Below are 136,333 nucleotides of genomic sequence, written 5' to 3' on the forward strand. Positions count from 1 at the left end.
CGGCGGCGCCACGTGGGCGCCGGTGGCGCCCAGGCTGACGGCCCCGCAAAGCCCGCAGCCCCACGGGCTTTAGGGCCATGCGAGTGGCTGCCAAAGAGCTTTCCAACGAGGCACGGCTTTCCCTCCTGGCTCTTCGGGCGTGGGAGCTTTCGCCAGAGACGCGGCCCTACCGGAAAATGCTTTGCAGGCTGGCGCGGCGGCAAGACGTGGGCCCCGGTGGCGCCCAGGCTGACGGCCGCCGCAAAGCCCGCAGCCCCACGGGCTGTGGGGCCACACGAGCGACTGCCAAAGGGCTTTCCAATGAGGCACGGCTTTCCCTCCTGGCTCTTCGGCCGTGGGAGCTGTCGCCAGAGCCGCGGCCCTACCGGAAAATGCTTCGCAGGCTGGCGCGGCGGCCCCACCTGGGCGCCGGTGTCGCCCAGGCTGACGGCCGCCGCAAAGCCCGCAGCCCCACGGGCTATGGGGCCACGCGAGCGGCTGCCAAAGAGCTTTCCAACGAGGCACGGCTTTCCCTCCTGGCTCTTCGGGCGTGGGAGCTGTCGCCAGAGCCGCGGCCCTACCGGCAAATGCTTCGCGGGCTGGCGCAGCGGCCCCACCTGGGCGCCGGTGGCGCTGAGGCTGACGGCCGCCGCAAAGCCCGCAGCCCCACGGGCTGTGGGGCCACGCGCGCGGCGGCCAAAGATCTTTCCAACGAGGCACGGCTTTCCCTCCTGGCTCTTCGGGCGTGGGAGCTGTCGCCAGAGCCGCGGCCCTACCGGAAAATGCTTCGCAGGCTGGCGCGGCGGTGCAACGTGGGCGCCGCTGGCACCCAGGCTGACGGCCGCCGCAAAGCCCGCAGCCCCATGGGCTGTGGGGCCACGCGAGCGGCTGCCAAAGAGCTTTCCAACGAGGCACGGCTTTCCCTCCTGGCTCTTCGGGCGTGGGAGCTGTCGCCAGAGCCGCGGCCCTACCGGAAAATGCTTCGCAGGCTGGCGCGGTCGTGCCATGTGGGCGCCGGTGGCGCCGAGTCTGACAGCCGCCGCAAAGCCCGCAGCCCCATGGGGTGTGGGGCCACGTGAGCGGCTGCCAAAGAGCTTTCCAACGAGGCACGGCTTTCCCTCCTGGCTCTTCGGGCGTGGGAGCTGTCGCCAGAGCCGCGGCCCTACTGGAAAATGCTCCGCAGGCTGGTGCAGCGGTGCCAGGTAGGCGCCGGTGGCGCCGAGGCTGACGGCTGCCGGAAAGCCCGCAGCCCCATGGGGTGTGGGCCCACGTGAGTGGCTGCCAAAGAGCTTTCCAACGAGGCACGGCTTTCCCTCCTGGCTCTTCGGGCGTGGGAGCTGTCGCCAGAGCCGCGGCCCTACCGGAAAATGCTTTGCAGGCTGGCGCGGCGGCGCAACGTGGGCGCCGGTGGCGCCAAGGCTGACAGCCGCCGGAAAGCCCGCAGCCCCATGGGCTCTGGGGCCACGCGAGCGACTGCCAAAGAGCTTTCCAACGAGGCACGGCTTTCCCTCCTGGCTCTTCGGGCGTGGGAGCTGTCGCCAGAGCCGCGGCCCTACCGGAAAATGCTTTGCAGGCTGGCGCGGCGGCGCCACGTGGGCGCCGGTGGCGCCGAGGCTGACGGCCGCCGCAAAGCCCGCAGCCCCACAGGATTTAGGGCCATGCGAGTGGCTGCCAAAGAGCTTTCCAACGAGGCACGGCTTTCCCTCCTGGCTCTTCGGGCGTGGGAGCTGTCGCCAGAGCCGCGGCCCTACCGGAAAATGCTTCGCAGGCTGGCGCAGCGGCGTAATGTGGGCCCCGGTGGCGCCCAGGCTGACGGCCGCCGGAAAGCCCGCAGCCCCATGGGCTGTGGGGCCACGCGAGCGGCTGCCAAAGAGCTTTCCAACGAGGCACGGCTTTCCCTCCTGGCTCTTCGGGCGTGGGAGCTGTGGCCAGAGCCGCGGCCCTACCGGAAAATGCTTCGCAGGCTGGCGCGGCGGTGCAACGTGGGCGCCGGTGGCGCCGAGGCTGACGGCCGCCGCAAAGCCCGCAGCCCCACGGGCTGTGGGGCCACGCGCGCGGCTGCCAAAGATCTTTCCAACGAGGCACGGCTTTCCCTCCTGGCTCTTCGGGCGTGGGAGCTGTGGCCAGAGACGCGGCCCTACCGGAAAATGCTTCGCAGGCTAGCGTGGCGGCTCCACGTGGGCACCGGTGTCGCCCAGGCTGACGGCCGCCGCAAAGCCCGCAGCCCCACGGGCTGTGGGGCCACGCGAGCGGCTGCCAAAGAGCTTTCCAACGAGGCACGGCTTTCCCTCCTGGCTCTTCGGGCGTGGGAGCTGTCGCCAGAGACGCGGCCCTACCAGAAAATGCTTCGCAGGCTGGCGCGGCGGCGCAACGTGGGCGCCGCTGGCACCCAGGCTGACGGCCGCCGCAAAGCCCGCAGCCCCATGGGCTGTGGGGCCACGCGAGCGGCTGCCAAAGAGCTTTCCAACGAGGCACGGCTTTCCCTCCTGGCTCTTCGGGCGTGGGAGCTGTCGCCAGAGCCACGGCCCTACCAGAAAATGCTTCACAGGCTGGCGCGGTCGCACCACGTGGGCGCCGGTGGCGCTGAGGCTGACAGCCGCCGCAAAGCCCGCAGCCCCACGGGCTGTGGGGCCACGCGAGCGGCTGCCAAAGAGCTTTCCAACGAGGCACGGCTTTCCCTCCTGGCTCTTCGGGCGTGGGAGCTGTCGCCAGAGCCGCGGCCCTACCGGAAAATGCTCCGCAGGCTGGTGCAGCGGTGCCAGGTAGGCGCCGGTGGCGCCGAGGCTGACGGCTGCCGGAAAGCCCGCAGCCCCATGGGGTGTGGGCCCACGTGAGTGTCTGCCAAAGAGCTTTCCAACGAGGCACGGCTTTCCCTCCTGGCTCTTCGGGCGTGGGAGCTGTCGCCAGAGCCGCGGCCCTACCGGAAAATGCTTCGCAGGCTGGCGCGGCGGCGCAACGTGGGCGCCGGTGGCGCCAAGGCTGACAGCCGCTGGAAAGCCCGCAGCCCCATGGGCTCTGGGGCCACGCGAGCGACTGCCAAAGAGCTTTCCAACGAGGCACGGCTTTCCCTCCTGGCTCTTCGGGCGTGGGAGCTGTCGCCAGAGCCGCGGCCCTACCGGCAAATGCTTCGCAGGCTGGCGCGGCGGTGCAACGTGGGCGCCGGTGGCGCCGAGGCTGACGGCCGCCGGAAAGCCCGCAGCCCCACGGGCTGTGGGGCCACGCGAGCGGCGGCCAAAGAGCTTTCCAATGAGGCACGGCTTTCCCTCCTGGCTCTTTGGGCGTGGGAGCTGTGCCCAGAGCCGCGGCCCTACCGGAAAATGCTTCGCAGGCTGGCGCGGCGGCGCCACGTGGGCGCCGGTGTCGCCCAGGCTGACTGCCGCCGCAAAGCCCGCAGCCCCACGGGCTGTGGGGCCACGCGAGCGGCGGCCAAAGAGCTTTCCAACGAGGCACGGCTTTCCCTCCTGGCTCTTCGGGCGTGGGAGCTTTCGCCAGAGACGCAGCCCTACCGGAAAATGCTTCGCAGGCTGGCGCGGCGGCGCCACGTGGGCGCCGGTGGCGCCCAGGCTGACGGCCCCGCAAAGCCCGCAGCCCCACGGGCTTTAGGGCCATGCGAGTGGCTGCCAAAGAGCTTTCCAACGAGGCACGGCTTTCCCTCCTGGCTCTTCGGGCGTGGGAGCTTTCGCCAGAGACGCGGCCCTACCGGAAAATGCTTTGCAGGCTGGCGCGGCGGCACGACGTGGGCCCCGGTGTCGCCCAGGCTGACGGCCGCCGCAAAGCCCGCAGCCCCACGGGCTGTGGGGCCACGCGAGCGGCTGCCAAAGAGCTTTCCAACGAGGCACGGCTTTCCCTCCTGGCTCTTCGGGCGTGGGAGTTGTCGCCAGAGACGCGGCCCTACCGGAAAATGCTTCGCGGGCTGGCGCAGCGGCCCCACCTGGGCGCCGGTGGCGCTGAGGCTGACGGCCGCCGCAAAGCCCGCAGCCCCACGGGCTGTGGGGCCACGCGCGCGGCGGCCAAAGATCTTTCCAACGAGGCACGGCTTTCCCTCCTGGCTCTTCGGCCGTGGGAGCTGTGGCCAGAGACGCGGCCCTACCGGAAAATGCTTCGCAGGCTAGCGTGGCGGCTCCACGTGGGCACCGGTGTCGCCCAGGCTGACGGCCGCCGCAAAGCCCGCAGCCCCACGGGCTGTGGGGCCACGCGAGCAGCTGCCAAAGAGCTTTCCAACGAGGCACGGCTTTCCCTCCTGGCTCTTTGGGCGTGGGAGCTCTCGCCAGAGCCGCCACCCCTACCGGAAAATGCTTCGGGGGATGGCGCGGCGGCCCCAGGTGGGCGCCGGTGGCGCTGAGGCTGACGGCCGCCTCAAAGCCCGCAGCCCCACGGGCTGTGGGGCCACGCGAGCGGCTGCCAAAGAGCTTTCCAACGAGGCACGGCTTTCCCTCCTGGCTCTTTGGGCGTGGGAGCTGTGGCCAGAGCCGTCGCCCTACCGGAAAATGCTTCGGGGGATGGCGCGGCGGCGCAACGTGGGCGCCGGTGGCGCTGAGGCTTACGGCGGCCGGAAATCCCGCAGCCCCACGGGCTTTGGGGCCACGCAAGCGGCTGCCAAAGAGCTTTCCAACGAGGCACGGCTTTCCCTCCTGGCTCTTCGAGTGTGGGAGCTGTGGCCAGAGCCGCGGCCCTACCGGAAAATGCTTCGGGGGCTGGCGCGGAAGCGCCACGTGGGCGCCGGTGGCGCCGAGGCTGACGGCCGCCGCAAAGCCCGCAGCCCCACGGGCTGTGGGGCCACGCGAGCGGCTGCCAAAGAGCTTTCCAACGAGGCACGGCTTTCCCTCCTGGCTCTTTGGGAGTGGGAGCTGTGGCCAGAGCCGCGGCCCTACCGGAAAATGCTTCGGGGGCTGGCGCAGTGGCACCAGGTGGGCGCCGGTGGCGCCGAGGCTGACGGCCGCCGCAAAGCCCGCAGCCCCACGGGCTGTGGGGCCACGCGAGCGGCTGCCAAAGAGCTTTCCAACGAGGCACGGCTTTCCCTCCTGGCTCTTTGGGCGTGGGAGCTGTGGCCAGAGCCGCGGGCCTACCGGAAAATGCTTCGCGGGCTGGCATGGCGGCGCCAGGTGGCCGCCGGTGGCGCCGAGGCTGACGGATGCCGGAAAGCCTGCAGCCCCACGGGCTGTGGGGCCACGCGAGCGGCTGCCAAAGAGCTTTCCAACGAGGCACGGCTTTCCCTCCTGGCTCTTTGGGCGTGGGAGCTGTGGCCAGAGCCGCGGCCCTACCGGAAAATGCTTCGCAGGCTGGCGCGGCGGCGCCAGGTGGGCGCCGGTGTCGCCGAGGCTGACGGCCGCCGCAAAGCCCGCAGCCCCACGGGCTGTGGGGCCACGCGAGCGGCTGCCAAAGAGCTTTCCAACGAGGCACGGCTTTCGCTCCTGGCTCTTCGGGCGTGGGAGCTGTGGCCAGAGCCGCGGCCCTACCGGAAAATGCTTCGGGTGCTGGCGCGGCGGCGACAGGTGGGCGCCGGTGGCGCCGAGGCTGACGGCCGCCGGAAAGCCCGCAGCCCCACGGGCTGTGGGGCCACGCGAGCGGCTCCCAAAGAGCTTCCCAAGGAGGCACGGCTTTCCCTCCTGGCTCTTCGGGCGTGGGAGCTGTCGCCAGAGCCGCGGCCCTACCGGAAAATGCTTCGGGGGCTGGCGCGGCGGCGCCAGGTGGGCGCCGGTGGCGCCGAGGCTGACGGCCGCCACAAAGCCCGCAGCCCCACGGGCTGTGGGGCCACGCAAGCGGCTGCCAAAGAGCTTTCCAACGAGGCACGGCTTTTCCTCCTGGCTCTTCGGGCGTGGGAGCTGTCAGCAGAGCCGCGGCCCTACGGCAAATGTTTCGCGGGCTGGCGCGGCGGCGCCAGGAGGGCACCGGTGGCGCCGAGGGTGACGGCTGCGGGAAAGCCCGCAGCCCCACGGGCTGTGGGGCCACGCGAGCGGCTGCCAAAGAGCTTTCTAACGAGGCCTGGCTTTCCCTCCTGGCTCTTTGGGCGTGGGAGCTGTGGCCAGAGCCGCGGCCCTACCAGAAAATGCTTCGCAGGCTGGCGCGGCGGCGCCACGTGGGCGCTGGTGGCGCCGAAGAACACGGCCGCCGCAAAGCCCGCAGCCCCACGGGCTGTGGGGCCACGCGAGCGGCTGCCAAAGAGCTTTCCAACGAGGCACGGCTTTCCCTCCTGGCTCTTCAGGCGTGGGAGCTGTGGCCAGAGCCGCGGCCCTACCGCAAAATGCTTCGCGGGCTGGCGCGGCGGCCCCAGGTGGGCGCCGGTGGCGCCGAGGCTGACGGCCGCCGCAAAGCCCGCAGCCCCACGGGCTGTGGGGCCACGCGAGCGGCTGCCAAAGAGCTTTCCAACGAGGCACGGCTTTCCCTCCTGGCTCTTTGGGCATGGGAGCTGTGGCCAGAGCCGCGGCCCTACCGGAAAATGCTTCGGGGGCTGGTGCGGCGGCGCCAGGTGGGTGCCAGTGGCGCTGAGGCTGACGGCCGCCGCAAAGCCCGCAGCCCCACGGGCTGTGGGGCCACGCGAGCGGCTGCCAAAGAGCTTTCCAACGAGGCACGGCTTTCCCTCCTGGCTCTTCGGGCGTGGGAGCTGTGGCTAGAGCCGCGGCCCTACCGGAAAATGCTTCGCAGGCTGGTGCGGCGGCGCCAGGTGAGCGCCGGTGGCGCCGAGACTGACGGCTGCGGGAAAGCCCGCAGCCCCACGGGCTGTGGGGCCACGCGAGCGGCTGCCAAAGAGCTTTCCAACGAGGCACGGCTTTCCCTCCTGGCTCTTCGGGCGTGGGAGCTGTGGCCAGAGCCGCGGCCCTACTGGAAAATGCTTCGCGGGCTGGCGCGGCGGCGCCACATCGGCTCCGGTGGCGCTGAGGCTGACGGCCGCCGCAAAGCCCGCAGCCCCACGGGCTGTGGGGCCACGCGAGCGGCTGCCAAAGAGCTTTCCAACGAGGCACGGCTTTCCCTCCTGGCTCTTCGGGCGTGGCAGCTGTCGCCAGAGGCGCGGCCCTACCGGAAAATGCTTCGCAGGCTGGCGCGGCGGCGCAACCTGGGCGCCGGTGGCGTCGAGGCTGACGGCCGCCGCAAAGCCCGCAGCCCCACGGGCTCTGCGGCCACGCGAGCGGCTGCCAAAGAGCTTTCCAACGAGGCACGGCTTTCCCTCCTGGCTCTTCGGGCGTGGGAGGTGTCGCCAGAGCCGCGGTCCTACCGGAAAATGCTTCGCAGGCTGGCGCGGCGGCGCCACATCGGCTCCGGTGGCGCTGAGGCTGACGGCCGCCGGAAAGCCCGCAGCCCCACGGGCTGTGGGGCCACGCGAGCGGCTGCCAAAGAGCTTTCCAACGAGGCACGGCTTTCCCTCCTGGCTCTTCGGGCGTGGGAGCTGTCGCCAGAGCCGCGGCCCTACCGGAAATTGCTTCGCAGGCTGGCGCGGCGGCGACACGTTTGCGCCGGTGGAGCCAAGTCTGACGGCCGCCGCAAAGCCCGCAGCCCCACGGGCTGTGGGGCCACGCGAGCGGCTGCCAAAGAGCTTTCCAACGAGGCACGGCTTTCCCTCCTGGCTCTTCGGCTGTGGGAGCTGTCGCCAGAGCCGCGGCCCTACCGGAAAATGCTTCGCAGGCTGGCGCGGCGGCGCCACGTGGGCGCCGGTGGCGCCGAGGCTGACGGCCTCCACAAAGCCGGCAGCCCCATGGGCTGTGGGGCCACACGAGCGGCTGCCAAAGAGCTTCCAACGAGGCACGGCTTTCCCTCCTGGCTCTTCGGGCGTGGGAGCTGTCGCCAGAGCCGCGGCCCTACCGCAAAATGCTTCGCAGGCTGGCGCGGCGGCGCCACATCGGCTCCGGTGGCGCTGAGGCTGACGGCCGCCGCAAAGCCCGCAGCCCCACGGGCTGTGGGGCCACGCGCGCGACTGCCAAAGAGCTTTCCAACGAGGCACGGATTTCCCTCCTGGCTCTTCGGGCATGGGAGCTGTCGCCAGAGCCGCGGCCCTACCGGAAATTGCTTCGCAGGATGGCGCGGCGGCGACAGGTTTGCGCCGGTGGCGCCAAGTCTGACGGCCGCCGCAAAGCCCGCAGCCCCACGGGCTGTGGGGCCACGCGAGCGGCTGCCAAAGTGCTTTCCAACGAGGCACGGCTTTCCCTCCTGGCTCTTCGGGCGTGGGAGCTGTCGCCAGAGCCGCGGCCCTACCGCAAAATGCTTCGCAGGCTGGCGCGGCGGCGCCACGTGGGCGCCGGTGGCGCCGAGGCTGACGGCCGCCGCAAAGCCCGCAGCCCCACGGGCTGTGGGGCCACGTGAGCGGCTGCCAAAGAGCTTTCCAACGAGGCACGGCTTTCCCTCCTGGCTCTTCGGGCGTGGGAGCTGTCGCCAGAGCCACGGCCCTACTGGAAAATGCTTCGCAGGCTGGCGCGGTGGCGCCACATCGGCTCCGGTGGCGCTGAGGCTGACGGCCGCCGCAAAGCCCGCAGCCCCACGGGCTGTGGGGCCACGCGAGCGGCTGCCAAAGAGCTTTCCAACGAGGCACGGCTTTCCCTCCTGGCTCTTCGGGCGTGGGAGCTGTCGCCAGAGCCGCGGCCCTACCGGAAAATGCTTCGCAGGCTAGCACGGCAGCGCCACGTGGGCGCCGGTGGCGCCGAGGGTGACGGCTGCGGGAAAGCCCGCAGCCCCACGGGCTGTGGGGCCACGCGAGCGGCTGCCAAAGAGCTTTCCAACGAGGCACGGCTTTCCCTCCTGGCTCTTCGGCCGTGGGAGCTGTCGCCAGAGCCGCGGTCCTACCGGAAAATGCTTCGCAGGCTGGCGCGGCGGCGCCACATCGGCTCCGGTGGCGCCGAGGCTGACGGCCGCGGCAAAGCCCGCAGCCCCACGGGCTCTGCGGCCACACGAGCGGCTGCCAAAGAGCTTTCCAACGAGGCACGGCTTTCCCTCCTGGCTCTTCGGGCGTGGCAGCTGTCGCCAGAGCCGCGGCCCTACCGGAAATTGCTTCGCAGGATGGCGCGGCGGCGACACGTTTGCGCCGGTGGCGCCAAGTCTGACGGCCGCCGCAAAGCCCGCAGCCCCACGGGCTGTGGGGCCACGCGAGCGGCTGCCAAAGAGCTTTCCAACGAGGCACGGCTTTCCCTCCTGGCTCTTCGGGCGTGGGAGCTGTGGCCAGAGCCGCGGCCCTACCGCAAAATGCTTCGCAGGCTGGCGCGGCGGCCCGACGTGGGCGCCGGTGTCGCCCAGGCTGACGGCCGCCGGAAAGCCCGCAGCCCCACGGGCTGTGGGGCACACGAGTGACTGCCAAAGAGCTTTCCAACGAGGCACGGCTTTCCCTCCTGGCTCTTCGGCCGTGGGAGCTGTGGCCAGAGCCGCGGCACTACCGGAAAATGCTTCGCAGGGTGGCGCGGCGGCGCAACGTGTGCGCCGGTGGCGCCGAGGCTGACGGCCGCCGGAAAGCCCGCAGCCCCACGGGCTGTGGGGCACACGAGTGACTGCCAAAGAGCTTTCCAACGAGGCACGGCTTTCCCTCCTGGCTCTTCGGGCGTAGGAGCTGTCAGCAGAGCCGCGGCCCTACCGGAAAATGCTTCGCAGGCTGGCTCGGCGGCCCGACGTGGGCGCCGGTGTCGCCCAGGCTGACGGCCGCCGCAAAGCCCGCAGCCCCACGGGCTGTGGGGCCACGCGAGCGGCTGCCAAAGAGCTTTCCAATGAGGCACGGCTTTCCCTCCTGGCTCTTCGGGTGTGGGAGCTGTCGCCAGAGCCGCAGCCCTACCGGAAAATGCTTCTCTGGCTGGCGCAGCGGCCCCACCTGGGCGCCGGTGTCGCTGAGGCTGACGGCCGCCGCAAAGCCCGCAGCCCCACGGGCTGTGGGGCCACGCGAGCGGCGGCCAAAGAGCTTTCCAACGAGGCACGGCTTTCCCTCCTGGCTCTTCGGGTGTGGGAGCTGTCGCCAGAGCCGCGGCTATACCGGAAAATGCTTCGCAGGCTGGCGCGGCCGCCCGACGTGGGCGCCGGTGTCGCCCAGGCTGACGGCCGCTGGAAATCCCGCAGCCCCACGGGCTGTGGGGCCACGCGCGCGGCGGCCAAAGAGCTTTCCAACGAGGCACGGCTTTCCCTCCTGGCTCTTCGGGCGTGGGAGCTGTCGCCAGAGCCGCGGCCCTACCGGAAAATGCTTCTCTGGCTGGCGCAGCGGCCCCACCTGGGCGCCGGTGGCGCCGAGGCTGACGGCCGCCGCAAAGCCCGCAGCCCCACGGGCTGTGGGGCCACGCAAGCGGCTGCCAAAGAGCTTTCCAACGAGGCAAGGCTTTCCCTCCTGGCTCTTCGGCCGTGGGAGCTGTCGCCAGAGACGCGGCCCTACCGGAAAATGCTTTGCAGGCTGGCGCAGCGGCCCCACGTGGGCGCCGGTGGCGCCGAGGCTGACGGCCTCCGGAAAGCCCGCAGCCCCACGGGCGGTGGGGCCACGCGAGCGACTGCCAAAGAGCTTTCCAATGAGGCACGTCTTTCCCTCCTGGCTCTTCGGGCGTGGGAGCTGTCGCCAGAGCCGCGGCCCTGCTGGAAAATGCTTCGCAGGCTGGTGCAGCGGTGCCACGTGGGCGCCGGTAGCGCCGAGGCTGACGGCTGCCGGAAAGCCCGCAGCCCCACGGGCTGTGGGGCCACACGAGCGGCTGCCAAAGAGCTTTCCAACGAGGCACGGCTTTCCCTCCTGGCTCTTCGGGCGTGGGAGCTGTGGCCAGAGCCGCGGCCCTACCGGAAAATGCTTTGCAGGCTGGCGCGTCGGCGCCACATGGGCGCCGGTGGCGCCGAGGCTGATGGGCGCCGCAAAGCCCGCAGCCCCACGGGCTTTAGGGCCATGCGAGCGGCTGCCAAAGAGCTTTCCAATGAGGCACGGCTTTCCCTCCTGGCTCTTCGGCCGTGGGAGCTGTCGCCAGAGCCGCAGCCCTACCGGAAAATGCTTTGCAGGCTGGCGCGGCGGCACCACGTGGGCGCCGGTGGCGCCGAGGCTGACGGCCGCCGCAAAGGCCGCAGCCCCACGGACTGTGGGGCCACGCGAGCGGCTGCCAAAGAGCTTTCCAACGAGGCACGGCTTTCCCTCCTGGCTCTTCGGGCGTGGGAGCTGTCGCCAGAGCCGCGGCCCTACCGGAAAATGCTTCGCAGGCTGGCGCGGCGGCGCAACGTGGGCGCCGGTGGCGCCAAGGCTGACAGCCGCTGGAAAGCCCGCAGCCCCATGGGCTCTGGGGCCACGCGAGCGACTGCCAAAGAGCTTTCCAACGAGGCACGGCTTTCCCTCCTGGCTCTTCGGCCGTGGGAGCTGTCGCCAGAGCCGCGGCCCTACCGGAAAATGCTTCGCAGGCTGGAGCGGCGGTCCGACGTGGGCGCCGCTGGCGCCGAGGCTGACGGCCGCCGCAAAGCCCGCAGCCCCACGGGCTGTGGGGCCACGCGAGTGGCTGCCAAAGAGTTTTCGAATGAGGCATGGCTTTCCCTCCTGGCTCTTCGGGCATGGGAGCTGTCGCCAGAGACGCGGCCCTACCGAAAAATGCTTCTCTGGCTGGCGCGGCGGCCTCACCTGGGCGCCGGTGTCGCCGAGGCTGACGGCCGCCGCAAAGCCCGCAGCCCCACGGGCTGTGGGGCCACGCAAGCGGCTGCCAAAGAGCTTTCCAATGAGGCACGGCTTTCCCTCCTGGCTCTTCGGGCATGGGAGCTGTCGCCAGAGCCGCGGCCCTACCGGAAAATGCTTTGCAGGCTGGCGCGGCGGCGCCACATGGGCGCCGGTGGCGCCGAGGCTGACGGCCACTGGAAATCCCGCAGCCCCACGGGCTGTGGGGCCACGCGAGCGGCTGCCAAAGAGCTTTCCAACGAGGCACGGCTTTCCCTCCTGGCTCTTCGGGCGTGGGAGCTGTCGCCAGAGACGCGGCCCTACCGGAAAATGCTTCGCAGGCTGGCGCGGCGGCGCAATATGGGCGCCGGTGGCGCCGAGGCTTACGGCCTCCGGGAAGTCCGCAGCCCCACAGGCTGTGGGGCCATGCGAGCGGCTGCCAAAGAGCTTTCCAACGAGGCACGGCTTTCCCTCCTGGCTCTTCGGCCGTGGGAGCTGTCGCCAGAGCCGCGGCCCTACTGGAAAATGCTTCGCAGGCTTGTGCAGCGGTGCCACGTGGGCGCCGGTGGCGCCGAGGCTGACGGCTGCAGGAAAGCCCGCAGCCCCACGGGCTGTGGGGCCACGTGAGTGGCTGCCAAAGAGCTTTCCAACGAGGCACGGCTTTCCCTCCCTGCTCTTCGGGTGTGGGAGCTGTCGCCAGAGCCGCGGCCCTACCGGAAAATGCTTTGCAGGCTGGCGCGGCGGCCCGACGTGGGCGCCGGTGTAGCCCAGGCTGACGGCCGCCGCAAAGCCCGCAGCCCCACGGGCTGTGGGGCCACACGAGCGACTGCCAAAGAGCTTTCCAATGAGGCACGGCTTTCCCTCCTGGCTCTTCGGGCGTGGGAGCTGTCGCCGGAGCCGCGGCCCTACCGGAAAATTCTTGGCAGGCTGGCGCGGCGGCGCAACGTGGGCGCCGGTGGCGCCGAGGCTGACGGCCGCCGCAAAGCCCGCAGCCCCATGGGCTGTGGGGCCACGCGAGCGTCTGACAAAGAGCTTTCCAACGAGGCACGGCTTTCCCTCCTGGCTCTTCGGGCGTGGGAGCTGTCGCCAGAGACGCGGCCCTACCGGAAAATGCTTTGCAGGCTGGCGCGGCGGCGCAACGTGGGCGCGGGTGGCGCCGAGGCTGACGGCGGCCGCAAAGCCCGCAGCCCCACGGGCTGTGGGGCCACACGAGCGACTGCCAAAGAGCTTTCCAATGAGGCACGGCTTTCCCTCCTGGCTCTTCGGGCGTGGGAGCTGTCGCCAGAGACGCGGCCCTACCGGAAGATGCTTTGCATGCTGGCGCGGCGGCGCCACGTGGGCGTCGGTGGCGCCGAGGCTGACGGCCTCCCGAAATCCCGCAGCCCCACGGGCTGTGGGGCCATGCGAGCAGCTGCCAAAGAGCTTTCCAACAAGGCACGGCTTTCCCTCCTGGCTCTTCGGGCGTGGGTGTTGTCGCCAGAGCCGCGGCCCTACCGGAAAATGCTTCGCAGGCTGGCGCAGCAGCGCAACGTGGGCGCCGGTGGCGCCGAGGCTGACAGCCTCCGGAAAGCCCGCAGCCCCATGGGCTGTGGGGCCATGCGAGCGGCTGCCAAAGAGCTTTCCAACGAGGCACGGCTTTCCCTCCTGGCTCTTCGGGCGTGGGAGCTGTCGCCAGAGCCGCGGCCCTACCGGAAAATGCTTAGCAGGCTGGCGCGGCGGCGCAACGTGGGCGCCGGTGTCGCCGAGGCTGACGGCCGCCGCAAAGCCCGCAGCCCCACGGGCTTTAGGGCCATGCGAGTGGCTGCCAAAGAGCTTTCCAACTAGGAACGGCTTTCCCTCCTGGCTCTTCGGGCGTGGGAGCTGTCGCCAGAGCCGCGGCCCTACCGGAAAATGCTTTGCAGGCTGGCGCGGCGGCCCGACGTGGGCGCCGGTGTAGCCCAGGCTGACGGCCGCCGGAAAGCCCGCAGCCCCACGGGCTGTGGGGCCACGCGAGCGACTGCCAAAGAGCTTTCCAAGGAGGCACGGCTTTCCCTCCTGGGTCTTCGGGCGTGGGAGCTGTCGCCAGAGACGCGGCCCTACCGGAAAACGCTTCGCAGGCTGGCGCGGCGGCCCGACGTGGGCGCCGGTGTCGCCGAGGCTGACGGCCGCCGCAAAGCCCGCAGCCCCACGGGCTGTGGGGCCACGCGAGCGGCTGCCAAAGAGCTTTCCAACGAGGCACGGCTTTCCCTCCTGGCTCTTCGGGCGTGGGAGCTGTCGCCAGAGCCGCGGCCCTACCGGAAAATGCTTCGCAGGCTGGCGCGGCGGCGCAACGTGGGCGCCGGTGGCGCCGAGGCTTACGGCCACCGGAAAGCCCGCAGCCCCACGGGCTGTGGGGCCACACGAGCGACTGCCAAAGAGCTTTCCAATGAGGCACAGCTTTCCCTCCTGGCTCTTCGGGCGTGGGAGCTGTTGCCAGAGACGCGGCCCTACCGGAAATTGCTTCGCAGGCTGGTGCAGCGGCCCCACGTGGGCGCCGGTGTCGCCGAGGCTGACGGCCGCCGCAAAGCCCGCAGCCCCATGGGCTGTGGGGCCACGCGAGCGACTGCCAAAGAGCTTTCCAACGAGGCACGGCTTTCCCTCCTGGCTCTTCGGGTGTCGGAGCTGTCGCCAGAGACGCGGCCCTACCGGAAAATGCTTCTCTGGCTGGCGCAGCGGCCCCACCTGGGCGCCGGTGGCGCTGAGGCTGACGGCCGCCACAAAGCCCGCAGCCCCATGGGCTGTGGGGCCACGCGCGCGGCGGCCAAAGAGCTTTCCAACGAGGCACGGCTTTCCCTCCTGGCTCTTCGGGCGTGGGAGCTGTCGCCAGAGCCGCGGCCCTACCGGAAAATGCTTCGCAGGCTGGCGCGGCGGCGCAACGTGGGCGCCGGTGGCGCCGAGGCTGACAGCCGCCGGAAAGCCCGCAGCCCCACGGGCTGCGGGGCCACGCGAGCGGCTGCCAAAGAGCTTTCCAACGAGGCATGGCTTTCCCTCCTGGCTCTTCGGGCGTGGGAGCTGTGGCCAGAGACGCGGCCCTACCGGAAAATGCTTCGCAGGCTGGCGCGGTGGCGCAATGTGGGCGCCGGTGGCGCCGAGGCTTACGGCCTCCGCAAAGCCCGCAGCCCCACAGGCTGTGGGGCCACGCAAGCGGCTGCCAAAGAGATTTCCAACGAGGCACGGCTTTCCCTCCTGGCTCTTCGGGCGTGGGAGCTGTGGCCAGAGCCGCGGCCCTACTGGAAAATGCTTCGCAGGCTGGTTCAGCGGTGCCACGTGGGCGCCGGTGGCGCCGAGGCTGACGGCTGCAGGAAAGCCCGCAGCCCCACGGGCTGTGGGGCCACGTGAGTGGCTGCCAAAGAGCTTTCCAACGAGGCACGGCTTTCCCTCCTGGCTCTTCGGGTGTGGGAGCTGTCGCCAGAGCCGCGGCCCTACCGGAAAATGCTTTGCAGGCTGGCGCGGCGGCCCGACGTGGGTGCCGGTGTAGCCCAGGCTGACGGCCGCCGGAAAGCCCGCAGCCCCACGGGCTGTGGGGCCACACGAGCGACTGCCAAAGAGCTTTCCAATGAGGCACGGCTTTCCCTCCTGGCTCTTCGGGCGTGGGAGCTGTCGCCAGAGCCGCGGCCCTACCGGAAAATGCTTCGCAGGCTGGCGCGGCGGCGCCACCTTTGCGCCGGTGGCGCCGAGGCTGACGGCTGCCGCAAAGCCCGCAGCCCCACGGGCTGTGGGGCCACGCGAGCGGCTGCCAAAGAGCTTTCCAACGAGGCACGGCTTTCCCTCGTGGCTCTTCGGCCGTGGGAGCTGTGGCCAGAGCCGCGGCCCTACCGGAAAATGCTTTGCAGGCTGGCGCGGCGGCCCGACGTGGGCGCCGGTGTAGCCCAGGCTGACGGCCGCCGCAAAGCCCACAGCCCCACGGGCTGTTGGGCCACACGAGCGACTGCCAAAGAGCTTTCCAACGAGGCACGGCTTTCCCTCCTGGCTCTTCGGCCGTGGGAGCTGTCGCCAGAGCCGCGGCCCTACCGGAAAATGCTTCGCAGGCTGACGCGGCGGCGCCACGTGGGCGCCGGTGGCGCCGAGGCTGACGGCCGCCGCAAAGCCCGCAGCCCCACAGGCTTTAGGGCCATGCGAGTGGCTGCCAAAGAGCTTTCCAACGAGGCACGGCTTTCCCTCCTGGCTCTTCGGGCGTGGGAGCTGTGGACAGAGCCGCGGCCCTACCGGAAAATGCTTTGTAGGCTAGCGCGGCGGCCCGACGTGGGCGCCGGTGGCGCCCAGGCTGACGGCCGCCGCAAAGCCCGCAGCCCCATGGGCTGTGGGGCCACGCGAGCGGCTGCCAAAGAGCTTTCCAACGAGGCACGGCTTTCCCTCCTGGCTCTTCGGGCGTGGGAGCTGTCGCCAGAGACGCGGCCCTACCGGAAAATGCTTCGCAGGCTGGCGCGGCGGTCCGACGTGGGCGCCGGTGGCGCTGAGGCTGACAGACGCCGCAAAGCCCGCAGCCCCACGGGCTGTGGGGCCACGCGAGCGACTGCCAAAGAGCTTTCCAAGGAGGCACGGCTTTCCCTCCTGGCTCTTCGGGCGTGGGAGCTGTCGCCAGAGCCGCGGCCCTACCGGAAAATGCTTTGCAGGCTGGCGCGGCGGCCCGACGTGGGCGCCAGTGGCGCTGAGGCTGACGGCCGCCGCAAAGCCCGCAGCCCCACGGGCTGTGGGGCCACGCGAGCGGCTGCCAAAGAGCTTTCCAACGAGGCACGGCTTTCCCTCCTGGCTCTTCGGCCGTGGGAGCTGTCGGCAGAGCCGTGGCCCTACCGGAAAATGCTTCGCAGGCTGGCGCGGCGGCCCGACGTGGGCGCCGGTGTCGCCGAGGCTGACGGCCGCCGCAAAGCCCGCAGCCCCATGGGCTTTAGGGCCATGCGAGCGGCTGCCAAAGAGCTTTCCAACGAGGCACGGCTTTCCCTCCTGGCTCTTCGGGCGGGGGAGCTGTCGCCAGAGCCGCGGCCCTACAGGAAAATGCTTCGCAGGCTGGCGCGGCGGCGCAACGTGGGCGCCGGTGGCGCCCAGGCTGACGGCCGCCGGAAAGCCCGCAGCCCCACGGGCTGTGGGGCCACGCGAGCGGCTGCCAAAGAGCTTTCCAGCGAGGGAAGGCTTTCCCTCCTGGCTCTTCGGGCATGGGAGCTGTCGCCAGAGCCGCGGCCCTACCGGAAAATGCTTCGCAGGCTGGCGAGGCGGCCCGACGTGGGCGCCGGTGTCGCCGAGGCTGACGGCCGCCGCAAAGCCCGCAGCCCCATGGGCTATGGGGCCACGCGAGCGGCTGCCAAAGAGCTTTCCAACGAGGCACGGCTTTCCCTCCTGGCTCTTCGGGCGTGGGAGCTGTTGCCAGAGACGCGGCCCTACCGGAAAATGCTTTGCAGGCTGGCGCGGTGGCCCGACGTGGGCGCCGGTGGCGCTGAGGCTGGAGGCCGCCGCAAAGCCCGCAGCCCCACGGGCTGTGGGGCAACGCGAGCGGCGGCCAAAGAGCTTTCCAAGGAGGCACGGCTTTCCCTCCTGGCTCTTCGGGCGTGGGAGCTGTGGACAGAGCCGCGGCCCTACCGGAAAATGCTTTGTAGGCTAGCGCAGCGGCCCGACGTGGGCGCCGGTGGCGCCCAGGCTGACGGGCGCCGCAAAGCCCGCAGCCTCATGGGCTGTGGGCCCACGCGAGCGGCTGCCAAAGAGCTTTCCAATGAGGCACGGCTTTCCCTCCTGGCTCTTCGGGCGTGGGAGCTGTGGCCATTGCCGCGGCCCTACCGGAAAATGCTTCTCTGGCTGGCGCAGCGGCCCCACCTGGGCGCCGGTGGCGCTGAGGCTGACGGCCGCCGCAAAGCCCGCAGCCCCACGGGCTGTGGGGCCACACGAGCGGCGGCCAAAGATCTTTCCAACGAGACACGGCTTTCCCTCCTGGCTCTTCGGGCGTGGGAGCTGTCGCCAGAGCCGCGGCCCTTCTGGAAAATGCTTCGCAGGCTGGTGCGGTCGTGCCATGTGGGCGCCGGTGGCACCGAGGCTGACGGCCGCCGGAAAGCCCGCAGCCCCATGGGCTGTGGGGCCACGTGAGTGGCTGCCAAAGAGCTTTCCAATGAGGCACGGCTTTCCCTCCTGGCTCTTCGGGCGTGGGAGCTGTCGCCAGAGCCGCGGCCCTACCGGAAAATGCTTCGCAGGCTGGCGTGGCGGTGCCACTTGGGCACCGGTGGCGCTAAGGCTGACGGCCGCCGCAAAGCCCGGAGCCCCATGGGCTGTGGGGCGACGCGAGTGGCTGACAAAGAGCTTTCCAACGAGGCACGGCTTTCCCTCCTGGCTCTTCGGGCGTGGGAGCTGTCAGCAGAGCCGCGGCCCTACCGGAAAATGCTTTGCAGGCTGGCGCGGCGGCCCGACGTGGGCGCCGGTGTCACCCAGGCTGACGGCCGCCGCAAAGCCCGCAGCCCCACGGGCTGTGGGGCCACGCGAGCGGCTGCCAAAGAGCTTTCCAATGAGGCACGGCTTTCCCTCCTGGCTCTTCGGGCGTGGGAGCTGTCGCCAGAGCCGCGGCCCTACCGGAAAATGCTTCTCTGGCTGGCGCAGCGGCCACACGTGGGCGCAGGTGGCGCTGAGGCTGACGGCCGCCGCAAAGCCCGCAGCCCCACGGGCTGTGGGGCCACGCGCGCAGCGGCCAAAGAGCTTTCCAACGAGGCACGGCTTTCCCTCCTGGCTCTTCGGGCGTGGGAGCTGTCGCCAGAGCCGCGGCCCTACAGGAAAATGCTTCGCAGGCTGGCGCGGTCGTGCCATGTGGGCGCCGGTGGCGCCGAGGCTGACAGACGCCGGAAAGCCCGCAGCCCCATGGGCTGTGGGGCCACGCGAGCGGCTGCCAAAGAGCTTTCCAACGAGGCACGGCTTTCCCTCGTGGCTCTTCGGCCGTGGAGGCTGTGCCCAGAGCCGCGGCCCTACCGGAAAATGCTTTGCAGGCTGGCGCGGCGGCCCGACGTGGGCGCCGGTGTAGCCCAGGCTGACGGCCGCCGCAAAGCCCGCAGCCCCACGGGCTGTTGGGCCACACGAGCGACTGCCAAAGAGCTTTCCAATGAGGCACGGCTTTCCCTCCTGGCTCTTCAGCCGTGGGAGCTGTCGCCAGAGCCGCGGCCCTACCGGAAAATGCTTCGCAGGCTGACGCGGCGGCGCCACGTGGGCGCCGGTGGCGCCGAGGCTGACGGCCGCCGCAAAGCCCGCAGCCCCACAGGCTTTAGGGCCATGCGAGTGGCTGCCAAAGAGCTTTCCAACGAGGCACGGCTTTCCCTCCTGGCTCTTCGGCCGTGGGAGCTGTGGACAGAGCCGCGGCCCTACCGGAAAATGCTTTGTAGGCTAGCGCGGCGGCCCGACGTGGGCGCCGGTGGCGCCCAGGCTGACGGCCGCCGCAAAGCCCGCAGCCCCACGGGCTGTGGGGCCACGCGAGCGGCTGCCAAAGAGCTTTCCAACGAGGCACGGCTTTCCCTCCTGGCTCTTCGGGCGTGGGAGCTGTCGCCAGAGACGCGGCCCTACCGGAAAATGCTTCGCAGGCTGGCGCGGCGGTCCGACGTGGGCGCCGGTGGCGCTGAGGCTGACAGACGCCGCAAAGCCCGCAGCCCCACGGGCTGTGGGGCCACGCGAGCGACTGCCAAAGAGCTTTCCAATGAGGCACGGCTTTCCCTCCTGGCTCTTCGGGCGTGGGAGCTGTCGCCAGAGCCGCGGCCCTACCGGAAAATGCTTTGCAGGCTGGCGCGGCGGCCCGACGTGGGCGCCAGTGGCGCTGAGGCTGACGGCCGCCGCAAAGCCCGCAGCCCCACGGGCTGTGGGGCCACGCGAGCGGCTGCCAAAGAGCTTTCCAACGAGGCACGGCTTTCCCTCCTGGCTCTTCGGGCGTGGGAGCTGTCGCCAGAGCCGTGGCCCTACCGGAAAATGCTTCGCAGGCTGGCGCGGCGGCCCGACGTGGGCGCCGGTGTCGCCGAGGCTGACGGCCGCCTCAAAGCCCGCAGCCCCACGGGCTTTAGGGCCATGCGAGCGGCTGCCAAAGAGCTTTCCAACGAGGCACGGCTTTCCCTCCTGGCTCTTCGGGCGTGGGAGCTGTCGCCAGAGCTGCGGCCCTACAGGAAAATGCTTCGCAGGCTGGCGCGGCGGCGCAACGTGGGCGCCGGTGGCGCCCAGGCTGACGGCCGCCGGAAAGCCCGCAGCCCCACGGGCTGTGGGGCCACGCGAGCGGCTGCCAAAGAGCTTTCCAGCGAGGGAAGGCTTTCCCTCCTGGCTCTTCGGGCATGGGAGCTGTCGCCAGAGCCGCGGCCCTACCGGAAAATGCTTCGCAGGCTGGCGCGGCGGCCCCACCTGGGCGCCGGTGTCGCCCAGGCTGACGGCCGCCGCAAAGCCCGCAGCCCCATGGCCTATGGGGCCACGCGAGCGGCTGCCAAAGAGCTTTCCAACGAGGCACGGCTTTCCCTCCTGGCTCTTCGGGCGTGGGAGCTGTCGCCAGAGACGCGGCCCTACCGGAAAATGCTTCGCAGGCTGGCGCGGCGAGGCAACGTGGGCGCCGCTGGTTCCAAGGCTGACGGCCGCCGCAAAGCCCACAGCCCCATGGGCTGTGGGGCCTCGCGAGCGGCTGCCAAAGAGCTTTCCAACGAGGCACGGCTTTCCCTCCTGGCTCTTCGGGCGTGGGAGCTGTCGCCAGAGACGCGGCCCTACCGGAAAATGCATCGCAGGCTGGCGCGGTCACGCCACGTGGGCGCCGGTGGCGCTGAGGCTGACAGCCGCCGCATAGCCCGCAGACCCAAGGGCTGTGGGGCCACGCGAGCGAATGCCAAAGAGCTTTCCAATGAGGCACGACTTTCCCTCCTGGCTCTTCGGGCGTGGGAGCTGTTGCCAGAGACGCGGCCCTACCGGAAAATGCTTTGCAGGCTGGCGCGGTGGCCCGACGTGGGCGCCGGTGGCGCTGAGGCTGGAGGCCGCCGCAAAGCCCGCAGCCCCACGGGCTGTGGGGCAACGCGAGCGGCGGCCAAAGAGCTTTCCAAGGAGGCACGGCTTTCCCTCCTGGCTCTTCGGCCGTGGGAGCTGTGGACAGAGCCGCGGCCCTACCGGAAAATGCTTTGTAGGCTAGCGCGGCGGCCCGACGTGGGCGCCGGTGGCGCCCAGGCTGACGGCCGCCGCAAAGCCCACAGCCTCATGGGCTGTGGGCCCACGCGAGCGGCTGCCAAAGAGCTTTCCAATGAGGCACGGCTTTCCCTCCTGGCTCTTCGGGCGTGGGAGCTGTGGCCATTGCCGCGGCCCTACCGGAAAATGCTTCTCTGGCTGGCGCAGCGGCCCCACCTGGGCGCCGGTGGCGCTGAGGCTGACGGCCGCCGCAAAGCCCGCAGCCCCACGGGCTGTGGGGCCACACGAGCAGCGGCCAAAGATCTTTCCAACGAGACACTACTTTCCCTCCTGGCTCTTCGGGCGTGGGAGCTGTTGCCAGAGCCGCGGCCCTACCGCAAAATGCTTCGCAGGCTGGTGCGGTCGTGCCATGTGGGCGCCGGTGGCGCCGAGGCTGACAGCCGCCGGAAAGCCCGCAGCCCCATGGGCTGTGGGGCCACGTGAGTGGCTGCCAAAGAGCTTTCCAACGAGGCACGGCTTTCCCTCCTGGCTCTTCGGGCGTGGGAGCTGTCGCCAGAGCCGCGGCCCTACCGGAAAATGCTTTGCAGGCTGGCGCGGCGGCGCAACGTGGGCGCCGGTGGCGCCGAGGCTGACGGCCGCTGCAAAGCTCGCAGCCCCACAGGCTTTAGGGCCATGCGAGCGGCTGCCAAAGAGCTTTCCAACGAGGCACGGCTTTCCCTCCTGGCTCTTCGGCCGTGGGAGCTGTCGCCAGAGCCGCGGCCCTACCGGAAAATGCTTCGCAGGCTGGCGCGGCCGCTCCACGTGGGCACCGGTGTCGCCCAGGCTGACGGGCGACGCAAAGCCCGCAGCCCCATGGGCTGTGGGGCCACGCGAGCGGCTGCCAAAGAGCTTTCCAATGAGGCACGGCTTTCCCTCCTGGCTCTTCGGCCGTGGGAGCTGTCGCCAGAGACGCGGCCCTACCGGAAAATGCTTTGCAGGCTGGCGCGGCGGCCCGACGTGGGTGCCGGTGTCGCCGAGGCTGACGGCCGCCGCAAAGCCCGCAGCCCCATGGGGTGTGGGGCCACGCGAGCGGCTGCCAAAGAGCTTTCCAACGAGGCACGGCTTTCCCTCCTGGCTCTTCGGGCGTGGGAGCTGTCGTCAGAGACGTGGCCCTACCGGAAAATGCTTCGCAGGCTGGCGCGGCGGCCCGACGTGGGCGCCGGTGTCGCCGAGGCTGACGGCCGCCGCAAAGCCCGCAGCCCCATGGGCTTTAGGGCCATGCGAGCAGCTGCCAAAGAGCTTTCCAACGAGGCACGGCTTTCCCTCCTGGCTCTTCGGGCGTGGGAGCTGTCGCCAGAGCCGCGGCCCTACCGGAAAATGCTTTGCAGGCTGGCGCGGCGGCGCAACGTGGGCGCCGGTGGCGCCGAGGCTGACGGCCGCCGCAAAGCCCGCAGCCCCACGGGCTGTGGGGCCACGCGAGCGGCTGCCAAAGAGCTTTCCAACGAGGCACGGCTTTCCCTCCTGGCTCTTCGGGCATGGGAGCTGTCGCCAGAGCCGCGGCCCTACTGGAAAATGCTTCGCAGGCTGGCGCGGCGGCCCCACCTGGGCGCCGGTGTCGCCCAGGCTGACGGCCGCCGCAAAGCCCGCAGCCGCACGGGCTATGGGGCCACGCGAGCGGCTGCCAAAGAGCTTTCCAACGAGGCACGGCTTTCCCTCCTGGCTCTTCGGGCGTGGGAGCTGTCGCCAGAGCCGCGGCCCTACCGGAAAATGCTTCGCAGGCTGGCGCGGCGGCGCAACGTGGGCGCCGCTGGCACCCAGGCTGACGGCCGCCGCAAAGCCCGCAGCCCCAAAGGCTGTGGGGCCACGCGAGCGACTGCCAAAGAGCTTTCCAACGAGGCACGGCTTTCCCTCCTGGCTCTTCGGGCGTGGGAGCTGTCGCCAGAGACGCGGCCCTACCGGAAAATGCTTCGCAGGCTGGCGCGGCGGCCCGACGTGGGCGCCGGTGGCGCTGAGGCTGACGGCCGCCGCAAAGCCCGCAGCCCCACGGGCTGTGGGGCCACGCGCACGGCGGCCAAAGATCTTTCCAACGAGACACGGCTTTCCCTCCTGGCTCTTCGGGCGTGGGAGCTGTCGCCAGAGCCGCGGCCCTACCGCAAAATGCTTCGCAGGCTGGCGCGGTCGTGCCATGTGGGCGCCGGTGGCGCCGAGGCTGACAGCCGCCCGAAAGCCCGCAGCCCCATGGGCTGTGGGGCCACGTGAGTGGCTGCCAAAGAGCTTTCCAACGAGGCACGGCTTTCCCTCCTGGCTCTTCGGGCGTGGGAGCTGTCGCCAGAGCCGCGGCCCTACTGGAAAATGCTTCGCAGGCTGGCGCGGCGGCCCCACCTGGGCGCCGGTGTCGCCCAGGCTGACGGGCGCCGCAAAGCCCGCAGCCGCACGGGCTATGGGGCCACGCGAGCGGCTGCCAAAGAGCTTTCCAACGAGGCACGGCTTTCCCTCCTGGCTCTTCGGCCGTGGGAGCTGTCGCCAGAGCCGCGGCCCTACCGGAAAATGCTTCGCAGGCTGGCGCGGCCGCTCCACGTGGGCACCGGTGTCGCCCAGGCTGACGGGCGCCGCAAAGCCCGCAGCCCCATGGGCTGTGGGGCCACGCGAGCGGCTGCCAAAGAGCTTTCCAATGAGGCACGGCTTTCCCTCCTGGCTCTTCGGGCGTGGGAGCTGTCGCCAGAGACGCGGCCCTACCGGAAAATGCTTTGCAGGCTGGCGCGGCGGCCCGACGTGGGTGCCGGTGTCGCCGAGGCTGACGGCCGCCGCAAAGCCCGCAGCCCCATGGGGTGTGGGGCCACGCGAGCGGCTGCCAAAGAGCTTTCCAACGAGGCACGGCTTTCCCTCCTGGCTCTTCGGGCGTGGGAGCTGTCGTCAGAGACGTGGCCCTACCGGAAAATGCTTCGCAGGCTGGCGCGGCGGCCCGACGTGGGCGCCGGTGTCGCCGAGGCTGACGGCCGCCGCAAAGCCCGCAGCCCCATGGGCTTTAGGGCCATGCGAGCAGCTGCCAAAGAGCTTTCCAACGAGGCACGGCTTTCCCTCCTGGCTCTTCGGCCGTGGGAGCTGTCGCCAGAGCCGCGGCCCTACCGGAAAATGCTTTGCAGGCTGGCGCGGCGGCGCAACGTGGGCGCCGGTGGCGCCGAGGCTGACGGCCGCCGCAAAGCCCGCAGCCCCACGGGCTGTGGGGCCACGCGAGCGGCTGCCAAAGAGCTTTCCAACGAGGCACGGCTTTCCCTCCTGGCTCTTCGGGCGTGGGAGCTGTCGCCAGAGACGCGGCCCTACCGGAAAATGCTTCGCAGGCTGGCGCGGCGGCCCGACGTGGGCGCCGGTGGCGCTGAGGCTGACGGCCGCCGCAAAGCCCGCAGCCCCACGGGCTGTGGGGCCACGCGCACGGCGGCCAAAGATCTTTCCAACGAGACACGGCTTTCCCTCCTGGCTCTTCGGGCGTGGGAGCTGTCGCCAGAGCCGCGGCCCTACCGCAAAATGCTTCGCAGGCTGGCGCGGTCGTGCCATGTGGGCGCCGGTGGCGCCGAGGCTGACAGCCGCCCGAAAGCCCGCAGCCCCATGGGCTGTGGGGCCACGTGAGTGGCTGCCAAAGAGCTTTCCAACGAGGCACGGCTTTCCCTTCTGGCTCTTCGGGCGTGGGAGCTGTCGCCAGAGCCGCGGCCCTACTGGAAAATGCTTCACAGGCTGGCGCGGCGGCCCCACCTGGGCGCCGGTGTCGCCCAGGCTGACGGCCGCCGCAAAGCCCGCAGCCGCACGGGCTATGGGGCCACGCGAGCGGCTGCCAAAGAGCTTTCCAACGAGGCACGGCTTTCCCTCCTGGCTCTTCGGGCGTGGGAGCTGTCGCCAGAGCCGCGGCCCTACCGGAAAATGCTTCGCAGGCTGGCGCGGCGGCGCAACGTGGGCGCCGCTGGCACCCAGGCTGACGGCCGCCGCAAAGCCCGCAGCCCCAAAGGCTGTGGGGCCACGCGAGCGGCTGCCAAAGAGCTTTCCAACGAGGCACGGCTTTCCCTCCTGGCTCTTCGGGCGTGGGAGCTGTCGCCAGAGACGCGGCCCTACCGGAAAATGCTTCGCAGGCTGGTGCAGCGGTGCCACGTGGGCGCCGGTGGCGCCGAGGCTGCCGGCTGCCGGAAAGCCCGCAGCCCCACGGGCTGTGGGGCCACGCAAGGGGCTGCCAAAGAGCTTTCCAACGAGGCACGGCTTTCCCTCCTGGCTCTTCGGGCGTGGGAGCTGTCGCCAGAGCCGCGGCCCTACCGGAAAATGCTTCGCAGGCTGGCGCGGCGGCGCAACGTGGGCGCCGGTGGCGCCGAGGCTGACAGCCGCCGCAAAGCCCGCAGCCCCACGGGCTGTGGGGCCATGCGAGCGGCTGCCAAAGAGCTTTCCAACGAGGCACGGCTTTCCCTCCTGGCTCTTCGGGCGTGGGAGCTGTCGCCAAAGCCGCGGCCCACCGGAAAATGCTTCGCAGGCTGGCGCGGCGGCGCAACGTGGGCGCCGGTGGCGCCGAGGCTGACGGCCACCGCAAAGCTCGCAGCCCCACAGGCTTTAGGGCCATGCGAGTGGCTGCCAAAGAGCTTTCCAACGAGGCACGGCTTTCCCTCCTGGCTCTTCGGGCGTGGGAGCTGTCGCCAGAGACGCGGCCCTACCGGAAAATGCTTCGCAGGCTGGCGCGGCGGCCCGACGTGGGCGCCGGTGGCGCCGAGGCTGACGGCCGCCGCAAAGCCCGCAGCCCCACGGGCTGTGGGGCCACGCGCGCGGCGGCCAAAGATCTTTCCAACGAGACACGGCTTTCCCTCCTGGCTCTTCGGGCGTGGGAGCTGTCGCCAGAGCCGCGGCCCTACCGCAAAATGCTTCGCAGGCTGGCGCGGTCGTGCCATGTGGGCGCCGGTGGCGCTGAGGCTGACAGCCGCCCGAAAGCCCGCAGCCCCATGGGCTGTGGGGCCACGTGAGTGGCTGCCAAAGAGCTTTCCAACGAGGCACGGCTTTCCCTCCTGGCTCTTCGGGCGTGGGAGCTGTCGCCAGAGCCGCGGCCCTACTGGAAAATTGTTGGGGGCGGCTAGCAGAAAAGTACAAGTATGCAAGAAATTCGAGGGTATGCCGACCTTGCAGACCTGAGACAAATAAATCTGAGGAGCCAGGGAACAACTGGCCTTGCAGGTCTGAGATAAATAACCTTGAAGAAGTAGGGAGTAGGCAACAAGTTATCACTGTAGCTTTTAGCACATTCCAAAACTGTAGCTTCTAGCATGTAGTGAAACCGCAGGTAGGAGGGATTATTGTAATGAAACATTTAGAGCTAAGCCAATTAGAAATGATAGAATTTGTGTAATTTATGTAACTGTTAAGTAGCTGTATAAAAGCTTTCCGACGCGTCTAATAAACTGACATCTTGCTTGCATCAAGCAGCGTCCCGTCTCTCAATCGCGGCAAATTGGTGACCCCGACGTGATGGGGTGGTGAACCGCCTAGCTGAGCGGCTTGCTGCGAGTCCCACGGAACTTTGAATGAGCTGCTGAAAGGAAGCAGGAACTGGCCAGGAATCCCTCTGGATTTAAGAGGTGAGCTGTGGGAAACATGGGGAATCAGATGTCCCCCGCAGAGAGAGACGTATATGAAGTTATGAAAACGCTCCTCCAGAAACATAAAAAAGATATTTCCGGGCAGGACTTAAAGATTATGCTTAAGTGGGTACAAATGAAGATCCCCACTGTTACGGCCTCCAGTATTTTTACCCGGGAACTTTGGGACGATGTGGGGGTAAAGTTGTGGGACTTAGCGACGTCAGGGAATGCCGAGGCTCAGCGTTTGCTTCCGTGGTGGAGAAATATCTTTGAGGCTATTAAGGCACAGAAAAAGGGCCATAAAGACTCTCCAGATACTAAGGGGGAACCTTCATCAGCTCCGCCTTTGCTTCCCCCTCCGCTACCTCCGCGACGTGCTAAGTCGCCCGGACCCTTAAAGGTCTGTGCCGCAGGCTACCCTCCTGAGGAAGATCCGCTTGACCCAGGGCCCGTTGATCCCGATAAAGAGCCTGACTTGTACCCCCCTGACCCTCATGATACGTGGGCGAATATTAGACGTCAAGCTTTAAAAGAAGGTGACTTGGAAATAGCGCGAACGATAGTCGCCCCTGTTATTTATCAAGGCCGGGGAGTGCAGTGGGAGGCTTTGTCCTTCCCGGTCATTAAAGAGCTGCGCCGTACCGTCACAGAACACGGGCTCTCTTCCCCATATTTTGCGAGCCTGCTGTCTTCTGTCTTTGATACGTATGTTATGACTCCCCATGATTTAAAATCGCTAGCGCAATTGTTATTAACCCCTTCCCAGTATTCCCTGTGGGAGTCACATTGGAGGGGGGGCCTTCAAACTCTCCTCACCAGCTACGTGGGTCATAATAATGCTGCTCTTGCCGCACTGACCATGGAGCACCTTATGGGTACGGGTCAGCACTCTAATCCAGCGGCACAGGCTCGAGATTGTCCACGAGAGGCCCTGGAAGCGATCCGCGAAGAAGCAAAAAAGGCTTTACTTAAAATACCCGATTCCAGTAAACCTCAAAAGGCATTCACCTCTATTACGCAGGAACCTCGGGAGCCGTACATGCAATTCATTGATAGACTTAAGCAAGCTTTAGAACGCCAAATAGATAATACCGAAGCTCGAGAAATTTTGCTATTAAAATTAGCAGTTGAAAATGCTAACGCCGACTGTAAAAAATTACTTAAATCTCTCCCTAACCCAGCTCCGACTTTGGTTGAAATGGTAGAGGCTTGTAATCGTATCGGTACTGTGGACCATAAATTTGAAGCGATGGCAGCTGCTTTCGCAGCTATGAGAGGCATGTCTGGGGGAGGAAATTGTTACGGTTGTGGTAAACCAGGCCATATCAAACGAAATTGTCTCGCTTCTAATGGGGGGGCTAAAGCCCAAGCCCCTGGGATCTGTCCCCGATGCAGGAAGGGGCGTCATTATGCTAATCAATGTCGTTCTAAGTATAATTTTCAAGGGCAGCCGATACAGGGAAACCGCTTGCGGAGCGCAGGGCAGCGACGCGCACAGACACAAGTATCGTCGCCGGTGGATCGAGCCATGCAGATGGGTGTGACCTCGCCACAAGTCTTCGCCCAGCAACAGCCGGTAGCGCCGGATTGGACCTGGCAACCTCACACGCAGTAACGTTGCTTGATTCCTCTGTTCATTTATTAGCAACTAATGTTTCAGGTCCTTTACCCCCGAAAACACAAGGGCTACTATTAGGGAGATCATCAGTTACCTTAGCCGGACTTTTTGTATTGCCTGGAGTAATTGATGCGGATACCGTTGGGGAAATTAAAATCATGGCCTGGACCCCATTTCCCCCTTGCACAGTACCCAAAGGAAGCCGCATTGCACAATTACTACTGATCCCGCAGAACGCAAGCTCTCTTTCGCCTCACCCACCTCCGCAGCAAAGACAAGGAGGTTTTGGATCTACTGGGGATCCACAGATTCTCTGGGTACAGTCCATTTCCCAGAAGCGACCACTTCGTCAATGTACTCTTATTCACGGCACTCAGCAAGTAATCCTAAATGGGATTATTGACACCGGGGCCGATGTTACCGTAATTTCACAGGCGAAGTGGCCTCCACAATGGCCTTTGGCAGCTGTGCCTCAGGCACTAGCCGGAATCGGAGGAGTTGGTAGAAGCCACCAATCCTCGGAATTGATCCAAATCAAAGGCCCAGAAGGACGAGTGGCTTCCGTCAAGCCTTTTGTGCTGCCTGTTCCTATGGTCTTATGGGGACGTGATGTGCTATCACAATGGGGAACTTCCATTCAGTCGCATTTTTAGGGGGGGCCATTGAGGTGCGCGACACCCTGAAACTGACTTGGAAAACTCAGACACCCATTTGGGTAGATCAATGGCCCCTACCACTCGAAAAGCTTCGCGCTCTCCAAGAACTGGTTACGGAACAATTAGCAAAAGGACATATAGTACCTACTACTAGTCCTTGGAATTCACCTGTCTTTGTTATTAAGAAGCAATCTGGCAAGTGGCGCCTGCTCCATGATCTCAGAAAAATCAATGATGCTATGGTAGATATGGGAGCTCTGCAGCCAGGGCTCCCTTCTCCAACTATGATCCCCCGCAATTGGCATCTCACCGTTATTGACCTTAAGGATTGCTTTTTTAACATTCCACTACACCCTGATGACGCTGCCAAATTTGCTTTTTCAGTCCCAAGTGTCAATATGCAAGCCCCTGTGCAACGATATCAGTGGGTTGTACTGCCACAGGGAATGAAAAATAGCCCGACAATTTGTCAATGATTATACGGGTCAACTAACCTCACATCCTCCGTCCCACAAGCTTCTACATGCTCATTTTAACTTAATATCCATACCAAAGAGATGTCACCAGCCCCTCCAAGGCCTTACTGTGTTCACCGATGGGTCTGGAAAAACACACAAGTCGGTGATTGTCTGGTGGGATGACCGCTCTCAACAATGGGAGTCGGACGTTGAGACAGTATCCGGGTCTCCTCAAATCGTAGAGCTTGCCGCTGTTGTTCGAGCTTTTCAACGAGGCCCCAGGTGGATCCCAGCGAAGAGCGTGCGACCTTTCCGTGAACCCCTACCACAATCGGATGGCCACAACACCAATCCACAGCTAGATCATTCCCCTGAACAGCATACCGAAGAACATTCGGAGGACTGATGCAGTGCTCTTATGGACAATAGAGCAGAGACTCCAGTAGAACATATTCATTGCGTCGCCTGTGGTAATTGTGACCCTTAGGTTTTATGTGACTGCTATCGCTGTGGTAAGAGATGGTAGCGATGGTTAACATTGGCCAATAGATGGTGTGACAGTTGCCTAATATATGAAGTTAGCATTGTAAGAATTTAGCATTGCAAAAAAAAAAAAAAAAAAAAAAAAAGGGGTGGGGGGAAGAGTCCGTCAAACATTATGATCCTATTAACACTTTTTTGTATATGTGCGGCCTGGACACATGCCAATCCTTTGCCAGGGTACCATCCTCACCTTTTTGACCCCCGTCAAAATGTCTGGGTTACTCTGGCCAGGTCGCTCAATACAACTAGCTTTTGTGCCAGTCTTGCTACGCCCAGCTCGCTCTTCACCACCTGCTTAGTAGGGGTACCACTGAATAACTCGACCTTTTTACTGTTTAATAACTCTATGACAACCTTACGGAAGCAGTACAATATTTCTGGAAGGCTTCCTTTTTCATGGAAAAATCTTAAGGACCTTTTTGAAAAATACGATAATTGGGATGATAAATTACCAATAGGGCCCGAGCCGCAGGAAATTGACTTAGTAGATTCTCTTAATGCTTCTCATTGTTTGTTTATTGGCCTTAGGTCATGGTCAGGGGCCCGAAAAGAGGGGCGCTTAGTAAAGGATTCTCCACCGACCGTCATCTCACCTATTGGTAATGCTACCCTCTGGCAACAACAATGGTGTTTGAGCATTGCTCGAAACGCCACTCACTCAGCCCCCGGTACCATGCTCCCTAGGCGGCTCCCCTTGGGGTTCTTTTTTATTTGCGGAAATAGAGCTTGGTCTGGGATCCCTTCTAACCCTAGAGGAGGCCCGTGTACTATTGGACAGCTTAGTCTTGGCACTCCTCACTATCACCCAAGCCCAAAACAGCGGTTATGTTTTACTCGTGACACAATACAAGCATTAGAAAATACCTGTGATGATAATGTTAAGCTATGGAATCGCTGGGAGGTTTTTTTTTCGCCTCGCTATTTACCCCTGGGGTGGCAGCAGCGAGAGCCCACAGAAACTTAGATGCAATTGCCTGTTGGGTTGTTAAGCAAGCAAATGCTACCAGCCGCATACTATCTGAGATGGCTGAAGACTTGTCTACAGTACAACATGCAGTCCTGCAAAACAGAGCCGCTATTGACTTCTTGCTACTAGCCCATGGACATGGCTGTGAGGATTTTGACGGAATGTGCTGCATGGACTTAGAGGACCACTCTTCTTCGATACATAAGCAAATTACACAACTCCTTGCGCATTCACAAAAGGTGCAATCTGATACGGACTTCTTTGGATTGGGTACTTTGGGTGATTGGTTTGGGCTAAAGGGCTGGCTTAGGAGCCTGGTACAATCTGCTGTACTCATATTAGTTATTATATTGGTAGGCCTTTTGATTCTAAGCTGTGCTCTTTCCTGTGTCAGGTCTATGGTGACTAAAATTGTTCGATATACATGGTTTATTCAAAACGGCGATATTCCGAAGATTTACGCTAGTGTTAGTTCTGTCCAGCTCACTGAGAATGATGACTTTTAAACCCGCGCCTCAGTTCTGCCTTTAAAGAAACAAAAAAGGGGGAGATGTTGGGGGCGGCTAGCAGAAAAGTACAAGTATGCAAGAAATTCGAGGGTATGCCGACCTTGCAGACCTGAGACAAATAAATCTGAGGAGCCAGGGAACAACTGGCCTTGCAGGTCTGAGATAAATAACCTTGAAGAAGTAGGGAGTAGGCAACAAGTTATCACTGTAGCTTTTAGCACATTCCAAAACTGTAGCTTCTAGCATGTAGTGAAACCGCAGGTAGGAGGGATTATTGTAATGAAACATTTAGAGCTAAGCCAATTAGAAATGATAGAATTTGTGTAATTTATGTAACTGTTAAGTAGCTGTATAAAAGCTTTCCGACGCGTCTAATAAACTGACATCTTGCTTGCATCAAGCAGCGTCCCGTCTCTCAATCGCGGCAGAAAATGCTTTGCAGGCTGGCGCGGCGGCCCCACCTGGTCGCCGGTGTCGCCCAGGCTGACGGCCGCCGCAAAGCCTGCAGCCGCACGGGCTATGGGGCCACGCGAGCGGCTGCCAAAGAGCTTTCCAACGAGGCACGGCTTTCCCTCCTGGCTCTTCGGGCGTGGGAGCTGTCGCCGGAGCCGCGGCCCTACCGGAAAATGCTTCGCAGGCTGGTGCAGCGGTGCCACGTGGGCGCCGGTGGCGCCGAGGCTGACGGCTGCCGGAAAGCCCGCAGCCCCACGGGCTGTGGGGCCACGCAAGGGGCTGCCAAAGAGCTTTCCAACGAGGCACGGCTTTCCCTCCTGGCTCTTCGAGCGTGGGAGCTGTCGCCAGAGCCGCGGCCCTACCGGAAAATGCTTCGCAGGCTGGCGCGGCGGAGCAACGTGGGCGCCGGTGGCGCCGAGGCTGACGGCCGCCGCAAAGCCCGCAGCCCCAAGGGCTGTGGGGCCATGCGAGTGGCTGCCAAAGAGCTTTCCAACGAGGCACGGCTTTCCCTTCTGGCTCTTCGGGCGTGGGAGCTGTCGCCAGAGCCGCGGCCCTACCGGAAAATGCTTTGCAGGCTGGCGCGGTCGCGCCACATGGGCGCCGGTGGCGCTGAGGCTGACAGCCGCCGCAAAGCCCGCAGCCCCACGGGCTGTGGGGCCACGCGAGCGACTGCCAAAGACCTTTCCAATGAGGCACAGCTTTCCCTCCTGGCTCTTCGGGCGTGGGAGCTGTCGCCAGAGCCGCGGCCCTACCGGAAAATGCTTCGCAGGCTGGTGCAGCGGTGCCACGTGGGCGCCGGTGGCGCCGAGGCTGACGGCTGCCGGAAAGCCCGCAGCCCAACGGGCTGTGGGGCCACGCGAGGGGCTGCCAAAGAGCTTTCCAACGAGGCACGGCTTTCCCTCCTGGCTCTTCGGGCGTGGGAGCTGTCGCCAGAGCCGCGGCCCTACCGGAAAATGCTTTGCAGGCTGGTGCAGCGGTGCCACGTGGGCGCCGGTGGCGCCGAGGCTGACGGCCGCCGGAAAGGCCGCAGCCCCACGGGCTGTGGGGCCACGCGAGGGGCTGCCAAAGAGCTTTCCAACGAGGCACGGCTTTCCCTCCTGGCTCTTCGGGCGTGGGAGCTGTCGCCAGAGCCGCGGCCCTACCGGAAAATGCTTTGCAGGCTGGCGCGGCGGCCCGACGTCGGCGCCGGTGGCGCTGAGGCTGACGGCCGCCGCAAAGCCCGCAGCCCCATGGGCTGTGGGGCCATGCGAGCGGCTGCCAAAGAGCTTTCCAACGAGGCACGGCTTTCCCTCCTGGCTCTTCGGGCGTGGGAGCTGTCCCAGAGCCGCGGCCCTACCGGAAAATTCTTTGCAGGCTGGCGCGGCGGCGCCACGTTTGCGCCTGTGTAGCCCAGGCTGACGGCCGCCGCAAAGCCCGCAGCCCCACGGGCTGTGGGGCCACACGAGCGAATGCCAAAGAGCTTTCCAATGAGGCACGGCTTTCCCTCCTGGCTCTTCGGGCGTGGGAGCTGTCGCCAGAGACGCGGCCCTACCGGAAAATGCTTCGCAGGCTGGCGCGGCGGCCCGACGTGGGCGCCGGTGGCGCCGAGGCTGACGGCCGCCACAAAGCCCGCAGCCGCACGGGCTATGGGGCCATGCGAGCGGCTGCCAAAGAGCTTTCCAACGAGGCACGGCTTTCCCTCCTGGCTCTTCGGGCGTGGGAGCTGTCGCCAGAGCCGCGGCCCTACCGGAAAATGCTTCGCAGGCTGGCGCGGCGGCCCGACGTGGTCGCCGGTGGCGCTGAGGCTGACGGCCGCCGCAAAGCCCGCAGCCCCACGGGCTGTGGGGCCACGCGAGCGGCGGCCAAAGAGCTTTCCAACGAGGCACGGCTTTCCCTCCTGGCTCTTCGGGCGTGGGAGCTGTCGCCAGAGCCGCGGCCCTACCGGAAAATGCTTCGCAGGCTGGCGCGGCGGCGCCACGTGGGCGCCGGTGGGGCCGAGGCTGACAGCCGCCGGAAAGCCCGCAGCCCCATGGGATGTGGGGCCACGCGAGTGGCTGCCAAAGAGCTTTCCAACGAGGCACGGCTTTCCCTCCTGGCTCTTCGGGCGTGGGAGCTGTCGCCAGAGCCGCGGCCCTACCGGAAAATGCTTCGCAGGCTGGCGCGGCGGCGCAACGTGGGCGCCGGTGGCGCCGAGGCTGACGGCCGCCGCAAAGCCCGCAGCCCCACGGGCTGTGGGGCCACGCGCGCGGCGGCCAAAGAGCTTTCCAACGAGGCACGGCTTTCCCTCCTGGCTCTTCGGGCGTGGGAGCTGTCGCCAGAGCCGCGGCCCTACCGCAAAATGCTTCGCAGGCTGGCGCGGTCGTGCCATGTGGGCGCCGGTGGCGCTGAGGCTGACAGCCGCCCGAAAGCCCGCAGCCCCATGGGCTGTGGGGCCACGTGAGTGGCTGCCAAAGAGCTTTCCAACGAGGCACGGCTTTCCCTCCTGGCTCTTCGGGCGTGGGAGCTGTCGCCAGAGCCGCGGCCCTACTGGAAAATTGTTGGGGGCGGCTAGCAGAAAAGTACAAGTATGCAAGAAATTCGAGGGTATGCCGACCTTGCAGACCTGAGACAAATAAATCTGAGGAGCCAGGGAACAACTGGCCTTGCAGGTCTGAGATAAATAACCTTGAAGAAGTAGGGAGTAGGCAACAAGTTATCACTGTAGCTTTTAGCACATTCCAAAACTGTAGCTTCTAGCATGTAGTGAAACCGCAGGTAGGAGGGATTATTGTAATGAAACATTTAGAGCTAAGCCAATTAGAAATGATAGAATTTGTGTAATTTATGTAACTGTTAAGTAGCTGTATAAAAGCTTTCCGACGCGTCTAATAAACTGACATCTTGCTTGCATCAAGCAGCGTCCCGTCTCTCAATCGCGGCAAATTGGTGACCCCGACGTGATGGGGTGGTGAACCGCCTAGCTGAGCGGCTTGCTGCGAGTCCCACGGAACTTTGAATGAGCTGCTGAAAGGAAGCAGGAACTGGCCAGGAATCCCTCTGGATTTAAGAGGTGAGCTGTGGGAAACATGGGGAATCAGATGTCCCCCGCAGAGAGAGACGTATATGAAGTTATGAAAACGCTCCTCCGGAAACATAAAAAAGATATTTCCGGGCAGGACTTAAAGATTATGCTTAAGTGGGTACAAATGAAGATCCCCACTGTTACGGCCTCCAGTATTTTTACCCGGGAACTTTGGGACGATGTGGGGGTAAAGTTGTGGGACTTAGCGACGTCAGGGAATGCCGAGGCTCAGCGTTTGCTTCCGTGGTGGAGAAATATCTTTGAGGCTATTAAGGCACAGAAAAAGGGCCATAAAGACTCTCCAGATACTAAGGGGGAACCTTCATCAGCTCCGCCTTTGCTTCCCCCTCCGCTACCTCCGCGACGTGCTAAGTCGCCCGGACCCTTAAAGGTCTGTGCCGCAGGCTACCCTCCTGAGGAAGATCCGCTTGACCCAGGGCCCGTTGATCCCGATAAAGAGCCTGACTTGTACCCCCCTGACCCTCATGATACGTGGGCGAATATTAGACGTCAAGCTTTAAAAGAAGGTGACTTGGAAATAGCGCGAACGATAGTCGCCCCTGTTATTTATCAAGGCCGGGGAGTGCAGTGGGAGGCTTTGTCCTTCCCGGTCATTAAAGAGCTGCGCCGTACCGTCACAGAACACGGGCTCTCTTCCCCATATTTTGCGAGCCTGCTGTCTTCTGTCTTTGATACGTATGTTATGACTCCCCATGATTTAAAATCGCTAGCGCAATTGTTATTAACCCCTTCCCAGTATTCCCTGTGGGAGTCACATTGGAGGGGGGGCCTTCAAACTCTCCTCACCAGCTACGTGGGTCATAATAATGCTGCTCTTGCCGCACTGACCATGGAGCACCTTATGGGTACGGGTCAGCACTCTAATCCAGCGGCACAGGCTCGAGATTGTCCACGAGAGGCCCTGGAAGCGATCCGCGAAGAAGCAAAAAAGGCTTTACTTAAAATACCCGATTCCAGTAAACCTCAAAAGGCATTCACCTCTATTACGCAGGAACCTCGGGAGCCGTACATGCAATTCATTGATAGACTTAAGCAAGCTTTAGAACGCCAAATAGATAATACCGAAGCTCGAGAAATTTTGCTATTAAAATTAGCAGTTGAAAATGCTAACGCCGACTGTAAAAAATTACTTAAATCTCTCCCTAACCCAGCTCCGACTTTGGTTGAAATGGTAGAGGCTTGTAATCGTATCGGTACTGTGGACCATAAATTTGAAGCGATGGCAGCTGCTTTCGCAGCTATGAGAGGCATGTCTGGGGGAGGAAATTGTTACGGTTGTGGTAAACCAGGCCATATCAAACGAAATTGTCTCGCTTCTAATGGGGGGGCTAAAGCCCAAGCCCCTGGGATCTGTCCCCGATGCAGGAAGGGGCGTCATTATGCTAATCAATGTCGTTCTAAGTATAATTTTCAAGGGCAGCCGATACAGGGAAACCGCTTGCGGAGCGCAGGGCAGCGACGCGCACAGACACAAGTATCGTCGCCGGTGGATCGAGCCATGCAGATGGGTGTGACCTCGCCACAAGTCTTCGCCCAGCAACAGCCGGTAGCGCCGGATTGGACCTGGCAACCTCACACGCAGTAACGTTGCTTGATTCCTCTGTTCATTTATTAGCAACTAATGTTTCAGGTCCTTTACCCCCGAAAACACAAGGGCTACTATTAGGGAGATCATCAGTTACCTTAGCCGGACTTTTTGTATTGCCTGGAGTAATTGATGCGGATACCGTTGGGGAAATTAAAATCATGGCCTGGACCCCATTTCCCCCTTGCACAGTACCCAAAGGAAGCCGCATTGCACAATTACTACTGATCCCGCAGAACGCAAGCTCTCTTTCGCCTCACCCACCTCCGCAGCAAAGACAAGGAGGTTTTGGATCTACTGGGGATCCACAGATTCTCTGGGTACAGTCCATTTCCCAGAAGCGACCACTTCGTCAATGTACTCTTATTCACGGCACTCAGCAAGTAATCCTAAATGGGATTATTGACACCGGGGCCGATGTTACCGTAATTTCACAGGCGAAGTGGCCTCCACAATGGCCTTTGGCAGCTGTGCCTCAGGCACTAGCCGGAATCGGAGGAGTTGGTAGAAGCCACCAATCCTCGGAATTGATCCAAATCAAAGGCCCAGAAGGACGAGTGGCTTCCGTCAAGCCTTTTGTGCTGCCTGTTCCTATGGTCTTATGGGGACGTGATGTGCTATCACAATGGGGAACTTCCATTCAGTCGCATTTTTAGGGGGGGCCATTGAGGTGCGCGACACCCTGAAACTGACTTGGAAAACTCAGACACCCATTTGGGTAGATCAATGGCCCCTACCACTCGAAAAGCTTCGCGCTCTCCAAGAACTGGTTACGGAACAATTAGCAAAAGGACATATAGTACCTACTACTAGTCCTTGGAATTCACCTGTCTTTGTTATTAAGAAGCAATCTGGCAAGTGGCGCCTGCTCCATGATCTCAGAAAAATCAATGATGCTATGGTAGATATGGGAGCTCTGCAGCCAGGGCTCCCTTCTCCAACTATGATCCCCCGCAATTGGCATCTCACCGTTATTGACCTTAAGGATTGCTTTTTTAACATTCCACTACACCCTGATGACGCTGCCAAATTTGCTTTTTCAGTCCCAAGTGTCAATATGCAAGCCCCTGTGCAACGATATCAGTGGGTTGTACTGCCACAGGGAATGAAAAATAGCCCGACAATTTGTCAATGATTATACGGGTCAACTAACCTCACATCCTCCGTCCCACAAGCTTCTACATGCTCATTTTAACTTAATATCCATACCAAAGAGATGTCACCAGCCCCTCCAAGGCCTTACTGTGTTCACCGATGGGTCTGGAAAAACACACAAGTCGGTGATTGTCTGGTGGGATGACCGCTCTCAACAATGGGAGTCGGACGTTGAGACAGTATCCGGGTCTCCTCAAATCGTAGAGCTTGCCGCTGTTGTTCGAGCTTTTCAACGAGGCCCCAGGTGGATCCCAGCGAAGAGCGTGCGACCTTTCCGTGAACCCCTACCACAATCGGATGGCCACAACACCAATCCACAGCTAGATCATTCCCCTGAACAGCATACCGAAGAACATTCGGAGGACTGATGCAGTGCTCTTATGGACAATAGAGCAGAGACTCCAGTAGAACATATTCATTGCGTCGCCTGTGGTAATTGTGACCCTTAGGTTTTATGTGACTGCTATCGCTGTGGTAAGAGATGGTAGCGATGGTTAACATTGGCCAATAGATGGTGTGACAGTTGCCTAATATATGAAGTTAGCATTGTAAGAATTTAGCATTGCAAAAAAAAAAAAAAAAAAAAAAAAAGGGGTGGGGGGAAGAGTCCGTCAAACATTATGATCCTATTAACACTTTTTTGTATATGTGCGGCCTGGACACATGCCAATCCTTTGCCAGGGTACCATCCTCACCTTTTTGACCCCCGTCAAAATGTCTGGGTTACTCTGGCCAGGTCGCTCAATACAACTAGCTTTTGTGCCAGTCTTGCTACGCCCAGCTCGCTCTTCACCACCTGCTTAGTAGGGGTACCACTGAATAACTCGACCTTTTTACTGTTTAATAACTCTATGACAACCTTACGGAAGCAGTACAATATTTCTGGAAGGCTTCCTTTTTCATGGAAAAATCTTAAGGACCTTTTTGAAAAATACGATAATTGGGATGATAAATTACCAATAGGGCCCGAGCCGCAGGAAATTGACTTAGTAGATTCTCTTAATGCTTCTCATTGTTTGTTTATTGGCCTTAGGTCATGGTCAGGGGCCCGAAAAGAGGGGCGCTTAGTAAAGGATTCTCCACCGACCGTCATCTCACCTATTGGTAATGCTACCCTCTGGCAACAACAATGGTGTTTGAGCATTGCTCGAAACGCCACTCACTCAGCCCCCGGTACCATGCTCCCTAGGCGGCTCCCCTTGGGGTTCTTTTTTATTTGCGGAAATAGAGCTTGGTCTGGGATCCCTTCTAACCCTAGAGGAGGCCCGTGTACTATTGGACAGCTTAGTCTTGGCACTCCTCACTATCACCCAAGCCCAAAACAGCGGTTATGTTTTACTCGTGACACAATACAAGCATTAGAAAATACCTGTGATGATAATGTTAAGCTATGGAATCGCTGGGAGGTTTTTTTTTCGCCTCGCTATTTACCCCTGGGGTGGCAGCAGCGAGAGCCCACAGAAACTTAGATGCAATTGCCTGTTGGGTTGTTAAGCAAGCAAATGCTACCAGCCGCATACTATCTGAGATGGCTGAAGACTTGTCTACAGTACAACATGCAGTCCTGCAAAACAGAGCCGCTATTGACTTCTTGCTACTAGCCCATGGACATGGCTGTGAGGATTTTGACGGAATGTGCTGCATGGACTTAGAGGACCACTCTTCTTCGATACATAAGCAAATTACACAACTCCTTGCACATTCACAAAAGGTGCAATCTGATACGGACTTCTTTGGATTGGGTACTTTGGGTGATTGGTTTGGGCTAAAGGGCTGGCTTAGGAGCCTGGTACAATCTGCTGTACTCATATTAGTTATTATATTGGTAGGCCTTTTGATTCTAAGCTGTGCTCTTTCCTGTGTCAGGTCTATGGTGACTAAAATTGTTCGATATACATGGTTTATTCAAAACGGCGATATTCCGAAGATTTACGCTAGTGTTAGTTCTGTCCAGCTCACTGAGAATGATGACTTTTAAACCCGCGCCTCAGTTCTGCCTTTAAAGAAACAAAAAAGGGGGAGATGTTGGGGGCGGCTAGCAGAAAAGTACAAGTATGCAAGAAATTCGAGGGTATGCCGACCTTGCAGACCTGAGACAAATAAATCTGAGGAGCCAGGGAACAACTGGCCTTGCAGGTCTGAGATAAATAACCTTGAAGAAGTAGGGAGTAGGCAACAAGTTATCACTGTAGCTTTTAGCACATTCCAAAACTGTAGCTTCTAGCATGTAGTGAAACCGCAGGTAGGAGGGATTATTGTAATGAAACATTTAGAGCTAAGCCAATTAGAAATGATAGAATTTGTGTAATTTATGTAACTGTTAAGTAGCTGTATAAAAGCTTTCCGACGCGTCTAATAAACTGACATCTTGCTTGCATCAAGCAGCGTCCCGTCTCTCAATCGCGGCAAATTGGTGACCCCGACGTGATGGGGTGGTGAACCGCCTAGCTGAGCGGCTTGCTGCGAGTCCCACGGAACTTTGAATGAGCTGCTGAAAGGAAGCAGGAACTGGCCAGGAATCCCTCTGGATTTAAGAGGTGAGCTGTGGGAAACATGGGGAATCAGATGTCCCCCGCAGAGAGAGACGTATATGAAGTTATGAAAACGCTCCTCCGGAAACATAAAAAAGATATTTCCGGGCAGGACTTAAAGATTATGCTTAAGTGGGTACAAATGAAGATCCCCACTGTTACGGCCTCCAGTATTTTTACCCGGGAACTTTGGGACGATGTGGGGGTAAAGTTGTGGGACTTAGCGACGTCAGGGAATGCCGAGGCTCAGCGTTTGCTTCCGTGGTGGAGAAATATCTTTGAGGCTATTAAGGCACAGAAAAAGGGCCATAAAGACTCTCCAGATACTAAGGGGGAACCTTCATCAGCTCCGCCTTTGCTTCCCCCTCCGCTACCTCCGCGACGTGCTAAGTCGCCCGGACCCTTAAAGGTCTGTGCCGCAGGCTACCCTCCTGAGGAAGATCCGCTTGACCCAGGGCCCGTTGATCCCGATAAAGAGCCTGACTTGTACCCCCCTGACCCTCATGATACGTGGGCGAATATTAGACGTCAAGCTTTAAAAGAAGGTGACTTGGAAATAGCGCGAACGATAGTCGCCCCTGTTATTTATCAAGGCCGGGGAGTGCAGTGGGAGGCTTTGTCCTTCCCGGTCATTAAAGAGCTGCGCCGTACCGTCACAGAACACGGGCTCTCTTCCCCATATTTTGCGAGCCTGCTGTCTTCTGTCTTTGATACGTATGTTATGACTCCCCATGATTTAAAATCGCTAGCGCAATTGTTATTAACCCCTTCCCAGTATTCCCTGTGGGAGTCACATTGGAGGGGGGGCCTTCAAACTCTCCTCACCAGCTACGTGGGTCATAATAATGCTGCTCTTGCCGCACTGACCATGGAGCACCTTATGGGTACGGGTCAGCACTCTAATCCAGCGGCACAGGCTCGAGATTGTCCACGAGAGGCCCTGGAAGCGATCCGCGAAGAAGCAAAAAAGGCTTTACTTAAAATACCCGATTCCAGTAAACCTCAAAAGGCATTCACCTCTATTACGCAGGAACCTCGGGAGCCGTACATGCAATTCATTGATAGACTTAAGCAAGCTTTAGAACGCCAAATAGATAATACCGAAGCTCGAGAAATTTTGCTATTAAAATTAGCAGTTGAAAATGCTAACGCCGACTGTAAAAAATTACTTAAATCTCTCCCTAACCCAGCTCCGACTTTGGTTGAAATGGTAGAGGCTTGTAATCGTATCGGTACTGTGGACCATAAATTTGAAGCGATGGCAGCTGCTTTCGCAGCTATGAGAGGCATGTCTGGGGGAGGAAATTGTTACGGTTGTGGTAAACCAGGCCATATCAAACGAAATTGTCTCGCTTCTAATGGGGGGGCTAAAGCCCAAGCCCCTGGGATCTGTCCCCGATGCAGGAAGGGGCGTCATTATGCTAATCAATGTCGTTCTAAGTATAATTTTCAAGGGCAGCCGATACAGGGAAACCGCTTGCGGAGCGCAGGGCAGCGACGCGCACAGACACAAGTATCGTCGCCGGTGGATCGAGCCATGCAGATGGGTGTGACCTCGCCACAAGTCTTCGCCCAGCAACAGCCGGTAGCGCCGGATTGGACCTGGCAACCTCACACGCAGTAACGTTGCTTGATTCCTCTGTTCATTTATTAGCAACTAATGTTTCAGGTCCTTTACCCCCGAAAACACAAGGGCTACTATTAGGGAGATCATCAGTTACCTTAGCCGGACTTTTTGTATTGCCTGGAGTAATTGATGCGGATACCGTTGGGGAAATTAAAATCATGGCCTGGACCCCATTTCCCCCTTGCACAGTACCCAAAGGAAGCCGCATTGCACAATTACTACTGATCCCGCAGAACGCAAGCTCTCTTTCGCCTCACCCACCTCCGCAGCAAAGACAAGGAGGTTTTGGATCTACTGGGGATCCACAGATTCTCTGGGTACAGTCCATTTCCCAGAAGCGACCACTTCGTCAATGTACTCTTATTCACGGCACTCAGCAAGTAATCCTAAATGGGATTATTGACACCGGGGCCGATGTTACCGTAATTTCACAGGCGAAGTGGCCTCCACAATGGCCTTTGGCAGCTGTGCCTCAGGCACTAGCCGGAATCGGAGGAGTTGGTAGAAGCCACCAATCCTCGGAATTGATCCAAATCAAAGGCCCAGAAGGACGAGTGGCTTCCGTCAAGCCTTTTGTGCTGCCTGTTCCTATGGTCTTATGGGGACGTGATGTGCTATCACAATGGGGAACTTCCATTCAGTCGCATTTTTAGGGGGGGCCATTGAGGTGCGCGACACCCTGAAACTGACTTGGAAAACTCAGACACCCATTTGGGTAGATCAATGGCCCCTACCACTCGAAAAGCTTCGCGCTCTCCAAGAACTGGTTACGGAACAATTAGCAAAAGGACATATAGTACCTACTACTAGTCCTTGGAATTCACCTGTCTTTGTTATTAAGAAGCAATCTGGCAAGTGGCGCCTGCTCCATGATCTCAGAAAAATCAATGATGCTATGGTAGATATGGGAGCTCTGCAGCCAGGGCTCCCTTCTCCAACTATGATCCCCCGCAATTGGCATCTCACCGTTATTGACCTTAAGGATTGCTTTTTTAACATTCCACTACACCCTGATGACGCTGCCAAATTTGCTTTTTCAGTCCCAAGTGTCAATATGCAAGCCCCTGTGCAACGATATCAGTGGGTTGTACTGCCACAGGGAATGAAAAATAGCCCGACAATTTGTCAATGATTATACGGGTCAACTAACCTCACATCCTCCGTCCCACAAGCTTCTACATGCTCATTTTAACTTAATATCCATACCAAAGAGATGTCACCAGCCCCTCCAAGGCCTTACTGTGTTCACCGATGGGTCTGGAAAAACACACAAGTCGGTGATTGTCTGGTGGGATGACCGCTCTCAACAATGGGAGTCGGACGTTGAGACAGTATCCGGGTCTCCTCAAATCGTAGAGCTTGCCGCTGTTGTTCGAGCTTTTCAACGAGGCCCCAGGTGGATCCCAGCGAAGAGCGTGCGACCTTTCCGTGAACCCCTACCACAATCGGATGGCCACAACACCAATCCACAGCTAGATCATTCCCCTGAACAGCATACCGAAGAACATTCGGAGGACTGATGCAGTGCTCTTATGGACAATAGAGCAGAGACTCCAGTAGAACATATTCATTGCGTCGCCTGTGGTAATTGTGACCCTTAGGTTTTATGTGACTGCTATCGCTGTGGTAAGAGATGGTAGCGATGGTTAACATTGGCCAATAGATGGTGTGACAGTTGCCTAATATATGAAGTTAGCATTGTAAGAATTTAGCATTGCAAAAAAAAAAAAAAAAAAAAAAAAAGGGGTGGGGGGAAGAGTCCGTCAAACATTATGATCCTATTAACACTTTTTTGTATATGTGCGGCCTGGACACATGCCAATCCTTTGCCAGGGTACCATCCTCACCTTTTTGACCCCCGTCAAAATGTCTGGGTTACTCTGGCCAGGTCGCTCAATACAACTAGCTTTTGTGCCAGTCTTGCTACGCCCAGCTCGCTCTTCACCACCTGCTTAGTAGGGGTACCACTGAATAACTCGACCTTTTTACTGTTTAATAACTCTATGACAACCTTACGGAAGCAGTACAATATTTCTGGAAGGCTTCCTTTTTCATGGAAAAATCTTAAGGACCTTTTTGAAAAATACGATAATTGGGATGATAAATTACCAATAGGGCCCGAGCCGCAGGAAATTGACTTAGTAGATTCTCTTAATGCTTCTCATTGTTTGTTTATTGGCCTTAGGTCATGGTCAGGGGCCCGAAAAGAGGGGCGCTTAGTAAAGGATTCTCCACCGACCGTCATCTCACCTATTGGTAATGCTACCCTCTGGCAACAACAATGGTGTTTGAGCATTGCTCGAAACGCCACTCACTCAGCCCCCGGTACCATGCTCCCTAGGCGGCTCCCCTTGGGGTTCTTTTTTATTTGCGGAAATAGAGCTTGGTCTGGGATCCCTTCTAACCCTAGAGGAGGCCCGTGTACTATTGGACAGCTTAGTCTTGGCACTCCTCACTATCACCCAAGCCCAAAACAGCGGTTATGTTTTACTCGTGACACAATACAAGCATTAGAAAATACCTGTGATGATAATGTTAAGCTATGGAATCGCTGGGAGGTTTTTTTTTCGCCTCGCTATTTACCCCTGGGGTGGCAGCAGCGAGAGCCCACAGAAACTTAGATGCAATTGCCTGTTGGGTTGTTAAGCAAGCAAATGCTACCAGCCGCATACTATCTGAGATGGCTGAAGACTTGTCTACAGTACAACATGCAGTCCTGCAAAACAGAGCCGCTATTGACTTCTTGCTACTAGCCCATGGACATGGCTGTGAGGATTTTGACGGAATGTGCTGCATGGACTTAGAGGACCACTCTTCTTCGATACATAAGCAAATTACACAACTCCTTGCGCATTCACAAAAGGTGCAATCTGATACGGACTTCTTTGGATTGGGTACTTTGGGTGATTGGTTTGGGCTAAAGGGCTGGCTTAGGAGCCTGGTACAATCTGCTGTACTCATATTAGTTATTATATTGGTAGGCCTTTTGATTCTAAGCTGTGCTCTTTCCTGTGTCAGGTCTATGGTGACTAAAATTGTTCGATATACATGGTTTATTCAAAACGGCGATATTCCGAAGATTTACGCTAGTGTTAGTTCTGTCCAGCTCACTGAGAATGATGACTTTTAAACCCGCGCCTCAGTTCTGCCTTTAAAGAAACAAAAAAGGGGGAGATGTTGGGGGCGGCTAGCAGAAAAGTACAAGTATGCAAGAAATTCGAGGGTATGCCGACCTTGCAGACCTGAGACAAATAAATCTGAGGAGCCAGGGAACAACTGGCCTTGCAGGTCTGAGATAAATAACCTTGAAGAAGTAGGGAGTAGGCAACAAGTTATCACTGTAGCTTTTAGCACATTCCAAAACTGTAGCTTCTAGCATGTAGTGAAACCGCAGGTAGGAGGGATTATTGTAATGAAACATTTAGAGCTAAGCCAATTAGAAATGATAGAATTTGTGTAATTTATGTAACTGTTAAGTAGCTGTATAAAAGCTTTCCGACGCGTCTAATAAACTGACATCTTGCTTGCATCAAGCAGCGTCCCGTCTCTCAATCGCGGCAGAAAATGCTTTGCAGGCTGGCGCGGCGGCCCCACCTGGTCGCCGGTGTCGCCCAGGCTGACGGCCGCCGCAAAGCCTGCAGCCGCACGGGCTATGGGGCCACGCGAGCGGCTGCCAAAGAGCTTTCCAACGAGGCACGGCTTTCCCTCCTGGCTCTTCGGGCGTGGGAGCTGTCGCCGGAGCCGCGGCCCTACCGGAAAATGCTTCGCAGGCTGGTGCAGCGGTGCCACGTGGGCGCCGGTGGCGCCGAGGCTGACGGCTGCCGGAAAGCCCGCAGCCCCACGGGCTGTGGGGCCACGCAAGGGGCTGCCAAAGAGCTTTCCAACGAGGCACGGCTTTCCCTCCTGCCTCTTCGAGCGTGGGAGCTGTCGCCAGAGCCGCAGCCCTACCGGAAAATGCTTCTCTGGCTGGCGCAGCGGCCCCACCTGGGCGCCGGTGTCGCTGAGGCTGACGGCCGCTGCAAAGCCCACAGCCCCACGGGCTGTGGGGCCACGCGCGCGGCGGCCAAAGAGCTTTCCAACGAGGCACGGCTTTCCCTCCTGGCTCGTCGGGTGTGGGAGCTGTCGCCAGAGCCGCGGCCCTACCGGAAAATGCTTCACAGGCTGGCGCGGCGGCGCCACATGGGCGCCGATGGCGCCGAGGCTGACGGCCTCCGGAAAGCCCGCAGCCCCACGGGCGGTGGGGCCACGCGAGCGACTGCCAAAGAGCTTTCCAATGAGGCACGTCTTTCCCTCCTGGCTCTTCGGGCGTGGGAGCTGTCGCCAGAGCCGCGGCCCTGCTGGAAAATGCTTCGCAGGCTGGTGCAGCGGTGCCACGTGGGCGCCGGTAGCGCCGAGGCTGACGGCTGCCAGAAAGCCCGCAGCCCCACGGGCTGTGGGGCCACACGAGCGGCTGCCAAAGAGCTTTCCAACGAGGCACGGCTTTCCCTCCTGGCTCTTCGGGCGTGGGAGCTGTGGCCAGAGCCGCGGCCCTACCGGAAAATGCTTCGCAGGCTGGCGCGTCGGCGCCACATGGGCGCCGGTGGCGCCGAGGCTGACGGCCGCTGGAAATCCCGCAGCTGCACGGGCTGTGGGGCCATGCGAGCGGCTGCCAAAGAGCTTTCCAACGAGGCACGGCTTTCCCTCCTGGCTCTTCGGGCATGGGAGCTGTCGCCAGAGACGCGGCCCTACCGGAAAATGCTTCGCAGGCTGGCGCGGCGCCTCGACGTGGGCGCCGGTGTCGCCGAGGCTGATGGGCGCCGCAAAGCCCGCAGCCCCACGGGCTTTAGGGCCATGCGAGCGGCTGCCAAAGAGCTTTCCAATGAGGCACGGCTTTCCCTCCTGGCTCTTCGGCCGTGGGAGCTGTCGCCAGAGCCGCGGCCCTACCGGAAAATGCTTCGCAGGCTGGCGCGGCGGCACCACGTGGGCGCCGGTGGCGCCGAGGCTGACGGCCGCCGCAAAGGCCGCAGCCCCACGGACTGTGGGGCCACGCGAGCGGCTGCCAAAGAGCTTTCCAACGAGGCACGGCTTTCCCTCCTGGCTCTTCGGCCGTGGGAGCTGTCGCCAGAGCTGCGGCCCTACCGGAAAATGCTTCGCAGGCTGGTGCAGCGGTGCCACGTGGGCGCCGGTGGCGCCGAGGCTGACGGCTGCCGGAAAACCCGCAGCCCCACGGGCTGTGGGGCCACGCGAGGGGCTGCCAAAGAGCTTTCCAACGAGGCACGGCTTTCCCTCCTGGCTCTTCGGCCGTGGGAGCTGTCGCCAGAGCCGCGGCCCTACCGGAAAATGCTTTGCAGGCTGGCGCGGCGGCCCGACGTCGGCGCCGGTGGCGCTGAGGCTGACGGCCGCCGCAAAGCCCGCAGCCCCATGGGCTGTGGGGCCATGCGAGCGGCTGCCAAAGAGCTTTCCAACGAGGCACGGCTTTCCCTCCTGGCTCTTCGGGCGTGGGAGCTGTCCCAGAGCCGCGGCCCTACCGGAAAATTCTTTGCAGGCTGGCGCGGCGGCGCCACGTTTGCGCCTGTGTAGCCCAGGCTGACGGCCGCCGCAAAGCCCGCAGCCCCACGGGCTGTGGGGCCACACGAGCGAATGCCAAAGAGCTTTCCAATGAGGCACGGCTTTCCCTCCTGGCTCTTCGGGCGTGGGAGCTGTCGCCAGAGACGCGGCCCTACCGGAAAATGCTTCGCAGGCTGGCGCGGCGGCCCGACGTGGGCGCCGGTGGCGCCGAGGCTGACGGCCGCCACAAAGCCCGCAGCCGCACGGGCTATGGGGCCATGCGAGCGGCTGCCAAAGAGCTTTCCAACGAGGCACGGCTTTCCCTCCTGGCTCTTCGGGCGTGGGAGCTGTCGCCAGAGCCGCGGCCCTACCGGAAAATGCTTCGCAGGCTGGCGCGGCGGCCCGACGTGGTCGCCGGTGGCGCTGAGGCTGACGGCCGCCGCAAAGCCCGCAGCCCCACGGGCTGTGGGGCCACGCGAGCGGCGGCCAAAGAGCTTTCCAACGAGGCACGGCTTTCCCTCCTGGCTCTTCGGGTGTGGGAGCTGTCGCCAGAGCCGCGGCCCTACCGGAAAATGCTTCACAGGCTGGCGCGGTCGTGCCATGTGGGCGCCGGTGGCGCCGAGGCTGACAGCCGCCGCAAAGCCCGCAGCCCCACGGGCTGTGGGGCCACGCAAGGGGCTGCCAAAGAGCTTTCCAACGAGGCACGGCTTTCCCTCCTGGCTCTTTGGGCATGGGAGCTGTCGCCAGAGCCGCGGCCCTACCGGAAAATGCTTCGCAGGCTGGCGCGGCCGCCCGACGTGGGCGCCGGTGTCGCCCAGGCTGACGGCCGCTGGAAATCCCGCAGCCCCACGGGCTGTGGGGCCACGCGCGCGGCGGCCAAAGATCTTTCCAACGAGGCACGGCTTTCCCTCCTGGCTCTTCGGCCGTGGGAGCTGTCGCCAGAGCCGCGGCCCTACCGGAAAATGCTTCTCTGGCTGGCGCAGCGGCCCCACCTGGGCGCCGGTGGCGCCGAGGCTGACGGCCGCCGCAAAGCCCGCAGCCCCACGGGCTGTGGGGCCACGCAAGCGGCTGCCAAAGAGCTTTCCAACGAGGCAAGGCTTTCCCTCCTGGCTCTTCGGCCGTGGGAGCTGTCGCCAGAGACGCGGCCCTACCGGAAAATGCTTTGCAGGCTGGCGCAGCGGCCCCACGTGGGCGCCGGTGGCGCCGAGGCTGACGGCCGCCGCAAAGCCCGCAGCCCCATGGGCTGTGGGGCCACACGAGCGGCTGCCAAAGAGCTTTCCAACGAGGCACGGCTTTCCCTCCTGGCTCTTCGGGCGTGGGAGCTGTCAGCAGAGCCGCGGCCCTACCGGAAAATGCTTCGCAGGCTGGCTCGGCGGCCCGACGTGGGCGCCGGTGTCACCCAGGCTGACGGCCGCTGGAAATCCCGCAGCCCCACAGGCTGTGGGGCCACGCGAGCGGCTGCCAAAGAGCTTTCCAATGAGGCACGGCTTTCCCTCCTGGCTCTTCGGGCGTGGGAGCTGTCGCCAGAGCCGCAGCCCTACCGGAAAATGCTTCTCTGGCTGGCGCAGCGGCCCCACCTGGGCGCCGGTGTCGCTGAGGCTGACGGCCGCTGCAAAGCCCACAGCCCCACGGGCTGTGGGGCCACGCGCGCGGCGGCCAAAGAGCTTTCCAACGAGGCACGGCTTTCCCTCCTGGCTCGTCGGGTGTGGGAGCTGTCGCCAGAGCCGCGGCCCTACCGGAAAATGCTTCACAGGCTGGCGCGGCGGCGCCACATGGGCGCCGATGGCGCCGAGGCTGACGGCCTCCGGAAAGCCCGCAGCCCCACGGGCGGTGGGGCCACGCGAGCGACTGCCAAAGAGCTTTCCAATGAGGCACGTCTTTCCCTCCTGGCTCTTCGGGCGTGGGAGCTGTCGCCAGAGCCGCGGCCCTGCTGGAAAATGCTTCGCAGGCTGGTGCAGCGGTGCCACGTGGGCGCCGGTAGCGCCGAGGCTGACGGCTGCCAGAAAGCCCGCAGCCCCACGGGCTGTGGGGCCACACGAGCGGCTGCCAAAGAGCTTTCCAACGAGGCACGGCTTTCCCTCCTGGCTCTTCGGGCGTGGGAGCTGTGGCCAGAGCCGCGGCCCTACAGGAAAATGCTTCGCAGGCTGGCGCGTCGGCGCCACATGGGCGCCGGTGGCGCCGAGGCTGACGGCCGCTGGAAATCCCGCAGCTGCACGGGCTGTGGGGCCATGCGAGCGGCTGCCAAAGAGCTTTCCAACGAGGCACGGCTTTCCCTCCTGGCTCTTCGGGCATGGGAGCTGTCGCCAGAGACGCGGCCCTACCGGAAAATGCTTCGCAGGCTGGCGCGGCGCCTCGACGTGGGCGCCGGTGTCGCCGAGGCTGATGGGCGCCGCAAAGCCCGCAGCCCCACGGGCTTTAGGGCCATGCGAGCGGCTGCCAAAGAGCTTTCCAATGAGGCACGGCTTTCCCTCCTGGCTCTTCGGCCGTGGGAGCTGTCGCCAGAGCCGCGGCCCTACCGGAAAATGCTTCGCAGGCTGGCGCGGCGGCACCACGTGGGCGCCGGTGGCGCCGAGGCTGACGGCCGCCGCAAAGGCCGCAGCCCCACGGACTGTGGGGCCACGCGAGCGGCTGCCAAAGAGCTTTCCAACGAGGCACGGCTTTCCCTCCTGGCTCTTCGGCCGTGGGAGCTGTCGCCAGAGCTGCGGCCCTACCGGAAAATGCTTCGCAGGCTGGTGCGGCGGCCCGACGTGGGCGCCGCTGGCGCCGAGGCTGACGGCCGCCGCAAAGCCCGCAGCCCCACGGGCTGTGGGGCCACGCGAGCGGCTGCCAAAGAGTTTTCCAATGAGGCATGGCTTTCCCTCCTGGCTCTTCGGGCGTGGGAGCTGTCGCCAGAGCCGCGGCCCTACCGGAAAATGCTTCTCTGGCTGGCGCAGCGGCCCCACCTAGGCGCCGGTGGCGCTGAGGCTGACGGCCGCCGCAAAGCCCGCAGCCCCACGGGCTGTGGGGCCACGCGCGCGACTGCCAAAGAGCTTTCCAACGAGGCACGGCTTTCCCTCCTGGCTCTTCGGGCGTGGGAGCTGTCGCCAGAGACGCGGCCCTACCGGAAAATGCTTCTCTGGCTGGTGCACCGGCCCCACGTGGGCGCCGGTGGCGCCGAGGCTGATGGGCGCCGCAAAGCCCGCAGCCCCACGGGCTTTAGGGCCATGCGAGCGGCTGCCAAAGAGCTTTCCAACGAGGCACGGCTTTCCCTCCTGGCTCTTCGGGCGTGGGAGCTGTCACCAGAGACGCGGCCCTACTGGAAAATGCTTTGCAGGCTGGCGCGGCGGCACCACGTGGGCGCCGGTGGCGCCGAGGCTGACGGCCGCCGGAAAGCCCGCAGCCCCACGGACTGTGGGGCCACGCGAGCGGCTGCCAAAGAGCTTTCCAACGAGGCACGGCTTTCCCTCCTGGCTCTTCGGCCGTGGGAGCTGTCAGCAGAGCCGCGGCCCTACTGGAAAATGCTTCGCAGGCTGGCGCGGCGGCCTGACGTGGGCGCAGCTGGCGCCGAAGCTGACGGCCGCCGCAAAGCCCGCAGCCCCACGGGCTGTGGGGCCACGCGAGTGGCTGCCAAAGAGCTTTCCAACGAGGCACGGCTTTCCCTCCTGGATCTTCGGGCGTGGGAGCTGTCAGCAGAGCCGCGGCCCTACCGGAAAATGCTTCGCAGGCTGGCGCGGCGGCCCGACGTGGGCGCCGGTGTCGCCCAGGCTGACGGCCGCAGCAAAGCCCGCAGCCCCATGGGCTGTGGGGCCGCGTGAGTGGCTGCCAAAGAGCTTTCCAACGAGGCACGGCTTTCCCTCCTGGCTCTTCGGGCGTGGGAGCTGTTGCCAGAGACACGGCCCTACCGAAAAATGCTTCTCTGGCTGGCGCGGCGGCCTCACCTGGGCGCCGGTGTCGCCGAGGCTGACGGCCGCCGCAAAGCCCGCAGCCCCACGGGCTGTGGGGCCACGCAAGCGGCTGCCAAAGAGATTTCCAATGAGGCACGGCTTTCCCTCCTGGCTCTTCGGGCGTGGGAGCTGTCGCCAGAGACGCGGCCCTACCGGAAAATGCTTCTCTGGCTGGCGCAGCGGCCACACGTGGGCGCCGGTGGCGCTGAGGCTGACGGCCGCCGCAAAGCCCGCAGCCCCACGGGCTGTGGGGCCACGCGCGCAGCGGCCAAAGAGCTTTCCAACGAGGCACGGCTTTCCCTCCTGGCTCTTCGGGCGTGGGAGCTGTCGCCAGAGCCGCGGCCCTACCGGAAAATGCTTCGCAGGCTGGCGCGGTCGTGCCATGTGGGCGCCGGTGGCGCCGAGGCTGACAGACGCCGGAAAGCCCGCAGCCCCATGGGCTGTGGGGCCACGCGAGCAGCTGCCAAAGAGCTTTCCAACGAGGCACGGCTTTCCCTCGTGGCTCTTCGGCCGTGGGAGCTGTGGCCAGAGCCGCGGCCCTACCGGAAAATGCTTTGCAGGCTGGCGCGGCGGCCCGACGTGGGCGCCGGTGTAGCCCAGGCTGACGGCCGCCGCAAAGCCCGCAGCCCCACGGGCTGTTGGGCCACACGAGCGACTGCCAAAGAGCTTTCCAATGAGGCACGGCTTTCCCTCCTGGCTCTTCGGCCGTGGGAGCTGTCGCCAGAGCCGCGGCCCTACCGGAAAATGCTTCGCAGGCTGACGCGGCGGCGCCACGTGGGCGCCGGTGGCGCCGAGGCTGACGGCCGCCGCAAAGCCCGCAGCCCCACAGGCTTTAGGGCCATGCGAGTGGCTGCCAAAGAGCTTTCCAACGAGGCACGGCTTTCCCTCCTGGCTCTTCGGGCGTGGGAGCTGTGGACAGAGCCGCGGCCCTACCGGAAAATGCTTTGTAGGCTAGCGCGGCGGCCCGACGTGGGCGCCGGTGGCGCCCAGGCTGACGGCCGCCGCAAAGCCCGCAGCCCCATGGGCTGTGGGGCCACGCGAGCGGCTGCCAAAGAGCTTTCCAACGAGGCACGGCTTTCCCTCCTGGCTCTTCGGGCGTGGGAGCTGTCGCCAGAGACGCGGCCCTACCGGAAAACGCTTCGCAGGCTGGCGCGGCGGCCCGACGTGGGCGCCGGTGGCGCTGAGGCTGACAGACGCCGCAAAGCCCGCAGCCCCACGGGTTGTGGGGCCACGCGAGCGACTGCCAAAGAGCTTTCCAATGAGGCACGGCTTTCCCTCCTGGCTCTTCGGGCGTGGGAGCTGTCGCCAGAGCCGCGGCCCTACCGGAAAATGCTTTGCAGGCTGGCGCGGCGGCCCGACGTGGGCGCCAGTGGCACTGAGGCTGACGGCCGCCGCAAAGCCCGCAGCCCCACGGGCTGTGGGGCCACGCGAGCGGCTGCCAAAGAGCTTTCCAACGAGGCACGGCTTTCCCTCCTGGCTCTTCGGGCGTGGGAGCTGTCACCAGAGCCGTGGCCCTACCGGAAAATGCTTCGCAGGCTGGCGCGGCGGCCCGACGTGGGCGCCGGTGTCGCCGAGGCTGACGGCCGCCGCAAAGCCCGCAGCCCCATGGGCTTTAGGGCCATGCGAGCGGCTGCCAAAGAGCTTTCCAACGAGGCACGGCTTTCCCTCCTGGCTCTTCGGGCGTGGGAGCTGTCGCCAGAGCCGCGGCCCTACAGGAAAATGCTTCGCAGGCTGGCGCGGCGGCGCAACGTGGGCGCCGGTGGCGCCCAGGCTGACGGCCGCCGGAAAGCCCGCAGCCCCATGGGCTATGGGGCCACGCGAGCGGCTGCCAAAGAGCTTTCCAACGAGGCACGGCTTTCCCTCCTGGCTCTTCGGGCGTGGGAGCTGTCGCCAGAGCCGCGGCCCTACCGGAAAATGCATCGCAGGCTGGCGCGGTCGCGCCACGTGGGCGCCGGTGGCGCTGAGGCTGACAGCCGCCGCATAGCCCGCAGACCCAAGGGCTGTGGGGCCACGCGAGCGGCTGCCAAAGAGCTTTCCAATGAGGCACGACTTTCCCTCCTGGCTCTTCGGGCGTGGGTGCTGTTGCCAGAGACGCGGCCCTACCGGAAAATGCTTTGCAGGCTGGCGCGGTGGCCCGACGTGGGCGCCGGTGGCGCTGAGGCTGGAGGCCGCCGCAAAGCCCGCAGCCCCACGGGCTGTGGGGCAACGCGAGCGGCGGCCAAAGAGCTTTCCAAGGAGGCACGGCTTTCCCTCCTGGCTCTTCGGGCGTGGGAGCTGTGGACAGAGCCGCGGCCCTACCGGAAAATGCTTTGTAGGCTAGCGCGGCGGCCCGACGTGGGCGCCGGTGGCGCCCAGGCTGACGGCCGCCGCAAAGCCCGCAGCCTCATGGGCTGTGGGCCCACGCGAGCGGCTGCCAAAGAGCTTTCCAATGAGGCACGGCTTTCCCTCCTGGCTCTTCGGGCGTGGGAGCTGTGGCCATTGCCGCGGCCCTACCGGAAAATGCTTCTCTGGCTGGCGCAGCGGCCCCACCTGGGCGCCGGTGGCGCTGAGGCTGACGGCCGCCGTAAAGCCCGCAGCCCCACGGGCTGTGGGGCCACACGAGCGGCGGCCAAAGATCTTTCCAACGAGACACGGCTTTCCCTCCTGGCTCTTCGGGCGTGGGTGCTGTCGCCAGAGCCGCGGCCCTTCCGGAAAATGCTTCGAAGGCTGGTGCGGTCGTGCCATGTGGGCTCCGGTGGCACCGAGGCTGACAGCCGCCGGAAAGCCCGCAGCCCCATGGGCTGTGGGGCCACGTGAGTGGCTGCCAAAGAGCTTTCCAATGAGGCACGGCTTTCCCTCCTGGCTCTTCGGGCGTGGGAGCTGTCGCCAGAGCCGTGGCCCTACCGGAAAATGCTTCGCAGGCTGGCGTGGCGGCGCAACGTGGGCGCCGGTGGCGCTAAGGCTGACGGCCGCCGCAAAGCCCGGAGCCCCATGGGCTGTGGGGCGACGCGAGTGGCTGCCAAAGAGCTTTCCAACGAGGCACGGCTTTCCCTCCTGGCTCTTCGGGCGTGGGAGCTGTCAGCAGAGCCGCGGCCCTAAAGGAAAATGCTTTGCAGGCTGGCGCGGCGGCCCGACGTTGGCGCCGGTGTCACCCAGGCTGACGGCCGCCGCAAAGCCCGCAGCCCCACGGGCTGTGGGGCCACGCGAGCGGCTGCCAAAGAGCTTTCCAGCGAGGGAAGGCTTTCCCTCCTGGCTCTTCGGGCATGGGAGCTGTCGCCAGAGCCGTGGCCCTACCGGAAAATGCTTCGCAGGCTGGCGCGGCGGCCCGACGTGGGCGCCGGTGTCGCCGAGGCTGACGGCCGCCGCAAAGCCCGCAGCCCCACGGGCTTTAGGGCCATGCGAGCGGCTGCCAAAGAGCTTTCCAACGAGGCACGGCTTTCCCTCCTGGCTCTTCGGGCGTGGGAGCTGTCGCCAGAGCCGCGGCCCTACAGGAAAATGCTTCGCAGGCTGGCGCGGCGGCGCAACGTGGGCGCCGGTGGCGCCCAGGCTGACGGCCGCCGGAAAGCCCGCAGCCCCACGGGCTGTGGGGCCACGCGAGCGGCTGCCAAAGAGCTTTCCAGCGAGGGAAGGCTTTCCCTCCTGGCTCTTCGGGCATGGGAGCTGTCGCCAGAGCCGCGGCCCTACCGGAAAATGCTTCGCAGGCTGGCGCGGCGGCCCCACCTGGGCGCCGGTGTCGCCGAGGCTGACGGCCGCCGCAAAGCCCGCAGCCCCAAGGGCTGTGGGGCCACGCGAGCGAATGCCAAAGAGCTTTCCAACGAGGCACGGCTTTCCCTCCTGGCTCTTCGGGCGTGGGAGCTGTCGCCAGAGACGCGGCCCTACCGGAAAATGCTTCGCAGGCTGGCGCGGCGAGGCAACGTGGGCGCCGCTGGCACCTAGGCTGACGGCAGCCGCAAAGCCCACAGCCCCATGGGCTGTGGGGCCACGCGAGCGGCTTCCAAAGAGCTTTCCAACGAGGCACGGCTTTCCCTCCTGGCTCTTTGGGCGTGGGAGCTGTCGCCAGAGACGCGGCCCTACCGGAAAATGCATCGCAGGCTGGCGCGGTCGCGCCACGTGGGCGCCGGTGGCGCTGAGGCTGACAGCCGCCGCATAGCCCGCAGACCCAAGGGCTGTGGGGCCACGCGAGCGAATGCCAAAGAGCTTTCCAATGAGGCACGACTTTCCCTCCTGGCTCTTCGGGCGTGGGAGCTGTTGCCAGAGACGCGGCCCTACCGGAAAATGCTTTGCAGGCTGGCGCGGTGTCCCGACGTGGGCGCCGGTGGCGCTGATGCTGGAGGCCGCCGCAAAGCCCGCAGCCCCACGGGCTGTGTGGCAACGGGAGCGGCGGCCAAAGAGCTTTCCAACGAGGCACGGCTTTCCCTCCTGGCTCTTCGGGCGTGGGAGCTGTGGACAGAGCCGCGGCCCTACCGGAAAATGCTTTGTAGGCTAGCGCGGCGGTCCGACGTGGGCGCCGGTGGCGCCCAGGCTGACGGCCGCCGCAAAGCCCACAGCCTCATGGGCTGTGGGCCCACGCGAGCGGCTGCCAAAGAGCTTTCCAATGAGGCACGGCTTTCCCTCCTGGCTCTTCGGGCGTGGGAGCTGTGGCCAGAGACGCGGCCCTACCGGAAAATGCTTCTCTGGCTGGCGCAGCGGCCCCACCTGGGCGCCGGTGGCGCTGAGGCTGACGGCCGCCGCAAAGCCCGCAGCCCCACGGGCTGTGGGGCCACAGGAGCGGCGGCCAAAGATCTTTCCAACGAGACACGGCTTTCCCTCCTGGCTCTTCGGGCGTGGGAGCTGTCGCCAGAGCCGCGGCCCTACCGCAAAATGCTTCGCAGGCTGTTGCGGTCGTGCCATGTGGGCGCCGGTGGCGCCGAGGCTGACGGCCGCTGCAAAGCTCGCAGCCCCACGGGCTTTAGGGCCATGCGAGCTGCTGCCAAAGAGCTTTCCAAGGAGGCACGGCTTTCCCTCCTGGCTCTTCGGCCGTGGGAGCTGTCGCCAGAGCCGCGGCCCTACCGGAAAATGCTTCGCAGGCTGGCGCGGCCGCTCCACGTGGGCACCGGTGTCGCCCAGGCTGACGGCCGCCGGAAAGCCCGCAGCCCCACGGGCTGTGGGGCCACGCGAGCGGCTGCCAAAGAGCTTTCCAGCGAGGGAAGGCTTTCCCTCCTGGCTCTTCGGGCATGGGAGCTGTCGCCAGAGCCGCGGCCCTACCGGAAAATGCTTCGCAGGCTGGCGCGGCGGCCCCACCTGGGCGCCGGTGTCGCCGAGGCTGACGGCCGCCGCAAAGCCCGCAGCCCCATGGGCTATGGGGCCACGCGAGCGGCTGCCAAAGAGCTTTCCAACGAGGCACGGCTTTCCCTCCTGGCTCTTCGGGCGTGGGAGCTGTCGCCAGAGACGCGGCCCTACCGGAAAATGCTTCGCAGGCTGGCGCGGCGAGGCAACGTGGGCGCCGCTGGCACCTAGGCTGACGGCCGCCGCAAAGCCCACAGCCCCATGGGCTGTGGGGCCACGCGAGCGGCTGCCAAAGAGCTTTCCAACGAGGCACGGCTTTCCCTCCTGGCTCTTTGGGCGTGGGAGCTGTCGCCAGAGACGCGGCCCTACCGGAAAATGCATCGCAGGCTGGCGCGGTCGCGCCACGTGGGCGCCGGTGGCGCTGAGGCTGACAGCCGCCGCATAGCCCGCAGACCCAAGGGCTGTGGGGCCACGCGAGCGAATGCCAAAGAGCTTTCCAATGAGGCACGACTTTCCCTCCTGGCTCTTCGGGCGTGGGAGCTGTTGCCAGAGACGCGGCCCTACCGGAAAATGCTTTGCAGGTTGGCGCGGTGTCCCGACGTGGGCGCCGGTGGCGCTGAGGCTGGAGGCCGCCGCAAAGCCCGCAGCCCCACGGGCTGTGTGGCAACGGGAGCGGCGGCCAAAGAGCTTTCCAACGAGGCACGGCTTTCCCTCCTGGCTCTTCGGGCGTGGGAGCTGTGGACAGAGCCGCGGCCCTACCGGAAAATGCTTTGTAGGCTAGCGCGGCGGCCCGACGTGGGCGCCGGTGGCGCCCAGGCTGACGGCCGCCGCAAAGCCCACAGCCTCATGGGCTGTGGGCCCACGCGAGCGGCTGCCAAAGAGCTTTCCAATGAGGCACGGCTTTCCCTCCTGGCTCTTCGGGCGTGGGAGCTGTGGCCAGAGCCGCGGCCCTACCGGAAAATGCTTCTCTGGCTGGCGCAGCGGCCCCACCTGGGCGCCGGTGGCGCTGAGGCTGACGGCCGCCGCAAAGCCCGCAGCCCCACGGGCTGTGGGGCCACAGGAGCGGCGGCCAAAGATCTTTCCAATGAGACACGGCTTTCCCTCCTGGCTCTTCGGGCGTGGGAGCTGTCGCCAGAGCCGCGGCCCTACCGCAAAATGCTTCGCAGGCTGGTGCGGTCGTGCCATGTGGGCGCCGGTGGCGCCGAGGCTGACGGCCGCTGCAAAGCTCGCAGCCCCACAGGCTTTAGGGCCATGCGAGCTGCTGCCAAAGAGCTTTCCAAGGAGGCACGGCTTTCCCTCCTGGCTCTTCGGCCGTGGGAGCTGTCGCCAGAGCCGCGGCCCTACCGGAAAATGCTTCGCAGGCTGGCGCGGCCGCTCCACGTGGGCACCGGTGTCGCCCAGGCTGACGGGCGCCGCAAAGCCCGCAGCCCCACGGGCTGTGGGGCCACGCGAGCGGCTGCCAAAGAGCTTTCCAATGAGGCACGGCTTTCCCTCCTGGCTCTTCGGCCGTGGGAGCTGTCGCCAGAGACGCGGCCCTACCGGAAAATGCTTTGCAGGCTGGCGCGGCGGCCCGACGTGGGTGCCGGTGTCGCCGAGGCTGACGGCCGCCGCAAAGCCCGCAGCCCCATGGGGTGTGGGGCCACGCGAGCGGCTGCCAAAGAGCTTTCCAACGAGGCACGGCTTTCCCTCCTGGCTCTTCGGGCGTGGGAGCTGTCCCCAGAGACGCGGCCCTACCGGAAAATGCTTCGCAGGCTGGCGCGGCGGCCCGACGTGGGCGCCGGTGTCGCCGAGGCTAACGGCCGCCGCAAAGTCCGCAGCCCCATGGGCTTTAGGGCCATGCGAGCAGCTGCCAAAGAGCTTTCCAACGAGGCACGGCTTTCCCTCCTGGCTCTTCGGGCGTGGGAGCTGTCGCCAGAGCCGCGGCCCTACCGGAAAATGCTTTGCAGGCTGGCGTGGCGGCGCAACGTGGGCGCCGGTGGCGCCGAGGCTGACGGCTGCCGCAAAGCCCGCAGCCCCACGGGCTGTGGGGCCACGCGAGCGGCTGCCAAAGAGCTTTCCAACGAGGCACGGCTTTCCCTCCTGGCTCTTCGGGCATGGGAGCTGTCGCCAGAGCCGCGGCCCTACCGGAAAATGCTTCGCAGGCTGGCGCGGCGGCCCCACCTGGGCGCCGGTGTCGCCCAGGCTGACGGCCGCCGCAAAGCCCGCAGCCGCACGGGCTATGGGGCCACGTGAGTGGCTGCCAAAGAGCTTTCCAACGAGGCACGGCTTTCCCTCCTGGCTCTTCGGGCGTGGGAGCTGTCGCCAGAGCCGCGGCCCTACCGGAAAATGCTTCGCAGGCTGGCGCGGCGGCGCAACGTGTGCGCCGCTGGCACCCAGGCTGACGGCCGCCGGAAAGCCCGCAGCCCCACGGGCTGTGGGGCCACGCGAGCGGCTGCCAAAGAGCTTTCCAGCGAGGGAAGGCTTTCCCTCCTGGCTCTTCGGGCATGGGAGCTGTCGCCAGAGCCGCGGCCCTACCGGAAAATGCTTCGCAGGCTGGCGCGGCGGCCCCACCTGGGCGCCGGTGTCGCCGAGGCTGACGGCCGCCACAAAGCCCGCAGCCCCATGGGCTATGGGGCCACGCGAGCGGCTGCCAAAGAGCTTTCCAACGAGGCACGGCTTTCCCTCCTGGCTCTTCGGGCGTGGGAGCTGTCGCCAGAGACGCGGCCCTACCGGAAAATGCTTCGCAGGCTGGCGCGGCGAGGCAACGTGGGCGCCGCTGGCACCTAGGCTGACGGCCGCCGCAAAGCCCACAGCCCCATGGGCTGTGGGGCCACGCGAGCGGCTGCCAAAGAGCTTTCCAACGAGGCACGGCTTTCCCTCCTGGCTCTTTGGGCGTGGGAGCTGTCGCCAGAGACGCGGCCCTACCGGAAAATGCATCGCAGGCTGGCGCGGTCGCGCCACGTGGGCGCCGGTGGCGCTGAGGCTGACAGCCGCCGCATAGCCCGCAGACCCAAGGGCTGTGGGGCCACGCGAGCGAATGCCAAAGAGCTTTCCAATGAGGCACGACTTTCCCTCCTGGCTCTTCGGGCGTGGGAGCTGTTGCCAGAGACGCGGCCCTACCGGAAAATGCTTTGCAGGTTGGCGCGGTGTCCCGACGTGGGCGCCGGTGGCGCTGAGGCTGGAGGCCGCCGCAAAGCCCGCAGCCCCACGGGCTGTGTGGCAACGGGAGCGGCGGCCAAAGAGCTTTCCAACGAGGCACGGCTTTCCCTCCTGGCTCTTCGGGCGTGGGAGCTGTGGACAGAGCCGCGGCCCTACCGGAAAATGCTTTGTAGGCTAGCGCGGCGGCCCGACGTGGGCGCCGGTGGCGCCCAGGCTGACGGCCGCCGCAAAGCCCACAGCCTCATGGGCTGTGGGCCCACGCGAGCGGCTGCCAAAGAGCTTTCCAATGAGGCACGGCTTTCCCTCCTGGCTCTTCGGGCGTGGGAGCTGTGGCCAGAGCCGCGGCCCTACCGGAAAATGCTTCTCTGGCTGGCGCAGCGGCCCCACCTGGGCGCCGGTGGCGCTGAGGCTGACGGCCGCCGCAAAGCCCGCAGCCCCACGGGCTGTGGGGCCACAGGAGCGGCGGCCAAAGATCTTTCCAACGAGACACGGCTTTCCCTCCTGGCTCTTCGGGCGTGGGAGCTGTCGCCAGAGCCGCGGCCCTACCGCAAAATGCTTTGCAGGCTGGTGCGGTCGTGCCATGTGGGCGCCGGTGGCGCCGAGGCTGACGGCCGCTGCAAAGCTCGCAGCCCCACAGGCTTTAGGGCCATGCGAGCTGCTGCCAAAGAGCTTTCCAAGGAGGCACGGCTTTCCCTCCTGGCTCTTCGGCCGTGGGAGCTGTCGCCAGAGCCGCGGCCCTACCGGAAAATGCTTCGCAGGCTGGCGCGGCCGCTCCACGTGGGCACCGGTGTCGCCCAGGCTGACGGGCGCCGCAAAGCCCGCAGCCCCATGGGCTGTGGGGCCACGCGAGCGGCTGCCCAAGAGCTTTCCAATGAGGCACGGCTTTCCCTCCTGGCTCTTCGGCCGTGGGAGCTGTCGCCAGAGACGCGGCCCTACCGGAAAATGCTTTGCAGGCTGGCGCGGCGGCCCGACGTGGGTGCCGGTGTCGCCGAGGCTGACGGCCGCCGCAAAGCCCGCAGCCCCATGGGGTGTGGGGCCACGCGAGCGGCTGCCAAAGAGCTTTCCAACGAGGCACGGCTTTCCCTCCTGGCTCTTCGGGCGTGGGAGCTGTCCCCAGAGACGCGGCCCTACCGGAAAATGCTTCGCAGGCTGGCGCGGCGGCCCGACGTGGGCGCCGGTGTCGCCGAGGCTGACGGCCGCCGCAAAGCCCGCAGCCCCATGGGCTTTAGGGCCATGCGAGCAGCTGCCAAAGAGCTTTCCAACGAGGCACGGCTTTCCCTCCTGGCTCTTCGGGCGTGGGAGCTGTCGCCAGAGCCGCGGCCCTACCGGAAAATGCTTTGCAGGCTGGCGTGGCGGCGCAACGTGGGCGCCGGTGGCGCCGAGGCTGACGGCTGCCGCAAAGCCCGCAGCCCCACGGGCTGTGGGGCCACGCGAGCGGCTGCCAAAGATCTTTCCAACGAGGCACGGCTTTCCCTCCTGGCTCTTCGGGCATGGGAGCTGTCGCCAGAGCCGCGGCCCTACTGGAAAATGCTTCGCAGGCTGGCGCGGCGGCCCCACCTGGGCGCCGGTGTCGCCCAGGCTGACGGCCGCCGCAAAGCCCGCAGCCGCACGGGCTATGGGGCCACGTGAGTGGCTGCCAAAGAGCTTTCCAACGAGGCACGGCTTTCCCTCCTGGCTCTTCGGGCGTGGGAGCTGTCGCCAGAGCCGCGGCCCTACCGGAAAATGCTTCGCAGGCTGGCGCGGCGGCGCAACGTGTGCGCCGCTGGCACCCAGGCTGACGGCCGCCGCAAAGCCCGCAGCCCCAAAGGCTCTGGGGCCACGCGAGCGACTGCCAAAGAGCTTTCCAACGAGGCACGGCTTTCCCTCCTGGCTCTTCGGGCGTGAGAGCTGTCGCCAGAGCCGCGGCCCTACCGGAAAATGCTTCGCAGGCTGGTGCGGCGGCGCAACGTGGGCGCCGGTGGCGCCGAGGCTGACGGCCGCCGCAAAGCCCGCAGCCCCACGGGCTGTGGGGCCATGCGAGCGGCTGCCAAAGAGCTTTCCAACGAGGCACGGCTTTCCCTCCTGGCTCTTCGGGCGTGGGAGCTGTCAGCAGAGCCGCGGCCCTACCGGAAAATGCTTCACAGGCTGGGGCGGCGGCGCCACGTGGGCGCCGCTGGCGCCGAGGCTGACGGCCGTCGCAAAGCCCGCAGCCCTACGGGCTTTAGGGCCATGCGAGTGGCTGCCAAAGATCTTTCCAACGAGGCACGGCTTTCCCTCCTGGCTCTTCGGGCGTGGGAGCTGTCGCCAGAGCCGCGGCCCTACCGGAAAATGCTTCGCAGGCTGGCGCGGCGGCGCAACGTGTGCGCCGCTGGCACCCAGGCTGACGGCCGCCGCAAAGCCCGCAGCCCCAAAGGCTCTGGGGCCACGCGAGCGACTGCCAAAGAGCTTTCCAACGAGGCACGGCTTTCCCTCCTGGCTCTTCGGGCGTGGGAGCTGTCGCCAGAGCCGCGGCCCTACCGGAAAATGCTTTGCAGGCTGGGGCGGCGGCCCGACGTCGGCGCCGGTGGCGCTGAGGCTGACGGCCGCCGCAAAGCCCGCAGCCCCACGGGCTGTGGGGCCACGCGAGCGGCGGCCAAAGAGCTTTCCAACGAGGCACGGCTTTCCCTCCTGGCTCTTCGGCCGTGGGAGCTGTCGCCAGAGACGCGGCCCTACCGGAAAATGCTTCGCAGGCTGGTGCACCGGCGCCATGTGGTCGCCGGTGGCGCCGAGGCTGACGGCCGCCGCAAAGCCCGCAGCCCCACGGGCTGTGGGGCCACGCGAGCGGCTGCCAAAGAGCTTTCCAACGAGGCAAGGCTTTCCCTCCTGGCTCTTCGGGCGTGGGAGCTGTCGCCAGAGCCGCGGCCCTACCGGAAAATGCTTCGCAGGCTGGCGCGGCGGCGCCACGTGGGCGCCGGTGGCGCCGAGGCTGACGGCCGCCGCAAAGCCCGCAGCCCCACGGGCTGTGGGGCCACGCGAGCGGCTGCCAAAGAGCTTTCCAACGAGGCACGGCTTTCCCTCCTGGCTCTTCGGGCGTGGGAGCTGTCGCCAGAGACGCGGCCCTACCGGAAAATGCTTCGCAGGCTGGCGCGGCGGCCCCACCTGGGCGCCGGTGTCGCCCAGGCTGACGGCCGCCGGAAAGCCCGCAGCCCCACGGGCTGTGGGGCCACGCGAGCGGCTGCCAAAGAGCTTTCCAACGAGGCATGGCTTTCACTCCTGGCTCTTCGGGCGTGGGAGCTGTGGCCAGAGCCGCGGCCCTACCGGAAAATGCTTCGCAGGCTGGCGCGGAGGCGCAACGTGGGCGCCGGTGGCGCCGAGGCTGACGGCCGCCGCAAAGCCCGCAGCCCCACGGGCTGTGGGGCCACGCGAGCGGCTGCCAAAGAGCTTTCCAACGAGGCACAGCTTTCCCTCCTGGCTCTTCGGGCGTGGGAGCTGTCGCCAGAGCCGCGGCCCTACCGGAAAATTCTTTGCAGGCTGGCGCGGCGGCCCCACCTGGGCGCCGGTGGCGCCGAGGCTGACGGCCGCCGCAAAGCCCGCAGCCCCACGGGCTGTGGGGCCACGCGAGCGGCTGCCAAAGAGCTTTCCAACGAGGCACGGCTTTCCCTCCTGGCTCTTCGGGCGTGGGAGCTGTCGCCAGAGCTGCGGCCCTACTGGAAAATGCTTCGCAGGCTGGCGCCGCGGCGCAACGTGGGCGCCGGTGGCGCCGAGGCTGACAGCCGCCGCAAAGCCCGCAGCCCCACAGGCTTTAGGGCCATGCGAGTGGCTGCCAAAGAGCTTTCCAACGAGGCATGGCTTTCCCTCCTGGCTCTTCGGCCGTGGGAGCTGTTGCCAGAGCCGCGGCCCTACCGGAAAATGCTTTGCAGGCTGGCGCGGCGGCCCGACATGGGCGCCGGTGGCGCCGAGGCTGACGGCCGCTGGAAAGCCCGCAGCCCCACGGGCTGTGGGGCCATGCGAGCGGCTGCCAAAGAGCTTTCCAACGAGGCACGGCTTTCCCTCCTGGCTCTTCGGGCGTGGGAGCTGTCGCCAGAGCCGCGGCCCTACCGGAAAATGCTTCGCAGGCTGGCGCGGCGGCCCCACCTGGGCGCCGGTGGCGCCGAGGCTGACGGCCATCGCAAAGCCCGCAGCCCCACGGGCTGTGGGGCCACGCGAGCGGCTGCCAAAGAGCATTCCAACGAGGCACGGCTTTCCCTCCTGGCTCTTCGGGTGTGGGAGCTGTCGCCAGTGCCGCAGCCCTACCGGAAAATGCTTTGCAGGCTGGCCCGGCGGCGCCACGTGGGCGCCAGTGGCGCCGAGGCTGACGGCCGCCGCAAAGCCCGCAGCCCCACGGGCTGTGGGGCCACGCGAGCGGCTGCCAAAGAGCTTTCCAACGAGGCACGGCTTTCCCTCCTGGCTCTTCGGGCGTGGGAGCTGTCCCCAGAGCCGCGGCCCTACCGGAAAATGCTTCGCAGGCTGGCGCGGCGGCGCCACGTGGGCGCCGGTGGCGCCGAGGCTGACGGCCGCCGCAAAGCCCGCAGCCCCACAGGCTTTAGGGCCATGCGAGTGGCTGCCAAAGAGCTTTCCAACGAGGCATGGCTTTCCCTCCTGGCTCTTCGGCCGTGGGAGCTGTGGCCAGAGCCGCGGCCCTACCGGAAAATGCTTTGCAGGCTGGCGCGGCGGCCCGACATGGGCGCCGGTGGCGCCGAGGCTGATTGCCGCTGGAAAGCCCGCAGCCCCACGGGCTGTGGGGCCATGCGAGCGGCTGCCAAAGAGCTTTCCAAGGAGGCACGGCTTTCCCTCCTGGCTCTTCGGGCGTGGGAGCTGTCGCCAGAGCCGCGGCCCTACCGGAAAATGCTTCGCAGGCTGGCGCGGCGGCCCCACCTGGGCGCCGGTGACGCCGAGGCTGACGGCCGCCGGAAAGCCCGCAGCCCCACGGGCTGTGGGGCCACGCGAGGGGCTGCCAAAGAGCTTTCCAACGAGGCACGGCTTTCCCTCCTGGCTCTTCGGGCGTGGGAGCTGTTGCCAGAGCCACGGCCCTACCGGAAAATGCTTCGCAGGCTGGCGCGGCGGTGCCACGTGGGCGCCGGTGGCGCCGAGGCTGACGGCCGCTGGAAATCCCGCAGCCCCACGGGCTGTGGGGCCATGCGAGCGGCTGCCAAAGAGCTTTCCAACGAGGCACGGCTTTCACTCCTGGCTCTTCGGGCGTGGGAGCTGTCAGCAGAGCCGCGGCCCTACCGGAAAATGCTTCGCAGGCTGGGGCGGCGGCGCCACGTGGGCGCCGCTGGCGCCGAGGCTGACGGCCGTCGCAAAGCCCGCAGCCCTACGGGCTTTAGGGCCATGCGAGTGGCTGCCAAAGATCTTTCCAACGAGGCACGGCTTTCCCTCCTGGCTCTTCGGGCATGGGAGCTGTGGCCAGAGCCGCGGCCCTACCGGAAAATGCTTTGCAGGCTGGCGCGGCGGCCCGACATGGGCGCCGGTGGCGCCGAGGCTGATTGCCGCTGGAAAGCCCGCAGCCCCACGGCCTGTGGGGCCATGCGAGCGGCTGCCAAAGAGCTTTCCAAGGAGGCACGGCTTTCCCTCCTGGCTCTTCGGGCGTGGGAGCTGTCGCCAGAGCCGCGGCCCTACCGGAAAATGCTTCGCAGGCTGGCGCGGCGGCCCCACCTGGGCGCCGGTGACGCCGAGGCTGACGGCCGCCGGAAAGCCCGCAGCCCCACGGGCTGTGGGGCCAGGCGAGCGGCTGCCAAAGAGCTTTCCAACGAGGCACGGCTTCCCTCCTGGCTCTTCGGGTGTGGCAGCTGTCGCCAGAGCCGCGGCCCTACCGGAAAATGCTTCACAGGCTGGTGCACCGGCGCCATGTGGTCGCCGGTGGCGCCGAGGCTGACGGCCGCCGCAAAGCCCGCAGCCCCACGGGCTGTGGGGCCACGCGAGCGGCTGCCAAAGAGCTTTCCAACGAGGCACGGCTTTCCCTCCTGGGTCTTCGGGCGTGGGAGCTGTCGCCAGAGCCGCGGCCCTACCGGAAAATGCTTCGCAGGCTGGCGCGGCGGCCCCACCTGGGCGCCGGTGTCGCCCAGGCTGACGGCCGCCGGAAAGCCCGCAGCCCCACCGGCTGTGGGGCCACGCGAGCGGCTGCCAAAGAGATTTCCAATGAGGCACGGCTTTCCCTCCTGGCTCTTCGGCCGTGGGAGCTGTCGCCAGAGCCGCGGCCCTACCGGAAAATGCTTCTCAGGCTGGTGCGGCGGCGCCACGTGGGCGCCGGTGGCGCCGAGGCTGACGGCCGCCGGAAAGCCCGCAGCCCCACGGGCTGTGGGGCCACGTGAGTGGCTGCCAAAGAGCTTTCCAACGAGGCACGGCTTTCCCTCCTGGCTCTTCGAGCGTGGGAGCTGTCGCCAGAGCCGCGGCCCTACCGCAAAATGCTTCGCAGGCTGGCGCGGCGGCCACACCTGGGCGCCGGTGTCGCCCAGGCTGACGGCCGCCGCAAAGCCCGCAGCCCCACGGGCTGTGGGGCCACGCGAGCGGCTGCCAAAGAGCTTTCCAACGAGGCACGGCTTTCACTTCTGGCTCTTCGGGCGTGGGAGCTGTCGCCAGAGCCGCGGCCCTACCGGAAAATGCTTCGCAGGCTGGCGCGGCGGCGCAACGTGGGCGCCGGTGGCGAGGAGGCTGACGGCCGCCGCAAAGCCCGCAGCCGCACGGGCTGTGGGGCCACATGAGTGGCTGCCAAAGAGCTTTCCAACAGGGCACGGCTTTCCCTCCTGGCTCTTCGGGCGTGGGAGCTGTCGCCAGAGCCGCGCCCCTACCGGAAAATGCTTCGCAGGCTGGCGCGGCGGCCCCACCTGGGCGCCGGTGTCGCCCAGGCTGACGGCCGCCGGAAAGCCCGCAGCCCCACGGGCTGTGGGGCCACGCGAGCGGCTGCCAAAGAGCTTTCCAACGAGGCACGGCTTTCACTTCTGGCTCTTCGGGCGTGGGAGCTGTCGCCAGAGCCGCGGCCCTACCGGAAAATGCTTCGCAGGCTGGCGCGGCGGCGCAACGTGGGCGCCGGTGGCGCCGAGGCTGACGGCCGCCGCAAAGCCCGCAGCCCCACGGGCTGTGGGGCCACGCGAGCGGCTGCCAAAGAGCTTTCCAACGAGGCACAGCTTTCACTCCTGGCTCTTCGGGCGTGGGAGCTGTCGCCAGAGCCGCGGCCCTACCGGAAAATTCTTTGCAGGCTGGCGCGGTGGCCCCACCTGGGCGCTGGTGTCGCCCAGGCTGACGGGCGCCGCAAAGCCCGCAGCCCCACGGGCTGTGGGGCCACGCGAGCGGCTGCCAAAGAGCTTTCCAACGAGGCACGGCTTTCCCTCCTGGCTCTTCGGGCGTGGGAGCTGTCGCCAGAGCCGCGGCCCTACCGGAAAATGCTTTGCAGGCTGGCGCCGCGGCGCAACGTGGGCGCCGTTGGTGCCGAGGCTGACGGCCGCCGCAAAGCCCGCAGCCCCACAGGCTTTAGGGCCATGCGAGTGGCTGCCAAAGAGCTTTCCAACGAGGCATGGCTTTCCCTCCTGGCTCTTCGGCCGTGGGAGCTGTCGCCAGAGCCGCGGCCCTACCGGAAAATGCTTCGCAGGCTGGCGCGGCGGCCCCACGTGGGCGCCGGTGGCGCCGAGGCTGACGGCCGTCGCAAAGCCCGCAGCCCCATGGGCTGTGGGGCCACGCGAGCGGCTGCCAAAGAGCTTTCCAACGAGGCACGGCTTTCCCTCCTGGCTCTTCGGGTGTGGGAGCTGTCGCCAGAGCCGCAGCCCTACCGGAAAATGCTTCGCAGGCTGGCGCGGCGGCGCCACGTGGGCGCCGGTGGCGCCGAGGCTGACGGCCGCCGCAAACCCGCAGCCCCACGGGCTGTGGGGCCACGCGAGCGGCTGCCAAAGAGCTTTCCAACGAGGCACGGCTTTCCCTCCTGGCTCTTCGGCCGTGGGAGCTGTCGCCAGAGCCGCGGCCCTACCGGAAAATGCTTCGCAGGCTGGTGCACCGGCGCCATGTGGTCGCCGGTGGCGCCGAGGCTGACGGCCGCCGCAAAGCCCGCAGACCCACGGGCTGTGGGGCCACGCGAGCGGCTGCCAAAGAGCTTTCCAACGAGGCAAGGCTTTCCCTCCTGGCTCTTCGGGCGTGGGAGCTGTCGCCAGAGCCGCGGCCCTACAGGAAAATGCTTCGCAGGCTGGTGCGGCGGCGCCACGTGGGCGCCGGTGGCGCCGAGGCTGACGGCCGCCGCAAAGCCCGCAGCCCCACGGGCTGTGGGGCCACGTGAGTGGCTGCCAAAGAGCTTTCCAACGAGGCACGGCTTTCCCTCCTGGCTCTTCGGGCGTGGGAGCTGTCGCCAGAGCCGCGGCCCTACCGCAAAATGCTTCGCAGGCTGGCGCGGCGGCCCCACCTGGGCGCCGGTGTCGCCCAGGCTGACGGCCGCCGGAAAGCCCGCAGCCCCATGGGCTGTGGGGCCACGCGAGCGGCTGCCAAAGAGCTTTCCAACGAGGCACGGCTTTCACTTCTGCCTCTTCGGCCGTGGGAGCTGTCGCCAGAGCAGCGGCCCTACCGGAAGATGCTTCGCAGGCTGGCGCGGCGGCGCAACGTGGGCGCCGGTGGCACTGAGGCTGACGGCCGCCGCAAAGCCCGCAGCCGCACGGGCTGTGGGGCCACGTGAGTGGCTGCCAAAGAGCTTTCCAACGAGGCACGGCTTTCCCTCCTGGCTCTTCGGGCATGGGAGCTGTCGCCAGAGCCACGGCCCTACCGGAAAATGCTTCGCAGGCTGGCGCAGCGGCCCCACCTGGGCGCCGGTGTCGCCCAGGCTGACGGCCGCCGGAAAGCCCGCAGCCCCACGGGCTGTGGGGCCACGCAAGCGGCTGCCAAAGAGCTTTCCAACGAGGCACGGCTTTCACTTCTGGCTCTTCGGCCGTGGGAGCTGTCGCCAGAGACGCGGCCCTACCGGAAAATGCTTCACAGGCTGGTGCACCGGCGCCATGTGGTCGCCGGTGGCGCCGAGGCTGACGGCCGCCGCAAAGCCCGCAGCCTCACGGGCTGTGGGGCCACGCGAGCGGCTGCCAAAGAGCTTTCCAACGAGGCAAGGCTTTCCCTCCTGGCTCTTCGGGCGTGGGAGCTGTCGCCAGAGCCGCGGCCCTACTGGAAAATGCTTCGGGGGCTGGCGCGGCGGCGCCACGTGGGCGCCGGTGGCGACGAGGCTGACGGCCGCCGCAAAGCCCGCAGCCCCACGGGCTGTGGGGCCACGTGAGTGGCTGCCAAAGAGCTTTCCAACGAGGCACGGCTTTCCCTCCTGGGTCTTCGGGCGTGGGAGCTGTCGCCAGAGCCGCGGCCCTACCGGAAAATGCTTCGCAGGCTGGCGCGGCGGCGCCACGTGGGCGCCGGTGGCGACGAGGCTGATGGCCGCCGCAAAGCCCGCAGCCCCACGGGCTGTGGGGCCACGCGAGCGGCTGCCAAAGAGCTTTCCAAGGAGGCATGGCTTTCCCTCCTGGCTCTTCGGGCGTGGGAGCTGTCGCCAGAGCCGCGGCCCTACCGGAAAATGCTTCGCAGGCTGGCGCGGCGGCCCCACCTGGGCGCCGGTGGCGCCCAGGCTGACGGCCGCCGGAAAGCCCGCAGCCCCACGGGCTGTGGGGCCACGCGAGCGGCTGCCAAAGAGATTTCCAATGAGGCACGGCTTTCCCTCCTGGCTCTTCGGGCTTGGGAGCTGTCGCCAGAGCTGCAGCCCTACCGGGAAATGGTTCGCAGGCTTGCGCGGCGGCGCCACGTGGGCGCCGGTGGCGCTGAGGATGACGGCCGCTGCAAAGCCCGCAGCCCCATGGGCTGTGGGGCCACGCGAGCGGCTGCCAAAGAGCTTTCCAACGAGGCACGGCTTTCCCTCCTGGCTCTTCGGGCGTGGGAGCTGTCGCCAGAGCCGCGGCCCTACCGGAAAATGCTTCGCAGGCTGGCGCGGTGGCCCGACGTGGGTGCCGGTGTCGCCCAGGCTGACGGCCGCCGGAAAGCCCGCAGCCCCACGGGCTGTGGGGCCACGCGAGCGGCTGCCAAAGAGCTTTCCAACGAGGCACGGCTTTCCCTCCTGGCTCTTCGGGCGTGGGAGCTGTGGCCAGAGCCGCGGCCCTACCGGAAAATGCTTCGCAGGCTGGCGCGGCGGCCCCACCTGGGCGCCGGTGGCGCCGAGGCTGATGGCCGCTGGAAAGCCCGCAGCTCCACGGGCTGTGGGGCCACGCGAGGGGCTGCCAAAGAGCTTTCCAACGAGGCACGGCTTTCCCTCCTGGCTCTTCGGGCGTGGGAGCTGTCGCCAGAGCCAGGGCCCTACCGGAAAATGCTTCGCAGGCTGGCGCGGCGGCCCCACCTGGGCGCCGGTGGCGCCGAGGCTGATGGCCGTCGCAAAGCCCGCAGCCCCACAGGCTGTGGGGCCACGCGAGCGGCTGCCAAAGAGCTTTCCAACGAGGCACGGCTTTCCCTCCTGGCTCTTCGGGCGTGGGAGCTGTCGCCAGAGCCAGGGCCCTACCGGAAAATGCTTTGCAGGCTGGCGCGGCGGCCCCACCTCGGCGCCGGTGGCGCCGAGGCTGATGGCCGTCGCAAAGCCCGCAGCCCCACAGGCTGTGGGGCCACGCGAGCGGCTACCAAAGAGCTTTCCAACGAGGCACGGCTTTCCCTCCTGGCTCTTCGGGTGTGGGAGCTGTCGCCAGAGCTGCAGCCCTACCGGAAAATGCTTCGCAGGCTGGCGCGGCGGCGCCACGTGGGCGCCGGTGGCGCCGAGGCTGACGGCCGCCGGAAAGCCCGCAGCCCCACGGGCTGTGGGGCCACGTGAGTGGCTGCCAAAGAGCTTTCCAATGAGGCACGTCTTTCCCTCCTGGCTCTTCGGCCGTGGGAGCTGTCGCCAGAGCCGCGGCCCTACCAGATAATGCTTCGCAGGCTGGTGCGGCGGCAACACCTGGGCGCCGGTGTCGCCCAGGCTGACGGCCGCCGGAAAGCCCGCAGCCCCACGGGCTGTGGGGCCACGTGAGCGGCTGCCAAAGAGCTTTCCAACGAGGCACGGCTTTCCCTCCTGGCTCTTCGGGCGTGGGAGCTGTCGCCAGAGCCGCGGCCCTACCGGAAAATGCTTCGCAGGCTGTCACGGCGGCGCAACGTGGGCGCCGGTGTCGCCGAGGCTGACGGCCGCCGCAAAGCCCGCAGCCGCACGGGCTCTGGGGCCACGTGAGTGGCTGCCAAAGAGCTTTCCAACGAGGCACGGCTTTCCCTCCTGGCTCTTCGGGCGTGGGAGCTGTCGCCAGAGCCGCGGCCCTACCGGAAAATGCTTCGGGGGCTGGCGCGGCGGCGCCACGTGGGCGCCGGTGGCGCCGAGGCTGACGGCCTCCAGAAAGCCCGCAGCCCCACGGGCTGTGGGGCCATGCGAGCGGCTGCCAAAGAGCTTTCCAACGAGGCACGGCTTTCCCTCCTGGCTCTTCGGCCGTGGGAGCTGTCGCCAGAGCCGCGGCCCTACCGGAAAATGCTTCGCAGGCTGGCGCGGCGGCCAGACGTGGGCGCTGGTGGCACCGAGGCTGACGGCCGCCGGAAAGCCCGCAGCCCCACGGGCTGTGGGGCCACGCGAGCGACTGCCAAAGAGCTTTCCAAGGAGGCACGGCTTTCCCTCCTGGCTCTTCGGGCGTGGGAGCTGTCGCCAGAGCCGCGGCCCTACCGGAAAATGCTTCGCAGGCTGGCGCGGCGGCCCCACCTGGGCGCCGGTGTCGCCCAGGCTGACGGCCGCCGCAAAGCCCGCAGCCCCACGGGCTGTGGGGCCACGCGAGCGGCTGCCAAAGAGCTTTCCAACGAGGCACGGCTTTCACTTCTGGCTCTTCGGGCGTGGGAGCTGTCGCCAGAGCCGCGGCCCTACCGGAAAATGCTTCGCAGGCTGGCGCCGCGGCGCAACGTGGGCGCCGGTGGCGCCGAGGCTGACGGCCGCCGTAAAGCCCGCAGCCCCACAGGCTTTAGGGCCACACGAGTGGCTGCCAAAGAGCTTTCCAACGAGGCATGGCTTTCCCTCCTGGCTCTTCGGCCGTGGGAGCTGTCGCCAGAGCCGCGGCCCTACCGGAAAATGCTTCGCAGGCTGGCGCGGCGGCCCCACCTGGGCGCCGGTGGCGCCGAGGCTGACGGCCGTCGCAAAGCCCGCAGCCCCACAGGCTGTGGGGCCACGCGAGCGGCTGCCAAAGAGCTTTCCAACGAGGCACGGCTTTCCCTCCTGGCTCTTCGGGTGTGGGAGCTGTCGCCAGAGCCGCAGCCCTACCGGAAAATGCTTTGCAGGCTGGCGCGGCGGCGCCACGTGGGCGCCGGTGGCGCCGAGGCTGACGGCCGCCGGAAAGCCCGCAACCCCACGGGCTGTGGGGCCATGCGAGCGGCTGCCAAAGAGCTTTCCAAGGAGGCACGGCTTTCCCTCCTGGCTCTTCAGGCGTGGGAGCTGTCGCCAGAGCCGCGGCCCTACCGGAAAATGCTTCGCAGGCTGGCGCAGCGGCCCCACGTGGGCGCCGGTGGCGCCGAGGCTGACGGCCGCCGCAAAGCCCGCAGCCCCATGGGCTGTGGGGCCACGCGAGCGGCTGCCAAAGAGCTTTCCAACGAGGCACGGCTTTCCCTCCTGGCTCTTCGGGCGTGGGAGCTGTCGCCAGAGCCGCGGCCCTACCGGAAAATGCTTCGCAGGCTGGCGCGGTGGCCCGACGTGGGTGCCGGTGTCGCCCAGGCTGACGGCCGCCGGAAAGCCCGCAGCCCCACGGGCTGTGGGGCCACGCGAGCGGCTGCCAAAGAGCTTTCCAACGAGGCACGGCTTTCCCTCCTGGCTCTTCGGGCGTGGGAGCTGTCGCCAGAGACGCGGCCCTACCGGAAAATGCTTCGCAGGCTGGCGCGGCGGCCCCACCTGGGCGCCGGTGGCGCCGAGGCTGATGGCCGCTGGAAAGCCCGCAGCTCCACGGGCTGTGGGGCCACGCGAGGGGCTGCCAAAGAGCTTTCCAACGAGGCACGGCTTTCCCTCCTGGCTCTTCGGGCGTGGGAGCTGTCGCCAGAGCCAGGGCCCTACCGGAAAATGCTTCGCAGGCTGGCGCGGCGGCCCCACCTGGGCGCCGGTGGCGCCGAGGCTGACGGCCGTCGCAAAGCCCGCAGCCCCACAGGCTGTGGGGCCACGCGAGCGGCTGCCAAAGAGCTTTCCAACGAGGCACGGCTTTCCCTCCTGGCTCTTCGGGTGTGGGAGCTGTCGCCAGAGCCGCAGCCCTACCGGAAAATGCTTCACAGGCTGGTGCACCGGCGCCATGTGGTCGCCGGTGGCGCTGAGGCTGACGGCCGCCGCAAAGCCCGCAGCCCCACGGGCTGTGGGGCCACGCGAGCGGCTGCCAAAGAGCTTTCCAACGAGGCAAGGCTTTCCCTCCTGGCTCTTCGGGCGTGGGAGCTGTCACCAGAGCCGCGGCCCTACCGGAAAATGCTTCGCAGGCTGGTGCCACGGCGCCACGTGGGCGCCGCTGGCGCCGAGGCTGACGGCCGCCGCAAAGCCCGCAGCCCCACGGGATGTGGGGTCACGTGAGTGGCTGCCAAAGAGCTTTCCAACGAGGCACGGCTTTCCCTCCTGGCTCTTCGGGTGTGGGAGCTGTCGCCAGAGCCGCGGCCCTACCGGAAAATGCTTCGCAGGCTGGCGCGGCGGCCCGACATGGGCGCCCGTGGCGCCGAGGCTGATGGCCGTCGCAAAGCCCGCAGCCCCACGGGCTGTGGGGCCATGCGAGCGGCTGCCAAAGAGCTTTCCAATGAGGCACGGCTTTCCCTCCTGGCTCTTCGGGCGTGGGAGCTGTCGCCAGAGCCGCAGCCCTACCGGAAAATGCTTCGCAGGCTGGCGCGGCGGCCCCACCTGGGCGCCGGTGTCGCCCAGGCTGACGGCCGCCGGAAAGCCCGCAGCCCCACGGGCTGTGGGGCCACGCGAGCGGCTGCCAAAGAGCTTTCCAACGAGGCATGGCTTTTCCTCCTGGCTCTTCGGGCGTGGGAGCTGTGGCCAGAGCCGCGGCCCTACCGGAAAATGCTTCGCAGGCTGGTGCAGCGGCGCCAGGTGGGCGCCGGTGGCGCCGAGGCTGACGGCTGCCAGAAAGCCCGCAGCCCCACGGGCTGTGGGGCCACGCGAGGGGCTGCCAAAGAGCTTTCCAACGAGGCACGGCTTTCCCTCCTGGCTCTTCGGGCGTGGGAGCTGTCGCCAGAGCCGCGGCCCTACCGGAAAATGCTTCGCAGGCTGGCGCGGCGGCCCCACCTGGGCGCCGGTGGCGCCGAGGCTGACGGCCGTCGCAAAGCCCGCAGCCCCACAGGCTGCGGGGCCACGCGAGCGGCTGCCAAAGAGCTTTCCAACGAGGCACGGCTTTCCCTCCTGGCTCTTCGGGCGTGGGAGCTGTCGCCAGAGACGCGGCCCTACCGGAAAATGCTTCGCAGGCTGGCGCGGTGGCCCGACGTGGGTGCCGGTGTCGCCCAGGCTGACGGCCGCCGTAAAGCCCGCAGCCCCACGGGCTGTGGGGCCACGCGAGCGGCTGCCAAAGAGCTTTCCAACGAGGCACGGCTTTCCCTCCTGGCTCTTCGGGCGTGGGAGCTGTCGCCAGAGCAGCGGCCCTACCGGAAAATGCTTCGCAGGCTGGCGCGGCGGCCCCACCTGGGCGCCGGTGGCGCCGAGGCTGATGGCCGCTGGAAAGCCCGCAGCCCCACGGGCTGTGGGGCCACGCGAGGGGCTGCCAAAGAGCTTTCCAAGGAGGCACGGCTTTCCCTCCTGGTTCTTCGGGCGTGGGAGCTGTGGCCAGAGCCGCGGCCCTACCGGAAAATGCTTCGCAGGCTGGCGGGGCGGCCCCACCTGGGCGCCGCTGGCGCCGAGGCTGACGGCCGCCGCAAAGCCCGCAGCCCCACGGGATGTGGGGTCACGTGAGTGGCTGCCAAAGAGCTTTCCAACGAGGCACGGCTTTCCCTCCTGGCTCTTCGGGGGTGGGAGCTGTCGCCAGAGCCGCGGCCCTACCGGAAAATGCTTCGCAGGCTGGCGCGTCGGCCCGACATGGGCGCCGGTGGCGCCGAGGCTGATGGCCGCTGGAAAGCCCGCAGCCCCACGGGCTGTGGGGCCATGCGAGCGGCTGCCAAAGAGCTTTCCAATGAGGCACGGCTTTCCCTCCTGGCTCTTCGGCCGTGGGAGCTGTCGCCAGAGCCGCGGCCCTACCAGAAAATGCTTCGCAGGCTGGCGCGGCGGCCCCACCTGGGCGCCGGTGGCGACGAGGCTGACGGCCGTCGCAAAGCCCGCAGCCCCACGGGCTGTGGGGCCACGCGAGCGGCTGCCAAAGAGCTTTCCAACCAGGCACGGCTTTCCCTCCTGGCTCTTCGGGTGTGGGAGCTGTCGCCAGAGCCGCAGCCCTACCGGAAAATGCTTCGCAGGCTGGCGCGGCGGCCCCACCTGGGCGCCGGTGTCGCCCAGGCTGACGGCCGCCGGAAAGCCCGCAGCCCCACGGGCTGTGGGGCCACGCGAGCGGCTGCCAAAGAGCTTTCCAACGAGGCACGGCTTTCCCTCCTGGCTCTTCGGGCGTGGGAGCTGTCGCTAGAGCCGCGGCCCTACCGGAAAATGCTTCGCAGGCTGGCGCGGCGGCCCGACATGGGCGCCCGTGGCGCCGAGGCTGATGGCCGTCGCAAAGCCCGCAGCCCCACGGGCTGTGGGGCCATGCGAGCGGCTGCCAAAGAGCTTTCCAATGAGGCACGGCTTTCCCTCCTGGCTCTTCGGGCGTGGGAGCTGTCGCCAGAGCCACAGCCCTACCGGAAAATGCTTCGCAGGCTGGCGCGGCGGCCCCACCTGGGCGCCGGTGTCGCCCAGGCTGACGGCCGCCGGAAAGCCCGCAGCCCCACGGGCTGTGGGGCCACGCGAGCGGGTGCCAAAGAGCTTTCCAACGAGGCATGGCTTTTCCTCCTGGCTCTTCGGGCGTGGGAGCTGTGGCCAGAGCCGCGGCCCTACCGGAAAATGCTTCGCAGGCTGGTGCAGCGGCGCCAGGTGGGCGCCGGTGGCGCCGAGGCTGACGGCTGCCAGAAAGCCCGCAGCCCCACGGGCTGTGGGGCCACGCGAGGGGCTGCCAAAGAGCTTTCCAACGAGGCACGGCTTTCCCTCCTGGCTCTTCGGGCGTGGGAGCTGTCGCCAGAGCCGCGGCCCTACCGGAAAATGCTTCGCAGGCTGGCGCGGCGGCCCCACCTGGGCGCCAGTGGCGCCGAGGCTGACGGCCGTCGCAAAGCCCGCAGCCCCACAGGCTGTGGGGCCACGCGAGCGGCTGACAAAGAGCTTTCCAACGAGGCACGGCTTTCCCTCCTGGCTCTTCGGGCGTGGGAGCTGTCGCCAGAGACGCGGCCCTACCGGAAAATGCTTCGCAGGCTGGCGCGGTGGCCCGACGTGGGTGCCGGTGTCGCCCAGGCTGACGGCCGCCGTAAAGCCCGCAGCCCCACGGGCTGTGGGGCCACGCGAGCGGCTGCCAAAGAGCTTTCCAACGAGGCACGGCTTTCCCTCCTGGCTCTTCGGGCGTGGGAGCTGTCGCCAGAGCAGCGGCCCTACCGGAAAATGCTTCGCAGGCTGGCGCGGCGGCCCCACCTGGGCGCCGGTGGCGCCGAGGCTGATGGCCGCTGGAAAGCCCGCAGCCCCACGGGCTGTGGGGCCACGCGAGGGGCTGCCAAAGAGCTTTCCAAGGAGGCACGGCTTTCCCTCCTGGTTCTTCGGGCGTGGGAGCTGTGGCCAGAGCCGCGGCCCTACCGGAAAATGCTTCGCAGGCTGGCGGGGCGGCCCCACCTGGGCGCCGCTGGCGCCGAGGCTGACGGCCGCCGCAAAGCCCGCAGCCCCACGGGATGTGGGGTCACGTGAGTGGCTGCCAAAGAGCTTTCCAACGAGGCACGGCTTTCCCTCCTGGCTCTTCGGGGGTGGGAGCTGTCGCCAGAGCCGCGGCCCTACCGCAAAATGCTTCGCAGGCTGGCGCGTCGGCCCGACATGGGCGCCGGTGGCGCCGAGGCTGATGGCCGCTGGAAAGCCCGCAGCCCCACGGGCTGTGGGGCCATGCGAGCGGCTGCCAAAGAGCTTTCCAATGAGGCACGGCTTTCCCTCCTGGCTCTTCGGCCGTGGGAGCTGTCGCCAGAGCCGCGGCCCTACCAGAAAATGCTTCGCAGGCTGGCGCGGCGGCCCCACCCGGGCGCCGGTGGCGACGAGGCTGACGGCCGTCGCAAAGCCCGCAGCCCCACGGGCTGTGGGGCCACGCGAGCGGCTGCCAAAGAGCTTTCCAACCAGGCACGGCTTTCCCTCCTGGCTCTTCGGGCGTGGGAGCTGTCGCCAGAGCCACAGCCCTACCGGAAAATGCTTCGCAGGCTGGCGCGGCGGCCCCACCTGGGCGCCGGTGTCGCCCAGGCTGACGGCCGCCGGAAAGCCCGCAGCCCCACGGGCTGTGGGGCCACGCGAGCGGGTGCCAAAGAGCTTTCCAACGAGGCATGGCTTTTCCTCCTGGCTCTTCGGGCGTGGGAGCTGTGGCCAGAGCCGCGGCCCTACCGGAAAATGCTTCGCAGGCTGGTGCAGCGGCGCCAGGTGGGCGCCGGTGGCGCCGAGGCTGACGGCTGCCAGAAAGCCCGCAGCCCCACGGGCTGTGGGGCCACGCGAGGGGCTGCCAAAGAGCTTTCCAACGAGGCACGGCTTTCCCTCCTGGCTCTTCGGGCGTGGGAGCTGTCGCCAGAGCCGCGGCCCTACCGGAAAATGCTTCGCAGGCTGGCGCGGCGGCCCCACCTGGGCGCCAGTGGCGCCGAGGCTGACGGCCGTCGCAAAGCCCGCAGCCCCACAGGCTGTGGGGCCACGCGAGCGGCTGCCAAAGAGCTTTCCAACGAGGCACGGCTTTCCCTCCTGGCTCTTCGGGCGTGGGAGCTGTCGCCAGAGACGCGGCCCTACCGGAAAATGCTTCGCAGGCTGGCGCGGTGGCCCGACGTGGGTGCCGGTGTCGCCCAGGCTGACGGCCGCCGTAAAGCCCGCAGCCCCACGGGCTGTGGGGCCACGCGAGCGGCTGCCAAAGAGCTTTCCAACGAGGCACGGCTTTCCCTCCTGGCTCTTCGGGCGTGGGAGCTGTCGCCAGAGCAGCGGCCCTACCGGAAAATGCTTCGCAGGCTGGCGCGGCGGCCCCACCTGGGCGCCGGTGGCGCCGAGGCTGATGGCCGCTGGAAAGCCCGCAGCCCCACGGGCTGTGGGGCCACGCGAGGGGCTGCCAAAGAGCTTTCCAAGGAGGCACGGCTTTCCCTCCTGGTTCTTCGGGCGTGGGAGCTGTGGCCAGAGCCGCGGCCCTACCGGAAAATGCTTCGCAGGCTGGCGGGGCGGCCCCACCTGGGCGCCGCTGGCGCCGAGGCTGACGGCCGCCGCAAAGCCCGCAGCCCCACGGGATGTGGGGTCACGTGAGTGGCTGCCAAAGAGCTTTCCAACGAGGCACGGCTTTCCCTCCTGGCTCTTCGGGGGTGGGAGCTGTCGCCAGAGCCGCGGCCCTACCGCAAAATGCTTCGCAGGCTGGCGCGTCGGCCCGACATGGGCGCCGGTGGCGCCGAGGCTGATGGCCGCTGGAAAGCCCGCAGCCCCACGGGCTGTGGGGCCATGCGAGCGGCTGCCAAAGAGCTTTCCAATGAGGCACGGCTTTCCCTCCTGGCTCTTCGGCCGTGGGAGCTGTCGCCAGAGCCGCGGCCCTACCAGAAAATGCTTCGCAGGCTGGCGCGGCGGCCCCACCCGGGCGCCGGTGGCGACGAGGCTGACGGCCGTCGCAAAGCCCGCAGCCCCACGGGCTGTGGGGCCACGCGAGCGGCTGCCAAAGAGCTTTCCAACCAGGCACGGCTTTCCCTCCTGGCTCTTCGGGTGTGGGAGCTGTCGCCAGAGCCGCAGCCCTACCGGAAAATGCTTCGCAGGCTGGCGCGGCGGCCCCACCTGGGCGCCGGTGTCGCCCAGGCTGACGGCCGCCGGAAAGCCCGCAGCCCCACGGGCTGTGGGGCCACGCGAGCGGCTGCCAAAGAGCTTTCCAACGAGGCACGGCTTTCCCTCCTGGCTCTTCGGGCGTGGGAGCTGTCGCTAGAGCCGCGGCCCTACCGGAAAATGCTTCGCAGGCTGGCGCGGCGGTGCAATGTGGGCGCCGGTGGCGCCGAGGCTGACAGCCGCCGCAAAGCCCGCAGCCCCATGGGCTGTGGGGCCATGCGAGCGGCTGCCAAAGAGCTTTCCAACGAGGCACGGCTTTCCCTCCTGGCTCTTCGGGCGTGGCAGCTGTCGCCAGAGCCGCGGCCCTACCGGAAAATGCTTCGCAGGCTGGCGCGGCGGCGCCACGTGGGCGCCGGTGGCGCCGAGGCTGACGGCCGCCGCAAAGCCCACAGCCCCATGGGGTGTGGGGCCACGCGAGCGGCTGCCAAAGAGCTTTCCAACGAGGCATGGCTTTCCCTCCTGGCTCTTTGGGCGTGGGAGCTGTCGCCAGAGACGCGGCCCTACCGGAAAATGTTTCGCAGGCTGGCGCGGCGGCCAGACGTGGGCGCCGGTGGCGCCGAGGCTGACGGCCGCCGCAAAGCCCGCAGCCCCACGGGCTGTGGGGCCACGCGAGCGACTGCCAAAGAGCTTTCCAACGAGGCACGGCTTTCCCTCCTGGGTCTTCGGGCGTGGGAGCTGTCGCCAGAGCCGCGGCCCTACCGGAAAATGCTTCGCAGGCTGGCGCGGCGGCCCCACCTGGGCGCCGGTGGCGCCGAGGCTGACGGCCGTCGCAAAGCCCGCAGCCCCACGGGCTGTGGGGCCACGCGAGCGGCTGCCAAAGAGCTTTCCAACGAGGCACGGCTTTCCCTCCTGGCTCTTCGGGCGTGGCAGCTGTCGCCAGAGCCGCGGCCCTACCGGAAAATGCTTCGCAGGCTGGCGCGGCGGCGCAACGTGGGCGCCGGTGGCGCCGAGGCTGACGGCCGCCGCAAAGCCCGCAGCCCCACGGGCTGTGGGGCCACGCGAGCGGCTGCCAAAGAGCTTTCCAACGAGGCACGGCTTTCCCTCCTGGCTCTTCGGGCGTGGGAGCTCTCGCCAGAGCCGCGGCCCTACCGGAAAATGCTTCGCAGGCTGGCGCGGCGGCCCCACCTGGGCGCCAGTGTCGCCAAGGCTGATGGCCTCCGGAAAGCCCGCAGCCCCACGGGCTGTGGGGCCACGCGAGCGGCTGCCAAAGAGCTTTCCAACGAAGCATGGCTTTCCCTTCTGGCTCTTCGGCCGTGGGAGCTGTCACCAGAGCCGCGGCCCTACTGGAAAATGCTTCGCAGGCTGGTGCAGCGGTGCCACGTGGGCGCCGGTGGCGCCGAGGCTGACGGCTGCCAGAAAGCCCGCAGCCCCACGGGCTGTGGGGCCACGCGAGGGGCTGCCAGAGAGCTTTCCAACGAGGCACGGCTTTCCCTCCTGGCTCTTCGGGCGTGGGAGCTCTCGCCAGAGACGCAGCCCTACCGGAAAATGCTTCGCAGGCTGGCGCGGCGGCGCCACGTGGGCGCCAGTGGCGCCGAGGCTGTCGGCCGCCGCAAAGCCCGCAGCCCCACGGGCTGTGGGGCCACGCGAGCGGCTGCCAAAGAGCTTTCCAACGAGGCACGGCTTTCCCTCCTGGCTCTTCGGGCGTGGGAGCTGTCGCTAGAGCCGCGGCCCTACCGGAAAATGCTTCGCAGGCTGGCGCGGTGGCACCAGGTGGGCGCCGGTGGCGCCGAGGCTGACAGCCGCCGCAAAGCCCACAGCCCCATGGGCTTTAGGGCCATGCGAGCGGCTGCCAAAGAGCTTTCCAAGGAGGCACGGCTTTCCCTCCTGGCTCTTTGGGCGTGGGAGCTGTCGCCAGAGCCGCGGCCCTACCGGAAAATGCTTCGCAGGCTGGCGCGGCGGAGCAACGTGGGCGCCGGTGGCGCCGAGGCTGACGGCCTCCGGAAAGCCCGCAGCCCCACGGGCTGTGGGGCCATGCGAGCGGCTGCCAAAGAGCTTTCCAACGAGGCACGGCTTTCCCTTCTGGATCTTCGGGCGTGGGAGCTGTCGCCAGAGACGCGGCCCTACCGGAAAATGCTTCGCAGGCTGGCGCGGCGGCGCCAGGTGGGCGCCGGTGGCGCCGAGGCTGATGGCCGCTGGAAAGCCCGCAGCCCCACGGGCTGTGGGGCCACGCGAGCGGCTGCCAAAGAGCTTTCCAACGAGGCACGGCTTTCCCTCCTGGCTCTTCGGGCGTGGGAGCTGTCGCCAGAGCCGCGGCCCTACCGGGAAAATTCTTTGCAGGCTGGCGCGGCGGCCCCACCTGGGCGCCAGTGTCGCCAAGGCTGACGGTCTCCAGAAAGCCCGCAGCCCCACGGGCTGTGTGGCCACGCGAGCGGCTGCCCAAGAGCTTTCCAACGAGGCACGGCTTTCCCTCCTGGCTCTTCGGCCGTGGGAGCTGTCGCCAGAGCCGCGGCCCTACCGGAAAATGCTTCGCAGGCTGGCGCGGCGGCGCAACGTGGGCGCCGGTGGCGCCGAGGCTGACGGCCGCCGCAAAGCCCGCAGCCCCACGGGCTGTGGGGCCACGCGAGCGGCTGCCAAAGAGCTTTCCAACGAGGCACGGCTTTCCCTCCTGGCTCTTTGGGCGTGGGAGATGTGGCCAGAGCCGCGGCCCTACCGGAAAATGCTTCGCAGGCTGGCGCGGCGGCCCCACCTGGGCGCCAGTGTCGCCAAGGCTGATGGCCTCCGGAAAGCCCGCAGCCCCACGGGCTGTGGGGCCACGCGAGCGGCTGCAAAGAGCTTTCCAACGAGGCACGGCTTTCCCTCCTAGCTCTTCGGGCGTGGGAGCTGTCGCCAGAGACGCGGCCCTACCAGAAAATGCTTCGCAGGCTGGCGCTGCGGCCCGACGTGGGCGCCGGTGGCGCCGAGGCTGACGGCCGCCGCAAAGCCCGCAGCCCCATGGGCTGTGGGGCCACGCGAGTGGCTGCCAAAGAGCTTTCCAATGAGGCACGGCTTTCCCTCCTGGCTCTTCGGGCGTGGGAGCTGTCGCCAGAGCCGCGGCCCTACCGGAAAATGCTTCGCAGGCTGGCGCGGCGGCCCCACCTTTGCGCCGGTGGCGCCGAGGCTGACGGCCACTGGAAAGCCCGCAGCCCCACGGGCTGTGGGGCCACGCGAGCGGCTGCCAAAGAGCTTTCCAAGGAGGCACGGCTTTCCCTCCTGGCTCTTTGGGCGTGGGAGCTGTCGCCAGAGACGCGGCCCTACCGGAAAATGCTTCGCAGGCTGGCGCGGCGGCGCCACGTGGGCGCCGGTGGCGCCAAGGCTGATGGCCGCCGGCAAGCCCGCAGCCCCACGGGCTGTGGGGCCACGCGAGCGGCTGCCAAAGAGCTTTCCAACGAGGCACGGCTTTCCCTCCTGGCTCTTCGGGCGTGGGAGCTGTCGCCAGAGCCGCGGCCCTACCGCAAAATGCTTCACAGGCTGGCGCGGTGGCCCGACGTGGGTGCCGGTGTCGCCCAGGCTGACGGCCGCCGCCAAGTCCGCAGCCCCACGGGCTGTGGGGCCACGAGACCGGCTGCCAAAGAGCTTTCCAACGAGGCACGGCTTTCCCTCCTGGCTCTTCGGGCGTGGGAGCTGTCGCCAGAGCCGCAGCCCTACCGGAAAATGCTTCGGGGGCTGGCGCGGCGGCGCCAGGTGGGCGCCGGTGGCGCCGAGGCTGACGGCTGCCAGAGAGCCCGCAGCCCCACGGGCTGTGGGGCCACGCGAGGGGCTGCCAAAGAGCTTTCCAACGAGGCACGGCTTTCCCTCCTGGCTCTTCGGGCGTGGGAGCTCTCGCGAGAGACGCGGCCCTACCGGAAAATGCTTCGCAGGCTGGCGCGGCGGTGCCACGTGGGCGCCAGTGGCGCCGAGGCTGTCGGCCGCCGCAAAGCCCACAGCCCCATGGGCTTTAGGGCCATGCGAGCGGCTGCCAAAGAGCTTTCCAACGAGGCACGGCTTTCCCTCCTGGCTCTTCGGGCGTGGCAGCTGTCGCCAGAGCCGCGGCCCTACCGGAAAATGCTTCGCAGGCTGGCGCGGCGGAGCAACGTGGGCGCCGGTGGTGCCGAGGCTGACGGCCTCCGGAAAGCCCGCAGCCCCACGGGCTGTGGGGCCATGCGAGCGGCTGCCAAAGAGCTTTCCAACGAGGCACGGCTTTCCCTTCTGGCTCTTCGGGCGTGGGAGCTGTCGCCAGAGCCGCGGCCCTACCGGAAAATGCTTCGCAGGCTGGCGCGGCGGCCCCACCTGGGCGCCGGTGGCGCCGAGGCTGATGGCCGCTGGAAAGCCCGCAGCCCCACGGGCTGTGGGGCCATGCGAGCGGCTGCCAAAGAGCTTTCCAACGAGGCACGGCTTTCCCTCCTGGCTCTTCGGGCGTGGCAGCTGTCGCCAGAGCCGCGGCCCTACCGGGAAAATTCTTTGCAGGCTGGCGCGGCGGCCCCACCTGGGCGCCAGTGTGCCAAGGCTGACGGTCTCCGGAAAGCCCGCAGCCCCACGGGCTGTGTGGCCACGCGAGCGGCTGCCCAAGAGCTTTCCAACGAGGCACGGCTTTCCCTCCTGGCTCTTCGGGCGTGGGAGCTGTCGCCAGAGCCGCGGCCCTACCGGAAAATGCTTCGCAGGCTGGCGCGGCGGCGCAACGTGGGCGCCGGTGGCGCCGAGGCTGACGGCCGCCGCAAAGCCCGCAGCCCCACGGGCTGTGGGGCCACGCGAGCGGCTGCCAAAGAGCTTTCCAACGAGGCACGGCTTTCCCTCCTGGCTCTTCGGGCGTGGGAGCTCTCGCCAGAGCCGCGGCCCTACCGGAAAATGCTTCGCAGGCTGGCGCGGCGGCCCCACCTGGGCGCCAGTGTCGCCAAGGCTGATGGCCTCCGGAAAGCCCGCAGCCCCACGGGCTGTGGGGCCACGCGAGCGGCTGCAAAGAGCTTTCCAACGAGGCACGGCTTTCCCTCCTAGCTCTTCGGGCGTGGGAGCTGTCGCCAGAGACGCGGCCCTACCAGAAAATGCTTCGCAGGCTGGCGCTGCGGCCCGACGTGGGCGCCGGTGGCGCCAAGGCTGACAGCCGCCGGAAAGCCCGCAGCCCCATGGGCTGTGGGGCCACGCGAGCGGCTGCCAAAGAGCTTTCCAAGGAGGCACGGCTTTCCCTCCTGGCTCTTTGGGCGTGGGAGCTGTCGCCAGAGACGCGGCCCTACCGGAAAATGCTTCGCAGGCTGGCGCGGCGGCGCCACGTGGGCGCCGGTGGCGCCAAGGCTGATGGCCGCCGGCAAGCCCGCAGCCCCACGGGCTGTGGGGCCACGCGAGCGGCTGCCAAAGAGCTTTCCAATGAGGCACGGCTTTCCCTCCTGGCTCTTCGGGCGTGGGAGCTGTCGCCAGAGCCGCGGCCCTACCGGAAAATGCTTCACAGGCTGGCGCGGTGGCCCGACGTGGGTGCCGGTGTCGCCCAGGCTGACGGCCGCCGCAAAGTCCGCAGCCCCACGGGCTGTGGGGCCATGCGAGCGGCTGCCAAAGAGCTTTCCAACGAGGCACGGCTTTCCCTCCTGGCTCTTCGGGCGTGGGAGCTGTCGCCAGAGCCGCAGCCCTACCGGAAAATGCTTCGGGGGCTGGCGCGGCGGCGCCAGGTGGGCGCCGGTGGCGCCGAGGCTGACGGCTGCCAGAAAGCCCGCAGCCCCACGGGCTGTGGGGCCACGCGAGGGGCTGCCAAAGAGCTTTCCAACGAGGCACGGCTTTCCCTCCTGGCTCTTCGGGCGTGGGAGCTCTCGCCAGAGACGCGGCCCTACCGGAAAATGCTTCGCAGGCTGGCGCGGCGGTGCCACGTGGGCGCCAGTGGCGCCGAGGCTGTCGGCCGCCGCAAAGCCCGCAGCCCCACGGGCTGTGGAGCCACGCGAGCGGCTGCCAAAGAGCTTTCCAATGAGGCACGGCTTTCCCTCCTGGCTCTTCGGGCGTGGGAGCTGTCGCTAGAGCCGCGGCCCTACCGGAAAATGCTTCGCAGGCTGGCGCGGCGGTGCAATGTGGGCGCCGGTGTCGCCGAGGCTGACAGCCGCCGCAAAGCCCACAGCCCCATGGGCTGTGGGGCCACGCGAGCGGCTGCCAAAGAGCTTTCCAACGAGGCACGGCTTTCCCTCCTGGCTCTTCGGGCGTGGCAGATGTCGCCAGAGCCGCGGCCCTACCGGAAAATGCTTCGCAGGCTGGCGCGGCGGAGCAACGTGGGCGCCGGTGGCGCCGAGGCTGACGGCCTCCGGAAAGCCCGCAGCCCCACGGGCTGTGGGGCCATGCGAGCGGCTGCCAAAGAGCTTTCCAACGAGGCACGGCTTTCCCTCCTGGCTCTTTGGGCGTGGGAGCTGTCGCCAGAGACGCGGCCCTACCGGAAAATGCTTCGCAGGCTGGCGTGGCGGCGCCACGTGGGCGCCGGTGGCGCCAAGGCTGATGGCCGCCGGCAAGCCCGCAGCCCCACGGGCTGTGGGGCCACGCGAGCGGCTGCCAAAGAGCTTTCCAACGAGGCACGGCTTTCCCTCCTGGCTCTTCGGGCGTGGGAGCTGTCGCCAGAGCCGCGGCCCTACCGGAAAATGCTTCACAGGCTGGCGCGGTGGCCCGACGTGGGTGCCGGTGTCGCCCAGGCTGACGGCCGCCGCAAAGTCCGCAGCCCCACGGGCTGTGGGGCCATGCGAGCGGCTGCCAAAGAGCTTTCCAACGAGGCACGGCTTTCCCTCCTGGCTCTTCGGGCGTGGGAGCTGTCGCCAGAGCCGCAGCCCTACCGGAAAATGCTTCGGGGGCTGGCGCGGCGGCGCCAGGTGGGCGCCGGTGGCGCCGAGGCTGACGGCTGCCAGAAAGCCCGCAGCCCCACGGGCTGTGGGGCCACGCGAGGGGCTGCCAAAGAGCTTTCCAACGAGGCACGGCTTTCCCTCCTGGCTCTTCGGGCGTGGGAGCTCTCGCCAGAGCCACGGCCCTACCGGAAAATGCTTCGCAGGCTGGCGCGGCGGTGCCACGTGGGCGCCAGTGGCGCCGAGGCTGTCGGCCGCCGCAAAGCCCGCAGCCCCACGGGCTGTGGGGCCACGCGAGCGGCTGCCAAAGAGCTTTCCAACGAGGCACGGCTTTCCCTCCTGGCTCTTCGGGCGTGGGAGCTGTCGCTAGAGCCGCGGCCCTACCGGAAAATGCTTCGCAGGCTGGCGCGGCGGTGCAATGTGGGCGCCGGTGGCGCCGAGGCTGACAGCCGCCGCAAAGCCCACAGCCCCATGGGCTGTGGGGCCACGCGAGCGGCTGCCAAAGAGCTTTCCAACGAGGCACGGCTTTCCCTCCTGGCTCTTCGGGCGTGGCAGATGTCGCCAGAGCCGCGGCCCTACCGGAAAATGCTTCGCAGGCTGGCGCGGCGGAGCAACGTGGGCGCCGGTGGCGCCGAGGCTGACGGCCTCCGGAAAGCCCGCAGCCCCACGGGCTGTGGGGCCATGCGAGCGGCTGCCAAAGAGCTTTCCAACGAGGCACGGCTTTCCCTCCTGGCTCTTCGGGCGTGGGAGCTGTCGCCAGAGACGCGGCCCTACCGGAAAATGCTTCGCAGGCTGGCACGGCGGCCAGACGTGGGCGCTGGTGGCACCGAGGCTCACGTCCGCAGGAAAGCCCACAGCCCCACGGGCTGTGGGGCCACGCGAGCGACTGCCAAAGAGCTTTCCAACGAGGCATGGCTTTCCCTCCTGGCTCTTCGGGCGTGGGAGCTGTGGCCAGAGCCGCGGCCCTACTGTAAAATGCTTCGCAGGCTGGTGCAGCGGTGCCAGGTGGGCGCCGGTGGCGCCGAGGCTGACGGCTGCCAGAAAGCCCGCAGCCCCACGGGCTGTGGGGCCACGCGAGGGGCTGCCAAAGAGCTTTCCAACGAGGCACGGCTTTCCCTCCTGGCTCTTCGGCCGTGGGAGCTGTCGCCAGAGCCGCGGCCCTACTGGAAAATGCTTCGCATGCTGGCGCAGTGGCGCCACCTGGGCGCCGGTGGCGCCGAGGCTGATGGCCGCTGGAAAGCCCGCAGCCCCACGGGCTGTGGGGCCACGCGAGCGGCTGCCAAAGAGCTTTCCAACGAGGCACGGCTTTCCCTCCTGGCTCTTCGGGCGTGGCAGCTGTCGCCAGAGCCGCGGCCCTACCGGGAAAATTCTTTGCAGGCTGGCGCGGCGGCCCCACCTGGGCGCCAGTGTCGCCAAGGCTGACGGTCTCCGGAAAGCCCGCAGCCCCACGGGCTGTGGGGCCACGCGAGCGGCTGCCAAAGAGCTTTCCAACGAGGCACGGCTTTCCCTCCTGGCTCTTCGGCCGTGGGAGCTGTCGCCAGAGCCGCGGCCCTACCGGAAAATGCTTCGCAGGCTGGCGCGGCGGTGCAATGTGGGCGCCGGTGGCGCCGAGGCTGACAGCCGCCGCAAAGCCCACAGCCCCATGGGCTGTGGGGCCACGCGAGCGGCTGCCAAAGAGCTTTCCAACGAGGCACGGCTTTCCCTCCTGGCTCTTCGGGCGTGGGAGCTGTCGCCAGAGCCGCGGCCCTACTGGAAAATGCTTCGCAGGCTGGTGCAGCGGTGCCACGTGGGCGCCGGTGGCGCCGAGGCTGACGGCTGCCAGAAAGCCCACAGCCCCACGGGCTGTGGGGCCACGCGAGCGGCTGCCAAAGAGCTTTCCAACGAGGCACGGCTTTCCCTCCTGGCTCTTCGGCCGTGGGAGCTGTCGCCAGAGCCGCGGCCCTACTGGAAAATGCTTCGCAGGCTGGCGCGGCGACCCCACCTGGGAGCCGGTGGCGCCGAGGCTGATGGCCGCTGGAAAGCCCGCAGCCCCACGGGCTGTGGGGCCACGCGAGCGGCTGCCAAAGAGCTTTCCAACGAGGCACGGCTTTCCCTCCTGGCTCTTCGGGCGTGGCAGCTGTCGCCAGAGCCGCGGCCCTACCGGGAAAATTCTTTGCAGGCTGGCGCGGCGGCCCCACCTGGGCGCCAGTGTCGACAAGGCTGACGGTCTCCGGAAAGCCCGCAGCCCCACGGGCTGTGGGGCCACGCGAGCGGCTGCCAAAGAGCTTTCCAACGAGGCACGGCTTTCCCTCCTGGCTCTTCGGGCGTGGGAGCTGTCGCCAGAGCCGCGGCCCTACCGGAAAATGCTTCGCAGGCTGGCGCGGCGGCGCAACGTGGGCGCCGGTGGCGCCGAGGCTGACGGCCGCCGCAAAGCCCGCAGCCCCACGGGCTGTGGGGCCACGCGAGCGGCTGCCAAAGAGCTTTCCAACGAGGCACGGCTTTCCCTCCTGGCTCTTCGGGCGTGGGAGCTCTCGCCAGAGCCGCGGCCCTACCGGAAAATGCTTCACAGGCTGGCGCGGCGGCCCCACCTGGGCGCCAGTGTCGCTAAGGCTGACGGCCGCCGCAAAGCCCGCAGCCGTACGGGCTGTGGGACCCCGAGAGCGACTGCCAAAGAGCTTTCCAACGAGGCATGTCTTTGCCTCCTGGCTCTTTGGGCGTGGGAGCTGTCTCCAGAGACGCGGCCCTACCGGAAAATGGTTCGCAGGCTGGCGCGGTGGCACCAGGTGGGCGCCGGTGGCGCCGAGGCTGACAGCCGCCGCAAAGCCTGCAGCCCCACGGGCTGTGGGGCCACGCGAGCAGCTGCCAAAGAGCTTTCCAACGAGGCACGGCTTTCCCTCCTGGCTCTTTGGGCGTGGGAGCTGTCGCCAGAACCGCGGCCCTACCGGAAAATGCTTCGGGGGCTGGCGCGGCGTCGCACGTGGGCTCCGGTGGCGCCGAGGCTGACGGCCGCCGCAAAGCCTGCAGCCCCACGGGCTGTGGGGCCACGCGAGCAGCTGCCAAAGAGCTTTCCAACGAGGCACGGCTTTCCCTCCTGGCTCTTTGGGCGTGGGAGCTGTCGCCAGAGCCGCGGCCCTACCGCAAAATGCTTCGCGGGCTGGCGCGGCGGTGCCAGGTGGGCGCCGGTGGCACCGAGGCTGACGGCTGCCGCAAAGCCCGCAGCCCCACGGGCTGTGGGGCCACGCGAGCGGCTGCCAAAGAGCTTTCCAAGGAGGCACGGCTTTCCCTCCTGGCTCTTCGGGCGTGGGAGCTGTGGCCAGAGCCGCGGCCCTACCGGAAAATGCTTCGCAGGCTGGCGCGGCGGCGCCAGGTTGGCGCCGGTGGCGCCGAGGCTGACGGCCGCCGCAAAGCCCGCAGCCGTACGGGCTGTGGGACCACGAGAGCGGCTGCCAAAGAGCTTTCCAACGAGGCACGGCTTTCCCTCATGGCTCTTCGGGCGTGGGAGCTGTCGCCAGAGCCGCGGCCCTACCGGAAAATGCTTCGCAGGCTGGCACGGAGGCACCAGCTGGGCGCCGGTGGCGCCGAGGCTGACGGCCGCCGCAAAGCCCGCAGCCCCACGGGCTGTGGGGCCACGCGAGCGGCTGCCAAAGAGCTTTCCAACGAGGCACGGCTTTCCCTCCTGGCTCTTCGGCCGTGGGAGCTGTGGCCAGAGCCGCGGCCCTACCGGAAAATGCTTCGCAGGCTGGCGCGGCAGCGCCACGTGGCACCGGTGGCGCCGAGGCTGACGGCCCCTGGAAAGGCCGCAGCCCCACGGGCTGGTGGGCCACGCGAGCGGCTGCGAAAGAGCTTTCCAACGAGGCACGGCTTTCCCTCCTGGCTCTTCGGGCGTGGCAGATGTCGCCAGAGCCGCGGCCCTACCGGAAAATGCTTCGCAGGCTGGCGCGGCGGTGCAATGTGGGCGCCGGTGGCGCCGAGGCTGACAGCCGCCGCAAAGCCCACAGCTCCATGGGCTGTGGGGCCACGCGAGCGGCTGCCAAAGAGCTTTCCAACGAGGCACGGCTTTCCCTCCTGGCTCTTCGGGCGTGGGAGCTGTCGCCAGAGCCGCGGCCCTACTGGAAAATGCTTCGCAGGCTGGTGCAGCGGTGCCACGTGGGCGCCGGTGGCGCCGAGGCTGACGGCTGCCAGAAAGCCCGCAGCCCCACGGGCTGTGGGGCCACGCGAGGGGCTGCCAAAGAGCTTTCCAACGAGGCACGGCTTTCCCTCCTGGCTCTTCGGGCGCGGGAGCTGTCGCCAGAGCCGCGGCCCTACCGGAAAATGCTTCGGGGGCTGGCACGGCGGCACCACATGGGCGCCGGTGGCGCCGAGGCTGACGGCCGCCGCAAAGCCCGCAGCCGTACGGGCTGTGGGACCCCGAGAGCGGCTGCCAAAGAGCTTTCCAACGAGGCATGTCTTTGCCTCCTGGCTCTTTGGGCGTGGGAGCTGTCTCCAGAGACGCGGCCCTACCGGAAAATGGTTCGCAGGCTGGCGCGGTGGCACCAGGTGGGCGCCGGTGGCGCCGAGGCTGACGGCCGCCGCAAAGCCTGCAGCCCCACGGGCTGTGGGGCCACGCGAGCAGCTGCCAAAGAGCTTTCCAACGAGGCACGGCTTTCCCTCCTGGCTCTTTGGGCGTGGGAGCTGTCGCCAGAACCGCGGCCCTACCGGAAAATGCTTCGGGGGCTGGCGCGGCGGCGCCAGGTGGGTGCCGGTGACGCCGAGGCTGATGGCCGCCGGAAAGCCTGCAGCCCCACAGGCTGTGGGGCCACGCGAGCGGCTGCCAAAGAGCTTTGCAACGAGGCACGGCTTTCCCTCCTGGCTCTTTGGGCGTGGGAGCTGTGGCCAGAGCCGCGGCCCTACCGGAAAATGCTTCGGGGGCTGGCGCGGCGTCGTACGTGGGCTCCGGTGGCGCCGAGGCTGACGGCCGCCGCAAAGCCCGCAGCCCCACGGGCTGTGGGGCCACGCGAGTGGCTGCCAAAGAGCTTTCCAACGAGGCACGGCTTTCCGTCCTGGCTCTTCGGGCGTGGGAGCTGTCGCCAGAGCCGCGGCCCTACCGGAAAATGCTTCGCAGGCTGGCGCGGGGGCGCCAGGTGGGCGCCGGTGGCGCCGAGGCTGACGGCCGCCGCAAAGCCCGCAGCCGTACGGGCTGTGGGACCACGGGAGTGGCTGCCAAAGAGATTTCCAACGAGGCACTGCTTTCCCTCCTGGCTCTTCGGGCGTGGGAGATGTGGCCAGAGCCGCGGCCCTACCGCAAAATGCTTCGCGGGCTGGCGTGGCGGTGCCAGGTGGGCGCGGGTGGCACCGAGGCTGACGGCCGCCGCAAAGCCCGCAGCCCCACGGGCTGTGGGGCCACGCGAGCGGCTGCCAAAGAGATTTCCAAGGAGGCACGGCTTTCCGTCCTGGCTCTTCGGGCGTGGGAGCTGTCGCCAGAGCCGCGGCCCTACCGGAAAATGCTTCGCAGGTTGGCGCGGGGGCGCCAGGTGGGCGCCGGTGGCGCCGAGGCTGACGGCCGCCGCAAAGCCCGCAGCCGTACGGGCTGTGGGACCACGGGAGCGGCTGCCAAAGAGATTTCCAACGAGGCACTGCTTTCCCTCCTGGCTCTTCGGGCGTGGGAGATGTGGCCAGAGCCGCGGCCCTACCGCAAAATGCTTCGCGGGCTGGCGCGGCGGTGCCAGGTGGGCGCCGGTGGCACCGAGGCTGACGGCCGCCGCAAAGCCCGCAGCCCCACGGGCTGTGGGGCCACGCGAGCGGCTGCCAAAGAGCTTTCCAAGGAGGCACGGCTTTCCCTCCTGGCTCTTCGGGCGTGGGAGCTGTCGCTAGAGCCGCGGCCCTACCGGAAAATGCTTCGCAGGCTGGCGCGGCGGTGCAATGTGGGCGCCGGTGGCGCCGAGGCTGACAGCCGCCGCAAAGCCCACAGCCCCATGGGCTGTGGGGCCACGCGAGCGGCTGCCAAAGAGCTTTCCAACGAGGCACGGCTTTCCCTCCTGGCTCTTCGGGCGTGGCAGATGTCGCCAGAGCCGCGGCCCTACCGGAAAATGCTTCGCAGGCTGGCGCGGCGGAGCAACGTGGGCGCCGGTGGCGCCGAGGCTGACGGCCTCCGGAAAGCCCGCAGCCCCACGGGCTGTGGGGCCATGCGAGCGGCTGCCAAAGAGCTTTCCAACGAGGCACGGCTTTCCCTCCTGGCTCTTCGGGCGTGGGAGCTGTCGCCAGAGACGCGGCCCTACCGGAAAATGCTTCGCAGGCTGGCACGGCGGCCAGACGTGGGCGCTGGTGGCACCGAGGCTCACGTCCGCAGGAAAGCCCACAGCCCCACGGGCTGTGGGGCCACGCGAGCGACTGCCAAAGAGCTTTCCAACGAGGCATGGCTTTCCCTCCTGGCTCTTCGGGCGTGGGAGCTGTGGCCAGAGCCGCGGCCCTACTGTAAAATGCTTCGCAGGCTGGTGCAGCGGTGCCAGGTGGGCGCCGGTGGCGCCGAGGCTGACGGCTGCCAGAAAGCCCGCAGCCCCACGGGCTGTGGGGCCACGCGAGGGGCTGCCAAAGAGCTTTCCAACGAGGCACGGCTTTCCCTCCTGGCTCTTCGGCCGTGGGAGCTGTCGCCAGAGCCGCGGCCCTACTGGAAAATGCTTCGCATGCTGGCGCAGTGGCGCCACCTGGGCGCCGGTGGCGCCGAGGCTGATGGCCGCTGGAAAGCCCGCAGCCCCACGGGCTGTGGGGCCACGCGAGCGGCTGCCAAAGAGCTTTCCAACGAGGCACGGCTTTCCCTCCTGGCTCTTCGGGCGTGGCAGCTGTCGCCAGAGCCGCGGCCCTACCGGGAAAATTCTTTGCAGGCTGGCGCGGCGGCCCCACCTGGGCGCCAGTGTCGCCAAGGCTGACGGTCTCCGGAAAGCCCGCAGCCCCACGGGCTGTGGGGCCACGCGAGCGGCTGCCAAAGAGCTTTCCAACGAGGCACGGCTTTCCCTCCTGGCTCTTCGGCCGTGGGAGCTGTCGCCAGAGCCGCGGCCCTACCGGAAAATGCTTCGCAGGCTGGCGCGGCGGTGCAATGTGGGCGCCGGTGGCGCCGAGGCTGACAGCCGCCGCAAAGCCCACAGCCCCATGGGCTGTGGGGCCACGCGAGCGGCTGCCAAAGAGCTTTCCAACGAGGCACGGCTTTCCCTCCTGGCTCTTCGGGCGTGGGAGCTGTCGCCAGAGCCGCGGCCCTACTGGAAAATGCTTCGCAGGCTGGTGCAGCGGTGCCACGTGGGCGCCGGTGGCGCCGAGGCTGACGGCTGCCAGAAAGCCCACAGCCCCACGGGCTGTGGGGCCACGCGAGCGGCTGCCAAAGAGCTTTCCAACGAGGCACGGCTTTCCCTCCTGGCTCTTCGGCCGTGGGAGCTGTCGCCAGAGCCGCGGCCCTACTGGAAAATGCTTCGCAGGCTGGCGCGGCGACCCCACCTGGGAGCCGGTGGCGCCGAGGCTGATGGCCGCTGGAAAGCCCGCAGCCCCACGGGCTGTGGGGCCACGCGAGCGGCTGCCAAAGAGCTTTCCAACGAGGCACGGCTTTCCCTCCTGGCTCTTCGGGCGTGGCAGCTGTCGCCAGAGCCGCGGCCCTACCGGGAAAATTCTTTGCAGGCTGGCGCGGCGGCCCCACCTGGGCGCCAGTGTCGACAAGGCTGACGGTCTCCGGAAAGCCCGCAGCCCCACGGGCTGTGGGGCCACGCGAGCGGCTGCCAAAGAGCTTTCCAACGAGGCACGGCTTTCCCTCCTGGCTCTTCGGGCGTGGGAGCTGTCGCCAGAGCCGCGGCCCTACCGGAAAATGCTTCGCAGGCTGGCGCGGCGGCGCAACGTGGGCGCCGGTGGCGCCGAGGCTGACGGCCGCCGCAAAGCCCGCAGCCCCACGGGCTGTGGGGCCACGCGAGCGGCTGCCAAAGAGCTTTCCAACGAGGCACGGCTTTCCCTCCTGGCTCTTCGGGCGTGGGAGCTCTCGCCAGAGCCGCGGCCCTACCGGAAAATGCTTCACAGGCTGGCGCGGCGGCCCCACCTGGGCGCCAGTGTCGCTAAGGCTGACGGCCGCCGCAAAGCCCGCAGCCGTACGGGCTGTGGGACCCCGAGAGCGACTGCCAAAGAGCTTTCCAACGAGGCATGTCTTTGCCTCCTGGCTCTTTGGGCGTGGGAGCTGTCTCCAGAGACGCGGCCCTACCGGAAAATGGTTCGCAGGCTGGCGCGGTGGCACCAGGTGGGCGCCGGTGGCGCCGAGGCTGACAGCCGCCGCAAAGCCTGCAGCCCCACGGGCTGTGGGGCCACGCGAGCAGCTGCCAAAGAGCTTTCCAACGAGGCACGGCTTTCCCTCCTGGCTCTTTGGGCGTGGGAGCTGTCGCCAGAACCGCGGCCCTACCGGAAAATGCTTCGGGGGCTGGCGCGGCGTCGCACGTGGGCTCCGGTGGCGCCGAGGCTGACGGCCGCCGCAAAGCCTGCAGCCCCACGGGCTGTGGGGCCACGCGAGCAGCTGCCAAAGAGCTTTCCAACGAGGCACGGCTTTCCCTCCTGGCTCTTTGGGCGTGGGAGCTGTCGCCAGAGCCGCGGCCCTACCGCAAAATGCTTCGCGGGCTGGCGCGGCGGTGCCAGGTGGGCGCCGGTGGCACCGAGGCTGACGGCTGCCGCAAAGCCCGCAGCCCCACGGGCTGTGGGGCCACGCGAGCGGCTGCCAAAGAGCTTTCCAAGGAGGCACGGCTTTCCCTCCTGGCTCTTCGGGCGTGGGAGCTGTGGCCAGAGCCGCGGCCCTACCGGAAAATGCTTCGCAGGCTGGCGCGGCGGCGCCAGGTTGGCGCCGGTGGCGCCGAGGCTGACGGCCGCCGCAAAGCCCGCAGCCGTACGGGCTGTGGGACCACGAGAGCGGCTGCCAAAGAGCTTTCCAACGAGGCACGGCTTTCCCTCATGGCTCTTCGGGCGTGGGAGCTGTCGCCAGAGCCGCGGCCCTACCGGAAAATGCTTCGCAGGCTGGCACGGAGGCACCAGCTGGGCGCCGGTGGCGCCGAGGCTGACGGCCGCCGCAAAGCCCGCAGCCCCACGGGCTGTGGGGCCACGCGAGCGGCTGCCAAAGAGCTTTCCAACGAGGCACGGCTTTCCCTCCTGGCTCTTCGGCCGTGGGAGCTGTGGCCAGAGCCGCGGCCCTACCGGAAAATGCTTCGCAGGCTGGCGCGGCAGCGCCACGTGGCACCGGTGGCGCCGAGGCTGACGGCCCCTGGAAAGGCCGCAGCCCCACGGGCTGGTGGGCCACGCGAGCGGCTGCGAAAGAGCTTTCCAACGAGGCACGGCTTTCCCTCCTGGCTCTTCGGGCGTGGCAGATGTCGCCAGAGCCGCGGCCCTACCGGAAAATGCTTCGCAGGCTGGCGCGGCGGTGCAATGTGGGCGCCGGTGGCGCCGAGGCTGACAGCCGCCGCAAAGCCCACAGCTCCATGGGCTGTGGGGCCACGCGAGCGGCTGCCAAAGAGCTTTCCAACGAGGCACGGCTTTCCCTCCTGGCTCTTCGGGCGTGGGAGCTGTCGCCAGAGCCGCGGCCCTACTGGAAAATGCTTCGCAGGCTGGTGCAGCGGTGCCACGTGGGCGCCGGTGGCGCCGAGGCTGACGGCTGCCAGAAAGCCCGCAGCCCCACGGGCTGTGGGGCCACGCGAGGGGCTGCCAAAGAGCTTTCCAACGAGGCACGGCTTTCCCTCCTGGCTCTTCGGGCGCGGGAGCTGTCGCCAGAGCCGCGGCCCTACCGGAAAATGCTTCGGGGGCTGGCACGGCGGCACCACATGGGCGCCGGTGGCGCCGAGGCTGACGGCCGCCGCAAAGCCCGCAGCCGTACGGGCTGTGGGACCCCGAGAGCGGCTGCCAAAGAGCTTTCCAACGAGGCATGTCTTTGCCTCCTGGCTCTTTGGGCGTGGGAGCTGTCTCCAGAGACGCGGCCCTACCGGAAAATGGTTCGCAGGCTGGCGCGGTGGCACCAGGTGGGCGCCGGTGGCGCCGAGGCTGACGGCCGCCGCAAAGCCTGCAGCCCCACGGGCTGTGGGGCCACGCGAGCAGCTGCCAAAGAGCTTTCCAACGAGGCACGGCTTTCCCTCCTGGCTCTTTGGGCGTGGGAGCTGTCGCCAGAACCGCGGCCCTACCGGAAAATGCTTCGGGGGCTGGCGCGGCGGCGCCAGGTGGGTGCCGGTGACGCCGAGGCTGATGGCCGCCGGAAAGCCTGCAGCCCCACAGGCTGTGGGGCCACGCGAGCGGCTGCCAAAGAGCTTTGCAACGAGGCACGGCTTTCCCTCCTGGCTCTTTGGGCGTGGGAGCTGTGGCCAGAGCCGCGGCCCTACCGGAAAATGCTTCGGGGGCTGGCGCGGCGTCGTACGTGGGCTCCGGTGGCGCCGAGGCTGACGGCCGCCGCAAAGCCCGCAGCCCCACGGGCTGTGGGGCCACGCGAGTGGCTGCCAAAGAGCTTTCCAACGAGGCACGGCTTTCCGTCCTGGCTCTTCGGGCGTGGGAGCTGTCGCCAGAGCCGCGGCCCTACCGGAAAATGCTTCGCAGGCTGGCGCGGGGGCGCCAGGTGGGCGCCGGTGGCGCCGAGGCTGACGGCCGCCGCAAAGCCCGCAGCCGTACGGGCTGTGGGACCACGGGAGTGGCTGCCAAAGAGATTTCCAACGAGGCACTGCTTTCCCTCCTGGCTCTTCGGGCGTGGGAGATGTGGCCAGAGCCGCGGCCCTACCGCAAAATGCTTCGCGGGCTGGCGTGGCGGTGCCAGGTGGGCGCGGGTGGCACCGAGGCTGACGGCCGCCGCAAAGCCCGCAGCCCCACGGGCTGTGGGGCCACGCGAGCGGCTGCCAAAGAGATTTCCAAGGAGGCACGGCTTTCCGTCCTGGCTCTTCGGGCGTGGGAGCTGTCGCCAGAGCCGCGGCCCTACCGGAAAATGCTTCGCAGGTTGGCGCGGGGGCGCCAGGTGGGCGCCGGTGGCGCCGAGGCTGACGGCCGCCGCAAAGCCCGCAGCCGTACGGGCTGTGGGACCACGGGAGCGGCTGCCAAAGAGATTTCCAACGAGGCACTGCTTTCCCTCCTGGCTCTTCGGGCGTGGGAGATGTGGCCAGAGCCGCGGCCCTACCGCAAAATGCTTCGCGGGCTGGCGCGGCGGTGCCAGGTGGGCGCCGGTGGCACCGAGGCTGACGGCCGCCGCAAAGCCCGCAGCCCCACGGGCTGTGGGGCCACGCGAGCGGCTGCCAAAGAGCTTTCCAAGGAGGCACGGCTTTCCCTCCTGGCTCTTCGGGCGTGGGAGCTGTGGCCAGAGCCGCGGCCCTACCGGAAAATGCTTCGCAGGCTGGCGCGGCGGCGCCAGGTTGGCGCCGGTGGCGCCGAGGCTGACGGCCGCCGCAAAGCCCGCAGCCGTACGGGCTGTGGGACCACGGGAGCGGCTGCCAAAGAGCTTTCCAACGAGGCACGGCTTTCCCTCCTGGCTCTTCGGCCGTGGGAGCTGTGGCCAGAGCCGCGGCCCTACCAGAAAATGCTTCGCAGGCTGGCGCGGCGGCGCCACGTGGGCGCCGGTGGCGCCGAGGCTGACGGCCGCCGCAAAGCCCGCAGCCCCACGGGCTGTGGGACCACGAGAGCGGCTGCCAAAGAGCTTTCCAACGAGGCACGGCTTTCCCTCCTGGCTCTTCGGCCGTGGGAGCTGTCGCCAGAGACGCGGCCCTACCGGAAAATGCTTCGCAGGCTGGCGCGGAGGCACCAGCTGGGCGCCGGTGGCGCCGAGGCTGACGGCCGCCGCAAAGCCCGCAGCCCCACGGGCTGTGGGGCCACGCGAGCGGCTGCCAAAGAGCTTTCCAACGAGGCACGGCTTTCCCTCCTGGCTCTTCGGCCGTGGGAGCTGTGGCCAGAGCCGCGGCCCTACCGGAAAATGCTTCGCAGGCTGGCGCGGCAGCGCCACGTGGCACCGGTGGCGCCGAGGCTGACGGCCCCTGGAAAGGCCGCAGCCCCACGGGCTGGTGGGCCACGCGAGCGGCTGTGAAAGAGATTTCCAACGAGGCACGGCTTTCCCTCCTGGCTCTTCGGGCGTGGGAGATGTCGCCAGAGACGCGGCCCTACCGGAAAATGCTTCGCAGGCTGGCGCGGCGGTGCAATGTGGGCGCCGGTGGCGCCGAGGCTGACAGCCGCCGCAAAGCCCACAGCTCCATGGGCTGTGGGGCCACGCGAGCGGCTGCCAAAGAGCTTTCCAACGAGGCACGGCTTTCCCTCCTGGCTCTTCGGGCGTGGGAGCTGTCGCCAGAGCCGCGGCCCTACTGGAAAATGCTTCGCAGGCTGGTGCAGCGGTGCCACGTGGGCGCCGGTGGCGCCGAGGCTGACGGCTGCCAGAAAGCCCGCAGCCCCACGGGCTGTGAGGCCACGCGAGGGGCTGCCTAAGAGCTTTCCAACGAGGCACGGCTTTCCCTCCTGGCTCTTCGGGCGTGGGAGCTGTCGCCAGAGCCGCGGCCCTACTGGAAAATGCTTCGCAGGCTGGCGCGGCGGCCCCACCTGGGCGCCGGTGGCGCCGAGGCTGATGGCCACTGGAAAGCCCGCAGCCCCACGGGCTGTGGGGCCACGCGAGCGGCTGCCAAAGAGCTTTCCAACGAGGCACCACTTTCCCTCCTGGCTCTTCAGGCGTGGCAGCTGTCGCCAGAGCCGCGGCCCTACCGGGAAAATTCTTTGCAGGCTGGCGCGGCGGCCCCACCTGGGCGCCAGTGTTGACAAGGCTGACGGTCTCCGGAAAGCCCGCAGCCCCACGGGCTGTGGGGCCACGCGAGCGGCTGCCAAAGAGCTTTCCAACGAGGCACGGCTTTCCCTCCTGGCTCTTCGGGCGTGGGAGCTGTCGCCAGAGCCGCGGCCCTACCGGAAAATGCTTCGCAGGCTGGCGCGGCGGCGCAACGTGGGCGCCGGTGGCGCCGAGGCTGACAGCCGCCGCAAAGCCCGCAGCCCCACTGGCTGTGGGGCCACGCGAGGGGCTGCCAAAGAGCTTTCCAACGAGGCACGGCTTTCCCTCCTGGCTCTTCGGGCGTGGGAGCTCTCGCCAGAGACGCGGCCCTACCGGAAAATGCTTCGCAGGCTGGCGCGGCGGCCCCACCTGGGCGCTGGTGTCGCCAAGGCTGATGGCCTCCGGAAAGCCCGCAGCCCCACGGGCTGTGGGGCCACGCGAGCGGCTGCCAAAGAGCTTTCCAACGAGGCATGTCTTTCCCTCCTGGCTCTTCGGGCGTGGGAGCTGTCGCCAGAGCGGCGGCCCTACCGGAAAATGCTTCGCAGGCTGGCGCGGCGACGCCACGTGGGCACCGGTGGCGCCGTGGCTGACGGCCGCCACAAAGCCCGCAGCCCCACGGGCTGTGGGGCCACACGAGCGGCTGCCAAAGAGCTTTCCAACGAGGCACGGCTTTCCCTCCTGGCTCTTTGGGCGTGGGAACTGTGGCCGTTGCCGCGGCCCTACCGGAAAATGCTTCGGGGGCTGGCGCGGCGGCGCCAGGTGGGCGCCGGTGGCGCCGAGGCTGACGGCCGCCGCAAAGCCCGCAGCCCCACGGGCTGTGGGGCCACGAGACCGGCTGCCAAAGAGCTTTCCAACGAGGCACGGCTTTCCCTCCTGGCTCTTTGGGCGTGGGAGCTGTGGCCAGAGCCGCGGCCCTACCGGAAAATGCTTCGGGGGCTGGCGCGGCGGCGCCAGGTGGGCGCCGGTGTCGCCAAGGCTGACGGCCGCCGGAAAGCCCACAGCCCCACGGGCTGTGGGACCACGAGAGCGGCTGCCAAAGAGCTTTCCAACGAGGCACGGCTTTCCCTCCTGGCTCTTTGGGCGTGGGAGCTGTCGCCAGAGCCGCGGCCCTACCAGAAAATTCTTTGCAGGCTGGCGCGGTGGCACCAGGTGGGCGCCGGTGGCGCCGAGGCTGACGGCCGCCGCAAAGCATGCAGCCCTACGGGCTGTGGGGCCACGCGAGCGGCTGCCAAAGAGCTTTCCAACGAGGCACGGCTTTCCCTCCTGGCTCTTCGGGCGTGGGAGCCGTGGCCAGAGCCGCGGCCCTACCGGAAAATGCTTCGCAGGCTGTTGCGGCAGCGCCAGGTGGGCACCGGTGGCACCGAGGCTGACGGCCGCCGCAAAGCCTGCAGCCCCACGGGCTGTGGGGCCACGCGAGCGGCTGCCAAAGAGCTTTCCAAGGAGGCACGGCTTTCCCTCCTGGCTCTTCGGGCGCGGGAGCTGTCGCCAGAGCCGCGGCCCTACCGGAAAATGCTTCGGGGGCTGGCGCGGCGGCGCCACATGAGCGCCGGTGGCGCCGAGGCTGACGGCCGCCGCAAAGCCCGCAGCCGTACGGGCTGTGGGACCACGAGAGCAGCTGCCAAAGAGCTTTCCAACGAGGCATGTCTTTCCCTCCTGGCTCTTTGGGCGTGGGAGCTGTGGCCAGAGCCGCGGCCCTACCGGAAAATGCTTCGGGGGCTGGCGCGGCGGCGCCAGGTGGGTGCCGGTGACGCCGAGGCTGACGGCCGCCGCAAAGCCCACAGCCGTACGGGCTGTGGGGCCACGCGAGTGGCTGTCAAAGAGCTTTCCAACGAGGCACGGCTTTCCCTCCTGGCTCTTCGGGCGTGGGAGCTGTGGCCAGAGCCGCGGCCCTACCGGAAAATGCTTTGGGGGCTGGCGCGGCGTCGCACGTGGGCGCCGGTGGCGCCGAGGCTGACGGCCGCCGGAAAGCCCGCAGCCCCACGGGCTGTGGGGCCACGCGAGCGGCTGCCAAAGAGCTTTCCAACGAGGCACGGCTTTCCCTCCTGGCTCTTCGGGCGTGGGAGCTGTGGCCAGAGCCGCGGTCCTACTGGAAAATGCTTCGCAGAGTGGTGCGGCGACGCCAGGTGTGCGCCAGTGGCGCCGAGGCTGACGGCCGCCGCAAAGCCTGCAGCCGTACGGGCTGTGGGGCCACGCGAGCGGCTGCCAAAGAGCTTTCCAACGAGGCACAGCTTTCCCTCCTGGCTCTTCGGGCGTGGGAGCTGTCGCCAGAGCCGCGGCCCTACCAGAAAATGCTTCGGGGGCTGGCGCGGTCGTGCCAGGTGGGCGCCGGTGGCGCCGAGGCTGATGGCCGCCGGAAAGCCTGCAGCCCCACGGGCTCTGCGGCCACGCGAGCGGCTGCAAAGAGCTTTCCAACGAGGCACAGCTTTCCCTCCTGGCTCTTCGGGCGTGGGAGCTCTCGCCAGAGACGCGGCCCTACCGGAAAATGCTTCGCAGGCTGGCGCGGCGGCCCCACCTGGGCGCCAGTGTCGCCAAGGCTGATGGCCTCCGGAAAGCCCGCAGCCCCACGGGCTGTGGGGCCACGCGAGCGGCTGCCAAAGAGCTTTCCAACGAGGCATGTCTTTCCCTCCTGGCTCTTCGGGCGTGGGAGCTGTCGCCAGAGCGGCGGCCCTACCGGAAAATGCTTCGCAGGCTGGCGCGGCGACGCCACGTGGGCGCCGGTGGCGCCGTGGCTGACGGCCGCCACAAAGCCCGCAGCCCCACGGGCTGTGGGGCCACACGAGCGGCTGCCAAAGAGCTTTCCAACGAGGCACGGCTTTCCCTCCTGGCTCTTTGGGCGTGGGAACTGTGGCCGTTGCCGCGGCCCTACCGGAAAATGCTTCGGGGGCTGGCGCGGCGGCGCCAGGTGGGCGCCGGTGGCGCCGAGGCTGACGGCCGCCGCAAAGCCCGCAGCCCCACGGGCTGTGGGGCCACGAGACCGGCTGCCAAAGAGCTTTCCAACGAGGCACGGCTTTCCCTCCTGGCTCTTTGGGCGTGGGAGCTGTGGCCAGAGCCGCGGCCCTACCGGAAAATGCTTCGGGGGCTGGCGCGGCGGCGCCAGGTGGGCGCCGGTGGCGCCAAGGCTGACGGCCGCCGGAAAGCCCACAGCCCCACGGGCTGTGGGACCACGAGAGCGGCTGCCAAAGAGCTTTCCAACGAGGCACGGCTTTCCCTCCTGGCTCTTTGGGCGTGGGAGCTGTGGCCAGAGCCGCGGCCCTACCGGAAAATTCTTTGCAGGCTGGCGCGGTGGCACCAGGTGGGCGCCGGTGGCGCCGAGGCTGACGGCCGCCGCAAAGCATGCAGCCCTACGGGCTGTGGGGCCACGCGAGCGGCTGCCAAAGAGCTTTCCAACGAGGCACGGCTTTCCCTCCTGGCTCTTCGGGCGTGGGAGCTGTCGCCAGAGCCGCGGCCCTACCAGAAAATGCTTCGGGGGCTGGCGCGGTCGTGCCAGGTGGGCGCCGGTGGCGCCGAGGCTGACGGTCGCCGCAAAGCCCGCAGCCCCACGGGCTGTGGGGCCACGCGAGCGGCTGCCAAAGAGATTTCCAACGAGGCATGTCTTTCCCTCCTGGCTCTTTGGGCGTGGGAGCTGTGGCCAGAGACGCGGCCCTACCGGAAAATGCTTCGCAGGCTGGCGCGGCTGCGCCAGGTGGGCGCCGGTGGCGCCGAGGCTGACGGCTGCCGCAAAGCCCGCAGCCCCACGGGCTGTGGGGCCACGCGAGCGGCTGCCAAAGAGCTTTCCAACGAGGCACGGCTTTCCGTCCTGGCTCTTCGGGCGTGGGAGCTGTGGCCAGAGCCGCGGCCCTACCGCAAAATGCTTCGCAGGCTGGCGCGGGGGCGCCAGGTGGGCGCCGGTGGCGCCGAGGCTGACGGCCGCTGCAAAGCCCGCAGCCGTACGGGCTGTGGGACCACGGGAGCGGCTGCCAATGAGATTTCCAACGAGGCACTGCTTTCCCTCCTGGCTCTTCGGGCGTGGGAGATGTGGCCAGAGCCGCGGCCCTACCGGAAAATGCTTCGCGGGCTGGCGCGGCGGTGCCAGGTGGGCGCCGGTGGCACCGAGGCTGACGGCCGCCACAAAGCCCGCAGCCCCACGGGCTGTGGGGCCACGCGAGCGGCTGCCAAAGAGCTTTCCAAGGAGGCACGGCTTTCCCTCCTGGCTCTTTGGGCGTGAGAGCTGTGGCCAGAGCCGCGGCCCTAACGGAAAATGCTTCGGGGGCTGGAGCGGCGTCGCCAGGTGGGCGCCGGTGTCGCCGAGGCTGACGGCCGCCGGAAAGCCCGCAGCCGCACGGGCTGTGGTGCCTCGCGAGCGGCTGCCAAAGAGCTTTCCAACGAGGCACGGATTTCCCTCCTGGCTCTTCGGGCGTGGGAGCTGTCGCCAGAGTCGCGGCCCTACCGGAAAATGCTTCGGGGGTTGGCGCGGCGGCGCCAGGTGGGCGCCGGTGGCGCCGAGGCTGACGGCCGCCAGAAAGCCTGCAGCCCCACGGGCTGTGGGACCACGCGAGCGGCTGCCAAAGAGCTTTCCAACGAGGCACGGCTTTCACTCCTGGCTCTTCGGGCGTGGGAGCTGTGGCCAGAGCCGCGGCACTACCAGAAAATGCTTTGCAGCCTGGTGCGGCGGCGACACGTGGGCTGCGGTGGCGCCGAAGCTGACAGCCGCCAGAAAGCCCGCAGCCGTACGGGCTGTGGGACCACGGGAGCGGCTGCCAAAGAGCTTTCCAACGAGGCACGGCTTTCCCTCCTGGCTCTTTGGGCGTGAGAGCTGTGGCCAGAACCGCGGCCCTACCGGAAAATGCTTCGGGGGCTGGCGCGGCGGCGCCAGGTGGGTGCCGGTGACGCCGAGGCTGATGGCCGCCGGAAAGCCTGCAGCCCCACAGGCTGTGGGGCCACGCGAGCGGCTGCCAAAGAGCTTTGCAACGAGGCACGGCTTTCCCTCCTGGCTCTTTGGGCGTGGGAGCTGTGGCCAGAGCCGCGGCCCTACCGGAAAATGCTTCGGGGGCTGGCGCGGCGTCGTACGTGGGCTCCGGTGGCGCCGAGGCTGACGGCCGCCGCAAAGCCCGCAGCCCCACGGGCTGTGGGGCCACGCGAGTGGCTGCCAAAGAGCTTTCCAACGAGGCACGGCTTTCCGTCCTGGCTCTTCGGGCGTGGGAGCTGTCGCCAGAGCCGCGGCCCTACCGGAAAATGCTTCGCAGGCTGGCGCGGGGGCGCCAGGTGGGCGCCGGTGGCGCCGAGGCTGACGGCCGCCGCAAAGCCCGCAGCCGTACGGGCTGTGGGACCACGGGAGTGGCTGCCAAAGAGATTTCCAACGAGGCACTGCTTTCCCTCCTGGCTCTTCGGGCGTGGGAGATGTGGCCAGAGCCGCGGCCCTACCGCAAAATGCTTCGCGGGCTGGCGTGGCGGTGCCAGGTGGGCGCGGGTGGCACCGAGGCTGACGGCCGCCGCAAAGCCCGCAGCCCCACGGGCTGTGGGGCCACGCGAGCGGCTGCCAAAGAGATTTCCAAGGAGGCACGGCTTTCCGTCCTGGCTCTTCGGGCGTGGGAGCTGTCGCCAGAGCCGCGGCCCTACCGGAAAATGCTTCGCAGGTTGGCGCGGGGGCGCCAGGTGGGCGCCGGTGGCGCCGAGGCTGACGGCCGCCGCAAAGCCCGCAGCCGTACGGGCTGTGGGACCACGGGAGCGGCTGCCAAAGAGATTTCCAACGAGGCACTGCTTTCCCTCCTGGCTCTTCGGGCGTGGGAGATGTGGCCAGAGCCGCGGCCCTACCGCAAAATGCTTCGCGGGCTGGCGCGGCGGTGCCAGGTGGGCGCCGGTGGCACCGAGGCTGACGGCCGCCGCAAAGCCCGCAGCCCCACGGGCTGTGGGGCCACGCGAGCGGCTGCCAAAGAGCTTTCCAAGGAGGCACGGCTTTCCCTCCTGGCTCTTCGGGCGTGGGAGCTGTGGCCAGAGCCGCGGCCCTACCGGAAAATGCTTCGCAGGCTGGCGCGGCGGCGCCAGGTTGGCGCCGGTGGCGCCGAGGCTGACGGCCGCCGCAAAGCCCGCAGCCGTACGGGCTGTGGGACCACGGGAGCGGCTGCCAAAGAGCTTTCCAACGAGGCACGGCTTTCCCTCCTGGCTCTTCGGCCGTGGGAGCTGTGGCCAGAGCCGCGGCCCTACCAGAAAATGCTTCGCAGGCTGGCGCGGCGGCGCCACGTGGGCGCCGGTGGCGCCGAGGCTGACGGCCGCCGCAAAGCCCGCAGCCCCACGGGCTGTGGGACCACGAGAGCGGCTGCCAAAGAGCTTTCCAACGAGGCACGGCTTTCCCTCCTGGCTCTTCGGCCGTGGGAGCTGTCGCCAGAGACGCGGCCCTACCGGAAAATGCTTCGCAGGCTGGCGCGGAGGCACCAGCTGGGCGCCGGTGGCGCCGAGGCTGACGGCCGCCGCAAAGCCCGCAGCCCCACGGGCTGTGGGGCCACGCGAGCGGCTGCCAAAGAGCTTTCCAACGAGGCACGGCTTTCCCTCCTGGCTCTTCGGCCGTGGGAGCTGTGGCCAGAGCCGCGGCCCTACCGGAAAATGCTTCGCAGGCTGGCGCGGCAGCGCCACGTGGCACCGGTGGCGCCGAGGCTGACGGCCCCTGGAAAGGCCGCAGCCCCACGGGCTGGTGGGCCACGCGAGCGGCTGTGAAAGAGATTTCCAACGAGGCACGGCTTTCCCTCCTGGCTCTTCGGGCGTGGGAGATGTCGCCAGAGACGCGGCCCTACCGGAAAATGCTTCGCAGGCTGGCGCGGCGGTGCAATGTGGGCGCCGGTGGCGCCGAGGCTGACAGCCGCCGCAAAGCCCACAGCTCCATGGGCTGTGGGGCCACGCGAGCGGCTGCCAAAGAGCTTTCCAACGAGGCACGGCTTTCCCTCCTGGCTCTTCGGGCGTGGGAGCTGTCGCCAGAGCCGCGGCCCTACTGGAAAATGCTTCGCAGGCTGGTGCAGCGGTGCCACGTGGGCGCCGGTGGCGCCGAGGCTGACGGCTGCCAGAAAGCCCGCAGCCCCACGGGCTGTGAGGCCACGCGAGGGGCTGCCTAAGAGCTTTCCAACGAGGCACGGCTTTCCCTCCTGGCTCTTCGGGCGTGGGAGCTGTCGCCAGAGCCGCGGCCCTACTGGAAAATGCTTCGCAGGCTGGCGCGGCGGCCCCACCTGGGCGCCGGTGGCGCCGAGGCTGATGGCCACTGGAAAGCCCGCAGCCCCACGGGCTGTGGGGCCACGCGAGCGGCTGCCAAAGAGCTTTCCAACGAGGCACCACTTTCCCTCCTGGCTCTTCAGGCGTGGCAGCTGTCGCCAGAGCCGCGGCCCTACCGGGAAAATTCTTTGCAGGCTGGCGCGGCGGCCCCACCTGGGCGCCAGTGTTGACAAGGCTGACGGTCTCCGGAAAGCCCGCAGCCCCACGGGCTGTGGGGCCACGCGAGCGGCTGCCAAAGAGCTTTCCAACGAGGCACGGCTTTCCCTCCTGGCTCTTCGGGCGTGGGAGCTGTCGCCAGAGCCGCGGCCCTACCGGAAAATGCTTCGCAGGCTGGCGCGGCGGCGCAACGTGGGCGCCGGTGGCGCCGAGGCTGACAGCCGCCGCAAAGCCCGCAGCCCCACTGGCTGTGGGGCCACGCGAGGGGCTGCCAAAGAGCTTTCCAACGAGGCACGGCTTTCCCTCCTGGCTCTTCGGGCGTGGGAGCTCTCGCCAGAGACGCGGCCCTACCGGAAAATGCTTCGCAGGCTGGCGCGGCGGCCCCACCTGGGCGCTGGTGTCGCCAAGGCTGATGGCCTCCGGAAAGCCCGCAGCCCCACGGGCTGTGGGGCCACGCGAGCGGCTGCCAAAGAGCTTTCCAACGAGGCATGTCTTTCCCTCCTGGCTCTTCGGGCGTGGGAGCTGTCGCCAGAGCGGCGGCCCTACCGGAAAATGCTTCGCAGGCTGGCGCGGCGACGCCACGTGGGCACCGGTGGCGCCGTGGCTGACGGCCGCCACAAAGCCCGCAGCCCCACGGGCTGTGGGGCCACACGAGCGGCTGCCAAAGAGCTTTCCAACGAGGCACGGCTTTCCCTCCTGGCTCTTTGGGCGTGGGAACTGTGGCCGTTGCCGCGGCCCTACCGGAAAATGCTTCGGGGGCTGGCGCGGCGGCGCCAGGTGGGCGCCGGTGGCGCCGAGGCTGACGGCCGCCGCAAAGCCCGCAGCCCCACGGGCTGTGGGGCCACGAGACCGGCTGCCAAAGAGCTTTCCAACGAGGCACGGCTTTCCCTCCTGGCTCTTTGGGCGTGGGAGCTGTGGCCAGAGCCGCGGCCCTACCGGAAAATGCTTCGGGGGCTGGCGCGGCGGCGCCAGGTGGGCGCCGGTGTCGCCAAGGCTGACGGCCGCCGGAAAGCCCACAGCCCCACGGGCTGTGGGACCACGAGAGCGGCTGCCAAAGAGCTTTCCAACGAGGCACGGCTTTCCCTCCTGGCTCTTTGGGCGTGGGAGCTGTCGCCAGAGCCGCGGCCCTACCAGAAAATTCTTTGCAGGCTGGCGCGGTGGCACCAGGTGGGCGCCGGTGGCGCCGAGGCTGACGGCCGCCGCAAAGCATGCAGCCCTACGGGCTGTGGGGCCACGCGAGCGGCTGCCAAAGAGCTTTCCAACGAGGCACGGCTTTCCCTCCTGGCTCTTCGGGCGTGGGAGCCGTGGCCAGAGCCGCGGCCCTACCGGAAAATGCTTCGCAGGCTGTTGCGGCAGCGCCAGGTGGGCACCGGTGGCACCGAGGCTGACGGCCGCCGCAAAGCCTGCAGCCCCACGGGCTGTGGGGCCACGCGAGCGGCTGCCAAAGAGCTTTCCAAGGAGGCACGGCTTTCCCTCCTGGCTCTTCGGGCGCGGGAGCTGTCGCCAGAGCCGCGGCCCTACCGGAAAATGCTTCGGGGGCTGGCGCGGCGGCGCCACATGAGCGCCGGTGGCGCCGAGGCTGACGGCCGCCGCAAAGCCCGCAGCCGTACGGGCTGTGGGACCACGAGAGCAGCTGCCAAAGAGCTTTCCAACGAGGCATGTCTTTCCCTCCTGGCTCTTTGGGCGTGGGAGCTGTGGCCAGAGCCGCGGCCCTACCGGAAAATGCTTCGGGGGCTGGCGCGGCGGCGCCAGGTGGGTGCCGGTGACGCCGAGGCTGACGGCCGCCGCAAAGCCCACAGCCGTACGGGCTGTGGGGCCACGCGAGTGGCTGTCAAAGAGCTTTCCAACGAGGCACGGCTTTCCCTCCTGGCTCTTCGGGCGTGGGAGCTGTGGCCAGAGCCGCGGCCCTACCGGAAAATGCTTTGGGGGCTGGCGCGGCGTCGCACGTGGGCGCCGGTGGCGCCGAGGCTGACGGCCGCCGGAAAGCCCGCAGCCCCACGGGCTGTGGGGCCACGCGAGCGGCTGCCAAAGAGCTTTCCAACGAGGCACGGCTTTCCCTCCTGGCTCTTCGGGCGTGGGAGCTGTGGCCAGAGCCGCGGTCCTACTGGAAAATGCTTCGCAGAGTGGTGCGGCGACGCCAGGTGTGCGCCAGTGGCGCCGAGGCTGACGGCCGCCGCAAAGCCTGCAGCCGTACGGGCTGTGGGGCCACGCGAGCGGCTGCCAAAGAGCTTTCCAACGAGGCACAGCTTTCCCTCCTGGCTCTTCGGGCGTGGGAGCTGTCGCCAGAGCCGCGGCCCTACCAGAAAATGCTTCGGGGGCTGGCGCGGTCGTGCCAGGTGGGCGCCGGTGGCGCCGAGGCTGATGGCCGCCGGAAAGCCTGCAGCCCCACGGGCTCTGCGGCCACGCGAGCGGCTGCAAAGAGCTTTCCAACGAGGCACAGCTTTCCCTCCTGGCTCTTCGGGCGTGGGAGCTCTCGCCAGAGACGCGGCCCTACCGGAAAATGCTTCGCAGGCTGGCGCGGCGGCCCCACCTGGGCGCCAGTGTCGCCAAGGCTGATGGCCTCCGGAAAGCCCGCAGCCCCACGGGCTGTGGGGCCACGCGAGCGGCTGCCAAAGAGCTTTCCAACGAGGCATGTCTTTCCCTCCTGGCTCTTCGGGCGTGGGAGCTGTCGCCAGAGCGGCGGCCCTACCGGAAAATGCTTCGCAGGCTGGCGCGGCGACGCCACGTGGGCGCCGGTGGCGCCGTGGCTGACGGCCGCCACAAAGCCCGCAGCCCCACGGGCTGTGGGGCCACACGAGCGGCTGCCAAAGAGCTTTCCAACGAGGCACGGCTTTCCCTCCTGGCTCTTTGGGCGTGGGAACTGTGGCCGTTGCCGCGGCCCTACCGGAAAATGCTTCGGGGGCTGGCGCGGCGGCGCCAGGTGGGCGCCGGTGGCGCCGAGGCTGACGGCCGCCGCAAAGCCCGCAGCCCCACGGGCTGTGGGGCCACGAGACCGGCTGCCAAAGAGCTTTCCAACGAGGCACGGCTTTCCCTCCTGGCTCTTTGGGCGTGGGAGCTGTGGCCAGAGCCGCGGCCCTACCGGAAAATGCTTCGGGGGCTGGCGCGGCGGCGCCAGGTGGGCGCCGGTGGCGCCAAGGCTGACGGCCGCCGGAAAGCCCACAGCCCCACGGGCTGTGGGACCACGAGAGCGGCTGCCAAAGAGCTTTCCAACGAGGCACGGCTTTCCCTCCTGGCTCTTTGGGCGTGGGAGCTGTGGCCAGAGCCGCGGCCCTACCGGAAAATTCTTTGCAGGCTGGCGCGGTGGCACCAGGTGGGCGCCGGTGGCGCCGAGGCTGACGGCCGCCGCAAAGCATGCAGCCCTACGGGCTGTGGGGCCACGCGAGCGGCTGCCAAAGAGCTTTCCAACGAGGCACGGCTTTCCCTCCTGGCTCTTCGGGCGTGGGAGCTGTCGCCAGAGCCGCGGCCCTACCAGAAAATGCTTCGGGGGCTGGCGCGGTCGTGCCAGGTGGGCGCCGGTGGCGCCGAGGCTGACGGTCGCCGCAAAGCCCGCAGCCCCACGGGCTGTGGGGCCACGCGAGCGGCTGCCAAAGAGATTTCCAACGAGGCATGTCTTTCCCTCCTGGCTCTTTGGGCGTGGGAGCTGTGGCCAGAGACGCGGCCCTACCGGAAAATGCTTCGCAGGCTGGCGCGGCTGCGCCAGGTGGGCGCCGGTGGCGCCGAGGCTGACGGCTGCCGCAAAGCCCGCAGCCCCACGGGCTGTGGGGCCACGCGAGCGGCTGCCAAAGAGCTTTCCAACGAGGCACGGCTTTCCGTCCTGGCTCTTCGGGCGTGGGAGCTGTGGCCAGAGCCGCGGCCCTACCGCAAAATGCTTCGCAGGCTGGCGCGGGGGCGCCAGGTGGGCGCCGGTGGCGCCGAGGCTGACGGCCGCTGCAAAGCCCGCAGCCGTACGGGCTGTGGGACCACGGGAGCGGCTGCCAATGAGATTTCCAACGAGGCACTGCTTTCCCTCCTGGCTCTTCGGGCGTGGGAGATGTGGCCAGAGCCGCGGCCCTACCGGAAAATGCTTCGCGGGCTGGCGCGGCGGTGCCAGGTGGGCGCCGGTGGCACCGAGGCTGACGGCCGCCACAAAGCCCGCAGCCCCACGGGCTGTGGGGCCACGCGAGCGGCTGCCAAAGAGCTTTCCAAGGAGGCACGGCTTTCCCTCCTGGCTCTTTGGGCGTGAGAGCTGTGGCCAGAGCCGCGGCCCTAACGGAAAATGCTTCGGGGGCTGGAGCGGCGTCGCCAGGTGGGCGCCGGTGTCGCCGAGGCTGACGGCCGCCGGAAAGCCCGCAGCCGCACGGGCTGTGGTGCCTCGCGAGCGGCTGCCAAAGAGCTTTCCAACGAGGCACGGATTTCCCTCCTGGCTCTTCGGGCGTGGGAGCTGTCGCCAGAGTCGCGGCCCTACCGGAAAATGCTTCGGGGGTTGGCGCGGCGGCGCCAGGTGGGCGCCGGTGGCGCCGAGGCTGACGGCCGCCAGAAAGCCTGCAGCCCCACGGGCTGTGGGACCACGCGAGCGGCTGCCAAAGAGCTTTCCAACGAGGCACGGCTTTCACTCCTGGCTCTTCGGGCGTGGGAGCTGTGGCCAGAGCCGCGGCACTACCAGAAAATGCTTTGCAGCCTGGTGCGGCGGCGACACGTGGGCTGCGGTGGCGCCGAAGCTGACAGCCGCCAGAAAGCCCGCAGCCGTACGGGCTGTGGGACCACGGGAGCGGCTGCCAAAGAGCTTTCCAACGAGGCACGGCTTTCCCTCCTGGCTCTTTGGGCGTGGGAGATGTGGCAGAGCCGCGGCCCTACCGGAAAATGCTTTGGGGGCTGGCGCGGCGGCGCCATGTGGGCGCCGGTGGCGCCGAGGCTGACAGCCGCCGCAAAGCCCGCAGCCCCACGGGCTGTGGGGCCACGCGAGCGGCTGCCAAAGAGCTTTCCAACGAGGCACGGCTTTCCCTCCTGGCTCTTCAGGCGTGGGAGCTGTGGTCAGAGCCGCGGCCCTACCGGAAAATGCTTCGCAGGCTGGTGCGGCGGCGCCAGGTGGGCGCCGGTGGTGCCGAGGCTGACGGCCGCCGCAAAGCCCGCAGCCCCACGGGCTGTGGGACCACGAGAGCGGCTGCCACAGAGCTTTCCAACGAGGCACGGCTATCCCTCCTGGCTCTTCGGGCGTGGGAGCTGTGGCCAGAGCCGCGGCCCTACCGGAAAATGCTTCGCAGGCTGGCGCGGCGGCCCCACCTGGGCGCCGGTGGCGCCGAGGCTGACGGCCGCCGCAAAGCCCGCAGCCGTACGGGCTGTGGGACCACGAGAGCGGCTGCCAAAGAGCTTTCCAACGAGGCACGGCTTTCCCTCCTGGCTCTTCGGCCGTGGGAGCTGTGGCCAGAGCCGCGGCCCTACCGGAAAATGCTTCGCAGGCTGGCGCGGAGGCACCAGGTGGGCGCCGGTGGCGCCGAGGCTGACGGCCGCCGCAAAGCCTGCAGCCCCACGGGCTGTGGGGCCACGCGAGCGGCTGCCAAAGAGCTTTCCAACGAGGCACGGCTTTCCCTCCTGGCTCTTTGGGCGTGGGAGATGTGGCCAGAGCCGCGGCCCTACCGGAAAATGCTTCGCAGGCTGGCGCGGTGGCACCAGCTGGGCGCCGGTGGCGCCGAGGCTGACGGCCGCCGCAAAGCCTGCAGCCCCACGGGCTGTGGGGCCACGCGAGCGGCTGCCAAAGAGCTTTCCAACGAGGCACGGCTTTCCCTCCTGGCTCTTTGGGCGTGGGAGATGTGGCCAGAGCCGCGGCCCTACCGGAAAATGCTTCGCAGGCTGGTGCAGCGGTGCCACGTGGGCACCGGTGGCGCCGAGGTTGACGGCCGCCGCAAAGCCCGCAGCCCCACGGGCTGTGGGGCCACGCGAGCGGCTGTCAAAGAGCTTTCCAAGGAGGCACGGCTTTCCCTCCTGGCTCTTCGGGCGTGGGAGCTGTGGCCAGAGCCGCGGCCCTACCGGAAAATGCTTCGGGGGCTGGCGCGGCGGCGCCAGGTGGGCGCCGGTGGCGCCGAGGCTGACGGCCGCCGGAAAGCCCGCAGCCCCACGGGCTGTGGGGCCACGCGAGCGGCTGCCAAAGAGATTTCCAACGAGGCACGGCTTTCACTCCTGGCTCTTCGGGCGTGGGAGCTGTGGCCAGAGCCGCGGCACTACCAGAAAATGCCTTGCAGCCTGGTGCGGCGGCGCCACGTGGGCTGCGGTGGCGCCGATGGTGACAGCCGCCAGAAAGCCCCCAGCCGTACGGGCTGTGGGACCACGGGAGCGGCTGCCAAAGAGCTTTCCAACGAGGCACGGCTTTCCCTCCTGGCTCTTTGGGCGTGGGAGCTGTGGCCAGAGCCGCGGCCCTACCGGAAAATGCTTTGGGGGCTGGCGCGGCGGCGCCATCTGGGCGCCGGTGGCGCCGAGGCTGACATCCGCCGTAAAGACCGCAGCCCCACGGGCTGTGGGGCCACGCGAGCGGCTGCCAAAGAGCTTTCCAACGAGGCACGGCTTTCCCTCCTGGCTCTTCGGGCGTGGGAGCTGTGGCCAGAGCCGCGGCCCTACTGGAAAATGCTTCGCAGAGTGGTGCGGCGACGCCAGGTGTGCGCCAGTGGCGCCGAGGCTGATGGCCGCCGCAAAGCCCGCAGCCCCACGGGCTGTGGGGCCACGCGAGCGGCTGCCAAAGTGCTTTCCAACGAGGCACGGCTTTCCCTCCTGGCTCTTTGGGCGTGGGAGCTGTCGCCAGAGCCGCGGCCCTACCAGAAAATGCTTCGGGGGCTGGCGCGGCGGTGCCAGGTGGGCGCCGGTGGCGCCGAGGCTGACGGCCGCCGGAAAGCCTGCAGCCCCACGGGCTCTGCGGCCACGCGAGCGGCTGCCAAAGAGCTTTCCAACGAGGCACGGCTTTCCCTCCTGGCTCTTCGGGCGTGGGAGCTGTGGCCAGAGCCGCGGCCCTACTGGAAAATGCTTCGCAGAGTGGTGCGGCGACGCCAGGTGTGCGCCAGTGGCGCCGAGGCTGATGGCCGCCGCAAAGCCCGCAGCCCCACGGGCTGTGGGGCCACGCGAGCGGCTACCAAAGTGCTTTCCAACGAGGCACGGCTTTCCCTCCTGGCTCTTTGCCGTGGGAGCTGTCGCCAGAGCCGCGGCCCTACCAGAAAATGCTTCGGGGGCTGGCGCGGCGGTGCCAGGTGGGCGCCGGTGGCGCCGAGGCTGACGGCCGCCGGAAAGCCTGCAGCCCCACGGGCTCTGCGGCCACGCGAGCGGCTGCCAAAGAGCTTTCCAACGAGGCACGGCTTTCCCTCCTGGCTCTTCGGGCGTGGGAGCTGTCCACAGAGCCGCAGCCCTAACGGAAAATGCTACACAGGCTGGCGCGGCGGCGCCAGGTGGGCGCCTGTAGCGCCGAGGCTGACGGCCGCCGCAAAGCCCGCAGACCCATGGGCAGTGGGGCCACGCGAGCGGCTGCCAAAGAGCTTTGCAACGAGGCACGGCTTTCCCTCCTGGCTCTTCGGGCGTGGGAGCTGTGGCCAGAGCCGCGGCCCTACCGGAAAATGCTTTGGGGGCTGGCGCGGTGGCACCAGGTGGGCGCCGGTGGCGCCGAGGCTGACGGCCGCCGCAAAGCCCGCAGCCCCATGGGCTGTGGGGCCACGCGAGCGGCTGCCAAAGAGCTTTCCAACGAGTCACGGCTTTCCCTCCTGGCTCTTTGGGCGTGGGAGCTGTGGCCAGAGCCGCGGCCCTACCGGAAAATGCTTCGCAGGCTGGCGCGGTGGCACCAGCTGGGCGCCGGTGGCGCCGAGGCTGACAGCCGCCGCAAAGCCTGCAGCCCCACGGGCTGTGGGGCCATGCGAGCGGCTGCCAAATAGCTTTCCAACAAGGCACGGCTTTCACTCCTGGCTCTTCGGGCGTGGGAGCTGTGGCCAGAGCCGCGGCCCTTCCGGAAAATGCTTCGGGGGCTGGCGCGGTCGTGCCACGTGTGCGCCGGTGGCGCCGAGGCTGACGGCCGCCGCAAAGCCCGCAGCCCCACGGGCTGTGGGGCCACGCGAGCGGCGGCCAAAGAGCTTTCCAACGAGGCACGGCTTTCCCTCCTGGCTCTTCGGGCGTGGCAGCTGTGGCCAGAGCGGCGGCACGACCAGAAAATGCTTTGCAGCCTGGTGCGGCGGCGCCATGTGGGCTGCGGTGGCGCCGATGCTGACAGCCGCCAGAAAGCCCCCAGCCGTACGGGCTGTGGGACCACGGGAGCGGCTGCCAAAGAGCTTTCCAACGAGGCACGGCTTTCCCTCCTGGCTCTTTGGGCGTGGGAGATGTGGCAGAGCCGCGGCCCTACCGCAAAATGCTTTGGGGGCTGGCGCTGCGGCGCCATGTGGGCGCCGGTGGCGCCGAGGCTGACGGCCGCCGCAAAGCCCGCAGCCCCACGGGCTGTGGGGCCACGCGAGCGGCTGCCAAAGAGCTTTCCAACGAGGCACAGCTTTCCCTCCTGGCTCTTTGGGCGTGGGAGCTGTGGCCAGAGCCGCGGCCCTACCGGAAAATGCTTCGGGGGCTGGCGCGGCGGCGCCAGGTGGGCGCTGGTGGCGCCGAGGGTGACGGCTGCGGGAAAGCCCGCAGCCCCATGGGCTGTGGGGCCACGCGAGCGGCTGCCAAAGAGCTTTCGAAGGACGCACAGCTTTCCCTCCTGGCTCTTCGGCCGTGGGAGCTGTCGCCAGAGCCATGGCCCTACCTGAAAATTCTTTGGGGGCTGGGGCGGCGGCGCCAGGTTGGAGCCGGTGGCGCCGAGGCTGACAGCCGCCGCAAAGCCCGCAGCCCCACGGGCTGTGGGGCCACGCGAGCGGCTGCCAAAGAGCTTTCCAACGAGGCACGGCTTTCCCTCCTGGCTCTTTGGGCGTGGGAGCTGTGGCCAGAGCCGCGGCCCTACCGCAAAATGCTTCGCAGGCTGGCGCGGTGGCGCCAGGTAGGCGCCGGTGGCGCCGAGGCTGACGGCCGCCGCAAAGCCTGCAGCCCCACGGGCTCTGCGGCCATGCGAGCGGCTGCCAAAGAGCTTTCCAACGAGGCACGGCTTTCCCTCCTGGCTCTTCGGGCGTGGGAGCTGTGGCCAGAGCCGCGGCCCTACCGGAAAATGCTTCGGGGGCTGGCGCGGTGGCACCAGGTCGGCGCCGGTGGCGCCAAGGCTGACGGCCGCCGCAAAGCCCGCAGCCCCATGGGCTCTGGGGCCACGCGAGCGGCTGCCAAAGAGCTTTCCAACGAGTCACGGCTTTCCCTCCTGGCTCTTTGGGCGTGGGAGCTGTGGCCAGAGGCGCGGCCCTACCGGAAAATGCTTCGCAGGCTGGCGCGGCTGCGCCAGGTGGGCGCCGGTGGCGCCGAGGGTGACGGCCGCCGGAAAGCCCGCAGCCGCACGGGCTGTGGGGCCACGCGAGCGGCTGCCAAAGAGCTTTCCAACGAGGCACGGCTTTCCCTCCTGACTCTTTGGGCGTGGGAGCTGTGGCCAGAGCCGCGGCCCTACCGAAAAATGCTTCGGGGGCTGGCGCGGCGGCGCCAGGTCGGCGCCGGTGGCGCCGAGGCTGACGGCCGCCGCAAAGCCTGCAGCCCCATGCGCTGTGGGGCCACGCGAGCGGCTGCCAAAGAGCTTTCCAACGAGGCACGGCTTTCCCTCCTGGCTCTTTGGGCGTGGGAGCTGTCGCCAGAGCCGCGGCCCTACCGGAAAATGCTTCGGGGCTGGCGCGGCGGCGCCAGGTGGGCGCCGGTGGCGCCGAGGCTGACGGCCGCCGGAAAGCCCGCAGCCCCACAGGCTGTGGGGCCACGCGAGCGGCTGCCAAAGAGCTTTCCAACGAGGCACAGCTTTCCCTCCTGGCTCTTTGGGCGTGGGAGCTGTGGCCAGAGCCGCGGCCCTACCGGAAAATGCTTCGCAGGCTGGCGCGGCGGCTCGAGGTGGGCGCCGGTGGCGCCGAGGCTGACGGCCGTCGCAAAGCCCGCAGCCCCACGGGCTGTGGGGCCACGCGAGCGGCTGCCAAAGAGCTTTCCAACGAGGCACGGCTTTCCCTCCTGGCTCTTCGGGCGTGGGAGCTGTGGCCAGAGCCGCGGCCCTACCGGAAAATGCTTCGCAGGCTGGCGCGGCGGTGCCAGGTGGGCGCCGGTGGCGCCGAGGCTGACGGCCGCTGGAAAGGCCGCAGCCCCACGGGCTGTGGGGCCACGCGAGCGGCTGCCAAAGAGCTTTCCAACGAGGCATGGCTTTCCCTCGTGGCTCTTCGGGCTTGGGAGCTGTGGCCAGAGCCTCGGCCATACCGGAAAATACTTCGCGGGCTGGCGCGGCGGTGCCAGGTGGGCGCCGGTGGCGCCGAGGCTGACAGCCGCCGGAAAGGCCGCAGCCCCACGGGCTGTGGGGCCACGCGAGCGGCTGCCAAAGAGCTTTCCAATGAGGCACGGCTTTCCCTCCTGGCTCTTCGGGCGTGGGAGCTGTCGCCTGAGCCGCGGCCCTACCGGAAAATGCTTCAGGGGCTGGCGCGGCGGCGCCACTTGGGCGCCGGAGGCGCCGAGGCTGACGGCCGCCGCAAAGCCCGCAGCCCCACGGGCTGTGGGGCCACGCGAGCGGCTGCGAAAGGGCTTTCCAAGGATGCACGGCTTTCCCTCCTGGCTCTTCGGGCGTGGGAGCTGTCGCCAGAGCCGCGGCCCTACCGGAAAATGCTTCGCAGGCTCTCGCGGCGGTGCCAGGTGGGCCCCGGTGGCGCCGAGGCTGACGGCCGCCGCAAAGCCCGCAGCCCCACGGGCTGTGGGGCCACGCGAGCGGCTGCCAAAGAGCTTTCCAACGAGGCACGGCTTTCCCTCCTGGCTCTTCGGGCGTGGGAGCTGTGGCCAGAGCTGTGGCCAGAGCCGCGGCCCTACCGGAAAATGCTTCGCGGGCTGGCGCCCTGGCGCCAGGTGGGCGCCGGTAGCGCCAAGACTGACGGCCGCCGGAAAGCCCGCAGCCCCACGGGCTGTGGGGCCACGCGAGCGGCTGCCAAAGAGCTTTCCGACGAGGCACGGCTTTCCCTCCTGGCTCTTCGGGCGTGGGAGCTGTGGCCAGAGCCGCGGCCCTACCGGAAAATGCTTCGCAGGCTGGCGCGGCGGCGACAGGTGGGCGCCGGTGGCGCCGAGGCTGACGGCCGCCGGAAAGCCTGCAGACGCACGGGCTGTGGGGCCACGCGAGCGGCTGCCAAAGAGCTTTCCAAGGAGGCACGGCTTTCCCTCCTGGCTCTTCGGGCGTGGGAGCTGTTGCCAGAGCCGCGTCCCTACCAGAAAATGCTTTGGGGGCTGGCGCGGCGGCGCCACGTGGGCACCGGTGGCGCCGAGGCTGACGGCCGCCGCAAAGCCCGCAGCCCCACAGGCTATGGGGCCACGCGAGCGGCTGCCAAAGAGCTTTCCAACGAGGCACGGCTTTCCCTCCTGGCTCTTCGGGCGTGGGAGCTGTCGCCAGAGCCGCGGCCCTACCGGAAAATGCTTCGGGGGCTGGCGCGGTGGCACCAGGTGGGCGCCGGTGGCGCCGAGGCTGACGGCCGCCGCAAAGCCCGCAGCCCCACGGGCTGTGGGGCCACGCGAGCGGCTGCCAAAGAGCTTTCCAACGAGGCACGGCTTTCCCTCCTGGCTCTTTGGGCGTGGGAGCTGTGGCCAGAGCCGCGGCCCTACCGGAAAATGCTTCGCAGGCTGGCGCCGCGGCGCAACGTGGGCGCCGGTGGCGCCGAGGCTGACGGCCGCCGCAAAGCCCGCAGCCCCACGGGCTGTGGGGCCACGCGAGCGGCTGCCAAAGAGCTTTCCGACGAGGCACGGCTTTCCCTCCTGGCTCTTCGGGCGTGGGAGCTGTGGCCAGAGCCGCGGCCCTACCGGAAAATGCTTCGCAGGCTGGCGCGGCGGCGACAGGTGGGCGCCGGTGGCGCCGAGGCTGACGGCCGCCGGAAAGCCTGCAGACGCACGGGCTGTGGGGCCACGCGAGCGGCTGCCAAAGAGCTTTCCAAGGAGGCACGGCTTTCCCTCCTGGCTCTTCGGGCGTGGGAGCTGTTGCCAGAGCCGCGTCCCTACCAGAAAATGCTTTGGGGGCTGGCGCGGCGGCGCCACGTGGGCACCGGTGGCGCCGAGGCTGACGGCCGCCGCAAAGCCCGCAGCCCCACAGGCTATGGGGCCACGCGAGCGGCTGCCAAAGAGCTTTCCAACGAGGCACGGCTTTCCCTCCTGGCTCTTCGGGCGTGGGAGCTGTCGCCAGAGCCGCGGCCCTACCGGAAAATGCTTCGGGGGCTGGCGCGGTGGCACCAGGTGGGCGCCGGTGGCGCCGAGGCTGACGGCCGCCGCAAAGCCCGCAGCCCCACGGGCTGTGGGGCCACGCGAGCGGCTGCCAAAGAGCTTTCCAACGAGGCACGGCTTTCCCTCCTGGCTCTTTGGGCGTGGGAGCTGTGGCCAGAGCCGCGGCCCTACCGGAAAATGCTTCGCAGGCTGGCGCCGCGGCGCAACGTGGGCGCCGGTGGCGCCGAGGCTGACGGCCGCCGCAAAGCCCGCAGCCCCATGGGCTGTGGGGCCACGCGAGCGGCTGCCAAAGAGCTTTCCAACGAGGCACGGCTTTCCCTCCTGGCTCTTCGGGCGTGGGAGTTGTCGCCAGAGCCGCAGCCCTACCCGAAAATGCTTTGCGGGCTGGCGCGGCGGTGCCAGGTGGGCGCCGGTGGCGCCGAGGCTGACAGCCGCCGGAAAGGCCGCAGCCCCACGGGCTGTGGGGCCACGCGAGCGGCTGCCCAAGAGCTTTCCAACGAGGCACGGCTTTCCCTCCTGGCTCTTCGGGCATGGGAGCTGTGGCCAGAGCCGCGGCCCTACCCGAAAATGCTTCGGGGGCTGGCGCGGCGGTGCCAGGTGGGCGTCGGTGGCGCGGAGGCTGACGGCCGCCGCAAAGCCCGCAGCCCCACGGGCTGTGGGGCCACGCGAGCGGCTGCCAAAGAGCTTTCCAACGAGGCACGGCTTTCCCTCCTGGCTCTTCGGGCGTGGGAGCTGTCGCCAGAGCCGCGGCCCTACCGGAAAATGCTTCGCAGGCTGGCGCGGCGGCGACACCTGGGCGCCGGTGGCGCCGAGGCTGACGGCCGCCGCAAAGCCCGCAGCCCCACGGTCTGTGGGGCCACGCGAGCGGCTGCCAAAGAGCTTTCCAACGAGGCACGGCTTTCCCTCCTGGCTCTTCGGGCGTGGGAGCTATGGCCAGAGCCGCGGCCATACCGGAAAATGCTTCGCAGGCTGGCGCGGCGGTGCCAGGTGGGCGCCGGTGGCGCCGAGGCTGACAGCCGCCGGAAAGGCCGCAGCCCCACGGGCTGTGGGGCCACGCGAGCGGCTGCCAAAGAGCTTTCCAACGAGGCACGGCTTTCCCTCCTGCCTCTTTGGGCGTGGGAGCTGTGGCCAGAGCCGCGGCCCTACCGGAAAATGCTTCGGGGGTTCGCGCGGCAGCGCCACGTGGGCGCCGGTGGCGCCGATGCTGACGGCCGCCGGAAAGCCCGCAGCCCCACGGGCTGTGGGGCCACGCGAGCTGCTGCCAAAGAGCTTTCCAAGGAGGCACGGCTTTCCCTCCTGGCTCTTCGGGCGTGGTAGGTGTGGCCAGAGCCGCGTAGCTACCGGAAAATGCTTTGGGGGCTGGCGCGGCGGCGCCAGGTGGGCGCCGGTGGCGCCGAGGCTGACGGCCGCCGGAAATCCCGCAGCCCCATTGGCTGTCGGGCCACGCGAGCGGCTGCCAAAGAGCTTTCCAACGAGGCACGGCTTTCCCTCCTGGCTCTTCGGGCGTGGGAGCTGTGGCCAGAGCCGCGGCCCTACCGGAAAATGCTTCGGGGGCTGGCGCGGCGGCGCCACGTGGGCGCCGGTGGCGCCGAGGCTGACGGCCGCCGGAAAGCCCGCAGTCGCACGGGCTGTGGGGCCACGCGAGCGGCTGCCAAAGAGCTTTCCAAGGAGGCACGGCTTTCCCTCATGGCTCTTCGGGCGTGGGAGCTGTGGCCAGAGCCGCGGCCCTACTGGAAAATGCATCGCAGGCTAGTGCGGCGGCGGCGCCAGGTGGGCGCCGGTGGCGCCGAGGCTGACGGCCGCCGCAAAGCCCGCAGCCCCACGGGATGTGGGGCCACGCGAGCGGCTGTCAAAGAGCTTTCCAACGAGGCACGGCTTTCCCTCCTGGCTCTTCAGGCGTGGGAGCTGTTGCCAGAGCCGCGTCCCTACCGGAAAATGCTTTGGGGACTGGCGCGGCGGCGCCAGGTGGGCGCCGGTGGCGCCGAGGCTGACGGCCGCCGCAAAGCCCGCAGCCCCACGGGCTGTGGGGCCACGTGAGCGGCTGCCAAAGAGCTTTCCAACGAGGCACGGCTTTCCCTCCTGGCTCTTCGGCCGTGGGAGCTGTCGCCAGAGCCGCGGCCCTACCGGAAAATGCTTCGCAGGCTGGTACGGCGGCGCCACGTGGGCACCGGTGGCGCCGAGGCTGACGGCCGCCGGAAAGCCCGCAGCCCCACGGGCTGTGGGGCCACGCGAGTGGCTGCCAAAGAGCTTTCCAACGAGGCACGGCTTTCCCTCCTGGCTCTTCAGGCGTGGGAGCTGTCGCCTGAGCCGCGGCCCTACCGGAAAAAGCTTCGCAGGCCGGCGCAGCGGCGCCAGGTGGGCGCTGGTGGCGCCGAGGCTGACGGCCGCCGGAAAGCCCGCAGCCTCACGGGCTGGTGGTCCATGCGAGCGGCTGCCAAAGAGCTTTCCAACGAGGCACGGCTTTCCCTCCTGGCTCTTCGGGCGTGGGAGCTGTGGCCAGAGCCGTGGCCCTACTGTAAAATGCATCGCAGGCTGGTGCGGCGGCGCCAGGTGGGCGCCGGTGGCGCCGAGGCTGACGATCGCCAGAAAGCCCGCAGTCGCACGGGCTGTGGGGCCACGCGAGCGGCTGCCAAAGAGCTTTCCAACAAGGCATGGCTTTCCCTCCTGCCTCTTCAGGCGTGGAAGCTGTGGCCAGAGCTGCGGCCCTACCGGAAAATGCTTCGCAGGCTGCCGTAGCTGCGCCAGGTGGGCGCCGCTGGCGCCGAGGCTGACCGCCGCCGCAAAGCCCGCAGCCCCATGGGCTGTGGGGCCACGCGAGCGGCTGCCAAAGAGCTTTCCAACGAGGCACGGCTTTCCCTCCTGGCTCTTTGGGCGTGGGAGCTGTGGCCAGAGCCGCGGCCCTACCGGAAAATGCTTCGCAGGCTGGCGCGGCGGCGCCAGGTGGGCGCCGGTGGCGCCGAGGCTGACGGCCCCTGGAAAGGCCGCAGCCCCACGGGCTGGTGGGCCACGCGAGCGGCTCCCAAAGAGCTTTCCAACGAGGCACGGCTTTCCCTCCTGGCTCTTCGGGCGTGGGAGCTGTCGCCAGAGCCGCGGCCCTACCGGAAAATGCTTCACAGGCTGGCATGGCGGCGCCACGTGGGTGCCGGTGGCGCCGAGGCTGACGATCGCCAGAAAGCCCGCAGCCGCACGGGCTGTGGGGCCACGCGAGCGGCTGCCAAAGAGCTTTCCAACGAGGCACGGCTTTCCCTCCTGGCTCTTCGGGCGTGGGAGCTGTGGCCAGAGCCGCGGGCCTACCGGAAAATGCTTCGCGGGCTGGCGCGGCGGCGCCACGTGGGCGCAAGTGGCGCCGAGGCTGACGGCTGCGGGAAAGCCCGCAGCCCCATGGGCTGTGGGGCCACGCGAGCGGCTGCCAAAGAGCTTTCCAACGAGGCACGGCTTTCCCTCCTGGCTCTTTTGGCAATGGAGCTGTTGCCAGAGCCGCGGCCCTACCGGAAAATGCTTCGCAGGCTGGCGTGGCGGCGCCACGTGGGCGCCGGTGGCGCCGAGGCTGACGGCCGCCGCAAAGCCCGCAGCCCCACGGGCTGTGGGGCCACGCGAGCGGCTGCCAAAGAGCTTTCCAACGAGGCACGGCTTTCCCTCCTGGCTCTTCGGGTGTGGGAGCTGTCGCCAGAGCTGCGGCCCTACCGGAAAATACTTTGGGGGCTGGCGCAGCAGCGCCAGCTGGGCGCCGGTGGCGCCGAGGCTGACGGCCGCCGGAAAGCCCGCAGCCCCACGGGCTGTGGGGCCACGCGAGCGGCTGCCAAAGAGTTTTCCAACGAGGCAAGGCTTTCCCTCCTGGCTCTTCGGGCGTGGGAGCTGTGGCCAGAGCCGCGGCCCTACCGGAAAATGCTTCGGGGGCTGGCGCGGCGGCCCCAGGTGGGCGCCGGTGGCGCCGAGGCTGACGGCCGCCGCAAAGCCCGCAGCCCCATGGGCTGTGGGGCCACGCGAGCGGCTGCCAAAGAGCTTTCCAACGAGGCACGGCTTTCCCTCCTGGCTCTTCGGGCGTGGGAGCTGTGGCCAGAGCCGCGGCCCTACCGGAAAATGCTTCGCACTCTGGCGTAGCTGCGCCAGGTGGGCGCCGGTGGCGCCGAGGCTGACCGCCGCCGTAAAGCCCGCAGCCGCACGGGCTGTGGGGCCACGCGAGCGGCTGCCAAAGAGCTTTCCAACGAGGCACGGCTTTCCCTCCTGGGTCTTCGGGCGTGGGAGCTGTTGCCAGAGCCGCGGCCCTACCGGAAAATGCTTCGCAGGCTGGCGCGGCGGCGCCAGGTGGGCGCCGGTGGCGCCGAGGCTGACGGCTGCCGGAAAACCCGCAGCCCCACGGGCTTTGGGGCCACGCGAGCAGCTGCCAAAGAGCTTTCCAAGGAGGCACGGCTTTCCCTCCTGGCTCTTCAGGCGTGGGAGCTGTGGCCAGAGCCGCGGCCCTACCGGAAAATGCTTCGCAGGCTGACGGCCGCCGCAAAGCCCGCAGCCCCACGGGCTGTGGGGCCACGCGAGCGGCTGCCAAAGAGCTTTCCAACGAGGCACGGCTTTCCCTCCTGGGTCTTTGGGCGTGGGAGCTGTGGCCAGAGCCGTGGCCCTACCGGAAAATGCTTCGCAGGCTGGCGCGGCGGCGCCAGGTGGGCGCTGGTGGCGCCGAGGCTGACGGCTGCGGGAAAGCCCGCAGCCCCACGGGCTGTGGGGCCACGTGAGTGGCTGCCAAAGAGCTTTCCAACGAGGCACGGCTTTCCCTCCTGGCTCTTCGGCCGTGGGAGCTGTCGCCAGAGCCGCGGCCCTACTGGAAAATGCTTCGCAGGCTGGTGCAGCGGTGCCACGTGGGCGCCGGTGGCGCCGAGGCTGACGGCCCCCACAAAGCCCGCAGCCCCACGGGCTTTAGGGCCATGCAAGCGGCTGCCAAAGAGCTTTCCAACGAGGCACGGCTTTCCCTCCTGGCTCTTCGGGCGTGGGAGGCGTCGCCAGAGCCGCGGCCCTACCGGAAAATGCTGTGCAGGCTAGCGCGGCGGCCCGACGTGGGCGCCGGTGGCGCCCAGGCTGACGGCCGCCGGAAAGCCCGCAGCCCCACGGGCTGTGGGGCCACACGAGCGGCTGCCAAAGAGCTTTCCAACGAGGCACGGCTTTCCCTCCTGGCTCTTCGGGCGTGGGAGCTGTCGCCAGAGACGCCGCCCTACCGGAAAATGCTTCGCAGGCTGGCGCAGCGGCGTAATGTGGGCGCCGGTGGCGCCGAGGCTGACGGCCGCCGCAAAGCCCGCAGCCCCATGGGCTGTGGGGCCACGCGAGCGGCTGCCAAAGAGCTTTCCAACGAGGCACGGCTTTCCCTCCTGGCTCTTCGGGCGTGGGAGCTGTCGCCAGAGCCGCGGCCCTACTGGAAAATGCTTTGTAGGCTACCGCGGCGGCCCGACGTGGGCGCCGGTGGCGCCGAGGCTGACGGCCGCCGGAAAGCCCGCAGCCCCATGGGCTGTGGGGCCACGCGAGCGGCTGCCAAAGAGCTTTCTAACGAGGCACGGCTTTCCCTCCTGGCTCTTCGGGCGTGGGAGCTGTCGCCAGAGCTGCGGCCCTACCGGAAAATGCTTCGCAGGCTGGCGCGGCGGCGCAACGTGGGCGCCGGTGTCGCCGAGGCTGACAGCCGCTGGAAAGCCCGCAGCCCCACGGGCTTTAGGGCCACGCGAGCGGCTGCCAAAGAGCTTTCCAACGAGGCACGGCTTTCCCTCCTGGCTCTTCGGCCGTGGGAGCTGTCGCCAGAGCCGCGGCCCTACCGGAAAATGCTTCGCAGGCTGGCGCGGCGGCGCAACTTGGGCGCCGGTGGCGCCAAGGCTGACAGCCGCTGGAAATCCCGCAGCCCCACGGGCTGTGGGGCCACACGAGCAGCTGCCAAAGAGCTTTCCAATGAGGCACGGCTTTCCCTCCTGGCTCTTCGGGCGTGGGAGCTGTCGCCAGAGACGCGGCCCTACCGGAAAATGCTTCGCAGGCTGGCGTGGCGGCGCCACGTGGGCGCCGGTGGCGCCGAGGCTGACGGCCGCCGCAAAGCCCGCAGCCCCACGGGCTGTGGGGCCACGCGAGCGGCTGCCAAAGAGCTTTCCAACGAGGCACGGCTTTCCCTCCTGGCTCTTCGGGTGTGGGAGCTGTCGCCAGACCTGCGGCCCTACCGGAAAATACTTTGGGGGCTGGCGCAGCAGCGCCAGCTGGGCGCCGGTGGCGCCGAGGCTGACGGCCGCCGGAAAGCCCGCAGCCCCACGGGCTGTGGGGCCACGCGAGCGGCTGCCAAAGAGTTTTCCAACGAGGCAAGGCTTTCCCTCCTGGCTCTTCGGGCGTGGGAGCTGTGGCCAGAGCCGCGGCCCTACCGGAAAATGCTTCGGGGGCTGGCGCGGCGGCCCCAGGTGGGCGCCGGTGGCGCCGAGGCTGACGGCCGCCGCAAAGCCCGCAGCCCCATGGGCTGTGGGGCCACGCGAGCGGCTGCCAAAGAGCTTTCCAACGAGGCACGGCTTTCCCTCCTGGCTCTTCGGGCGTGGGAGCTGTGGCCAGAGCCGCGGCCCTACCGGAAAATGCTTCGCACTCTGGCGTAGCTGCGCCAGGTGGGCGCCGGTGGCGCCGAGGCTGACCGCCGCCGTAAAGCCCGCAGCCGCACGGGCTGTGGGGCCACGCGAGCGGCTGCCAAAGAGCTTTCCAACGAGGCACGGCTTTCCCTCCTGGGTCTTCGGGCGTGGGAGCTGTTGCCAGAGCCGCGGCCCTACCGGAAAATGCTTCGCAGGCTGGCGCGGCGGCGCCAGGTGGGCGCCGGTGGCGCCGAGGCTGACGGCTGCCGGAAAACCCGCAGCCCCACGGGCTTTGGGGCCACGCGAGCGGCTGCCAAAGAGCTTTCCAAGGAGGCACGGCTTTCCCTCCTGGCTCTTCAGGCGTGGGAGCTGTGGCCAGAGCCGCGGCCCTACCGGAAAATGCTTCGCAGGCTGACGGCCGCCGCAAAGCCCGCAGCCCCACGGGCTGTGGGGCCACGCGAGCGGCTGCCAAAGAGCTTTCCAACGAGGCACGGCTTTCCCTCCTGGGTCTTTGGGCGTGGGAGCTGTGGCCAGAGCCGTGGCCCTACCGGAAAATGCTTCGCAGGCTGGCGCGGCGGCGCCAGGTGGGCGCTGGTGGCGCCGAGGCTGACGGCTGCGGGAAAGCCCGCAGCCCCACGGGCTGTGGGGCCACGTGAGTGGCTGCCAAAGAGCTTTCCAACGAGGCACGGCTTTCCCTCCTGGCTCTTCGGCCGTGGGAGCTGTCGCCAGAGCCGCGGCCCTACTGGAAAATGCTTCGCAGGCTGGTGCAGCGGTGCCACGTGGGCGCCGGTGGCGCCGAGGCTGACGGCCCCCACAAAGCCCGCAGCCCCACGGGCTTTAGGGCCATGCAAGCGGCTGCCAAAGAGCTTTCCAACGAGGCACGGCTTTCCCTCCTGGCTCTTCGGGCGTGGGAGGCGTCGCCAGAGCCGCGGCCCTACCGGAAAATGCTGTGCAGGCTAGCGCGGCGGCCCGACGTGGGCGCCGGTGGCGCCCAGGCTGACGGCCGCCGGAAAGCCCGCAGCCCCACGGGCTGTGGGGCCACACGAGCGGCTGCCAAAGAGCTTTCCAACGAGGCACGGCTTTCCCTCCTGGCTCTTCGGGCGTGGGAGCTGTCGCCAGAGACGCCGCCCTACCGGAAAATGCTTCGCAGGCTGGCGCGGCGGCGCAACGTGGGCGCCGGTGTCGCCGAGGCTGACAGCCGCTGGAAAGCCCGCAGCCCCACGGGCTTTAGGGCCACGCGAGCGGCTGCCAAAGAGCTTTCCAACGAGGCACGGCTTTCCCTCCTGGCTCTTCGGCCGTGGGAGCTGTCGCCAGAGCCGCGGCCCTACCGGAAAATGCTTCGCAGGCTGGCGCGGCGGCGCAACTTGGGCGCCGGTGGCGCCAAGGCTGACAGCCGCTGGAAATCCCGCAGCCCCACGGGCTGTGGGGCCACGCGAGCAGCTGCCAAAGAGCTTTCCAATGAGGCACGGCTTTCCCTCCTGGCTCTTCGGGCGTGGGAGCTGTCGCCAGAGACGCGGCCCTACCGGAAAATGCTTCGCAGGCTGGCGCAGCGGCGCCACGTGGGCGCCGCTGGCGCCGAGGCTGACGGCCGCCGCAAAGCCCGCAGCCCCACGGGCTTTAGGGCCATGCGAGTGGCTGCCAAAGATCTTTCCAACGAGGCACGGCTTTCCCTCCTGGCTCTTCGGGCGTGGGAGCTGTCGCCAGAGCCGCGGCCCTACCGGAAAATGCTTTGCAGGCTGGCGCGGCGGCCCCACGTGGGCGCCGGTGGCGCTGAGGCTGACGGCCGCCGCAAAGCCCGCAGCCCCACGGGCTGTGGGGCCACGCGAGCCGCGGCCAAAGAGCTTTCCAACGAGGCACGGCTTTCCCTCCTGGCTCTTCGGGCGTGGGAGCTGTCGCCAGAGACGCGGCCCTACCGGAAAATGCTTCGCAGGCTGGCGCAGCGGCGTAATGTGGGCGCCGGTGGCGCCGAGGCTGACGGCCGCCGCAAAGCCCGCAGCCCCATGGGCTGTGGGGCCACGCGAGCGGCTGCCAAAGAGCTTTCCAACGAGGCACGGCTTTCCCTCCTGGCTCTTTGGGCGTGGGAGCTGTCGCCAGAGCCGCGGCCCTACCGGAAAATGCTTTGTAGGCTACCGCGGCGGCCCGACGTGGGCGCCGGTGGCGCCCAGGCTGATGGCCGCCGGAAAGCCTGCAGCCCCATGGGCTGTGGGGCCACGCGAGCGGCTGCCAAAGAGCTTTCCAACGAGGCACGGCTTTCCCTCCTGGCTCTTCGGCCGTGGGAGCTGTCGCCAGAGCCGCGGCCCTACCGGAAAATGCTTCGCAGGCTGGCGCGGCGGCGCAACGTGGGCGCCGGTGGCACCGAGGCTGACGGCCGCCGCAAAGCCCGCAGCCCCACGGGCTGTGGGGCCACGCAAGCGGCGGCCAAAGAGCTTTCCAACGAGGCACGGCTTTCCCTCCTGGCTCTTCGGGCGTGGGAGCTATGGCCAGAGCCGCGGCCCTACTGGAAAATGCTTCGCAGGCTGGTGCAGCGGTGCCACGTGGGCGCCGGTGGCGCCGAGGCTGACGGCTGCCGGAAAGCCCGCAGCCCCACGGGCTGTGGGGCCACGCGAGCGGCTGCCAAAGAGCTTTCCAACGAGGCACGGCTTTCCCTCCTGGCTCTTCGGGCGTGGGAGCTGTGACCAGAGACGCGGCCCTACCGGAAAATGCTTCGCAGGCTGGCGCGGCGGCGCCACGTGAGCGCCGGTGGCGCCCAGGCTGACGGCCGCCGCAAAGCCCGCAGCCCCACTGGCTTTAGGGCCATGCGAGTGGCTGCCAAAGAGCTTTCCAATGAGGCACGGCTTTCCCTCCTGGCTCTTCGGGCGTGGGAGCTGTCGCCAGAAACGCGGCCCTACCGGAAAATGCTTCGCAGCCTGGCGCAGCGGCGTAATGTTGGCGCCGGTGGCGCTGAGGCTGACGGCCGCCGCAAAGCCCGCAGCCCCATGGGCTGTGGGGCCACGCGAGCGGCTGCCAAAGGGCTTTCCAACGAGGCACGGTTTTCCCTCCTGGCTCTTCGGGCGTGGGAGCTGTGGCCAGAGCCGCGGCCCTACCGGAAAATGCTTCGCAGGCTGGCGCGGCGGCGCAACGTGGGTGCCGGTGGCACCGAGGCTGACGGCCGCCGGAAAGCCCGCAGCCCCACGGGCTGTGGGGCCACGCGAGCGGCGGCCAAAGAGCTTTCCAACGAGGCACGGCTTTCCCTCCTGGCTGTTCGGGCGTGGGAGCTGTCGCCAGAGCCGCGGCCCTACCGGAAAATGCTTCGCAGGCTGGCGCGGCGGCGCCAGGTGGGCGCCGGTGTCGCCCAGGCTGCCTGCCGCCGCAAAGCCCGCAGCCCCACGGGCTGTGGGGCCACGCGAGCGGCGGCCAAAGAGCTTTCCAACGAGGCACGGATTTCCCTCCTGGCTCTTCGGGCGTGGGAGCTGTGGCCAGAGCCGCGGCCCTACTGGAAAATGCTTCGCAGGCTGGTGCAGCGGTGCCACGTGGGCGCCGGTGGCGCCGAGGCTGACGGCTGCCGGAAAGCCCGCAGCCCCACGGGCTGTGGGGCCACGCGAGCGGCTGCCAAAGAGCTTTCCAACGAGGCACGGCTTTCCCTCCTGGCTCTTCGGCCGTGGGAGCTGTCGCCGGAGCCGCGGCCCTATGGAAAATGCTTCGCAGGCTGGCGCGGCGGCGCAACGTGGGCGCCGGTGGCACCGAGGCTGACGGCCGCCGCAAAGCCCGCAGCCCCATGGGCTGTGGGGCCACGCGAGCGGCTGCCAAAGAGCTTTCCAACGAGGCACGGCTTTCCCTCCTGGCTCTTCGGGCGTGGGAGCTGTGGCCAGAGCCGCGGCCCTACCGGAAAATGCTTCGCACTCTGGCGTAGCTGCGCCAGGTGGGCGCCGGTGGCGCCGAGGCTGACCGCCGCCGTAAAGCCCGCAGCCGCACGGGCTGTGGGGCCACGCGAGCGGCTGCCAAAGAGCTTTCCAACGAGGCACGGCTTTCCCTCCTGGGTCTTCGGGCGTGGGAGCTGTTGCCAGAGCCGCGGCCCTACCGGAAAATGCTTCGCAGGCTGGCGCGGCGGCGCCAGGTGGGCGCCGGTGGCGCCGAGGCTGACGGCTGCCGGAAAACCCGCAGCCCCACGGGCTTTGGGGCCACGCGAGCGGCTGCCAAAGAGCTTTCCAAGGAGGCACGGCTTTCCCTCCTGGCTCTTCAGGCGTGGGAGCTGTGGCCAGAGCCGCGGCCCTACCGGAAAATGCTTCGCAGGCTGACGGCCGCCGCAAAGCCCGCAGCCCCACGGGCTGTGGGGCCACGCGAGCGGCTGCCAAAGAGCTTTCCAACGAGGCACGGCTTTCCCTCCTGGGTCTTTGGGCGTGGGAGCTGTGGCCAGAGCCGTGGCCCTACCGGAAAATGCTTCGCAGGCTGGCGCGGCGGCGCCAGGTGGGCGCTGGTGGCGCCGAGGCTGACGGCTGCGGGAAAGCCCGCAGCCCCACGGGCTGTGGGGCCACGTGAGTGGCTGCCAAAGAGCTTTCCAACGAGGCACGGCTTTCCCTCCTGGCTCTTCGGCCGTGGGAGCTGTCGCCAGAGCCGCGGCCCTACTGGAAAATGCTTCGCAGGCTGGTGCAGCGGTGCCACGTGGGCGCCGGTGGCGCCGAGGCTGACGGCCCCCACAAAGCCCGCAGCCCCACGGGCTTTAGGGCCATGCAAGCGGCTGCCAAAGAGCTTTCCAACGAGGCACGGCTTTCCCTCCTGGCTCTTCGGGCGTGGGAGGCGTCGCCAGAGCCGCGGCCCTACCGGAAAATGCTGTGCAGGCTAGCGCGGCGGCCCGACGTGGGCGCCGGTGGCGCCCAGGCTGACGGCCGCCGCAAAGCCCGCAGCCCCACGGGCTGTGGGGCCACACGAGCGGCTGCCAAAGAGCTTTCCAACGAGGCACGGCTTTCCCTCCTGGCTCTTCGGGCGTGGGAGCTGTCGCCAGAGACGCCGCCCTACCGGAAAATGCTTCGCAGGCTGGCGCAGCGGCGTAATGTGGGCGCCGGTGGCGCCGAGGCTGACGGCCGCCGCAAAGCCCGCAGCCCCATGGGCTGTGGGGCCACGCGAGCGGCTGCCAAAGAGCTTTCCAACGAGGCACGGCTTTCCCTCCTGGCTCTTCGGGCGTGGGAGCTGTCGCCAGAGCCGCGGCCCTACTGGAAAATGCTTTGTAGGCTACCGCGGCGGCCCGACGTGGGCGCCGGTGGCGCCGAGGCTGACGGCCGCCGGAAAGCCCGCAGCCCCATGGGCTGTGGGGCCACGCGAGCGGCTGCCAAAGAGCTTTCTAACGAGGCACGGCTTTCCCTCCTGGCTCTTCGGGCGTGGGAGCTGTCGCCAGAGCTGCGGCCCTACCGGAAAATGCTTCGCAGGCTGGCGCGGCGGCGCAACGTGGGCGCCGGTGTCGCCGAGGCTGACAGCCGCTGGAAAGCCCGCAGCCCCACGGGCTTTAGGGCCACGCGAGCGGCTGCCAAAGAGCTTTCCAACGAGGCACGGCTTTCCCTCCTGGCTCTTCGGCCGTGGGAGCTGTCGCCAGAGCCGCGGCCCTACTGGAAAATGCTTCGCAGGCTGGCGCGGCGGCGCAACTTGGGCGCCGGTGGCGCCAAGGCTGACAGCCGCTGGAAATCCCGCAGCCCCACGGGCTGTGGGGCCACGCGAGCAGCTGCCAAAGAGCTTTCCAATGAGGCACGGCTTTCCCTCCTGGCTCTTCGGGCGTGGGAGCTGTCGCCAGAGACGCGGCCCTACCGGAAAATGCTTCGCAGGCTGGCGCAGCGGCGCCACGTGGGCGCCGCTGGTGCCGAGGCTGACGGCCGCCGCAAAGCCCGCAGCCCCACGGGCTTTAGGGCCATGCGAGTGGCTGCCAAAGATCTTTCCAACGAGGCACGGCTTTCCCTCCTGGCTCTTCGGGCGTGGGAGCTGTCGCCAGAGCCGCGGCCCTACCGGAAAATGCTTTGCAGGCTGGCGCGGCGGCCCCACGTGGGCGCCGGTGGCGCTGAGGCTGACGGCCGCCGCAAAGCCCGCAGCCCCACGGGCTGTGGGGCCACGCGAGCCGCGGCCAAAGAGCTTTCCAACGAGGCACGGCTTTCCCTCCTGGCTCTTCGGGCGTGGGAGCTGTCGCCAGAGACGCGGCCCTACCGGAAAATGCTTCGCAGGCTGGCGCAGCGGCGTAATGTGGGCGCCGGTGGCGCCGAGGCTGACGGCCGCCGCAAAGCCCGCAGCCCCATGGGCTGTGGGGCCACGCGAGCGGCTGCCAAAGAGCTTTCCAACGAGGCACGGCTTTCCCTCCTGGCTCTTTGGGCGTGGGAGCTGTCGCCAGAGCCGCGGCCCTACCGGAAAATGCTTTGTAGGCGACCGCGGCGGCCCGACGTGGGCGCCGGTGGCGCCCAGGCTGACGGCCGCCGGAAAGCCTGCAGCCCCATGGGCTGTGGGGCCACGCGAGCGGCTGCCAAAGAGCTTTCCAACGAGGCACGGCTTTCCCTCCTGGCTCTTCGGCCGTGGGAGCTGTCGCCAGAGCCGCGGCCCTACCGGAAAATGCTTCGCAGGCTGGCGCGGCGGCGCAACGTGGGCGCCGGTGGCGCCGAGGCTGACGGCCGCCGCAAAGCCCGCAGCCCCACGGGCTGTGGGGCCACGCAAGCGGCGGCCAAAGAGCTTTCCAACGAGGCACGGCTTTCCCTCCTGGCTCTTCGGGCGTGGGAGCTATGGCCAGAGCCGCGGCCCTACTGGAAAATGCTTCGCAGGCTGGTGCAGCGGTGCCACGTGGGCGCCGGTGGCGCCGAGGCTGACGGCTGCCGGAAAGCCCGCAGCCCCACGGGCTGTGGGGCCACGCGAGCGGCTGCCAAAGAGCTTTCCAACGAGGCACGGCTTTCCCTCCTGGCTCTTCGGGCGTGGGAGCTGTGACCAGAGACGCGGCCCTACCGGAAAATGCTTCGCAGGCTGGCGCGGCGGCGCCACGTGAGCGCCGGTGGCGCCCAGGCTGACGGCCGCCGCAAAGCCCGCAGCCCCACTGGCTTTAGGGCCATGCGAGTGGCTGCCAAAGAGCTTTCCAATGAGGCACGGCTTTCCCTCCTGGCTCTTCGGGCGTGGGAGCTGTCGCCAGAAACGCGGCCCTACCGGAAAATGCTTCGCAGCCTGGCGCAGCGGCGTAATGTTGGCGCCGGTGGCGCTGAGGCTGACGGCCGCCGCAAAGCCCGCAGCCCCATGGGCTGTGGGGCCACGCGAGCGGCTGCCAAAGGGCTTTCCAACGAGGCACGGTTTTCCCTCCTGGCTCTTCGGGCGTGGGAGCTGTGGCCAGAGCCGCGGCCCTACCGGAAAATGCTTCGCAGGCTGGCGCGGCGGCGCAACGTGGGTGCCGGTGGCACCGAGGCTGACGGCCGCCGGAAAGCCCGCAGCCCCACGGGCTGTGGGGCCACGCGAGCGGCTGCCAAAGAGCTTTCCAACGAGGCACGGCTTTCCCTCCTGGCTGTTCGGGCGTGGGAGCTGTCGCCAGAGCCGCGGCCCTACCGGAAAATGCTTCGCAGGCTGGCGCGGCGGCGCCACGTGGGCGCCGGTGTCGCCCAGGCTGCCTGCCGCCGCAAAGCCCGCAGCCCCACGGGCTGTGGGGCCACGCGAGCGGCGGCCAAAGAGCTTTCCAACGAGGCACGGATTTCCCTCCTGGCTCTTCGGGCGTGGGAGCTGTGGCCAGAGCCGCGGCCCTACTGGAAAATGCTTCGCAGGCTGGTGCAGCGGTGCCACGTGGGCGCCGGTGGCGCCGAGGCTGACGGCTGCCGGAAAGCCCGCAGCCCCACGGGCTGTGGGGCCACGCGAGCGGCTGCCAAAGAGCTTTCCAACGAGGCACGGCTTTCCCTCCTGGCTCTTCGGCTGTGGGAGCTGTCGCCGGAGCCGCGGCCCTATGGAAAATGCTTCGCAGGCTGGCGCGGCGGCGCAACGTGGGCGCCGGTGGCACCGAGGCTGACGGCCGCCGCAAAGCCCACAGCCCCATGGGCTGTGGGGCCACGCGAGCGGCTGCCAAAGAGCTTTCCAACGAGGCACGGCTTTCCCTCCTGGCTCTTCGGGCGTGGGAGCTGTGGCCAGAGACGCGGCCCTACCGGAAAATGCTTCGCAGGCTGACGCGGCGGCGCCACGTGGGCGCCGGTGGCGCCCAGGCTGACGGCTGCCGCAAAGCCCGCAGCCCCACGGGCTTTAGGGCCATGCGAGTGGCTGCCAAAGAGCTTTCCAACGAGGCACGGCTTTCCCTCCTGGCTCTTCGGGCGTGGGAGCTGTGGCCAGAGACGCGGCCCTACCGGAAAATGCTTTGCAGGCTGGCGCGGCGGCCCGACGTGGGCCCCGGTGTAGCCCAGGCTGACGGCCGCCGCAAAGCCCGCAGCCCCACGGGCTGTGGGGCCACATGAGCGACTGCCAAAGAGCTTTCCAATGAGGCACAGCTTTCCCTCCTGGATCTTCGGGCGTTTGAGCTTTCGCCAGAGATGCGGCCCTACCGGAAAATGCTTCGCAGGCTGGCGCGGCGGCACGACGTGGGCGCCGGTGGCGCTGAGGCTGACGGCCGCCGGAAAGCCCGCAGCCCCAAGGGCTGTGGGGCCACGCGAGCGACTGCCAAAGAGCTTTGCAATGAGGCACGGCTTTCCCTCCTGGCTCTTCGGGCGTGGGAGCTGTGGCCAGAGCCGCGGCCCTACCGGAAAATGCTTCGCAGGCTGGCGCGGCGGCCCCACCTGTGCGCTGGTGTCGCCCAGGCTGACGGCCGCGCAAAGCCCGCAGCCCCACGGGCTTTAGGGCCATGCGAGTGGCTGCCAAAGATCTTTCCAACGAGGCACGGCTTTCCCTCCTGGCTCTTTGGGCGTGGGAGCTGTCGCCAGAGCCACGGCCCTACCGGAAAATGCTTTGCAGGCTGGCGCGGCGGCCCGACGTGGGCGCCGGTGTCGCTGAGGCTGACGGCCGCCGCAAAGCCCGCAGCCCCACGGGCTGTGGGGCCACGCGAGCGGCGGCCAAAGAGCTTTCCAACGAGGCACGGCTTTCCCTCCTGGCTCTTCGGGCGTGGGAGCTGTCGCCAGAGACGCGGCCCTACCGGAAAATGCTTCGCAGGCTGGCGCGGCGGCGCCACGTGGGCGCCGCTGGCGCGGAGGCTGACAGCCGCCGGAAAGCCCGCAGCCCCATGGGCTGTGGGCCCACGCGAGCGGCTGCCAAAGAGCTTTCCAACGAGGCACGGCTTTCCCTCCTGGCTCTTCGGCCGTGGGAGCTGTCGCCAGAGCCGCGGCCCTACCGGAAAATGCTTCGCAGGCTGGCGCGGCGGCGCCACGTGGGCGCCGGTGTCGCCCAGGCTGCCTGCCGCCGCAAAGCCCGCAGCCCCACGGGCTGTGGGGCCACGCGAGCGGCGGCCAAAGAGCTTTCCAACGAGGCACGGCTTTCCCTCCTGGCTCTTTGGGCGTGGGAGCTGTCGCCAGAGCCGCGGCCCTACCGGAAAATGCTTCGCAGGCTGGTGCAGCGGTGCCACGTGGGCGCCGGTGGCGCCGAGGCTGACGGCTGCCGGAAAGCCCGCAGCCCCACGGGCTTTAGGGCCATGTGAGTGGCTGCCAAAGATCTTTCCAACGAGGCACGGCTTTCCCTCCTGGCTCTTCGGGCGTGGGAGCTGTCGCCAGAGCCGCGGCCCTACCGGAAAATGCTTTGCAGGCTGGCGCGGTCGTGCCACGTGGGCGCCGGTGGCGCCGAGGCTGACAGCCGCCGCAAAGCCCGCAGCCCCACGGGCTGTGGGGCCACGCGAGCGGCTGCCAAAGGGCTTTCCAACGAGGCACGGCTTTCCCTCCTGGCTCTTCGGGCGTGGGAGCTGTGGCCAGAGCCGCAGCCGTACCGGAAAATGCTTCGCAGGCTGGCGCAGCGGCGCAACGTGGGCGCCGGTGGCGCCGAGGCTGACGGCCGCCGCAAAGCCCGCAGCCCCACGGGCTGTGGGGCCACGTGAGCGGCGGCCAAAGAGCTTTCCAACGAGGCACGGCTTTCCCTCCAGGCTCTTTGGGCGTGGGAGCTGTCGCCAGAGCCGCGGCCCTACCGGAAAATGCTTCGCAGGCTGGCGCGGCGGCCCGACGTGGGCCCCGGTTTAGCCCAGGCTGACGGCCGCCGCAAAGCCCGCAGCCCCACGGGCTGTGGGGCCACACGAGCGACTGCCAAAGAGCTTTCCAATGAGGCACAGCTTTCCCTCCTGGATCTTCGGGCGTTTGAGCTTTCGCCAGAGATGCGGCCCTACCGGAAAATGCTTCGCAGGCTGGCGCGGCGGCACGACGTGGGCGCCGGTGGCGCTGAGGCTGACGGCCGCCGGAAAGCCCGCAGCCCCAAGGGCTGTGGGGCCACGCGAGCGACTGCCAAAGAGCTTTGCAATGAGGCACGGCTTTCCCTCCTGGCTCTTCGGGCGTGGGAGCTGTGGCCAGAGCCGCGGCCCTACCGGAAAATGCTTCGCAGGCTGGCGCGGCGGCCCCACCTGTGCGCCGGTGTCGCCCAGGCTGACGGCCGCGCAAAGCCCGCAGCCCCACGGGCTTTAGGGCCATGCGAGTGGCTGCCAAAGATCTTTCCAACGAGGCACGGCTTTCCCTCCTGGCTCTTTGGGCGTGGGAGCTGTCGCCAGAGCCACGGCCCTACCGGAAAATGCTTTGCAGGCTGGCGCGGCGGCCCGACGTGGGCGCCGGTGGCGCTGAGGCTGACGGCCGCCGCAAAGCCCGCAGCCCCACGGGCTGTGGGGCCACGCGAGCGGCGGCCAAAGAGCTTTCCAACGAGGCACGGCTTTCCCTCCTGGCTCTTCGGGCGTGGGAGCTGTCGCCAGAGACGCGGCCCTACCGGAAAATGCTTCGCAGGCTGACGCGGCGGCGCCACGTGGGCGCCGGTGGCGCCCAGGCTGACGGCTGCCGCAAAGCCCGCAGCCCCACGGGCTTTAGGGCCATGCGAGTGGCTGCCAAAGAGCTTTCCAACGAGGCACGGCTTTCCCTCCTGGCTCTTCGGGCGTGGGAGCTGTCGCCAGAGACGCGGCCCTACCGGAAAATGCTTTGCAGGCTGGCGCGGCGGCCCGACGTGGGTCCCGGTGTAGCCCAGGCTGACGGCCGCCGCAAAGCCCGCAGCCCCACGGGCTGTGGGGCCACATGAGCGACTGCCAAAGAGCTTTCCAATGAGGCACAGCTTTCCCTCCTGGATCTTCGGGCGTTTGAGCTTTCGCCAGAGATGCGGCCCTACCGGAAAATGCTTCGCAGGCTGGCGCGGCGGCACGACGTGGGCGCCGGTGGCGCTGAGGCTGACGGCCGCCGGAAAGCCCGCAGCCCCAAGGGCTGTGGGGCCACGCGAGCGACTGCCAAAGAGCTTTGCAATGAGGCACGGCTTTCCCTCCTGGCTCTTCGGGCGTGGGAGCTGTGGCCAGAGCCGCGGCCCTACCGGAAAATGCTTCGCAGGCTGGCGCGGCGGCCCCACCTGTGCGCCGGTGTCGCCCAGGCTGACGGCCGCGCAAAGCCCGCAGCCCCACGGGCTTTAGGGCCATGCGAGTGGCTGCCAAAGATCTTTCCAACGAGGCACGGCTTTCCCTCCTGGCTCTTTGGGCGTGGGAGCTGTCGCCAGAGCCACGGCCCTACCGGAAAATGCTTTGCAGGCTGGCGCGGCGGCCCGACGTGGGCGCCGGTGTCGCTGAGGCTGACGGCCGCCGCAAAGCCCGCAGCCCCACGGGCTGTGGGGCCACGCGAGCGGCGGCCAAAGAGCTTTCCAACGAGGCACGGCTTTCCCTCCTGGCTCTTCGGGCGTGGGAGCTGTCGCCAGAGACGCGGCCCTACCGGAAAATGCTTCGCAGGCTGGCGCGGCGGCGCAACGTGGGCGCCGCTGGCGCGGAGGCTGACAGCCGCCGGAAAGCCCGCAGCCCCATGGGCTGTGGGCCCACGCGAGCGGCGGCCAAAGAGCTTTCCAACGAGGCACGGCTTTCCCTCCTGGCTCTTCGGGCGTGGGAGCTGTCGCCAGAGCCGCGGCCCTACCGGAAAATGCTTCGCAGGCTGGCGCGGCGGCGCCACGTGGGCGCCGGTGTCGCCCAGGCTGCCTGCCGCCGCAAAGCCCGCAGCCCCACGGGCTGTGGGGCCACGCGAGCGGCTGCCAAAGGGCTTTCCAACGAGGCACGGCTTTCCCTCCTGGCTCTTCGGGCGTGGGAGCTGTGGCCAGAGCCGCGGCCGTACCGGAAAATGCTTCGCAGGCTGGCGCAGCGGCGCAACGTGGGCGCCGGTGGCGCCGAGGCTGACGGCCGCCGCAAAGCCCGCAGCCCCACGGGCTGTGGGGCCACGTGAGCGGCGGCCAAAGAGCTTTCCAACGAGGCACGGCTTTCCCTCCAGGCTCTTTGGGCGTGGGAGCTGTGGCCAGAGCCGCGGCCCTACCGGAAAATGCTTCGCAGGCTGGCGCGGCGGCCCGACGTGGGCCCCGG

This window comes from Larus michahellis, unplaced genomic scaffold, assembly GCF_964199755.1.
Source record: "Larus michahellis unplaced genomic scaffold, bLarMic1.1 SCAFFOLD_49, whole genome shotgun sequence".
In the NCBI taxonomy this organism is placed as follows: Eukaryota; Metazoa; Chordata; class Aves; order Charadriiformes; family Laridae; genus Larus; species Larus michahellis.